This window comes from Nerophis lumbriciformis, linkage group LG12, assembly GCF_033978685.3.
Source record: "Nerophis lumbriciformis linkage group LG12, RoL_Nlum_v2.1, whole genome shotgun sequence".
Taxonomy (NCBI): domain Eukaryota; kingdom Metazoa; phylum Chordata; class Actinopteri; order Syngnathiformes; family Syngnathidae; genus Nerophis; species Nerophis lumbriciformis.
The window spans coordinates 31,320,494-31,464,672 of record NC_084559.2 but is presented as its reverse complement, the minus strand read 5'-3'; the positions used below and the strand labels follow the sequence as shown (position 1 = coordinate 31,464,672).

The following is a 144,179-nucleotide window of genomic DNA, read 5'->3' as shown; positions in this document are numbered from 1 at the left end:
TGCTGGATCTTTGCCTTAATATTACATACTTTCAATTCATGGGAACGTTATGGTTGTGCCATGGGATCACCTGTATCCCCAATAGTAGCAAACCTTTACATGGAGGACCTGGAAAAGAAAGCTCTGCGCTCTTTTAATGTAACAGCACCAAGTCATTGGTACAGATACTGTATGTGGATGACACATGGGTGAAAATCAGAAACCAAGAAGTGCAAGCCTTCAACGAGCACATTAACTCAGTGGACAAAAACATCAAGTTCACACATGAGGAATGTGAAAGACAGTAAGTTGCCTTTTTTGGACTGTGAAGTCCATTTTGGATAAAACAGGGGCCTACATGTCGGGGTTTACCGAAAACCCACACATACCGATCAATACCTACTTTTTGACTCACACCACCCACTGGAACACAATCTGCGTGTTATCAGAACCCCACAACACAGCTAATGTTCCTACCAGCCCACAGGCCAAGCAGAAAGCCCAGAGGCATTTGAGGGAAGCCCTCAAAACCTGTTGTTACCGTGGGGGATCCCGACTATTTTGGACTGGTAGTAGTCGATCCACAGCGACTGTTCTGACACACAATACCTCAATGCTAACGAGGGGGAATTACACTTCAGTGACTGTCATTAGCTTTGACAGAATGATTGCTAGTTTGCATCAAAACAGTTGTCACTACAGGGCGAAACCATCCTTGGCCAGGTACACCCTCTTGGTTTTGGAGTATAAATATTTGGGCTTTTAGCACCAACCACTGGACTACAGCTGGCTAATCTAAGACTAGATTTGACCAAGTTAAGTCTATGAGCATGAACTGATGAAGCCTACTCAGATGAGAGAAGAAACGTCTTCTAAGACAAACCAAACAGTCCATTTGCGATCGATTGAATGCCCTGAGATTACAATGCCCTGGATGTATGAGAACATGCATAAACATATACAACTGGAAAGATTATGTAAAATTCATCAAATGCTCATGCATGTTTAATGATCTGATGTGTAACTCACCTTTTAATAGTGGACAGACTTTGGCTAGAGCGTGCACTGGACCTAGATGAGTAAACTGTCCGATGGCAAACTCCATGAGAAGCAGAGGGATGCCACACAAAATCAACATGATGAGATAGGGGACCAAAAATGCCCCTGGAGCAGAAGTTAAGGAGAGAACAATTAGTGGACAATACTTGAGAAACACAATGTCACAAACCAATGCCTACAGTCTAAACTGAATCGGTCTACAATCTGGTGTTAATCCAAATATATTTTTCTATTGCTCAGAAAGGAAAGGACGCACAGTATAAGACGAGTCTTTTTTTTGCACTAATCAATGTTATGGGACGGCGTGGCGCAGTGGAAGAGTGGCCGTGCGCGACCCGAGGGTCGCTTGTTCAATCCCCACCTAGTACCAACCTCGTCATGTCCGTTGTGTCCTGAGCAAGACACTTCACCCTTGCTCCTGATGGGTGCTGGTAGCGCCTTGCATGGCAGCTCCCTCCATCAGTGTGTGAATGTGTGTGTGAATGGGTAAATGTGGAAGTAGTGTCAAAGCGCTTTGAGTACCTTGAAGGTAGAAAAGCGCTATACAAGTACAACCCATTTATCATTTATGACTTCCTCGCCCTTATAAGTTGTCTCTCTGTTTAATTGTTCTGACAATTACACTTGAGTGTGTAATTAAAAAAAAAAATTACATTCAAATGTGTTTTTACGGATGTGCCGAATGATCAGCCACCCACTGATAAGTATCGGACGATAGTCATAATACAACCGAACGAGCTGGGCACACCCCTAAACCCCCTTTCCGGTTGGAGTGATAATCAGGCATATTTGGAGGTCATTAATCACCTTCAACCCTTTCGGTTTGAGGGGGATTAATTCACTGCTCTTTCACATTGGAAAACAAAATGGGTAGACTAACTAAATACACCAGATGACTCTATTGTAAACTAATTGAAAAATAATATTTGCAAACATAAAAGCCATTTTTTAGATTTGCCATATAAGTGTTTTCTTGCAAAAGGGGCAGTGTGCTTCATATCAAGTGTTAAGTGAGTAAGAACAACCAGAACGCCAGCAAGATTAATAAAGTACTTCTGCTTCTGATTCTAATAGCCGAGGAAAGCATAAAAATATATTGTCTGGGAAAGGGACCGTCAGCGTCTCTGCCAAAGCTAAATAGTTAACGTTTGCAGTGTTTTTTCGCAGCTGTCAGAATTCAGTAAACAGATAAAAACATCTACAGTAGTACTACTTTATCAGCTCAACATTTTGAAAAACAGAAGAGCGCAGACAGAGCGATAGTAAATGGTAAATGGGTTATACTTGTATAGCGCTTTTCTACCTTCAAGGTACTCAAAGGGCTTTGACACTATGTCCACATTCACCCATTCACACACACATTCACACACTGATGGCGGGAGCTGCCATGCAAGGCCCTAACCACGACCCATCAGGAGCAAGGGTGAAGTGTCTTGCTCAAGAACACAACGGACGTGACGAGGTTGGTAGAAGGTGGGGATTGAACCAGGAACCCTCAGGTTGCTGGCACAGCCACTCTCCCAACTTCACCACGCCGTCCCCTTGTTCTGTAGTCTATAGTCTACAAAGAAAGAAAGCGATGATGGCTTGCAAGCCTCAAACAGAATTCGGATGTGAATAGTGTGGATAACATTCAAATTTGCTCAGCTCATTTTGTATTTGGAATGTATGAATACATTTTTACCTTTTTTGTGACTTTTTTTTAAACATATTGTTAATAAACAAGGACTAGTTTTTATTTAGGCATGACAGATGACATTCGCAAATCTTCCTTGCTTTGCTCACCCAACCATAAACTGAGTGTAAACACTAAACAGACAACCGTTTTAGCTTTTAATTTCAGTTGCTGTATAAACTTGGAGAAAATATTAGGCATGAGAATCTGACCTAAAATTATAGGAATAAATAATATAAATACATTAAGAATTGTTTTTTTCATAGTTTAACTGCTGTGAATACACTACAACCACAGAGAAATTAGCGTGTGCTTACTGTATGTAATAGTATGATTTCACTAGTAAACATCTCCTTCAGCAATTGGCGCCACTTTACCCACGTAACAATCTTTTGGGGGGTTAAGTTGATTTAAAAGTAAACTTCCATCATACGTGTGCAGAGTGTGTTTAATTATACATTAATTTGTATTTACATATTTTTTTAATGGTATTTATATTTTTTTATTTGTAAATTCTGCAATTTGGCGCCCCCTCCAGCAGATTCCTTTCTCGCCTGTCGGTGAAACCGGCCCTGCCCACGACATTATAGCCTTCAATACCATACGAGACACTGTAGCCATGTCCTTAGTATTAATACAAAAATACTTTGTATAGTACATTGCGTGCGAAGCATACTGTATCACTCTACGGTAGATAACCCTTACTCAATGTACGATCTTTGGCCATTGCTAGCCAAATCTCCAGTAATGTCCAGAATTTAGACATTAACAAGGAAACGCAGTGGACCCCAGTTTTCCATTTATCTGATTCGAAATGTGCTGACAGCATAACGTTAACAATGAATTATATTAACGGTACAAATGGTGATTTCAATTGAACGAAACTGATGTGAAACACTGTCTGTGATGCTGCTGCGGACAACATTTATGTAACTCTGCGTTAGTCATGTCAGTCAGGTGATTATTCTGTTCACATAGGTGAAGAAATGTCTTTGTGGCTGGCAGCAACTGTCATGTTAGATTTTGTTCCTGCAACAAAAAGTGCTTCCACTGCTGCAGGAGCGCACTTACCTACATTCAGAAAGATGGAGCTAAACACCAGCTATCAACCTGTTATCAGCACTGCTCTTAAAGGGGAACTGCACTTTTTTGTAATTTTGCCAATAATTCACAATCCTGATGTGAGAAAAGAACACATACTGTATGCCTTTCTCTTTTTTGTGTATTCTAATTTGTCATATAAATGTCGTGGCAGACAGCTAACAGGAATTTGATCTATTCTACCTATAAAGCCTTCTAAAAAAATTCCATGAACATCCAACATTTTATATACATGCTGTAAGTATATACGTAATGGACTAAAATGCACAATCATAACAACATGTAATATTTACAGTATTTTTGATCCTTTTAAGCATACGGTAGCGCATTGATTTAACAGAACGCATTACAACGTTCGCTATTTCCTTCAACAACAACAACAACAACAACTACTAATCATGGCATACTTCATTAAGAGCCAACAACAACTACTTTGGGGCAAATGATGATCCATAACCTTATATTTTTTACCCTGAATACACAGAGGATGAACTACTAATTTTAGACGCTGAGTGATAAGCAGATCCAAACACTAAGCATCATATAGCACTAGTGCTGAACAAGAAATATAAACAACAAACATAATAAAACAATCACTGACTGTTTAATGCCTGCTCTCGAGACTTGTGTTTTCAATTTAGCTGATGAATTCAGCATAATCCCCACTGAGGTAAAAAACTAATAATTAAAAAGTTGTGACGCAAATGAGCATCTTTTTGTGTCGATCTTTATGATGTCTTTGGGGCTAAATTGAATTTCAAAGTTGAACAACTTCTCGGTTTGTGACCAAAACTTTCAACTAAACTGTAAAAGTGAGATGCATGGTTTATGATCTAGCATTAACTTTTACCAACTCAGAGGCGATCCAGCAGTGTGAGAGCCATATACTCTTTCTGTCTGTCAACTTCATGTCGTCACTAAGGGGTTGGCTCAAGGCCAAATGCCGGTCTACTTGGGGAGGAGCTGGGATCTTGCTCAGGTGTTTCTGAGTGGAGGCGCAACAGTTTTTGATTGTGCCAGGCTAGCATTTGTTTGCTCCCGTTTATTTTCCGTTTTGTTACAAAGTGAGTTTTATTTACGTGACTGTATGTTAATAAATATTTTTGTTAAACATGGACATAATTCTGGACATCGATTATTAGCTTGCTGCACACGTCTAAACTAGCTTCCTTTATATTCGGCAACCAGTAGCAGTAATAGTTTAGGACTTTACCGCTACATTTAGTATATCAATAAAATATAAGATAGTTACCGCTCTGTGATAGAGACTCCAATAGAAAGTTCCTCTGTGTTACTTCTTATAATAACAATGTCGCTAATACTTGGTTAATATGCAGGTCACGACAAGTAAACGGAGTATGTTTGGCGTTTTTTTTATGTTTTTTAGAAGACCTTATGAGCGGGAGAGATTATCCCTACTAGCTGCATTGTTAACCGTGTAGTACAAGCAGAATATTACAATTTAGAATGCATTAAAAAAAAGAAAGACATACTTTATGTGTTTTTGTCTCACATAGAGATTGTGAATTATAAATACAATTCCCCAAAAAAGTGTAGTTCCCTTTTGAGGTTGTCAGGGAGTGTGGTTTACCATCGTGCACATGGCCCAGCCACAACAACTGGCTTCCATTACATTTGGTAATATAACAGGGGACAGTTCTACCTTTATAAATACATGCCTTTGCTAGTCTGTAATGTGTGTTCCTTAAGTTAATATTAATCATATTGTGCTGATATACCCATGATTTGGCCTGGTGATGAGCGGTGCCTGGTTTGCTCCAAACGTGACGCCTGGCATTCACGCCAAAGAGTTCAATCTTTGCCAGAGTGACCAACTGGGTTTTTGTCACCTCCCTGACTAGACTTGGATGAATGCAGCAATGTACAGAGACATCCTGGATGAAAACCAACGCTTCCCATCTAATATGATGGATCTTGAGAGATGCTGCAAAGACAAATTGGCGAAACTGTCCAAAAATAGGTGTGCCAAGCTTGTAGCATTGTATTCAAAAAGACTTGAGGTTGCAATTGCTGCCAAAGCTGAATCAACAAAGTATTGAGCAAAGGCTGTAAATATTTATATTTTTGGAATAAGGCTCTAACATAACAAAATGTGGAAAAAGTGAAGCGCTGTAAATACTTTTCGGATGCACTGTATGTGTATTCTTCATCTAAACCAGAAGATATGAACATCATATCAGTCGTCATCTCAATGAGAGCCGACATTGTACAGTAAGGGTGTTTCATTATGTTTGTTGTCTCTCATGAAGTCTCCATGAGAGTAGTCAGTGTTGTTGAAGGAAAAAGTAAACGTTGTGAGACGTCTATGAAATTAATGCGCTGCCGTATACTTAAAATTAGCAAATAACGTAAATATTACATGTTATTATAATTGGGCCTGTTTTTCTACATTGCATGTATACTTAGAATATGTACCGTATTTTTCGGAGTATAAGTCGCTCCGAAGTATAAGTCGCACCGGCCGAAAATGCACAATAAAGAAGGAAAAAACATATATAAGTCGCATATTTGGGGGAAATTTATTTGATAAAACCCAACACCAAGAATAGACATTTGAAAGGCAATTTAAAATAAATAAAGAATAGTGAACAACAGGCTGAATAAGTGTAACTTATATGATGCATAAATAACCAACTGAGAACGTGCCTGGTATGTTACGTAACATATTATGGTAAAAGTCATTCAAATAACTATAACATATAGAACATGCTATACGTTTACCAAACAATCTGTCACTCCTAATCGCTAAATCCAATGAATCTTATACGTCTAGTCTCTTACGTGAATGAGCTACATAATATTATTTGATATTTTACAGTAATGTGTTAATAATTTCACACATAAGTCGCTCCTGAGTATAAGTCGAACCCCCGGCCAAACTATGAAAAAAACTGTGACTTATAGTCCAAAGATACGGTATATAAAACATAGATGGAGGTATTTGGATGTTTGTCGAGCGCTGCATAGGCAGAATAGAGCTACTCCCTTTGACTCAATTGTTAGCTGAAAGCAATAAAAAATAAACACGTGTGAATTGTGAATGATAGGCTAAAATCCAAAAATGTGCACTTCCCCGTTATGGCAAAACAGCCTGTGCGGACAAAATAAACTGTGTGATTAATCTGCACATATAATTGATTAATCTTTAAATGAATTAACTTTATGTTAATCGCATGGGTTAGACTTAGACTTAGACAAACTTGAATGATCCACAAGGAAAATTGTTCCACACAGTAGCTCAGTAACAAAGGATGAAAAGTGTCCGCCCTGAAATCGGTAGGTTGTGAGTTCAAACCCCGGCCGAGTCATACCAAAGACTATAAAAATGGGACCCATTGCCTCCCTGCTTGACACTCAGCATCAAGGGTTGGAATTGGGGGTTAAATCACCAAAAATGATTCCGGGGCGCGGCCCCGCTGCTGCCCACTGCTCCCCTCACCCCCCAGGGGGTGACCAAGGGGATGGGTCAAATGCACAGGACACATTTCACCACACCTAGTGTGTGTGTGACAATCATTGGTACTTTAACTTTAACTTAAGTGTAAGGATGGAAAGGAAAATGCAGGTATAAAGTAGACTAAAAATGTACTGTAGTAGCAATATAAAATATAACATATTTGTAATATTTACATATTATATATACATTATATGATACATACTGATATATTATATTAGATTATATTTGAGTGTGTATGTGTGTTAAATTTGCCAGCCAGCTCTAACTTTTGGTTTGAAAAATTCAACTTTGAGCAAATGGCAAACAGCTCATTTAGCCATGTCTTTGTTGTGTGGAAAATAGAAGATTGTTTGAATGAATGTTGGTAGTTGTTGTCACTGACTCAGCACGTTTGTATGCGCATTCACACTTAAATGCACTCCCTCAAATTTACGCATGCGCGCATAGTTTTTTTAAATACAGTAATTAATTAAATAAATACGATACAGTCGGTAACGCTTTCCCCCCTACAGTCATAAATTATATGCATGGTGATGTGTGTTTTTACAAAACCCTTTTTGTTGGCAAAGAAAGTTAAACTGCCTGTTACAGAACATGTTGATTATGTAAACTGCACGAGAATGTACGAGTGATTTCTGGCTTCACCCCGTTTAGCTTCTACCTGATGTCAGATGAAAATGGTTAAATCGTCAATATTTACTTGTATGACTAGCACACAATCTTCAGGTATACAGTATAAGAAAACATGAGCAGGTATTCTGTACCTCCGCCGCTGCTGTAGCACAGGTAGGGGAACCTCCAGACATTACCGAGCCCCACCGCGTAGCCCACCGTGGCCAGGATGAACTCCATCTGCCCGCTCCATGTGGGTCTCTTCACATGCGTCTCCTCGTGGGTCACTTGTTCATCCGAGGCTATCAAAGCAGCCTTTTTCTCGCCTTTAAAGGTCGAGTTAGCAGCCTCCATCACTGCTCAATGCCAATGAGTGACTCACTGTGGTCTACCGACTGGTCTGCGACTCTGTCATGCGTTCAGCAAAAAAAAACCACTTAACATATCCGGTTACACAAACGCCTGTTTGGTAATACCGCTAATTCACATCTTACTTATAGTTATATAGTGCTGAGCTATAAATATCAAAAACGTGTAACACATGAATTATCTAGGAGGTGATGTATTTATTATTCATGTGAGTCGGTACTGACTAAATTACTGTTGATCTGTGACTTAGCAGAATGCACAGAACAATGCAGCGTGTGTATATACAGTGTGTGACAATTTTGTCACGCTAGCGAGTCTTGTTGATTCTTAATTTCAAAATAAAAGATGACTTGAGGCACTAAGTAATAAGTACATTACATCATTTACCGTTATGTGCTTTTGTTTTGAAATAGTCCTTTATTTACCGGATGTGTAAACTCCACCATTTCTCTTTTCACCTACTCTAGTGTGGAAGTAACCAGAGACACACATACGTCAAATGGAGCAACCATTGTATAAGGAAGTATAAGAAACTTGACGTCACGTCCGGTCGCACATTTTTGTATTTAACAATTGGACATACATATACAATGAATCAATATTTTCTCTATATTTTAAATCAGGTTCAGCAATTTACAAAGCAATTTAAAATCAATCTAATTAAATATAATCCTCATAAAAACAAAACGTGTTAAAGAAAGTGAGAGTAAATATAAGAGACCATACTAATTAGATTAAAAAAAGATGCTCTTAACGAAATACAAAAATAAAAATGATAATAAAAAACTGCTTTTTTGAAACAACTTAAATTCCTCCGATAAAGATAATAATTTAAGGGCTTTTCTACTGTTTGCCATCTTCCAAGATTTGATTAATAACTTGAAATAGTTAAACCAATGTGAGAATTTGGGTTTCCCTTTGTCACTGATTTTGTTGAGAATTTTTACAAGAACTTTAGGCGCAGTCATGGCGTTGAGGGGATCCGGTTTGGTGGCTGTAAGATTAGGTCTGTGGTCCTGCTGGCTTCAACTGGCTAGGATCTTCAGCTCTCCTGTATTGGTTCGCGGCTGAGCACAAAGCGACTGGGATTAAAATCAGCACTTCCATGTCCGAGTCCATGGTTCTCGCCCAGAAAAGGGTGGAATGCCATCTCCGGGTTGGGGACGAGATCCTGCACCTGGCTCGCTGACAACAAGCTATCCATACACTTGGGTAAAACAGAATCCATCCTGTTTGGGTCCCACATCAACCTTAAGAAAGTCAATGACTTCACTATAAAAGTGGGTGACATTGTTATCACCAGGAAAGATGAGGTCACCTACCTAGGTTCCATTCTAGAGGCTAATCTTTCCTGTGATAAAATGGCAACCAAGGTAATCAAAAAGGTCAACCAACGAACGAGATTTCTCTATAGAATCTCCTCTCTGGTCAACAAAAGCACCATGAGGATTCTAGCAGGAACTCACGTTCAACCCTTTTTCAATTACGCATGCACCTCCTGGTACCCTCGCACCTCCAAAACCCTCAAATCTAAACTCCAAACATCCCAGAACAAGCTAGTCAGATTACTTCTAGACCTCCACCCCAGATCCCACCTCACTCCTACCCACTTCTCCAAAGTGGGCTGGCTCAGGGTGGAGGACAGAGTAAACAACTTGCACTGAGCCTAGTCTATAAAATCCGCTACACCTCCCTGATACCGAAGTACATGTCAAACTACTTCCTTAACGTTAATGATCGCCATAACCACAACACCAGGGGTAGCTCCACTAACCACGTTAAACCCAGATTCCAATCTAACAAAGGTCTTAACTCATTCTCTTTCTATGCCACATCAATTTGGAATGCGCTCCCAACAGGTATAAAAGAAAGGGCATCTCTATCCTCCTTCAAAACTGCAAAAAAAGTACACCTCCAGGCAACTTCAACCCTAAACTAACACCCTCCCCGGATTGTTAATAATCAAATGTAAACAATCAAATGTAGATACTTTTCTTATGCCTTCTAATCTCTCTCTCTCTCTCCCTCTCTCTCTCTCTCTATGTCCACTACTTGCTGTACATATCCTACCAAGTCAGACCTACACTGTTTCAATATCCATTCCTCTGTTCTCAATTGTTGATGACTGATGATAACAACCAAACATAACCGCCCCCCCCCCGATTGTAAATAATTCAATGTATATACCCTGATGATTATCTTGTGTGATGACTGTATTATGATAATAGTATCAATCAATCAATCAATCAATGTTTATTTATATAGCCCTAAATCACAAGTGTCTCAAAGGGCTGCACAAGCCACAACGACATCCTCGGTACAAAGCCCACATAAGGGCAAGGAAAAACTCACCCCAGTGGGACGTCGATGTGAATGACTATGAGAAACCTTGGAGAGGACCGCATATGTGGGTAACCCCCCCCTCTAGGAGAGACAGAAAGCAATGGATGTCGAGTGGGTCTGACATAATATTGTGAGAGTCCAGTCCATAGTGGATCCAACATAATAGTAAGAGTCCAGTCCATAGTGGGGCCAGCAGGACACCATCCCGAGCGGAGACGGGTCAGCAGCGCAGAGATGTTCCCAGCCGATGCACAGGCGAGCGGTCCACCCCGGGTCCCGACTCTGGACAGCCAGCACTTCATCCATGGCCACCGGACCTGTACCCCCAACCCCTCCACAGGAAGAGGGGAGCAGAGGAGAAAAGAAAAGAAACGGCAGATCAACTGGTCTAAAAGGGGGGCTATTTGAAGGCTAGAGTATACAAATGAGTTTTAAGATGGGACTTAAATGCTTCTACTGAGGTAGCATCTCTAATTGTTACCGGGAGGGCATTCCATAGTACTGGAGCCCGAATAGAAAACGCTCTATAGCCCGCAGACTTTTTTTGGGCTCTGGGAATCACTAATAAGCCGGAGTTCTTTGAACGCAGATTTCTTGCCGGGACATATGGTACAATGCAATCGACAAGATAGGACGGAGCTAGACCGTGTAGTATTTTATACGTAAGTAGTAAAACCTTAAAGTCACATCTTAAGTGCACAGGAAGCCAGTGCAGGTGAGCCAATATAGGCGTAATATGATCAAACTTTCTTGTTCTTGTCAAAAGTCTAGCAGCCGCATTTTGTACCAATTGTAGTCTTTTAATGCTAGACATAGGGAGACCCGAAAATACGTTACAGTAGTCGAGACGAGACGTAACGAACGCATGAATAATGATCTCAGCGTCGCTAGTGGATAAAATAGAACGAATTTTAGCGATATTACGGAGATGAAAGAAGGCCGTTTTAGTAACACTCTTAATGTGTGATTCAAACGAGAGAGTTGGGTCGAAGATAATACCCAGATTCTTTACTGATTCGCCTTGTGTAATTGTTTGGTTGTCAAATGTTAAGGTGGTATTATTAAATAAATGTCGGTGTTTAGCAGGACCGATAATCAGCATTTCCGTTTTCTTGGCGTTGAGTTGCAAGAAGTTAGCGGACATCCATTGTTTAATTTCATTAAGACACGCCTCCAGCTGACTACAATCCGGCGTGTTGGTCAGCTTTAGGGGCATGTAGAGTTGGGTGTCATCAGCATAACAATGAAAGCTAACACCGTATTTGCGTATGATGTCGCCTAGCGGCAGCATGTAAATACTAAAGAGTGCAGGGCCAAGAACCGAACCCTGAGGAACTCCGCAAGTTACCTTAACATAGTCCGAGGTCACATTATTATGGGAGACGCATTGCATCCTGTCAGTAAGATAAGAGTTAAACCACGACAAAGCTAAGTCTGACATACCAATACGTGTTTTGATACGCTCTAATAAAATATTATGATCGACGGTATCGAAAGCAGCGCTAAGATCAAGAAGCAGCAACATAGATGACACATCAGAATCCATCGTTAGCAGTAGATCATTAGTCATTTTTGCGAGGGCTGTCTCCGTAGAGTGATTTGCCCTGAAACCGGATTGAAAAGGTTCACAGAGATTGTTAGACACTAAGTGTTCATTTAGCTGCTGTGCGACAATTTTTTCGAGGATTTTCGAAATAAAGGGAAGGTGGGACACCGGTCGGTAGTTTACCATGAGGTCAGGATCAAGGTTAGGTCTTTTGAGCAGAGGATGAATAACTGCTTTCTTGAATGCTAGGGGAACAGTGCCAGAGGAAAGTGATAAGTTTATAATATTTAGCACTGATGGACCTAATAATACAAAAAGCTCCTTGATAAGTTTCCCAGGAAGTGGGTCAAGTAAACATGTTGTTTGTTTTATCCCACTTACACGCCGTAATAGTTCCTCTAATGTTATTTCATCAAAAAGAGAGAGACTATTTTGTATTGCAGTATCCGTCGTAGATACAGTTGTATCTGTGTTAATTGAACCCAGTTGTAGCTGGGATGCGTTGTCTTTAATCTCCTTTCTAATGAGTTCAATTTTCTTATTAAAGAAATTCATAAAGTCATCTGCCGAGTGGGTGGAGCTATTGGGAGGAGTCCCTTGTTGGGTTAGCGATGCTACTGTACTAAACAAAAATGTAGGGTCGTTTTTGTTGAGGCGGATGAGATTTGAGTAATATTTAGCTTTAGCTAAGGTAAGCATGCGTTTATACGATATTAAACTATCACTCCATGCTTGATGGAAAACCTCAAGCTTGGTCGCGCGCCATTTGCGTTCCAACTTTCTACATGATAATTTATGAGCTCTGGTTTCTTCTGTAAACCATGGGGTGCGCCTTTTAGGGGCCCTTTTTTGTTTTAGCGGTGCTATACTATCAATGGTTTTGCGCAGGGCATTGTCAAAGTTGTTAGTTAGGTTATCAATAGAGCCGACATAATTTGGGAATGGTGCCATTACCGAAGGCAGTAGGTCAGCAAGAGTCATCGTTGTGGCAGCATTAATGTTGCGGCTGCTATAGCAGTTATTATTATTATTAGTTTGTTGACAATGAGTCAGAACTTAAAATTTTATAAGGTAATGATCGGACATTACTTTAGTATACGGGAGTACCATAACTTTGGAGGTGGTGACACCCCTGACCAGCACTAGATCTATCGTATTACCGTTGCGATGCGTAGGTTCATTTATTATTTGTGTAAGACCACAGCTATCAATTATAGTCTGGAGCGCCACGCACTGAGGGTCCGATGGGGTATTCATATGGATATTAAAGTCCCCCATTATGATTATATTGTCTGCGTGCGTCACTAGATCAGCAACGAACTCTGAGAATTCATTGATAAAGTCCGAGTAGGGCCCTGGGGGGCGGTAGATAACAGCCATATCGAGAGGTAGCGGTGCGACAGACCTCATAGTAAGCACCTCAAACGATTTGTATTTATTATTTAGGTTAGGGGTAAGGTTAAAGTTTTCATTGTATATTAGTGCGACCCCCCCACCCCTTTTAAGGGGACGGGCAATATGCGCATTCGTATAGTTAGGAGGAGATGCCTCATTTAGCGCAAAAAAATCGTCTGGTTTGAGCCAGGTTTCGCTAAGACCAATGACGTTAAGATTGTTGTCTCTAATGACCTCATTAACTAATAACGTTTTGGGAGACAATGATCTTATGTTTAAAAAGCCCATATTATAAGTATTGGGCTGTTTTGACGAGTTTTGTTTAAATTATCCGTAGTAGCAATATTAATAATGTTGCGTTTATTATATGTAGTGCACTTTAAATAGTTTCGACCATATCTAGGAATTGATACGACGGGAATTTTCAGATTGTTTGCTTGATGCTGCGATCGACTGAACGCATCATGATTTGCCACCTCAGTAGAATGCATATCTACCTCTAACACATTCACAACAGAAAACACATTATGTGAGTTGTGTCTTATTCTAAGAGAATTGCTATGCGTACAGGAATTATCCAGCCTGGCGCTGGCTAGTTCTAGCTTAACTGACTCCTCACCCGGACTAGCAGGCTCTGTAATTGCCTGTGACCGGGCTTGCTCTAGTGTAGTTAGTCAAATGTGACTTAAACAGTAGTCTATGTTTTTAGTCAGGATGATGGCGCCTTCCTGGTTAGGGTGAAGGCCGTCTCTCATCAGCAAGCCTGGTTTGCCCCAGAAAGAGGGCCAATTATCAATAAACGTTAGTCCCTGTTGTCTACAGAAGCTAGCCAGCCACTTGTTAAGCGAGACTAATCTGCTATATCTCTCATCATTGCCTCTCGCAGGCAGGGGGCCAGAGACAATTACTCGATGCCTGGACATCTTTCTAGCGAGATCACAAGTCCTGGCTATGTTTCTCTTTGTAATCTCTGACTGTCTCATTCTAGTGTCATTGGAGCCAACGTGTACAACTATATTCGCATAACTAGTGGTGCGATTAGTTAGCTCCCTAAGATTAGCCTCAATGTCAGGTGCTCTGGCCCCAGGGATACACTTAATTGTGGCTGGTTTGCTAAACTTTATGTTTCGGGTGATGGAGTCCCCTATGACTAAGGTGTGGTGCCCGGTAGACTGGGGTGTAGGACTAGCTAAAGAGCTAAATCTATTATGCGTCTCAACCGGTACACCGTAGCTTGTAGGCCGCTTAGGACTACTACAGGCTGGGCTAGTTAGCTCGCTACAGCTAACGCTAGCAGATGTGTCCGCAACATCTAAAGTTACGAGATTACTCTGCTTTAACTGGCGGACACGGCCCTCTAGCAGAGCCAGCCTCTCCGTAAGTAAGGTGCAAGACGCGCAGGAAGCCATACTCACGGTGTTTTCTGTCACCGAGTGAAGTTCCTGCTGTCTTCCGAGAAGTCCTGGTCACGGTGTGCAGGAGTAGATTCCTTCTGACCGGCGACCGGCGCCGCCTTTCTCCGCGCTAGCTTCGTTAGCTTAGCAGCTAGCTGCTAGCTAGCTGCGGGAGGGGTGGTGAGACAGAGATCGGGTTATTTGCAAGTTAAATAGTACTACTAAATATGTTGAGAAAGTAATAAAGAAAGCTGCAGAACAATTAAAAGCACACAAATAGAACGATACTTAGCTTTTTCGAAACAGCGAGCAGTCAGCGAGCAGTCACGCACGGTGTATATATGATAGTAAATATCTGATATAGCTGTATCATGAATCAATTTAGGTGGACCCCGACTTAAACAAGTTGAAAAACTTATTCGGGTGTTACCATTTAGTGGTCAATTGTACGGAATATGTACTTCACTGTGCAACCTACTAATAAAAGTCTCAATCAATCAATCAAAAGGTGGAAGAGTTCAAGTAACTTGGGGTGTTGTTTATGAGTAAGTGAAGAGTGGGTCGTGTGATCAACAGACGGATCGGTGCGGCTTCTGCAGTGATGCGGACACTGTATCGGTCCGTCGTGGTGAAGAAGGAGCTGAGCCGGAAGGCAAAGGTGTCAATTTAACAGTCCATCTACGATCCTATCCTATCATGTCCTATCATGAGTTTTGGATTATGACTTAAAGGACAAGCGTGTACAAGCGGCTGAAATGAGTTTCCTCCGTCAGGTGGCGGGGTTCTCCCTTAGAGATAGGGTGAGAAGCTCTGTCATTCGGGAGGAGTTTAGAGTAAAGCCGCTGCTCCTTCATATTGAGAGGCGCCAGATGAGGTGGTTCGGGCATCTGGTCAGAATGCCCCCTGAACGCCTACCTGAAGAGGTGTTGAGGGCACGTCCAACCAGTGGGGAAGACCCAGGACTCATTGGAGAGACTATATGTCTCCCAGCTGGCCTAGAAACGCCTCAAGATTTACCCAGAAGAGCTGGACAAAGTAGCTGGGGAGAGGAAAGTCTGGGCTTCTCTGCTTGGCCTACTTTGGATAAGCGTAAGTAGATGTATGGATGAATGGATGGTGATAGGTTAAGTTTATTTCGAACACGTATAAAGTTACAATATGATACATCAAATTATTTACATGTTCTCCTTTTATCTTTACAATGTGTCCGAAAAGGGGTAGGAAGAAGCCACGCTTATTCAATCGTACCCCTTTTCTAATTCATAGCATTGTGTACAGTATTATTGTAACTGACCTTTTTTGGAGCACGGTTAGCAAGTGAAGTGTACAAACGGGGCAAACAAGCGTATTCCTTACAAGAAATCAGTTGGAAACATAGTGAAAATGTTTCGTACACTAATATGGATGGAGTAGCCAAAATTTGTACTTAAGTAAAAGGACAGTTCTTTAGAGCAAGGGTCGCTAACCGGTAACTTGCCAACTGATTATAGCTCACCAAAGGGTCAATTTAATATTTACTTAAAGTCTCAGTATTTGTTTAACTGTTCAATTCAGACAATATGCCTCTATTTAATGACAAATTGCCACAAAGACAATGACCGCACTGCCAGTCATAAAAATAAAACTCAACAATATCTCTCTTTTTTGTTGATAAATAGTCTAAAAACAACTTAATGAGAAAGACATGCAAAATGAAATACAAGATTCAGATGAACATGTTTTGCTGTTGAATTGATCTATTACAAATTGTGAGTTGTGTATACCAACATTTTGTTAATGTTCTGGCAAAAGAAGCGTACTACCTCTGTTTCTGTTAAAATAAGCTATTAAAATGAGTAGCTCTCTATGATTTTAATTTTGTTATCTTAGATCTCCGAAGAAAAAAGGTTGAATATCCCTGCTGTAGATATATATGATTCAAGTAAAAGTTAAAAAGTAAAGTCATCCAAAAGTTACTTGAGTAAGTATTCAGTGACAAAACTACTACTACCGATACCACCGATACCAGATCTTTATGCTCTAATATCGATTCTCAAACCTAAATTGTATCTTTTTTTATGTCACTTCCTGTGTGAAAGGATGGGAAATAAAAGAGCTTTGTGCTGATTCAAGGTTTTTTACACCAATATTGTACTCTTTCGGACTACAGATTTTAACTCCAAATCGGTTTACTGATACCACTGGTTTTGGAGAAACTCACTCCTCGAAAAAGATGAGTTATGAATGCTGTCCATCACTAGAAAGACAAACTAACCACTTCCAACCTCCAAGCTTCAAAGCCGTCAAACCCAAACAACATGGAAAGAAAAAAAAGGCTTCTACCGCAACAAATGTGGAGGAGGGGGATGTAGAAGAGAGTCCAGAATCAGGTACCCTCCAAGAGGTCATAAGGATGTTACATAATATGGAAGCCAAGCAGACCAAAGTGGTTGCTAGGCTTGATAGACAAAAAATATTAAGGAACTGAGGAAAGATACTACTACACTTTGTGAGGATATTGTAACACCCTGTAAACAAATGGATGGACTGGAAGGAAAGTGATTGGACTAAAGGGGCAAGAGAAAGTTTTAAAGAAGCAAAATGATGAGAAGGATCACATTATACCTCAATGTGTCAGATTCAGGAAGTACAAGAGTCTGTCCGCATAAACAATGTGATTATGATTGGCCTTCAGATAACATGCATGCGTAATGGTGGAGCAGCTGATAACAGAGGAAGAAAAAACAACAAAGTGGCTTTGGTGAGGCAGTGAGTCAAACTGAAGGGAACAAACATCTACGCGAGAATCTAACAAAATGCAATGCTGATATCCCCAAGAAAGAGCGAGTTTAAGAACGAGAGGAAAATTCAGAGCACTTGCAGCTCTGAATCTCAACTGTAAAATCCGTATCAAGTCAGATGAAGAACAGCATAAAACTAGTACTTGTTGTTAATTACATCTAAGAACTTGACAAATCTGTGGATGACATCATCTCGACTACAAGGACATCAAAAATACAACTCAAAGACTTGCTACATCTGAAGCTAACAACTACGAAAATAACAGATTATGACGAATTCTACAATATTAACTAATACATAACACTCATTGACTATCACCAAAAAGTTATTACAAAAGTACATACTATTTTTTTCCCCTAACACCTTCCCTTCTTTCAAATATGAAGTGACCTTTATTCAAAAATGTAAAAGTTACAGTGTGAGTGAACGAAAGACAAGGCAGAGGGGTATGATTAAACGGTTACCATGGAAACCGGAGTCAGATGGTACAAAGACAGTTTATCAGACTCTGGGGAAAAAGAGAAGACAGATATTTAGGGAGCCAGAGGAAGCAGGATGTCTCCCTTTTCCTGCTTGTGGCCAAGGGGGGATTGTATTTCTTTGCTTCAAACAATCACACTGTAAAATAAATCTAAGACGGTGAATCTGTAAATTCACAATGACTTTATGAGCTTTATTAGACTTAGAACGAATATGCGTAAGAGAAAAAGTTATTCTCCCTTCAATTTGGTGACCTCGGCGTGATCTCTAAAGGCCACAACTTGACTTCACACTACTTATAGTTAATGTTAGCAGATTTTTTTTATAATTCTGCATATTGCCATTTTTTTTTAATATCATGGTGTGAGAAGTCATTTTTTTATTCTGCATCGATTTAAAGATATTGATAATATTGCAGTGTGAATTCTTGAATTTTTTCGTTCTGTTTACAATCTTGTTAATCATGTCTCTATTTTAGTTTAGTTGCGTTCTGTGTGTGGCAATGCTGAAAGAACTGAGGGCTGATTAATATATGAAATATAAAAAGTTAAACAAGACCTTGATAGGACCATGTTTGTCGGAAACAGTTTAAATTTGGTTAAGGATTACAATATTTGATCTTTTGCGAGTTGGCTTTTCTCTGAGGGGCCTGGAAGTTGTTGCAAAAAGGATAAAGGTCATAGTATGATACAACATACATTTTAAACACATTTGATGAAGCCAAGTTTAGACATTTAGAAATAAAGTAAACATGACCAAAATGTAGAAGTTATAGAATATCAATGGTATTATGAGATTGTAGGTCATAAAGGGAACAAAAGTTGCATGCAGAAAGAAGAAAACCAGAGGGAATAGAGCATGTTAGTTTGAACAAAGGATGTACATGTATGTGTGTGCCAAGTTTGACGTGTGAAGGCAATAAAAAAGATGCTTTGAATACTTTTGATTTTAAATAAATCTTGTCAATACCTTTTCCTCACTAAAACATATTTGTATCAAAATAAATAAGCAAGCATTTTGCCAGCAAAATAGCTTATTTCTTTAAATTTGGGGAAAATAGTTGGATAAAATTAGAGTTGATGCTTCTCTAAGATAAGTCAACAGGCCCGCTCATGAGCTGAATCAGCATGAGACACTCTGCGCTCCCTAGACGGATTCTTGCTCAACCGCACGGACCGGACATCTGTGCAGCTCCCGACCCCAGCAAACATTGGCGTGGAGCACTGCAAAGGCCACCATCGTGTACAGTACGTGGTTTTTGAAATGGTGTTTTTGTTTTGTTGTTTGTATATGCTTCGTGCAATCGTATGTGTGCAATGTGTATTATTTATTGCTCATGGTTTTCGTTGTGTTTTACTTTGAGCTTTTTGTAGAAATAGAGCTACTGAAAGTGGTATTTGGTAACATCAGCTCTGTGCTCTTCTAATGTCTTTTATGTCCTTTGTGTTCTTTGATATTTCCCTGTGTCCTGGGCATGACGTTAAAGTGCATCCGCCAGTGGAGGCTCCTCTATGGTGTCTTGGGGCACTAGGAGGTTAACCCCTTTACTACTGTTACCCCAGGTGGCCCTTGGCAAAGGCCTAGTACCTGACTGCCCCCTAGTCAGGGATACGGTGAAGACCTCAACGGAGGAGCAGACGGAAGACGGTAGATTTAAGAACTACCACAACGGCTGCGATGGCGGAAGAAGGCTGCAGCAGAAAAGGGTCCCCAGTCGTCTTGGACTCCATACCACTGGATCCTGACCCGATTCTGTCAAGGATTGTGTGGTGACTGTCTGTGCATCAGTCTCCCCACGTTAAACTAAGTCACGCACAGGCATCCTCCATAAAGGGATACACCCCTACCAGGAGGATCGTCATACTCGTTCGAGTGACCGCCGATGATGTTTCCCTCTTGTTTTCATGTGTTTTTATCATATTTTTTGTGGACTTAGTGTCCCTGTTTACGCTGCACACCAAATCTGATTTTTTTTGCCCTAAATTGACACCGAGGGTTGTTTTTTTGTCTAAATGCGCCAAAGTGCTTCAAATCTATCTTTTTGCATCAGAATCAGGCCACATCAGGAGGTAGTACAAATTGGATTGGAATCTGATCTTTTCAAATGTGACTTCAGTCTAAACGCAATGCAACCTGAATGTGACCTGTATGTGACATTTTCGTCAGCTTTGGGCGAGCTACGTCATTCGTGTGCGCGGGGAAAGATGCAGCCCGCCAGCAGAAGTGGATACTTCATCAAAAAAGCCGGTTTCGGTGAGCAAAGTCTTTCTTTGAAGGCCGAATTTTCGGTGCAGCGGCAGTCAATAGTGCGCAAATAATAGGTTGTATGTAATATATGAATATATATTTTCATTCAGAAGAAATTGCGATTGTTGAAGGACCGGCATTGACGGTGTGGCGTATTTGCTTACATGTTACGTACATTGGGTAGTTGCTTACGTAAGTGAGTTGAAAAATAAATCAGAATCAGAATCAGAAATACTGTATTAATCCCCGAGAGGAAATTCGAATTTTCAGCACAAAGCTAAAATAGATCCACGTTGATGTCCGTGTTGCCTCTACTTAAAAAGACCCTCCCAAGTAAATTACTGTCTATATATCCATTCATAAATTATATCACTTTAATTTACTTTCTCGTAAAAAAACAACAACCAATCATTCTCAAGGTGTGGCGACTTTTATTTTGTAGTCATAGTAGTGGTGAATTCCTTTACAGAATCCGGTCAACTTTGTTTGTTTTCACTTTATCTAACTGCGCATGCAAGTGATGCCGAGACCACATTGGGGCCCCATTGGGGCTTGTGCGAATTTACACTGGAGTCTGATAAAGATCACATTTTACTTGCAGTATAAACAGTAGCTGGAAAAAATCAGATTTACAAAAAATCCAATTTGGCCCACTTTGGCCTGCAGTGTAAATGCAGTCTTTGTATTTGCACTGAAACCACATAATTTCCCCGTTGTGGGATGAATAAAGTCATTCCTATCCTACCCTAGCAGTGGTCCCACAATCTGAGTAGGGACCGGACTGCTGTTTTCAGAGTTTCCTGTGTTTACGGCATTTTCATTACCACTATACGCCAACACTGATGACATACAAAACATATCCTAGTTTATCCAGAATAATGACATTTTCAGTTTCAACAAGTATTTGCGCAAGACCAGCACGAACGCTGCGCACCACAGGGAACAATGAGAAGGTCAGGGGAAATCTGCCATTGTCTTCCTATCAGTGACAGAGCAGGAAGGGGATAGTAATACGTTTGCGGTAAGATTTCCTATAAGGCACCTTGTCATTCATAAATAGACATTTTACATGTGCTTAGTCATGCAAAACGTCTGTGTATAGAGAGGGGCGGCCCTGCTCCCTAAATATTATCAATAAAATAGATTAATAGGCTAATAGGCTGCATATGTCATGGCAACAACATACTGTATCTTGATATTGGCAAATATAAACATTTTAAAAATAAAATAAAATTGACGATAAAGAATCATTGAATATTGCTGGAAACTAAATCCTTGCTGGACAACAGGGGAGTAGCCTAACTAAACATTGAAACACCCCATCAGAGCAACGGCAGACAAGAAATTATAGATGACAGCACGGTGTTTGGCTTGCAACAAGAGCGCATATTATATAAGCAAATTACCTAACATTTCATAAACTAACAACGATCACATGGTATTCATTAACATTCTGATGCACAAATAAGTCCAACATTGTGTTTCATGGGTTAATGCTTAATTCGTTGACTCATTCGAGTGTAAATAAATGATGTGCCTCCATACTTTTGTACGTCTACTTCTTGCAGGTTTAAAAGGAAGTGTGATCTACATAGCTTTAAAAGTCCACTTCATAAATACATCTTGTGATAAGCATTTCTTCTTTAAATTTTGTATCGACTCCGTAACATTCAGCTGTTATGTGATGATATGTGACCTGACTTTTTTTGATCAGATAATCCTTGATTTTAAACCCTGATTTCACCAAGCTTTTAAAATGGTCAGGAAGTCTCATGGGTGACAGTGGCGAGGAGAAAGACAGAGAAGCACCTCCGCAGGGTGTCAATGCAGCAGGTGGAGACCCAGGTTTGAGGTGAGGGCCGTGGTGAAGGTGATGATTGATGATGGAGACGGAATCCTGTATTCGGGAGGTGCTGCTGGGGTTGCTGTGGCTCGATCCTTTGCGAGGTTTCTGGGTAGCAACAGAGGAGTTCTTCTCCCGCTCCCCTTCTTGCCTCTCTGTGGCAGCACAAGATCTCACCGAGTCCTATTCTGATGCCTCAAAAGACAGTCAAACACAATTCAAATAGAATTGAACTGAATTCTGAATTCAAATGAACTGGAAATCACAGATTAAAAATATGCGGCGTAAGGTGGCAAATAAGACTTCAGTAATGATTAAAGCAAAATATACTTTGGACCATTGGCGTTGTTAGGCCTATTTTAAATAATTTGGTGTTATATATATATATATATATATTTTTTTTTTACAAATACATGCCGACATATTCATTATAAAGTGGCCCGAATATGAGTTTAAATAAATAATCATATAACCTATACTTGCCAACCCTCTCGAATTTTCCGGGAGACTCCCGAATTTCAGTGCCTCTCCCGAAGATCTCCCGGGACAACCATTCTCCCGAATTTCTCCCAATTTCCAGCCGGACTTAAGGCACGCCCCCTCCAGGTCCGTGCGGATCTGAGTGAGGACAGCCTGTCCTCACGTCCGCTTGGCCAACCAAAAAGTAATCATGTGTTCTGTGGTTACTTTTTGGTTGGCCAGCGGTTTAGTGTGGCAGTCTTTTTTTTCTTTTTTTTTCAGAACCTTTATTTATAACATTTAACATTTACATACAATCAAAAAAATAAAATAAATCCAAACAAGTACAGAAACAGTACAAATGAAGTACAAAACAGCGCCAGGGGGTTTGTAAACTCAATAAAGCAAATAAAGAAGAATGCAATATATATATATATATATATATATATATATATATATATATATATATATATATATATATATATATATATATATATATATATATATATATATATATATGTAACAAAATGTAAAGCCATAGGCTCACACAAGTTCTGTAAATAATCCAAATTTTGAGCACAACATCATCGTTTTCACAGCTTTTTGGTTGTTAGGGGTAGAGAGTGTTTTAATGTAGAGTTCTAAATCTTTTTTAAAGGCACAAAAAACAGGTCGGGTATTAAGAAACTTACATTTATGAATATAAAACGTAGCCAATATTATAATGAGGTTGCAAAGGTAAAATTCATTTTACATTTTTTTTCATGTAGTGTAAATCCAAATATCACATCTGTCATGGGCAAGTGTGGGAGTTGGTTCTAAAGTATGAAGTAAAGAGATGTAACTTCATCACCTCGCCTGGTTATTGACTCCAACCCAGAATATTACACTGCCCATACCTATGCTCCTTCAAAGGCTGTGCTACTGGCTGCAAAGCATTGCACTTTCAAATACAACAATGAGTAGAGGAGTGTTATGTGTGCATACAGTATGTGTAAATAAATGAACACTGAAATTCAAGTATTTATTTTATTTATATGTATATATATATATATATATATATATATATATATATATATATATATATATATGTATAATAAAATACATATATATATATATATATATACAGTACATATAGCTAGAATTAACATAAAAATACTTGAATTTCAGTGAATTCTAGCTATAAATATACCCCTCCCCCATTAACCTGTTACTATATCGGAGTTATTGTGTAGAAATGTGGGGAAATAACAACAAAACTAGCTTCATTAAATAGCTGTGCTACAAAAAAGTTCAGTTAGGGTATTACATAATTTCGATTATTAATAATATTCAAACCCTTTATCTATTTATTGAATCAAAAATGCTGTATTGAAATTAAATGATTTGGTTCATTTGCAATAAGCTAAAATCATGAAAAATCATAAGAATTACAAGTCCTGCCTCTCTCAGAACTTTGATCAGCATCAGTTTGCTTACAAATCAAACCGGTCAACAGTGGATGGCGTCACCTCTGTCGACCACACTGCTGCAAGCCACCTGGAAAATTGGGGAAGTTATGTCAGGATGCTTTTTGTTGATTATAGTTCAGCGTTTAACGCAGTCTTGCCAAACATTCTCATCAGGAAGCTGATCGATCTGGATTTCCTTGCCCCAACCTGTGACAGCTTCCTGACAGACCGTCCACAGAAAGTGGGGATTGTTACTCAAGTATCTTCCACGCTGACTCTCAGCACGGATGAGTGCTGAGCCTCTTCCTGTATGCTCTCTACACACACGATTGTGTCCTTGACCACCACTTGAACACCATCGTCAAATTTGCAGACGACACAACAGTAATAGGTCTCATCACCAATGGTGACCAGACAGTATACAGGGAGGAAGTCTGGCGGTAAGAGGTGACCATGTGTCACTCCAGATGGACGGGGAGTCTGCAATTCAAGTACTTGGGAGTGCATGACACACCGGTTCTGGTGGTTGGTAAGGCTCTGCAGAGACCTTATTTTTTAAGACTGCCAAAGAAATGCCAGGTGGGGACAAAGCTACTGCAGACTTTCTATCGCTCAGCCATAGAAAGCGTTTTGGCGTTTTGCATCCCTGTGTGGTATGCAAACTGCACAGACAAATACACAAAAAAGCCCTGCAGAGGATTATAAAGACAGAAGGAAAAATCATTGGCTGTCCTCTGCTCTCCCTGAAGGAAATTGCAATCCCTTGTGAGCTAAATAGGGCAAGAAGGACCGTGAGCAACCCGTTTCACCCCGGCCACAGTCACTTACAACTCCCGCCCTCCGGCAGGACTCAGGTACAGGTGGAATATTAACTTACATAAATATACATAATTACATAAAACTGTCCATCCATCCATTTTCTACCGCTTATTCCCTTTGGGGTCGCGGGGGGCGCTGGAGCCTATCTCAGCTACAATCGGGCGGAAGGCGGGGTACACCCTGGACAAGTCGCCACCTCAACTGCTCAGAACAACTGCTCAGAGGCCTTGTGGTTAGAGTGTCCGCCCTGAGACTGGAAGGTATTGAGTTCAAACCCCAGAGACTATAAAAATGGGACCCATTGCCTCCCTGCTTGGCACTCAGCATTAAGGTTTGGAATTGGGAGTTAAATCACCAACTGATTCCCGAACGCAGCCACCGCTGCTGCTCACTGCTCCCCTCACCTCCCAGGGGGTGAACAAGGGCATGGGTCAAATGCAGAGGATAATTTCACCACACTTAGTGTGTGTGTGACTATCGTTGGGACTTTAACTTTAACTTTATATTCATCTTTACACTTGGTAAGAGTTTTAGCCCTCACATTTAGATTTAGATTTAACATATAAGATTTACATTTAACATTTAGGTTCAGATTTAACATTTAGGATTGGATTTAACATTGAGGTTTAGATTTAAAATGTAGGTTTAGATTTAGATTTAACATTTAGGATTACATTTGACATTTAGGTTTGGATTTAACATTTAGATTCAGATTTTATATTTTTACAGAGCCCCTAAAGGGATATGGGGGATTTTTTTTTTTTAGATATGTATCTCGTGCGCACGAAAAACTTTTTATAAAAAAAAAAATAATAATATATTTATTTTTCATTTTATTTATTTTTAATAAACAGTTTCTCGTGCGCACGAGAAACCATTGGATGCATGCGCGTGGTTTGAGGTGTGTGTCAAAATGGCAGTTTAAGAGTTAATTTGGTACATAATATATATATATATATATATATATATATATATATATATATATATATATATATATATATATATATATATATATATATATATATATATATATGTATATATATATATATATATATATATATATATACACGCACACACATACATATATACATGTATATATATATATATATATATATATATATATATATATATATATATATATGTATGTATGTGTGGGAAAAAAATCACAAGACTACTTCATCTCTACAGGCCTGTTTCATGAGGGGTTCCCTCAATCATCAGGAGATTAAAATCTCCTGATGATTGAGGGAACCCCTCATGATCCTTCAATCATCATGATTGAAGGATCATGAGGGGTTCCCTCAATCATCAGGAGATTTTAATCTCCTGATGATTGAGGGAACCCCTCATGAAACAGGCCTGTAGAGATGAAGTAGTCTTGTGATTTTTTTCCCACACATACATATATTGCGCTCTACTACGGTATCGAGCACTATTTTTTGGATAACCTTATTAAGACATATATATATATATGTATATATATATATATATATATATACACATATATATGTATATATATATATATATATATATATATATATATATATATATACATATATATACACACACTCACATACATTTATACATGTATACTGTACAGGAAGAAACACACATACATATATACAGTATACATATATACACACAAACACTCAATTTGACATACAAAATAAGTACTATTTTTAAGAACAAGTTACAGTAATATATATATATATATATATATATATATATATATATATATATATATATATATATATATATATATATATATATATATATATATATATATACATATATATACATGCTTATACATCCATCCATCCATTTTCTACCGCTTATTCCCTTTTGGGGTCGCGGGGGGCGCTGGAGCCTATCTCAGCTACAATCGGGCGGATGGCGGGGTACACCCTGGACAAGTCGCCACCTCATCGCAGGGCCAACACAGATAGACAGACAACATTCACACTCACATCCACACACTAGGGCCAATTTAGTGTTTCCAATCAACCTATCCCCAGGTGCATGTCTTTGGAGGTGGGAGGAAGCCGGAGTACCCGAAGAGAACCCAAGCAGTCACGGGGAGAACATGCAAACTCCACACAGAAAGATCCCGAGCCTGGGATTGAACCCAAGACTACTCAGGACTTTCGTATTGTGAGGCAGATGCACTAACCCCTCTTCCACCGTGCTGCCCATGCTTATACATAATATGTATAATATATATATAATAATATATATAATATAATAAAATATTTATATATATTACACATATATATATATATATATATATATATATATATATATATATATATATTTTTTTTTTTTTTTTTTTTTTTTTTTTTTTTTTTTATTATTATATTATATATACACATATAAATTATATGGGTAGATATTTGCTCCAAAAAGGGTATTTCTACAAGTAAACAGTACAGTAGGTACTTGATTTATATACAGTATATGTAATGCTAATAAGAGTATTCTAGTAGGATATGCAGAGATAAGATGTGTCGAAATATTACTAGAAATACATTTTTGGCAGCAACAAAGTGGCCATTTGGGTAGATATTTGCTCTAAAGGGGTATTTCAACAAGTAAACAGTACAGTAGGTACTTGATTTTGATATATGTAATCAGTGCCGGCCCAAGCCTCCATGGGGCCCTAAGCAAAATTTGATTTTGGGGCCCTCTATTTCTGCCAATAATATTGATTGTTGATCATTCACACACCTACTATAAACTCATTGCGGCTCTGGCAGTGTTGTTTACATTATCCTATTGTCAGCCTGGCATGTCTTTACAAATGACATGTCATTTATAAAGATATGGGGGTGGCCCAGTTAAGAACATAAATAATACCAATGAATGAACGAATGATGTCCAGAGTGCCACATATGGTTCCTAATCTTAAAATGTAGAAAACATTCAGCTACAAGAGTGGCCTGGGGTTGAACAGTCCAAGTGATAAAGCTTTGTATTTACAGTAAAAGTGTCATCTTGTCTCATCAGTCTTGTACATATTAGTCTTTAATTACTAGTTTACATTTTTAGTTAATTGTTCATATTTAATGTTTACTTTGTACAAAGAGAGCGCAGTCTACTGAAGTTAAATTCATCAATAGTTTTCCCCTTTGAAAGACGCAAGGCAAAATCCTTCCATTTCACCATGTTGCTACAATGATCTTCACTGTTTTCATGCTGTTTCAGCAGTGCACCTATGTTGACCCAATCCCGCTGTCCCTCGGCTGCCAGTTTTAAGGACTTTTTGGAAAATAATTTGCAGCAAAAGCAATAGACTGCATCTTTACTTCTTGAATAAGTCAGCCAGCTACGCTTGACTTTTTCCCCATTGACTAGCTGTCTGTAGGTATAATGATAATGAAAACTTCGGCCATCATGCCGTTTGGGGAATGAAAAGTTCTCCTTAATAGACAGTGGTCCTCTGATCACCTGCTCAGTCCTGTCTGAATCTGAGAGGAAAGATATGGCGTCACATTAGTGCCAAAAATCCAAGCGCATAAAAACTGTTATCGCGCGCTGATTCTCCACTTTGTGCGCGCGCGACACCCTTTTGCACGCGCGTGGTGTCTTTTTGCGCGCGCGTGGTGTCTTTTTGCGCGCGCGCGGTGCCTTTCTGCGCGCGCGCCGTCTCGGTCTGTGCGCTCTCTGTGTACTCCTGGCATCTCTCCTCGCGCTCTCATTTTTTTTTTGGCACTTTGGGGGCAGGTATGCTTAGACAGCCCCTCCTTTCTGATTGGCTCTGAGCATTTTTCATATGACCAATCATTCTCCAGCGTAGCAACGTTGTAGCCATCTTACCTCGGACAGCTAGCCTCAATCATTACATTGATGTCAAAGCAAGTTATGGTAATTTAATTAGTACATGTACCAATTAAATTACCATAACTTGCTCGATTTTCAACCAATTTACAAACGGTTTGCCTTGTTACAAATCTTATTACATGTAGATATGACATAGGATGCTGCACCTGTTGAAATTACCTCTTTCGCTATAAAAAAAAAAGACTTAATTGTGCAACATAGTTGTGTAGGGTCAGTGATAGTCAGTTCTCTGATTATTTTAAACTGTTTCAGAATACATTATTAAAAGGCTATTTTTAACATTTTAAAAACAAAATTCAAAGATTATTTCATTAATTTTATGGCTGAATCAAAAGAAATTCCATAAATTAGAAAACAAATGTTCAAGAAGAAGTGAAAACTTTGCGCCTATAACAATCTTGATACATATTGACGATAATACGTTACAGTAGTCGAGACGAGACGTAACGAACGCATGAATAATGATCTCAGCGTCGCTAGTGGATAAAATAGAACGGATTTTAGCGATATTACGGAGATGAAAGAAGGCCGTTTTAGTAACACTCTTAATGTGTGATTCAAACGAGAGAGTTGGGTCGAAGATAATACCCAGATTCTTTACTGATTCGCCTTGTGTAATTGTTTGGTTGTCAAATGGATGTATTTAAATACGGTATGTATACTGTAATCATATACTGATATATGGTTATATATAGTCATTGTTGTATTGTATTGATAGAGAATCAGATTATTATATCTGAGCAATCTTATTCTTCCTGCTCCTTTTCGGACATACAATATGTTTATATTTTCTTTTAATTTCACTATGGTTTTTTTAGGTGATGATTTTGCATTGGCCATGCTATTTTGTTTGAATTGTGTAGATCAGGGATTGTAAATCTGTGGTATGTGTACCACCAGTGGTACGCCAAATAATCACTTGATTAAAGTACAGTGTTTTATTTTCAAACACAGTGTTACTGTTCAAACTGTGTGTAATGTTATAGTGGCCAAAAATAATAAATATACTTGCTACATTTATTTTTGATAAATACTTGTTTTTGTTGCCTTGAATGAATACTTAGGCCTACTGCGCTACTGTCTTTTGAGGTTGGTCATTATGGTGGTTCTTGGAGAGCCAAGTTTTTTCTGAGGTGGCACTTGGTGAGAAACGTTTGGGAACCACTGGTGTAAAACTTTTGCCACTGAGGGCCGCACAATGAAAAATCAAAGACTGCAGGCGCCATTTTGAAATTGTTCATTTTCAAAACACATCCATCCATCCATTTTCTACCGCTTGTTCCTCAATACAATATATAGGTTTTTTTTTTACTACTAGGGCTCCACTCAAGTTTGTTTCTGGGGGAATGTTAAAAATATTTTATAAAAATATAACCCTTAAATCTCTAGATCAACTTTGGATCTGTCTGTCGATATAAAGTTTGAATATTTGTTTTATATTAAAGTACAATATTTGATGTGAAATATTTAAAGCCTTAAAGGGGAACTGCACTTTTTTTTGGAATTGTGCTTATCGTTCACAATCATTATGAGAGACAAGAAGACAAAAGGTTTTTTTTGTTTTGCTTTCTAACATATAAAAATCGTCTCGTTCTAAGTGACTAGCAATGCAGCTATTGGGAACAACCAATTCTACCACTAAATCACTTTAAAAAATGCATTCCCAAAAGCCGTCACCAATACTTCATTTACGTTCTGTAACCTGTATAATAACCGAACTGTAGCGACTTTGTTGTTGTAAGAGCGAACACTGAAGATCTCTTTTTCTACTGTAGTAACACAGCACTATGCTATGGTATTAGCCGTAAAAACTAACTACGGCAAGAGATAAGCTAGCTTCTACATCAACAAGTTTGAGTTTGTAATGCACAACACTGCGATAGGACATCAATCAGTACTGACTGAAAAACATTAACAATTACAATATCTGTAAAATATTAGCCCATGTTTTGTTTGTACACAGCTGAGCGAGCCAGACAGCATATGTACTGTAATTGTACGAACACGCATGACGTGCTGCGTGTATTATGGTCGCAATATAGTGACTCACTTGATGGACAGTTGTTCGTCTGGTCCAGCAAGCAATCCATTTATGTCGAAATAGCTTGTCTCCAAGTTCCACATTTATAGCGTTGCTTTCACCTCACTCTCCCAGCTTCCGTCTGCTTCAACATTTCACATTCTTCTTTGTGCTCGCTTCTATAAGCAGTATTTCATCCTCTGTATATTTAGCTTTAAAAAGTTGTGAATCCTCATTTGTCCAAAAATAGTCGTCTTTGTTGTCTATTACCAAGTCTGCCATGATTTAAAACACAATCGTGTTTAAATCCAGAAGTAGGAACACACATTTGTTGCTGGAAGTTGGAAACGGAAATAAATGCGCTGAAGAAATAAGTTTTGGTAATGCATAAAATAATTAAAATACAGTAAATATTGTAAATATTGTATTTTGTTAAGAATTTGTTTGTTACTACATTATATATAGACTTGCAGTGTGTATATAAAACATTGCTAGAGGTTTTTGAAGTATTTATAAATAGTTGATTTATATAGGCTAGTAAGGTAAAGTTTTGTACCTGACAAGGTTTTTGAAGTTGTTTTAGAGGCTTTGAAGGCTATAATGGTGACTCCCATTAGCCGCATCTGCCAAGCGTTTTTTTAAATCATCTCCCATCCATCCATTTTCTACCGCTTGTCATCTTTGGAATCCTAAAAAACAAAACATAAATGTGGTCTTGCCTCTAATATTGACTCTGAACTTCAAATCTATCCGTCGATTATAGATTGTATTATTGTTTTATGGTTTCCTTTTGTAGTTATTTGCCCCTTTGCCATAGAAAACGTTTTATGGCTTTTGTATGGCAAACGGACAAAATATGCAATATTTTACCTAAAAAATATTTCAAAGTGTAATATTTGTTGTGAAGTAATTGGAGCCTTCAATAGATAAATAATTCATAACAACTCATCAAAACTCCAAATTAAACTTTAACAGCCACATTATTCAATATCAACAGCTTTTTACCACCTACAAACATTGCCAAAATCAGAAGAATACTGTCCAAATCAGACTTAAAAAGACTAATCAATGCCTTTGTCTCCAGCAGGTTAGACTACTGTAATGTCCTTCTCACTAAGCTCTCTAAACGAGCTGTAAATCCGCTGCAATACATCCAGAATGCTGCTGCTTGAGTCCTGGCTAGAACCACAACATTCGACCATATCAGTCCAGTGCTTAGGTCACCGCACTGGCTTCTTGTTGCTCAGAGAATAGACTTTAAAACAGCTCTGCTTGTGTACAAGTCTTTTCATGGTCTTGTGTCAAAGTTTTATGCTCCTAAAATCTGGAATAATCGTCCAGGAGGTGTGAGACGGGCCTCAACGATGGCAATGTTCAAATCCAGGCTGAAAACACTTTTATTCAATTGTGCATATGACAACTGAAAATACTTTATGTGATTTGATTGATTTTAATTAGAATTTTGATCGTTTTATGACGATTTTATTAGTTAGTGTATGGTTAGTGCATGTGCCTCACAATACAAAGGTCCTGGGTTCGATCCCCGGGCTCGGGGTCTTTCTGTATGGAGTTTGCATGTTGTTCCCGTGACTGCGTGGGTTCCCTCCAGGTACTCTGGCTTCCTCCTACCTCCAAAGACATGCACCTGGGGATAGGTTGATTGACAACACTAAATTGGCCCAAATGTGTGAATGTTGTCTGTCTATCTGTGTTGGCCCTGCGATGAGGTGGCGACTTGTCCAGGGTGTACCCCGCCATCCGCCCGAATGCAGCTGAGATAGGCTCCAGCACCCTCCGCGACCCTGATAGGGACAAGCGGTAGAAAATGGATGGAATTTGAACTTTGATTATTTAATATTTTTATTTTAGTCTACTTTTTTGTGTTATTTTCTGTAAAGCACTTTGAATTGACTTGTGTACGAATTGTGCTCTATAAATAAACTTGCCCAAACTTGCCATTGATTTTGATTCATTATTATTTTTTGAGCAATTACAGTTTTAAAGGAAAAAACAACCTGCATGGCAGCTTTGTGTTATTAGAGTCAACTTTGCAACTTTTTTTTCCGTTACATTTAACCTGCTTGCTCTTTTATTCCATTTTATGTTTTTTTTTTGTTTTTTTTGCAATGGTATTTTTAGAATGTGCCGCAGACCGTTAAACAATTGCGGGCTGCACTCCGGACACCCAAGATGCAGCTCAGGGGTGTAAAACTAATTTTAGATCGGGGGCCACATGGACAAAAATCTACTCCCAAGTGGACCGGACTGGCAAAATCCCGGCACGATCATTTTAAAATAAAGACAACTTCAGATTATTTTCTTTGTTTAAAAATAGAACAAGCACATTCTGAAATTGTAAAAATCATAATGTTGTTTTTTTCCCCACACTTACATGTTGCAGTTAATAGTATTCTATCTTTATTTGTCGTTATTTATATTTTTTGAAAAAATTATGTGATAATGTTCATCAGTCAACTCATTGGTGTTAATTTTTAATCTAACAAGATTAAAAAAAAGTATATCAAAATCAAATTACAATGTTATTTATGTAGTTTGATCATTTTCCTCGACTGATCATGTGGTTTATTTTGTACATATGTAGCATCATCTACAAAGATACAAAGAATTACTATTATGACATCCAGTGGACACATTTAAAACAGCTGTTTCTTTCATTCAAAAATGTCAGGTTAATTTGCATCCTTAGCAAACTCATCCCGCGGGCCAGATAAAACCTGCTCGCGGGCCTGATCCGGCGCTCGGGCCGTTCATTTGACACCCCTGGTGTAGCTAGACAGTATTTTTGTTTAAAGTTCAAAACCATGAAAACAAAAATACATTATTTTTATAAATACGTTTTTATGAATAATTAATGTACTTTTTTGGAAGGTGTTGATTGCAGTATGCACAACAAAGAGCCAAAATATGCTTTTAACACTAAAAACCATCATATCTGATTTGATGTAGTTTACACATTCTGCTGGGATGATATTTAATTAGTATTAGAACCAGCCCACACGCCACAGCCATCTGCTGCTGTTTTGCACCCACCAATACTCCATCAGTCCCAGGGACCCCATCAAGTCCTAAAAATGGGGTCCCACCGTACATTTTTGGGGTCCCACTTTTTTATAACTGTTTTGAAAACAAATTATAAATGTATGCATTATCCTGTCATATCTCACATTCTATATTGTGTTTTGGAAAAAGGTTGTCATAAACGTCACTTGATTAATTCAAAAAAAGAATACAAAAGAAAACAAATTGTTATGCATATGTAAATGTATTCAGTTATAAACATTCATTCACTTTCCTCTTTCCTTCATGGATCAAAACTTTACCACTGCCGGTATTTATGTCTATATTTTTATTGTAATATTTTCAGAATGTGTTGGTTCTATTTTTGGCCAAAGCAAGGCAAAGAAAACAATCTGAAGTTGTCTTTATTTTTTTAGTTTTAATGCCATGATTTTAATAGTCCGGCTCACGTGTGCACAGATTTTCCTCCATGCGGCCTCTGAGCTAAAATGAGTTTGACACCCCTGGGTTACAGGTTACAAAAAGCTCCTCTTGACCTATACGAACAGTGTTGGTCACAAATCCACTCTTCATTAGGGCAGGATTATTAAAACTAAAAGACATTGTAGAATTGCATACTCTACTAGTGATGTTCAAAGCTAGAAATAAAGTTCTTCCGAAGGACTTACAAAAGTTATTTGTGTTCACGTCTGAAGATGAGAATCACAGAAGGCCGTATGATTTTAAACATCCAAGAGTGCGAACAAATTTGAAACAAATGTGCTTGTCTGTTGTTGGTGTGAAAGCATGGAATTCTCTTAAGAAAGACTTAAAAAGTTGCAAGAATATTTTTGAATTTAAAAAGAGTTACAAAAAGAGACAACTGGAATTATATCAAACTGATTTTTGATCAACAGAATCGGTGACAAAGGGCAGCCTTGGCGGAGTCCAATCTTCACTGGAAACGTGTCCGACTTACTGCCGGCAATGCGGACCAAGCTCTGACACTGATCATACAGGGAGCGGATCGCCACAATCAGACAGTCCGATACCCCATACTCTCTGAGCACTTCCCGAGGGACACGGTCGAATGCCGGCATGTGCTTTGTGGACTTGGAGAAGGCCTTCTCCAAGTCCACAAAGCACATGTGGACTGGTTGGGCAAACTCCCATGCACCCTCAAGGACCCTGCCGAGAGTATAGAGCTGGTCCACAGTTCCACGGCCAGGACGAAAACCACACTGTTCCTCCTGAATCCGAGGTTCGACTATCATTTTGATTGGACGTGTCTTTGTGAAAATGCTTAAACGAAAATTTAAAAGTATGTGGGAGTTCGGGTGTTGGTGGAGGGAGCAGTGATAAAGTCATCTAAATAGTTTGTTTTTAAAAAAGGGGGCAGATAAATATAAGTATAAATATAAATATCCATCTGCTCCTTTCTGATCATGGAAATGTATAAGAAACAAAAAACAATGAAAGTGGGAACTTTCATTGTTTTTTACATGGCTTGTAAAAATGAATTTTCATGAAAGGAATAAAAAGAAAGGATGATGAACAGTGTTGGTCTAAAAACATGTCTTTTTAAAATGTTACTTTTAAAATGTCATACACAAAAAATCCCAGAACCTAATCACTCTAATACAGTCCTTCTCAAATAGTGTGAGCCCAGGGAACATGCGTTATCAGAAGAATGCAGACAAATATGCTTTTAACACTAAACCCATCATATCTGATTTGATGTAGTTCACACATTCTGCCAGCAAGGGGCGCTAATGTTGTTATCTTTGACTTAGTGAGCATTGTCCTGTTTTGCAGGTGCCGCTGTAGAGCACTTCCGCTTTCAGACACAGGAATTCGTAGCCAGCATGACGTCACTTATCCTGCCAGCGGCGAGTGTGTAGCTTTCCCCCCCTCCTGTCCAGGAGGAATATTTAGCAGCTCACTTCTCAGGACCAGTCGTTCGGTTTCTGGGTTGTTGTTCGCGGACCTCAATCCCACACGGACGCAGAGTTCCCGTAGTATGCGACGTTTGTGAACGGTTATTGCCGACGCTCGCCTGTTAAATGGAAGACACAGAAGGTGAGGAATTTGCCCAGAGAGGATATATTGTCTTTGTGGTAACAACGATGTGTTTCGTGTTTAGCTGTGATTTTTGAACAGACGTGATGTGTTTGTTTGCAGGTACAAATGAGTGTTACTGCGCGGGATGCGGAGCGATAGTCCAGGAGCAGTTCCACATGAAGGTCCTGCAGGACACCTGGCACAGCGCCTGCTTCCAGTAAGTCTCATCATGCACGATTTCTAACAATCACTCGCCTTGCAATTCCGAGCTTTGTTGAGTGTGGTCCGGTCCCCAATGTTTTCTTTTGTTTAGCACCGCTAGACACAATGCATGGTTGGTCAACATGCAGCCTTTCACTGTTTTGGCTTCCACTAGAACGGCCTTGTGGCTCATCCCAGAAGCGTCTGTGTTGTAGACTAAACACGAGTGGGCTTGGATATGTCGTCAAGGCATGAGCTGATGCTGTGATTCTGCTGTTAATGCACAACGCTCAGTGGAGGATAACATTCTGTACTTGCGCAGCTGAAGAAGACTTCACTCAGGTTCTGGTCGACTGTTGATCAATGATTGACGTTGTGAAGCTGTGGTTAGTTTAGGTCAGTGTGCCGTGGGAGATTGTCTAATGTCACCTATTTGGGTTAAAAATATTTTTTGCAAACCAGTAAGTATAGTCTGCAAATGATGTGTCGGTGCTGTCTCAAGCTCGGCAGAGTAACCGTGTAATACTCTTCCATAACAGTAGGTGGCAGCCGGTAGCTAATTGTTTGTAGATGTCGGAAACAAACAGGCAGCGTGCAGGTAAAAAGGTGTCTAATGCTTAAACCAAAAATAAACAAAAGGCAAGTGCCCCTAAGAGAAGGCATGGAAGCTTAGGGAAGGCTATGCAGAACGAAACTAAAACTAAACTGGCTACAAAGTAAACAAAAACAGAATGCTGGACCACAGCAAAGACTTACTGTGGAGCAAAGACGGCGTCCACAAAGTACATCCGAACATGACATGACAATCAACAATGTCCCCACAAAAGGATAAAAACAACTGAAATAGCCTTGATTGCTAAAACAAAGCAGGTGCGGGGAATATCGCTCAAAGGAAGACATGAAACTGCTACAGGAAAATACCAAAAAAAGAGAAAAAGCCACTAAAATAGGAGTGCAAGACAAGAACTAATACACTACACACAGGAAAATAGCAAAAAACTCAAAGTAAGTCACGGCGTGATGTGACAGGTCGTGACAGTACACCTACTTTGAGACAAGAGCTATAGCGATGCACGGTTGGTTATAGTTTAAAGTCATATCCAACAATTGCGACAACGACTTTTTACTGTCAACTGAGTTGCGTTTTTTTTAATGATTTCTGCTGGTGGTGTGCCTCCTTATTTTTTCAACGCAAAAAATGTGCCTTGGCTCAAAAAAAGTTGAAAAACACTGGTTTAGGTCATTGCTGCATGAAGAGATACAGCATATTTACAAGTCAGTGACTCGTGTGCATAGGGCTGGGCAATATATCGAATATACACGATATATCGCGGGTTTGTCTCTGTGCGATGTAGAAAATGACTATATCGTGACTATTCGAGTACATGTTCTCACGCAGTTGATTTTACCTGCGGGCATTACACTACAGGCTTTTCTCACTCGTTCTTGTCTCTCCTTCTCACAGAGTGATAAAACAAGCGCACCTTCTTACATACGTCACATATATGCGCGTGCAACGTCATACGCCCTCGCCGAGCAGAGAGGTAGCAGACAGGTAGCGGCATGGGTAACGTTAGTTGTGGCAGGTGGTGCAAGCGGAGCGGTGCGAGTGGTAATACGAGAGAGAGAAGGTGCGAATCTGGTAACAAATGGAGGAAGAACGGGGTCCATCATCTGGTGGTGGTTTGGCTTCAAGCGGAAAGATGTTGAACAGACAACCGTAATATGTAAAGTATGCTGCAAAAGCGTTGCTACAAAAAGTAGCAGCACTACTAATTTGTAGCATCATTTGAAAAGTCACCCACTAGAGAATAAGGAGTGCTTGAAACTCTGCATGTCAACATCTCCGGCCGGTGCCACACCCACAAAAGGCGTCTTCCATTTCCAGATCAACACCGTATGAAAAAAATAATCAAAAACAGGCGATATCCGCAGTAACCTACTACATAGCGAAGGACATACACTATTTGATTTCCTATTATGCAGCTGATTTTTATTTGACCGTTTTTGAAATATCTTGTGTGACATCATGCACAAAAGCGCACTTCATTTGTTTTAAAATATTGCCATTGCGTTCTGTACAATAAGTGCACTTTAATTTATATGTCATCTTAGTGACATCATGCACAAAAGTGCACTCATAGCTTGTTTTAAAATGTCTCTGACAATCTTGCACTTGAAATTGTTGAAATGACATGAATGTTTGTGACACTGCTTAATAAATACAGTTTTGGTAAATAGACTTAGTTGTGATTTCCCTCTCTGCATGAAAGTTTAAAATTAGCATATATTAATGCGGTGTGAACAAGAATGTTTTAATGAAGACAAATATAATCATCATACTGGTGTGATTATATGCATCAAGTGTTAATTCAAGGCTAAGGCAAAATATTGAGATATATATCGTGTATCGTGACATGGCCTAAAAATATCGAAATATTAATAAAAGGCCATATGTATATACTGTACATTCGAGCAGAAAATATTTCCCACTGATCAGATCGTCAGAAAAGGATGAATCTTGCTGGACAAATGGTTAAGAGAGGGATTAATTACCAACAATTAGAGATGGGAATCTTTGACCAGCTCATGAATCGATTCGTGGGTTGATGATTCCATTCAGGATCAATTCTCAATTCTACATGATTATCGCAATATATTTTCTGGTGTATAAAATATTATAAAACCTTTTTCAGAACAAGTTACAGCCTATGTGTCAAAGTCATTGGCGGAAAAAGGAAAACCAAAAATTAATAAAAGCAACAGTATCAATAACAGTAATAGTTGTTAAATGTTTTTAATCCAACAATTTACTCTTAAAAAAATATGAATGGCTGTAGAATTAGATTGCAATCTGGGTGTAAATAGATTTTTTTGGAGCACCCCTAAAACGTAGGGAAGTTGAATCCTTTCCAGAGTCATCATAAAACCTATATTAACTGCAAGACAACATTTTAGGAACATTTTAAACTCATATTAGAAGGCGTCTAATGCAATATTAGAGAGCTAGGCGATAAAACAATATCTATATAGTTTGTGAAATAACTTTTCTTTGATAGTAATAAGCGACTATTTCAATTAGTTAGTATTAATTAGACTTAGAGATTTAGACTTAGACTTAGACTTCCTTTTATTGTCATTCAAATTTGAACTTTACAGATAAGAACGAAATTTCGTTGCATTAGCTCATGGTAGTGCAGGATAAAAGAGCAAAAAGGTTCAGATATAAATAAATAGATTACTGTACAGATACATTTATTGCACTTTTGCATATGCATCCACGTTTATGGATGTATGTTATATTGTCTTTATATTACAGCGAGTTAATCCATTTTGGGGGGGAATTGAGGGGATTATTTTGATGCGTTCAAGAGTCTTATGGCCTGAGGGAAGAAGCTGTTACAGAACCTGGAGGTTCTGCTACGGAGGCTGCGGAACCTCTTTCAAGAGTCCAGCAGTGAAAACAGTCCTTGGTGGGGGTGTGAGGAGTCTCTGCAGATTTTCTGAGCCCTGGTCAGGCAGCGGCTTTTTGCGATCTCCTGCATAGGAGGAAGAGGTGTCCTGATGATCTTTTCCGCTGTCCTCACCACTCTCTGCAGAGACTTCCAGACTGAGGCACTGCAGGCTCCAGTCCAGACAGAGATGCAGTTGGTCAGTAAGCTCTCTATAGTGCCTCTGTAGAATGTGGTGAGAATGGGGGGAGGGAGCTGTGCTCTTTTCATCCGACGCAAAAAGGGCATGCGCTGCTGAGCTCTTTTTACAAGAGCTCCGGTGTGTAGGGACCAGGTCATATTGTCAGTTATCTGCACCCCCACGAACATGGTGCTGCTTACCATCTCCACCGCTGTGCCGTTGATGAAGAGTTAATTGATCCATGTTCTAAAAGACGTAAGGCTAGCCTGCTAAAGACGACTGCAGCAACATCAACACTCAGCTCTATGCAGCACAAATATGTAACCAAAATGAAATATATTGTGTTATACAGTAAGATACTGTACATGGAACCTGTTATCTGAAAGTTCTTAAGTAGATCTTTAATGTTCAATCCCTGGGAAAAAATACACATTTCCATCAAAAATTACCTTTTTTATGTCATTACATCTCACTTACTAGCAATGTAACATTTAAACATGACAAAAATAATGATCTCATTTATACCATGATACATATCATTATCAACTGATGTATTAAATGATAAAATGTGAAATGATAATTTTCCTTATTGCCCAGCTCTAAATACCAGTAAAACTCTCCCAACAACTTCAGTGATGATGCATCACGTATCTACCATTCCAACTGTCACACAAGTGTAAAAACATGAACTCTATAAACCTATTTGCCTTTGATAACAAGTCCCAATACACAATGCATCTATCCAGATAGTGGTTTGTTAGAATATACGTTGTAAACTTCTTGTTCAACATCCAATCTTTGGAATAGCCATTGAGATGTGTTTTCGATGTAAGTTTGCTTGCATCTCCTCCTACTCATTGCACATTATTTTAATCTTGCTTGTTGAAGATCAGTGTTTCCCACAGAACGTCAATCTACAGCATTTGTGGCGGCAATGTGGTCTTGGGTGTGACCAGGGGCTGTATCAAGATGGCGCCATCATATAATTGGCATGATTAACGATGACGCAAGCATTTTTTTTAAAAGGCTAAAAAACGTAATTTATATCTTTAAAAACAAATGTGTGTTATTATTAATATCAACATATATTATACCTGTTTAGCTGTATTTTCATTTATTTCTACAATGTAACACAGGCCGCACTTTGTACACCCCTGGTTTATTTACATATATTATTCTGCCCTCCCTGAATGTTGGAGTTTAGTTTGGCAGATATGTAGACAGTCATTCAAATTAGAGATGAAAACATTTTCAACTTGAGGTTGTTTATTGATAGTCCCCACAATGAAGTTACTGTAAAACTAAGCACACAAGGGAAAAGTATATTAGTATGCATGATCATGGAGTGCACATACATTTACAGTGCATCCCGAAAGTTTTGACAGCGCTTGACTTTTTCCACATTTTGTTTTGTTTAAGCCTTATTCCAAAATTAAATAAATCTATTTCTGTCCACAAAATTCTACACACAATACCACATAATGACAATGTAGCGCTGGACAATTAATCGCATTTTGATTTTGATTATGCATTCTCACGATCATGAAAATACAATAATCAGAAAGAATCGAATATTGGGTTGCACAACGTGCATGCAAATTACTGAACTTGTGACAGTAGAACGGACGAGGAGCGAATGAGTGGGAAAAAAGACAGCGTCCTACTCAAAGTTTGGGATCTCACCATGTTTGTTACTTTTTATTTGACACAGCGCTTTTACGCCCAATCAATAATCACAAAGCTCAATAGTTACATTAATGGCCAACAAAACGTAATCCGCTGTTAAACGCAGAATATCGCGAAAATTCACATAATTGTAAAATAAATGTTGTCATTGTGAGGAGAAGGAACATTTGTTTGGGAAAATAATGTGTCCTGTACCGCTCATTCATCCCCAAAACACTCAATACGGTCCCTTGAAACAGAGACTAACCTACAAAGCGAAGGGTAGCAAGAACAATCCATACACCCACAACACATTTCATCTGCTTGTGTTGTTGTAAACGACTTCATGGATGTAACAATATACAAACAAGGCAGCAGGAGCAACTTGGGAGGCATTCTCTTTTTTAAAGCCTCAAGTACACTTCCCCTTTCACAATAACAGTGCAGTGCATCACATCCAGTCTGACTGCGCTAGCAAAATAAAGGTTTCAAAAAAGTACCTTACACAAGCATAATGTAATTAAAGCACTTATTGATGCATGTACACAGTTATTATGCTTTGACTTAAAATACTGCTCAAAATTGTCCAAAGATGTATCGCACCAATAAGTTTGAGGATTTTTGCATTTGCTGTAATTAATATACATTTTATTAAACTTCATTGGCACAAAAAGTACACATTCCATGGTGGTAAAATAAATGTAAAAGGTTAAAAATTGAATTAAAAACAATGAAAACGGGGAAAACTGAATTTCATAGTTTTTTTTAATATTGCTATTGCTATTTAAATGTATTGTAATTGCTATTATTATTTTACTTGTTGTGGTTTATTTGTTACTAATGCATATCTGTTTTTTTTTTTTGTTTTTTTTACTATATTTAAAGTTGTTTTGGTGGTACAATAAATACATATGTCTTTAAATTAATGAATAATCGTATTATTAATCGTGATTATTATATGAATTAGAATAGTTGTGATTATTATTTTTGCCATAATCGTCCAGCCCTATGACAATGTGTAATATATATATATTTATTTTTTTGCAAATGTAGTAGTTTGCATGTCCTCCCCGTGACTGCGTGGGTTCCCTCCGGGTACTCCGGCTTCCTCCCACCTCCAAAGACATGCACCTGGGGATAGGTTGATTGGCAACACCAAATTGGCCCTAGTGTGTGAATGTGAGTGTGAATGTTGTCTGTCTATCTGTGTTGGCCCTGCGATGAGGTGGCGACTTGTCCAGGGTGTACCCCGCCTTCCGCCCGATTGTAGCTGAGATAGGCTCCAGCGCCCCCGCGACCCCGAAGGGAATAAGCGGTAGAAAATGGATGGATGGATGGAGTATAAAAAAATATATATTTTTTTTTTTTGATGCACCTTTGGCAGCAATTACAGCCTCAAGTCTTTTTGAATACGATGCCACAAGCTTGGTACACATATCTTTGGTCAGTTTTGCCCATTCCTCTTTGCAGAGTCCAGAGTCCAAGTTCTTGTACTGCTGTATTACTCATCATTGGTGATCCCATTCACTACTCCTGTTGCTTCATTGCTTACATCCACCTTCATGATGTCATTTTGTCTGCAATTATGCTATTTTTAAACTACTGGATAAGATGTATGCATCACTTATCTACAAGGTTTAATGCTATATATTTGTTTACAATGGTTGAAATGGCCCTTTTGTGACTGTATGTACTCTCTTATCATAGGTCTTTAAGCTAATGAGTTTACATTGTGAGGTATTCCACTCGCAGAAAGCAGTCTGTGTGCTGCCTGTCTACGTTCTGCCCTCCGATTACCTCCACCTCATATAACATTCTTACAAGCTGATGTCACTTTTGTTCCAGTCAACCTGGCAGTGCTGAGGTCTATACGTACGCAGTAACCCTCCCGCGCTGTCTGCATTCCAAAACAGCAACTCAGAGATGTGAGTCGGCTGTCTCAGACGTCGGCTGCGCGAAACCTTTTGTGTTTTGTTTTCTCTAAAGGAAGTTTGGCTGTTCTTTTGGTTTTCACTGGCATTATTTGGAATTGGTGTGGACAACTTCCTGTCTACAGTTTCTGATTTAGCCTCTTAAGCAAGTTATTCCTCAAAGGAGGTCCCCATTATGGCAGTCACAGTGTGGGCTTTGTGTTCAGTGTCAGAAGAAGACATTTCACTTGCAATGTGCAAAAAATGTTCTGCAGATATTCCACCGGAGGGGGAAAAGAAAAGCTTCAACACAACAAATCTGATAAGGCACCTTTAAATTCACCATCGTGAAGATTTATGGAAGCAGTACAAAGCTACCTGTGCTGCTAAGCTGAGACCTCGGGTTAATAGCGGCGACCGCAGCAAACTTATTGCCTCATGACCGATGAGAAAGCGTTTGATTAGACACAACCGTTTGAGAGAAAAGAATTAGGGAAAAAGCAATTGACGTCAAAATTAGTAATTGTTTGTTTAACCGTATGATTCATCTGGAGGCACATGCTTTAGTTAGTTAGTTACCTTTTATGATTTGTTAGTGGTAAAAATTCACTTTTTTTAACCTTGATTTCTACAATTGAATGTTGCCTTTCTAAGGGGCAGGCACTTATTGCACAAATGTATTATTGTCAGGGAAAAATATTTTATTTATTTTAGTCAATCAACAGGTGTGACTCAACTTCTTAAATGTTGCTAACTGAAAAGCAAAATGGTATTGGCTTAGTTCTATTGGCCTCATTTATATGTATGTTTTGTTGGTTACATAGTTTGTTCTTTCATTTTATGAAATCATATTCAGAATTCATATTTCATTTGCCTGAAATATCAATAAATTCCATCTTATTTTTACTCAACGCAATGATTGTAATTGTTTGCATGGATCAAAATTATGGTGGGAAGTGTATTTGTACTGAAGTTGTAGTTAATTATGTAGAAAAATATAAGTTGACATCCTATTATCTACGATAGAAGTATATATTATTTGGTATAGTGTTTACATTTTGGGCACAAGTGTGAACTGTTGAATTAATGTTTTCTCACAAAATTGTGTGTAAATATATATAAATAAATATCGGTTATCGGTATTGATTCAAATTTCCATTATTGTGCAACCTTACCCAAAACGCTTGATCCAAGTCATACAGTTTAAAGACACTTTGACCGAATACTAAGGAAATGTTACGTTGTAATGTTATGTCATTTTATGTTATGTCATAACTGCAGCATTTGCCAAATAGAAAAAAATAATTGGTAATACTCACTAAAGTAAAACAGGAGAGGTTTGGTCTTATTTAATTTCAGACAATGAGGAAAAACAGGTTCTGTTTTAATTGTAAATGCAGGGTTAAACCTGTCTTGCAGTAAACGAGGCAAAGGGTCAGCATTACTTTGCTGCAACCAGCAGGGGTGCTGTTCATTCAGTCTTGACCAGTTAATGCTCTAATAATATTTTTACACTTTTATATCTACCAATCCATATTTTTCATAGTTGTTTTGTGCTTCTTCCACTTTTTGATGCCGTCTCTTTATACATATGTGTTTCTCGCTGTAGTGCTGAAGCTGAAAAATAACTTGTCAATTTATTTTTTCAACTGATTTTACGACATTAAAGTTCACTTGGTGCATGAATTCTATGCACTAGCCCGAAGCAAATTAAACATGTAGGGGTTTCCTGTGATATGAATGGAAACATAATTCCATCATTCATTAAACTATTAGAGAAAAGTTTTAGCAGACAGCATTTGAAACGGTCCCACTCCCTGAGATAAGGACCGCATGAAAAGGTGAAACGCTCCCTCCCGAAGACGTCAAGGCCACAACTAAAGGTCGTGCTACCTCCACACCATGCTCCAAACAAAAGAATATACTCCAGCCAGGAATGTGGCTTCAAGGAAATCAGGAATGTTTACTTTGCAGTGTTTGTGCAGGCCGGACCATTACATTGTTCATTATAGAACCACCTGAGTTTGTTTTGAACGCCCCTCTGGTTATCATTATGGAGACAAGGACCTTTTCATGGCTCTATCCTCGTGTTGTGGAATACCAACGTAATGGATGATAATTATAGGGTTTTTTTTCTGGAAATTGTCTTCACCTAGGAGGTGTTTTCACTGCACTCCACTTAGCAGGATTACACAACAACTATCATGGAAGTTTTCACCAATTGTGGTAGTGAAATGTCTCAAGAAAAACAACATCACTTTGAATCTTAGCTGATCATAAATTATTTCGAACAACGTGTTCTTCCCAACTTGAAAGGCTTGTTAAAATCCAGCACCCCAGGGTCTCTAACTTTCAACACTACGAGAGCTATTTTGACAAATGTAAACTGTTTGTGTTTTATTGATCTGACCGGCAACATTTGAGTAGTACTTTACTTACAAAGCAGATCTCCACTCAAACAGTGCGGTCATTATATTTGTTATGTTTTTGGTAATTTGTCATTAAATAAAATCATCATGTCTTATATGAACAGTTAAAAAAGAGTTGACCATTTGGTTAGCTAATTAGAATGTGGTGGCGATCTATCTATTGGAGATTTTGGCTTCGAACCTAAAAATAAAGGTAAAGTAATGCACTGCAGGGTCCTAGCAGTTAAAGTTCCTCCACAGTGTTTTATCTACTTCAAACTCACTAAACAATTTACAAATTACAGACCTGTTTCTTTGCTGCCACACTTTTTTAAGTAATTGAAAAATTATTCAACCACAGATTGGACCAATTCATGAATAAAAATGAAACACTCACATAGAATGAATACGCTTCCGTCAGCCTACCCTAGGGCAGCTGTGGCTACAAATATAGCTTACTACCACCTAAGTGTGACTGTGGAGTGAATGAATGATGAGTTCTCACTTCTCTGTGATTGCTTTGAGTTATTATTATTATTGTTATTATTATTATTATTATTATGGCTTCCGAGCTAACATTTCAACATTGATGGTATTAATCAAGATAACAGAGGATATTACCAATGCAATAGCTGATAGACAGTGTGCAGCAGTAATATTTATGGATAAGTATTTGACACAATTAATCATAATATTTGAATCAACAAAGTAGAAAGGTATGGCATCAGAAGATTGGTCTTCATTCATTTCATTTTCATTTATTTATTTATTTCAGGCAATAACATAAAAAAGTACAAAGTTGACAACACATAATAATATAAATGAATATAGTGCAAAGGGTAATGTATAGTATGTAATTCATGATTGTCCAGTTTTGCCTAAAAGGGAGTGGGAAGAAGATAACTTATTTAATCCCACCCCCAGTTCTCCATTCAGTGATTATTCACATGAGTTTACCGGTACTGTTACTTTGTTCAAGGATTGGTCTTGAACTGGATAAAGAGCTACTTAACTAACAGGAAGCAATTTGTGAAATTAGATTAACATACATCAACAGAGCTAAATGTATCCTGTGGCTTACCCCAGGGATCAATACTGGGACCAAAAATGTTTATTCTCTATATAAACGATATTTGTGAAGTAAGATAATACTTAAAGTTAGTATTATTTGCAGACAACCTAACTTTTTTTGTTCTAGAGAAAACATACAGAAGCTAATACAAATGATAACAGAAGAAATTAACAAATTAAAAAGATGGTTTGACAAAAACAGACTATCTTTGAATCTCAGTAAAACTAAAATAATGCTATCCAGTAACAGTAGAAGAGAAAGTCAAACACAAAAATAAAAATAGATGGAATAGACATTTGAAGAGTAAAATAAAAAAATGTTTTGAGTAATAATAGATTATAAAATGAGCGGGAAATCTCATGTAAAAATATACAACATAAAGTAGCAAGAACTATTTCACTAATGAACAAAGCAAAATATGTACTGAACAAAAAAAACAATCCTTATTCTTTACTGCTTGCTAGTGTTACCTTACCTGAGTTATTGGGCAGAAATATGGGAAAACCACTACAAAAGTAGATTTCATTCACTCACTCTGTTACAAAAAAGGTCAGTTAGAATAATACATAATGTTGGATACAGAAAACATACAAACACTTTATTTATCAAATCCAAAAGAGTAAAATTCAAGGATTTGGTGCATTTGCAAACAGCTAAAATTATGCACAAAGAAAACTATAACCTGCTCTCCAAGAATGTACAACAAATCTTCTCAACAAAAGAGGAGAAATATAACCTTAGAGAAAAATCTTAAAACAATTGGATGCACGTACAACACTTAAAACCTTTAGTATATCAGTATGTGGAATTCAATTGTGGATCGTGGTACCGGAATGCATTGATTTAAACAGTTAAAGTTACATGTATTAGAAGTTGTTTTGAAGTCGAAAGGGGTAGAATTAAATAAGATTTGCTTCTTCCTACTTCTTTTTGGACATGTTGTAATGAGAAATGGAAATGTGTAAAATGTGATGTAACATGCTGACATTGTATACATGTTCGAAATAAACAGAAACAAAAACTAATCCTCGCCACCATGATTCTTAAAAGTATCATCCTTGTAGGACGAGTAATAGCTGAACATGCTTCACTACACACCGCAGGAGGATACAATAGCTAACCGCTAACAATAAGCTAGCGCTCCTGAATGTAAACAAACGGGGGAATCCATACAAAAAATTAAATAAATAAATGATAAATGGGTTGTACTTGTATAGCGCTTTTCTACCTTCAAGGTACTCAAAGCGCTTTGACACTACTTCCACATTTACCCATTCACACACACATTCACACACTGATGGCGGGAGCTGCCATGCAAGGCGCTAACCAGCAGCCATCAGGAGCAAGGGTGAAGTGTCTTGCTCAGGACACAACGGACATGACGAGGTTGGTACTAGGTGGGGATTGAACCAGGGACCCTCGGGTTGCGCACGGCCACTCTTCCACTGCACCACGCCGTCCCTATAACAATACCAAGTTCAAAAGCTGTACATAGTCGTTACTACAGTGATTACATCAGTGTTTTTTATTATCACATAATCTACACAGAAGAACTTTAATTACGACCAAGTGCTTATTACGGTTTAACAGAGGTGTAGATAGAACATGTTAAAACAGAAAGTAAGCAGATATTAACAGTAAATGAGCAAGTAGATTAATAATCCATCCATCCATTTTCTAATGCTTGTCCCTCATAATGTGGACAAAATAATCGGAAATTACACAATATGTTACTGCATACGTCAGCATTCAAATTAAGAGCCTTTGTAGCCCGTTTGCCCACTTACTACTAAAAGACTTGTTATTTAATGCAATTTTATTTCAGTGTTCTAAAATTGTTCTATGAGTGCAATAAGAAACGTATGTTTATTGTGTAATAAGATTTTTGTTAAAATAAAGCCAACAGTGACTTTTTATGTGGTCTCCTTTATTTTGAAAAATATCGAAATACATTTTGATACCAGTACCAACACCAGCGTCCGTACTTCTGATTTAGTTCCAATAGTTATCTGCTCTGCTCGCCCGCCCTGCGCAGGGTATCATGGGAGATTGAGTTTACTTCTCAGACCAGTGTACTCAAGGTTCTTGTTTGATAGCGTCGCATGCAACAGTGGTGTTATTGTGAAAAAGTTTGAAGCGACAATACCGCGGTATTTACAATACCGTTACGTCCCTAATAAATGAAAATAGAAGTTAGAAGTCTGTGTTTTTAACACAATGTCTTGAAGTAAACCTCAGATTTTTTTTAATTCTGTGACAAAGCACCAACTCCATTAGTAATGACGCGAGTCTTAACATAAGAAAAACACAAACGCTGTCCAGGCTTGCCCATAAAGAGCCACTGCGATCAAAGTGTTACTTTGACAGAGGCAGTTGCAAATTCACATGCAATTCAGCATCATTGCTTCTCCTCTTGACTTTCAAAATTAATCCGACTGATCACCTAGGCCTTCTGTGGATTGTTACGATTCGCTGCAGCACTAAAGGAGCAGATTTTTTCTCCCACGTTATTTGTCATAAAACACAGCCACGGACACTTACAGACTCCTTTATCTACTTAATGTGGTGGTTAGTAGCTCTGTTTTAACTTACGCCAAAAAGCTCTTTGATGTATCTGGAATCAGTGCCAGCATCAACAAAGCTGGACCAGCTACACCTGCAACCACATGCATAAGGCTGAACGGAAGGCTGCTGCCAAGAAAGATCCACTTCAAGGGAAGGAAGGAAGGATGCCGAAAAACACTATCAGTTCTAAATCTGACTCATCATGTCACACTGCATGCTTGGAATGGTTGCCTACGATTGGGATGAACAAATAGAAAGTCAGAGAGAAGTTTACAAATGGGACAAAGGTAGTGAAAAGAGAAGTGCCTTTCACTACTTTAAAACAAATAGTTTGAAGAACCCTCTATAGCTATTCCGAGCCTAAACTGCTTCGAAAAGCCTGACTGAAGCCTATTCTGTTAACTAATCAGAACGGTCTGTCCTTGATTTTACTCTGGCAGCCAAAACCGCTGACTAGTTTTGCATAACCAGTACGTCTTGTTTAAAGAACATTCAGAGCCTATCTTGTCATTTACACCTTATTTTTCTGATGTTTCTACACCTGTCATTAATCGTCAATAAATGTTTGCTTAAAAAAAATAATTGGATGGCAACACAGCAGTAGTACCGATCTTGGATTTATACCAGATTGCAAAAGATTTACACTTTTGACCAAAAGGTTAATGTCGTGACCCAGATAAGGAAGTGCTCTATAAACAACCCGTTTGTTTCACTGACCTTACTGACCCGAAAGCTATGTCGCAAAAAAAACTGTAGTTTCCTTTATCAAGGATGACATATTCACTTGCATGCTATAAATCTTTTCAGCATCTCATTAACCAACACTGTGGCAGAAGTTTCTTTCACTTGTTGTTTCATGAACTATTTCCCAACATTGTTTTATAACATACTGGACATCTGTCAGATGGGGCTAACAATCTGACTTAACCTGTTTTTGTCCTCCCAGGTGCTCCGTGTGCTGTGACCACCTGACTAACTGGTATTATGAGAAGGACGGCAAGCTGTACTGCCGCAAACACTACTGGGAGAAGTTTGGAGAGCTGTGTCACGGTTGTTCTCTGCTAATGACCGGACCTGCGATGGTCAGTCTGCTACATTCTGTTTACTTACAGTACACTTTCCAAGCTGGCATCTGCATGAACATATATAGCACGGTGGAAATGTGGTGAGCATGCAGGAATCAAGTTTTGGACCTCTCTGTGTGGAGTTTGCAGGTTCTCCCTGTGGTTCAGTTTCCTACTGTAGTTCATAAAAATGAACGTTACGTTATTGGAGACTCTAAAAATTGTCAATTGGTGACTGTCAGTGTGAATGGTTGTTTTAAAGGCCTACTGAAATGCGATTTTCTTATTTAAACAGGGATAGCAGGTCCATTCTATGTGTCATACTTGATCATTTCGCGATTTTGCCATATTTTTGCTGAAAGGATTTAGTAGAGAACATCGACGATAAAGTTTGCAACTTTTGGTCGCTGATAAAAAAGCCTTGCCTGTACCGGAAGTAGCAGGCGATATGCGCGTGACGTCACAGGTTGTGGAGCTCCTCACATCCGCACATTGTTTACAATCATGGCCACCAGCAGCGAGAGCGTTTCGGACCGAGAAAGCGACGATTTCCCCATTAATTTGAGCGAGGATGAAAGATTTGTGGATGAGGAAAGTGAGAGTGAAGGACTAGAGGGCAGTGGGAGCGATTCAGATAGGGAAGATGCTGTGAGAGGCGGGTGGGACCTGATATTCAGCTGGGAATGACTAAAACAGTAAATAAACACAAGACGTATATATACTTTATTAGCCACAACACAACCAGGCTTATATTTAATATGCCACAAATTAATCCCGCATAACAAACACCTCCCCCCTCCCGTCCATATAACCCGCCAATACAACTCAAACACCTGCACAACACACTCAATCCCACAGCCCAAAGTACCGTTCACCTCCCCAAAGTTCATACAGCACATATATTTCCCCAAAGTTACGTACGTGACATGCACATAGCAGCACGCACGTACGGGCAAGCGATCAAATGTTTGGAAGCCGCAGCTGCATGCATACTCACGGTACCGCGTCTGCGCATCCAACTCAAAGTCTTCCTGGCAAGAGTCTCTGTTGTCCCAGTTCTCCACAGGCCAATGGTAAAGCTTGACTGTCATCTTTCGGGAATGTATACAATGAAACACCGGCTGTGTTATCCGGCACAACAGTCAGGGGATGCGTTATCCGGCACAACACCTGCCGCAATACACCGCTTCCCACCTACAGCTTTCTTCTTTGCTGTCTCCATTGTTCATTGAACAAATTGAAAAAGATTCACCAACACAGATGTCCAGAATACTGTGGAATTTTGCAATGAAAACAGACGACTTAATAGCTGGCCACCATGCTGTCCCAAAATGTCCTCTACAATCTGTGACGTCACGTGCAGGCGTCATCATACCGAGACGTTTTCAGCAGGATATTTCGCGCAAAATTTAAAATTGCACTTTAGTAAGATAACCCGGCCGTATTGGCATGTGTTGCAATGTGAAGATTTCATCATTGATTTATAAACTATCAGACTGCGTGGTCGGTAGTAGTGGGTTTCAGTAGGCCTTTAATGTACCGTATGTGCCGTTGTTTTTGATGCCCATTTCTTCCTAGGGTTGCGTGTCAAATTTTTTAATTCATCCAATATTCTTTGAAAAACTCCTTCGACTTATTGGATTAAATATATTTTTGCATTTAATAATGAAAGACAGAAATATGTTTGTTCATTAAAGGGGAACTGCACTATGGGAGCCACTCTATTCCGCCCATAAAGTCTTTGAAAAAACAACAAAACACCTCCATTGAGGTTTTATATACATGATGCAAGTATATATGTAATGTAGTAACAGGCACTTTAATAATAGCATTTTCATATTTACGTGTTTTGGTCATTTTAAGCCTATGCCGGGCATCCATCCAGGGCATTAATTTCAAAAACACATCACAACGTTGCTTTTTCCCCCCTTCATCACTGATTATTACTCACTGCAGACTTCATGAGCGCCAACAAACATAATAAAACATCACTTACTGTGCAATGTCTGCTGTCGTTAGAATGCCAACTGCTGGGATGTTCATATATTTTTGATTAGGTGAAAATTGACCATAATCCTCACGAAGAAACAGGGTCGGGGGGGTCAAAGCGTATTCCCGTGTCGTTCTGAGAACAATATCACTAATACTTGGTTAATATTCAAATCACAAAATATAAATGGAGTATTGTTGGTGGTTTTTAAGTGTTTTTTATTGGAATTTATAGCCGAAATAGAGCCATTAGCTCCGCTTTAAGCGGACTTTTATTTACATTTATTTACAAGTTAGAGTGCATAAAGAAATCCATCCGTTGTCATGTCTTCCATAATGATTGTGAACAATAGGCAAAGTCCTAAGAAAAGTGTTCTCCTTTAAGCACCAGGGGGTTTCAATCAACAACAAATATAAAACAGGTCAGGATGACTGTTACTATGTTGGTGTTTTTCAACCACTCTTTTAATTCCAATACAAATAAAGTACATTATCATTTAATTGTACGCAAATTTGTAATTGCGTTCGACCCTCAAACCGGAAGTAGCGCATGTTTGCGAATTAGCGACTAGCGCCAAGAACCATTAGTTTCCACAACTCAGATATTTTCAATCCAACTTTACATTGCTATCACTTTCACCATGCAATCTATGAATTTAGCAAACATCAGTGAGGACAAACCGATGTTGTTAACAGGTTTAGCTAGCACAGGTAACTTATCTACTGTACGCCTCCTAGCTAACAGTTAAAGAAAAAGTTACTCGAAGCAGACATAGAAATCCTAAATTTTTTTGTAATCGACGTACTTAAATTACTTCTATCTTGTGGTCAGTGACTGCGTGGGTTCCCTCTGGGTACTCCGGCTTCCTCCCACCTCCAAAGACATGCACCTGGGGATAGGTTGATTGGCAACACTAAATTGGCCCTAGTGTGTGAATGTGAGTGTGAATGTTGTCTGTCTATCTGTGTTGGCCCTGTGATGAGGTGGCGACTTGTCCAGGGTGTACCCTGCCTTCCACCCGAATGCAGCTGAGATAGGCTCCAGCACCCCCCGCGACCTCAAAAGGGACAAGCGGTAGAAAATGGATGGATGGGAGGTAACTTATTTACTGTACGCCTCCTAGCTAACAGTTAAAGAAACAATTTCTCTAAGCAGAATAACAAATCCTCAATATTTTTGTAATCCACGTACTTAAATTACTTCTATCTTGTGGTCATTACATTTTTGTTCCATAAATTAAAATTAAAAAACTTTGGAAAAATTATTGGTTTGTTAGAATTTTTTTAGGAATAGAAAATAGGAAAAAAATGCGTCGAAAAGCAATAACTACACCTGAAAAAGGTTTGATTTTAATTTTATATTCTATGTAACAAAAATGAAAATCACCAGTTAGCAGAAACATCATGAATCAACACAGGATACAACACCACAGTTTTTTTCACCATTATTTTAGATCTAGTTATTGCTCTACAACACTGAAAACATTTTTATGTTTTAAAATTAAATTCAAATAAACCAATCTTTTTTTGGGGTGGGGTTTCAGTTCCCATTCACGAAAATAAAATGTAATGACTTAACTATAAAGTGACTCATGTCAATATATTGAATGTGCATTTGTTTTAAAAAAAACTGAGTATATGACCTTAAGTTTGGCATCAGTAGACCAGGTGCGCTTGTCGTTTGACAACCACACCCCAAATCACGCCCAGCTTTATCATCCATTTTACTCAAAGTATGATTATCACATGCTGAGTTAAGTGGAAGCAAGCTAAAAACATGAAAAAAGAGGCCTATGACTATGCAATTAGAAGGTACAAAATGGAAACGTAGGATCTAGTATTAAGTTACATTTTAGTTTTTTTCTCTTAAAGGGAAATTGCACTTTTGGGGGGAATTTTGACTATTCTGTACACTGCTGCTAGAATTTAAATTGTCCTGAAGTAATCAAGAGAGTACTATCCATCTATCTATCGTTCACAAACATTATGAAAGACATGACTACGTTTTTTTTTTTTAATGCATTGTAAATATTAAATAAACGTAAATAAAAATCCGCAGACAGCGGAGCACCACTATTCTGCCCATAAAATCCGATAAATAACCATTCAAAAAGCCCCAACAATACTCGATTTACATTTCGTGACTTGAATTTTAACTAAGTATATATTGTTATTTTAGGCACTAACGCAGACAAACTATTTATAGCGGCACTGTGATTCAGCCCGGTCGCTGTGATCACTTCCGTGTCTCCCTATGTTTACATCATCGACTGATCAGCTGTTTCCTCGCTTCCTTGCTCCCTGTACGATTATTCTAGATCATAAATAATGCATCTCACCTGGACAGTAGATGGCTGAGGAGATAATCCAACATTTTGGGACACTTTGACCGCCATATAGAACTTGGAACTGGCAAGGACGACACGAAAAGCGCTTGCCCCCCGCCCACCCCGTTTCTTTGGGAGGATTATGAGACATTTTTTATCTAAATGGGAATATATGAACATCCCAGCAGTCGGCATCCTAATGACAGCAGACCTTGTATTGTACTTTGTATAGATTTATTATGTTTGTTGGCTCTTGTGAAGTCTGCAGTGAGTAATAATCAGTGATGAAGCAAACGTGATGCGTGTTTCAAATAATGCGCTGTGTATGATTAAAATGATCAAAATACATAAATGTTATTATAAATGTTCCCATTACTATATTACATATATACTTACATCATGTATATAAGACCCTAATGGTGGTGTTTGGATGTTTTTTAGGGGCTCTCATAGGCTCAAATGTAAGCAGACTTTGATCTAATTTATTAAATATTTAGAATATATTTGAAAAAAATACATCCATCATCATGTATTTCATAAGGATTGTGAACGATAGGCAAAGTTACTGGATATGGCTGAAAGCAACAATGCGATTCAGTCATTCTAAAAAAGAAAAACATTTAATTGGATTTGTTTGGTGGATAAGAAGTCCCTTTGCTTTTTTTGCTGGTGATTTTTGTGTTTTGCTGTAAAAGTATGTGTTGAGACCAATGTTCTGGCCTTCAATCGCCAACTCTGCCACCATCAAACAAGTGCCAACAATTTCCCCCTCTAATTAGATGATACCAGAACGCCCACAGAGCGTGTCAAAGCACTCTGTGTTCCAGTTTCTCCCCTCTACTTCGGATGAACGCTAACATGCATTTAAAAGCAGAAGAATGTGTGCTTTTTGCGGTGATTACGTTTACAGACCGGTGATACTTTTACATAGGATGGCGCTGAACATGGCAGCCGTCAAACCCATTTGAAAACTAGTTCCCCCCCGTCCCCCTTGAGGCCTCATAATGCACAAAAGGTCTCCACAGTTGACCTACTCAAGTACACAGAGGAGCCAGTTTTGGGGCCCACATCATGTTCAGTCCCCTACAGTGAGGTGGCAGGGTTGATTTGACCACAGGCAGGATTATCATGTAACAGTTTTTTTCGCTGCTTGCAAGCTATCCAAAGAAAGTTAACTGACCTTGTTTATAGTACTTTATTTCCTCATATGGTGGCTCTGAATTTACTAATTTTCTACCGCTTATCCTATTTACGGTCACCGGTCCTCACAGGACACGTATACACAAACAACCATACATTTACATTCGCACCTATACATCATTTACAGTAGATTATTCCATGACCTAACATGCATGTTTTGGAAATGTTTAGGATATTGGAGGAAACCCCTACAAGCTCAGGGAAAACATGCAAGCTGCACTTAGATGCAAGCTGTCCACAACTAACCAGAAACTTCTTGGTTGTGAGGCAAACACGTTAACATGTTCCACCATGCCACCACTGGGTTTATTCACTCAGCTGCAAAGGGTACAAGGCATTGATTAGGGCAGGGGTAGGGAACCTGTGGCTCTTTTGATGACTGCGACTGGCTCTCAGATAAATCTTAACTGACATTGCTTACACGATAAGTAATGAATAATTCCGCTGGTAACCACAGTGTTAAAAATAACGTTCAAAATATAAAACATTTTCATGCATTTTATCCATCTGTCTTCTACCGCACCTGTTCAAGAAGTCGCATTAATGGTAGGAAGTATTTTATTTAATATTGGTTAGCTTCAGAATAATATCCATCCATCCATTTTCTACCGCTTATTCCCTTAGGGGTCACGGGGGGGCACTGGAGCCTATCTCAGCTACTATCGGGCGGAAGGCGGGGTACACCCTGGACAAGTCGCCACCTCATCGCAGGCTTCAGAATAACAATGTTATTAAAAAGAATACGAGACTTATTATACTCAAAAAATGTTGGTCTTACTTAAAAATGCACGCATTTAGTTGTATTCAGTGTTAAAATATATTATATGGCTTCATAGTCTCAAGTTACCATGTTATTTTTCTAACATAAAGCTAGAATTAAATGTTTTAGTTTTTTCTGAGATTTTGGTGTTGTATGATCATCCTGCTTTATCAGCCAAACTTGGCTGAAAGACCACCTTTGATCTGTCTATGCCAAATGTTTTTCTCTTGCCGTGAGTACAGCGAGTTACAAAGAGAGGTGTTGGATGTCATTACAGTATACTCACATGTCGCTGACATCATTGTCATCCCTCCTCTGCAGCAAAGAGTCATTTCCAAACACTGACTCACCGCTGTTCTAACTACTGTAGTTTGTAAGTGTTGTTTTAAATAGACTGACAAAAACCAGCTATGGATAGAAAATAATCTTGAAATGACCTAACCTGCCCCCATCTTTCCTCCTTAGACTTGTGCAGTACTTCATCCTCCCCTCTTCACCTTGAGACAATTTAATGATGGGGGACTGATAACAAAATGTTAATACTCTGATATCAAGGTCTCTGCTGCTGGTGTAATGTCATATTACAGCAGAAAGGCTATCTAATCTATCTTTCAAAACTAATATATCTGTCATTTCCGCTATTCTATGTTGATAACTACATTATGTAATATAGTTTTGAAAGGGCTACAGAATCTTGATTTTTGCAGGAACACCTTCTTCTGCATTTTATAGAAGATTTCTAATCTTTTGCTTATTCAGATTGAATTCTTTCTAGTAATGCATAGCAGCGCGACGAGATTGAAACGTGACAATATTGCTTGTTAGGAGCCATATCTGTATCGTGTGCACAATGCAGTCAGATTATTTATTTTTTTAAACAGTCAGAAGCATATCCATCTAGCCGAAAACAAAGTATTGGAACCGCACATTAACAAACCGAAAGCTAGCAAACACAGCTCGCCTTGGTGTTCTCTGTGCCATCTAACAAGACCAAGTCCGCTTATTATAAGCCACATTTGGCCTGTTTGCTTCTAAAGACCCCGATTGCGTTTTTTGGGGGCTTGCTTTTCTGTCCCCACAAGAGAGCAAAACACCACTGCGCCGGTGGGTAGTTTGTCCTTTCAACACAACGTTTTCTGGTTATCTTGCCCCCGGTCAACTTGGCACACACACATTCACACACATGACGCATGTGGAATTACGCCAGAGCCCAGACTGGAAACAAGTGCTGGGGGTTAGTGGCAGTAAGTGGAGAAGCATAGTAAAATGAGGTCAGAGTTTTAGTAAACAATAAAGACCAGTCAACGTATAGGCCACAAAGTTACATTTGTCTGCTGGCTAAGCATCCTTAAATGAGTGCTGTCGAACGATTAATCTTTTAGTCAAATAATCACACTTTTGGCTTTTGTTTAATCGTAATTAATCACAGTTAATTACTTGCTTGTAAAATTACCTAATATACTGACATTAATGCAATTTTATTGTCAGGCTATCATACAGAAATTTGATTAAAATGTTGCACTTGAATGCATGTCATTTATTTGCTCAAAACTTGGTAACAGTACAGTATGAAGACAAACCAACTTACTATCATCTTACAACTATCATGTTAGACCATCATCTTAAAGTTAGCATCATGACTCCTCCTCTGTTTGCCAATTTGCTACAGTATACTACTACGCAACAATATAATGTGCACAATACAAGGTATATGCAATTTACCATTGTTTCCTTAAAGTACCAACAAAGTATTGTGAAGCGAAATTTGCCACCCAGCACACCAATCCGAGTCTTGTCACTCATCTTTGCACTGACATATGCGTTGACCTGGTCACAGACCGTACAGCAACCAGCACTGTCTTTTCTGCGGATGAGTTAAAGGAGCATGTGTGGTAAAAATACATTTCAGGGTTATCTGCATTTATACATGATTTAAAGTAATATTATTTTGTAAATGTAACGGGGACGGCGTGGTGAAGTCGGTAGAGTGGCCGTGCCAGCAATCGGAGGGTTGCTGGTTACTGGGGTTCAATCCCCACCTTCTACCATCCTAGTCACGTCCGTTGTGTCCTTGGGCAAGACACTTCACCCCTTGCTCCTGATGGCTGCTGGTTAGCGCCTTGCATGGCAGCTCCCGCCATCAGTGTGTGAATGTGTGTGTGAATGGGTAAATGTGGAAATACTGTCAAAGCGCTTTGAGTACCTTGAAGGTAGAACAGCGCTATACAAGTATAACCCATTTATCATTTATTAAATAATCACATGCGTTAACTTTGATAGTCTTGTCTTTAATGTGATTCTATTTTGTATACATCTATTTCTATGTAACAAACCAAAGTATGTTTTTTGAGTTGATTGAATTGGTAGCGTATTTATTTAGTTCCCAATCCCATTACTTTGTCAGAGTATCAGCGTTGGTATTGGCAATACCTATCTGTTTTAATTGGTAACCTATCAGTAAAATCATTTGATCTCCCTTCACTAGAGACAACCTAGATTCATCAGGACATGTGATCTAATTTAACTAAAACCTTGCTTATCAATGTTATAAGCCTCAGAAGTTCAATTGTTGACTCCTCCAGCTATTCAGTTCAAAGGCTCAAGTGGTCTCAGTTCATTCATCGGCCAAGATGTTTCCTCCGAGAAGAGAATGATTAACCATTATCCTATTATCTAGATTTTAATTATGTCTTGGCAACCCCCAATTCTAGTTGTTTCAGCAATAAAACCTAACCAACCAAATGTTTAGTTGTTTTCGATAATTTAGCCCTTCTGAAATCAAGTAACTTATTTTCCAAAACCACGGGATATATTTGCACACATGGTTTGAATGAAAAATAAATGAAATGAAAAGCTTCTCTCCATCATGCATGTTGAAACTAGGGATGTTTCGGTCAAAGTTTTATGCTGCCGATTCCGATGCCGGTCTTCCATGAGTGAAATTGACCGATACCAACACTGATCACATGTATTAACTCACTTATATTGAATATATTTATGGTGAGTGCTATTAACAATGTAACAATATCAGCACAATATATAAACTACAGTAGTTCCTTATTTTCGAATTATGTACATTTTTTTTATTACAATAACGTCAATATTGCTCAATACCTAAATGAAAGTAAAAACTAGTCTAATACTCATTTAAATCCTTTTGTTTTTGCCCTCAAAGTCCTCCTTATTTCCTGAATTTGTATACCGCTACATTAAAATACAAATAATTAAGGATGTCAATTTTTTTTTTTCAGATTAATCATATTTTGAAATTTGTATTATTCATGATTAATCACAGGTGATTAACCACTTGCAAAAGTAAAATTTGCTTTAGAAAAGACCCCAATATTTGTACACAAATGCAATGTTATTGTCAGAATGTCATCCAGGAAAGTTTTAAATGTTTTCTTTGAATGCATGTCATCTGTTGGCACAAAACTTGGTAACTGTTTTATCCAAAATTCTTCCAGGCTGTATTATGGAGTGAAATTTGCCAGTGAGAACACTAGTTGGGGTCCCTCACAATTTTTTATACTGACGTATGCATTGATCTGATCACTAAACTGTTAGGGCAGGGGTCAGCAACCCAAAATGTCGGAAGAGCCATTTTGGACCAAAAATACAAAAAACGAATCCGTCTGGAGCCGCAAAAAATGACAAGCCGTATGCAAGTTTTATAATGAAGGCAACACATGACGTAAGTGTCTATATTAGCTATAATATATAATATATAATTTAAACATTTCGTTGACAGAAATGTTTAAATTTAATATTTGTTCTACACATTTTTACAACATCAGAAACTATTAGTAAATCAGAAGCTACTCAGAAGGTGAGATAACTCCTGGAAATTACTGGCTTTTAATGGCTAAAGGTATAGATGTGTGTGTCCAAGTTAAAGGAAACGGCAGACTGTCTTCTTTTAATAGATTTATTACGATCTTTGGCAGGCTAGGTAATGTTTGCTGTGGTCTGGAACAACATGGCACACAACTATCAGAAATGCCGCCAATATCACATGCAGATAATGTGTCATGAGACATGCAAAACTAAATTATATACAAAGAATAAAAGTAAAGGACATCAAATATACCTACAAATGAGGCATAATGATGCAATATGTACATACAGCTAGCCTCAATAGCATGTTAGCATTGATTAGCTTGCAGTCATGCACTGACCAAACAGGCCTGATTAGCACTCCAACAAGTCAATAACATCAACACAGTGCACTTTTGTGCATTCACACACAGCATAAACCGTTTGGTGGACAAAAATAGACAAAGAAGGAGTGGAAGATTTTACATGTAAACAAACGGTTGCGTCACAGTCCACACTATGGTGAGTTCAAGAACCGCCAAAATTAGGAGGACAAAACGATGTTAACCAAATACTGTCATCAGTGAAGCATACACACAAACATATTAAACAGTGGGCTTTCTAACAATTGGGAAGGTTTGTGTCATGTTTGTCCTCAAACAAAAAACATACTAAAACAAAAAATTTATTTTTCCTCGATCTTTTTCCATTTTCAATCCTTTTTTAAAAATGCTACAGGGGCGGCACTAAAGAACCACATGCGGCTCGAAGGCCGCGGGTTGCTGACCCCCGTGTTAGGGTAAAAGAGCTTGCTCGGTCAAAATAAATTGCATGATTAATCTAAGTGTGTTCATGGTTAATGCGATATGCAATTTTGTGATTAGTCACACAAGTTAACTCATTAATTTTGACAGACTTAATAATAAGAAAAAATAAATAAAAATCGAGACTTCTCGAATCACTTATTTCTTGTGTTGTTTTAAGAGAGCGTAGTGATTTGAATAGAATGTTTGCTCCTGGCTTGCTCTTACTGTGTGTAGCATGTTCAGCCTCATTCTCCAGTGATAAGGACACTTGATAATGAACTAAGCTGCTAACCGCCTCTGTCAGTTGAGTGACCAAAAATAAATAAAGTCAGAGGTGATGGGCTTTGAAAAGGATTAATTAGCAGGTGCCGGTCAAATACTTTTTCACAAAAATCAGCCAGTACTGATTGGTGGCCGATCGATTGCCACATCCCTCGTTAAAACAATGTATTGATTATTTTTCCATTGGTAAATTCAGGTAGTGACTCTCATGTTGAGGTTGTTAAACACACTTGAAGTGTGTTTTAAGTTCCACCTCTTCAATTATTGACAGATTGCTGTGCGGTTAGTCTTTTGAGATCATTTTCTTTATGCACAATTATGCGTGACTTTTTTTCCCCCATGCCGTTTCTGTATTTTTCCTTAAGCTCAAATGCAGGTGCCTCCCATACCACGGCAGCTGGGCAGATCCATTTTTTATAATCAGACATGAAAGCAGTACTTTTAAAAAGTGTGCAGCTTCGTGATGACGATGACGATCATCCTTTGGAAGTGAACACTGGACAGACGCATTAGTTCATCTCGCATGAGAGAGCAAAGCAGCCCTGCCAAAAATACATCAAAGTGAACAAGAGGGCAGCACGTGACTGATGGCTTTCAGGTGGTTGAAAAGTAGACAGCGTGGAGGTGACATCATAGCAGATTCCAGACTGGCTATGACTGAAGCAGGTGTTGCTCCTGTGTCAGCGCCGATGGCGGGGGGGAGGGAAGCTAGCAACACGCAAAGAAAGACCCCTCCTCCGTTAAGTCGGGGGGAAAAACACAGTACTCAAAAAACATTGTCTCTGTGGTTTCAGGTGGCCGGTGAGCACAAGTATCACCCCGAGTGCTTTGTGTGTCTCAGTTGCAAGGTGGTGATTGAGGACAGAGATACTTACGCTTTAGTGGAGCGCTCCAAACTTTACTGGTAAGTCACACTTCATTGTACTGAGAGGGCTTTTCTAGTATTTGGGTTTGGCTCATTAAGCTTAATAAGAGGGGCAAAATATTAGAAACACATCTCGACATGATGTATACCATGCATACTGTAAATTCTGGACTATAAGACGGTAGTTTTTCCTAAGCTTTGAGCCCTGCGGCTTATAAAACGGTGGTCATAAATTTAACAAATAGTTATTGTTTGTGCAACAGACACTGAAAAGGTGTGTTATTTTTTGTGCTGTGGCGCCATCTTTTGCATGACTTCGCTCACTGCAGGTGCTGCAGGTTGAACCTCTACAGTGTTTTCTTCTGTTTAGTGCTTTCAACCGTAAGTACAAGTGCCGTTCTGTCTTCTAATTGTCCATAGCGTTTCTACAAGTATGGTTACTTCATTCATCACTCCAAGCATTGTTCTAAGTTTTACAATATAACTAAAAAAATTCATACTTACTAAAGCGTCCCATGTGTGATGTCTGTAGGAGTGTTTTCATGCATATGTGTGCATGCTAACCTTATGTCATAAAGCTAGCGTTGTTAGCCTTAGCTAATATGCTAAAACAATTACAAGTGTCTATGTTAGTGTTACTAACTTACAACGGCATTCTTTTTGTGCAGTGTGTGAATGTGTGTGTGAATGGGTGAATGTGGAAATACTGTCAAAGCGCTTTGAGTACCTTGAAGGTAGAAAAGCGCTATACAAGTATAACCCATTTATCATTTATTTATTTGTTTTAGTTTCACAAATTCCTCAGTAAAGTCACCAAAATGTCACTGTGGAGTTAGTTTCCGAAGCTAGTGGGTCCATGACAATGACTTCGGTTTTGTTTGATCCGCTGTTTTACTGCCGTGTTACAGACGCCATTTGCAAACAATTTAGGTATGCAAATAAACATTTACAAAATCTTTCTGCGTAAATAACTAATTTCACAACGTATACCGTATTTTTCGGACTATAAGTCGCAGTTTTTTTCATAGTTTGGCCGGAGGTGCGACTTATACTCAGGAGCGACTTATGTGTGAAATTATTAACACATTACCGTAAAATATCAAATAATATTATTTAGCTCATTCACGTAAGAGACTAGACGTATAAGATTTCATCGGATTTAGCGATTAGGAGTGACAGATTGTTTGGTAAACGTATAGCATGTGCTATATGTTATAGTTATTTGAATGACTCTTACCATAATATGTTACGTTAACATACCAGGCACGTTCTCAGTTGGTTATTTATGCCTCATATAACGTACACTTATTCAGCCTGTTGTTCACTATTCTTTATTTATTTTAAATTGCCTTTCAAATATCTATTCTTGGTGTCGGGTTTTATCAAATAAATTTCCCCAAAAATTGCGACTTATACTCCAGTGCGACTTATATATGTTTTTTTCTTTCTTTATTATGCATTTTCGGCCGGTGCGATTTATACTCCGGAGCGACTTATGCTCCGGAGCGACTTATAGTCCGAAAAATACGCTATATCTGCGACTTATAGTCTGGTGCAGTTAATATATGAAATGTTATTTATTACTAAAATTTAGTGGGTGCGGCTTATATGCAGGTGTGCTCTATAGTCCAGAAAATACGGTAATCATACTTGCCAACCCTGAGACCTCCAAATTCAGGAGATTGGGGGCGGGGGTGGTCAGGGTGGGTGAGGCCCGGGGGTGGGGTTAAGGGGGGAGGAGTACACTGAAATTCAAGTATTTCTTATATATATATATATATATATATATATATATATATATATATATATATATATATATATATATATATATATATATATATCACTTGACTTTCAGTGAATTCTAGCTATATATATATATATATATATATATATATATATATATATATATATATATATATATATATATATATATATATATATATATATATATGTATATATATATGTGTATATATATATAAATATATATGTATGTGTATATATATATATATATATAAATCACTTGACTTTCAGTGAATTCTAGCTATATATATATATATAATATATGTATTTTATTATATATATATATATATATATATGTATGTGTGGGAAAAAATCACAAGACTATTTCATCTCTACAGGCCTGTTTCATGAGGGGGGGTACCCTCAATCGTCAGGAGATTTTTATATATATATATATATATATATACATATATATATAAATAAAATAAATACTTGAATTTCAGTGTTCATTTATTTACACATATATACACACACATAACACTCCTCTCTACTCATTGTTGTATTTGAAAGTGCAATGCTTTGCAGCCAGTAGCACAGCCTTTGAAGGAGCATAGGTATGGGCAGTGTAATATTCTGGGTTGGAGTCAATAACCAGGCGAGGTGACGAAGTTGCGTCTCTTTACTTCATACTTCAGAACCGACTCCCACACTTGCCGTCAGGGTGCGCAATACAACGTAAACCGTTGGCCAACCAAAAAGTAACCACAGAACACTATACAGTAGTGTTCTGTGGTTACTTTTTGGTTGGCCAAGCGGACGTGACGACAGGCTGTCCTCACTCAGGTCCGCACGGACCTGGAGGGGGCGTGCCTTAAGTCCGGCTGGAAATCGGGAGAAATTCGGGAGAATGGTTGTCCCGGGAGATTTTCGGGAGAGGCACTGAAATTCGGGAGTCTCCCGGAAAATTCGTGAGGGTTGGCAAGTATGACTTTTTTCTAACATAGTCTATAGTTAGCTTTAGAATTTTGCAGAAAGTTGTTGGCACATAAGCAAATATATTTTTATTATACAACAATATGGCATCCATCTTCTTTTCTTTGTGTGAATGGATTGAGATCAAAGGCTAATAATTGCCGTCATTAGACATTTTCCATTAGTCTTCCAATCCTTTAGTGCCGCTCCCTTCAGAGCGTCAGCCAGAAACAAAGGCCTGTTGGCGCATGAAAGCAGTTGACCTTTCTGCTGTCGTACGCAGTGGGAAGTGCTACAAGCAGGTGATCCTCACGCCCATGTTGGAAAAGCGCTCACATGACTCCGTCCTGGACTCCCTGCCCCACACAGTGACACTCATCTCCATGCCGTCCGCGGCCAACGGCAAGAGGGGCTTCTCGGTGTCTGTGCTGAGGGACGCCAACGGCTCAGCGAGTGTCCAAGTCAAAGAGTGAGTGGCGCCTGACAGCAATAAGTCCGGCTGTGTGCAAATTTTGTGCTGCTTGCAAGAGAGGCTCATAGATTTGTATTTGCTGAATATTTCATATCGCCTTGGCTAGGGCTGCACGATTATGGCCAAAATAATAATCACCATTTTTTTTAATAACTATTGAAATCACGATTCAAAATGACGATTATTCACGTTAGGTAAAACATAGTGTTTCCCACAGGTCGGTAATTTACTTGTGAACTTGCAAATGTGACGTCATCATATAATATGTATTCAAATAGTCTAATAAGGGGTGTCAAACTTGTTTTCGTTCAGGGCTACATCGAAGTTATGGCGGCCATCAGCTCCGCAAATAACACCGAATAATATGTGAATTTGCCTATGCATAGGATTATTGTATATATGTGTACCGTGAAAAAAAATCTTTAGGCAACTCAGTCACCAGAATTTACTGTGAAATATACAGTGTTTTTTACTACATATTACGGTAAATAGGCAAACAATACCACTGTTTTTACGAAAAAAAACTGTCGGCTGGTTTTCACAACATAAGAAAAAAACAACTGGGAATTGGAAAAACAGTACCACAGTTTTTTTAATTCTGGCTAATGAGCTGCCAGTTCTTTACCGTAAAAAAGGTGGTACCGTTTTTTTTACATTTACTGTAATGCACCATAAAAAAACAACCGTAGATTTTACCGTAAAAGACAGTAGTAGTTTTTTCAATTTACAGTATGATCTATTGTAATTTTTACACTGTACAATTCACTAGCAAGCCATCACCAAAAATACACTTAAAAGGTCTGCGTACTGACTAAAGCACCGCTGCTGTACCCACCCGAAGCGAGACGTATACCCCGATTCTTAGTTGAGTTCTTAGTTGACTTGCTTTGAAATCATAAGTCAAGCAGATATTTAAGTATTTATTTTTCTTTTGACAAAAAAATGTTTGGAAAGTATGATATGATATTTGTTGCTTTATTGGATACTATTATTGTTTAAAAAGTTATACAATTTCATGCAGGACATATTTTTTCTGTCAAAATCTAAAAAACGAAACATTTGGTAAGAAATTATAAAGTACTTATTTCCAGGCGTTCGCGGGCCACATAAAATGATGTGGCGAGCCAGATCGAGCCCCCAGGCCTTGAGTTTGACACATGTGGTCTAATAAAAGGGCTAAATAGATGTTATCCATATATTTAAAGACACATTTTTTGTTTGGTCATTATTAGTGTTAACAGTTCATCTTTTTCTTATGACGTGATGCCTTTTGCTCCATTTATGAATTTCTGATGCATGTTGGCTTGATGTTTGACTGTTGCCATTTCTTAATATCAAGTAGCGTATAGTTCGAACTTAATCTGTCAGTGGACTCGCTATTGAAGCACTAAAAACTAAAACAAAGATGGCGGGGAGACGACGCTGTGCAAGTGGAGGCACGTAAATAAGACCGCCCATCAAACGGCGCATCCTAAAGAGATGGTCAGAAAGCAGCTTGAAAACTGTAAAACATAATCTATGCAACATTTTTACCAAAGAACCGCCATTAAATGTTATGTAGACCACAAGAAAATGTTTTAAATGTAGAAAAAAAATCGTAATATGACCACTTTTATATAACAAAATACAAAAATATTGCATTATTTAGTGGAACAATTGTACTCATGCAAAGAGTAATTTTTAATTACATTTGCACACACGCGCAGATGCAGGGGGTGCATGAATTTTAATGGAAAGCACATCTTGCTGGTGTTGGCACTCGGCGGAAAAGTGTCTCCAGTTTCTATTTAGCGTGATGGTTACCCGTTAGCAACGTTTCCTCTAAGGTGCGCGCCTGCGCAATTGCGCACTGCTCACGCGTCCTCTGCGCACAGCAAATTAATGCTGCGCAGAAAATCAAAAATCCCATCTGAACTCTAAACGAAATAAACACATTACAGTTTATTCTGTATGATTTTGCAATGCAACTCTGTGAGTGACAGGTGACAACAAGAGTGGCCCCAATGAATAAAACAATCTTTGTCAACACAGTTCAATTATAGTCTGTCGAGACACTTTACAGACAGGAATTCCATCAATCACTTTATTGAGCAAAAACCACACCAAAAACATGAGTAAAAAAAACTTTTATATATAAAAACTGGTAATTTTCTGCCATACAAACCAGGCTTAAACCAACTTTGTCATCTGTCATATCAACAGCAGCTGCTCGCTCTCTCACCTGCACCAACACACGCACTCATGGCACTTAGCCAGTGCTGCGTTTATGGCCACACAAAAAGTCGGACAACCCCAACGCCACACATTGTGTAAATGCCAGGTTGTAACACTCTGACTCCTCAATCAGATGTGTGCTTATTTTACTGCCATTTATTAAGGATGTTAATCTAAGGATATTATTCATGAAATGTTGTCACTAGATTTCATAAATGCTAATAAAAAGATGTATTTTACAGACAGAAAGTTACAGGAACTAAATGTAATCTCTGAAAGGGGTAACATTTCTTTTAAAGGCAGGACCCGCAGCCAGACATACAATACTAGCACATAGCTCATGAAAAACATGTTTTTTTGTTATTGTCATTGTAAGAGGGCAAAATCACTTATATCAGAAAATAATTTTAATAAAACATTTAAATTGTTATGATGTCAGGTTTGGGACAGGTGTAGCCACAGTGTGCACGTCTGATGTTGCTCACATGGGCTCCACTGAATGCTCAGGGAGTTTGTGCGTTTGCTCACACACATGAAAAATTAGAGTGAACTCCAGGGAGACAAGCAGTGCCGCGTGACGTGCAGGCGTCCATTTAATAACAATGGCGCTGTCTTTAACGCACACCGAGAACTCCACGCAAGTGAGACGAGGCGACCGGCTGCAGCATCCCGGGAAAAGTTTGATAATGCCGGCCTGATCATGGAGCTTTGCGCGCATACACAATGGCCTGTGGCATGGGCGGCAGCACAGCTGTGAAAGAACTTGAGTTAATATGCAGCGTAGCCTGCTTTTTAAATGTCAATATCGCCGTCGGTCACCTTCATTTATTGTGGCAGCCAAAATCGAGATTAAAATTGAATTAATTGCACAGCACAAGCCTTGGCCTTAAATTAACATTAGCATGTTGTAATGTTGTGGTGCTGTGTTACCACCAGGGTCAGAGGGATGCTCATTAGTCCAGAGGTGCGCAATGCCATACACGTTGGAGACCGGATCCTGGAGATTAATGGCCTTCCTGTGAGGACGCTGCTGGAAGAAGAGGTGACATTTCACATCTTGCAATCCATAACCTCCCTAATAAATGAAGTAATATCCAATTTTAGTGCTGTCATTAATGCCACGTCAACTCCCCCCAAGTTGTTTTTGTGCTGCAGCTGCACGTGGGAATTGGGTCATTCTTTACATGCTTACTTGATTAATGCATTCTTGAGCAGGGAGAGGATGCTATGAGCAATGCTTATACCACTTTGAGGCTTACCCTCACACTATTGCTTTCTTAATGCGCTAACTTGTAAAAACTTTCCTCTGAAAACTACAAACTAGTCTGTTTAAATCACTCAGCAGACAGTATAAACACACCAGGTGCAAACCAGTGAGATTCAATACAGAACACAATGTATTACAGTTTTGGGTGACACTTACACAAAGTATTACTTTAACTGTTATGTTTATTATTGTGGTTACATGCTATCATACAGTGCTTTTATGACACTTTGGTCACAATTTTTAGCTATTTAAGGGGAGCAAAATATTGGAACCAACTTTCAGTATCATTCTGCGTAGTTCTACCACAACAGTAAGTGATTATTTAAAGGGGAACATTATCACAATTTCAGAAGGGTTAAAACCATTAAAAATCAGTTCCCAGTGGCTTATTTTATTTTTCGAAGTTTTTTTCAAAATTTTACCCATCACGCAATATCCCTAAAAAAAAGCTTCAAAGTGCCTGATTTTAACCATCGTTATATACACCCGTCCATTTTACTGTGACGTCACACAGTGATGCCAACACAAACAAACATGGCGGATAGAACAGCAAGCTATAGCGACATTAGCTCGGATTCAGACTCGGATTTCAGCGGCTTAAGCAATTCAACAGATTACGCATGTATTGAAACGGATGGTTGTAGTGTGGAGGCAGGTAGCGAAAACGAAATTGAAGAAGTAACTGAAGCTATTGAGCCATATCGGTTTGAACCGTATGCAAGCGAAACCGACGAAAACGACACGACAGGCAGCGACACGGGAGAAAGCGAGGACGAATTCGGCGATCGCCTTCTAACCAACGATTGCTATGTGTTTGTTTGGCATTAAAGGAAACTAACAACTATGAACTAGGTTTACAGCATATGAAATATATTTGGCAACAACATGCACTTTGAGAGTGCAGACAGCCCAGTTTTCATCAATTAATATATTCTGTAGACATACCCTCATCCGCTCTCTTTTCCTGAAAGCTGATCTGTCCAGTTTTGGAGTTGATGTCAGCAGGCCAGGGAAGCTAGGGTCGATATTCCTTTCTTGATCATCTTCGGTGGCATAAGGGACGGTGTGAGCCAAGACATCCAGGGGGTTTAGCTCGCTCGTCTGCGGGAACAAACTGCCGCCATTGCTTGCCGTGCTACCGAGGTCCTTTGTCCCTGAATTGCTCACACACTCCGGCAGATTCAATGGGGGTCTGGCGGCAGATTTCTTTGACTTTATTGTTGGAAATGCATCTGCTTTGAGTGTCGCAGGATATCCACACATTCTTGCCATCTCTGTCGTAGCATAGCTTTCGTCGGTAAAGTGTGCGGAACAAACGTCCAATTTCTTGCCACTTTCGCATCTTTGGGCCACTGGTGCAACTTGAATCCGTCCCTGTTCGTGTTGTTACACCCTCCGACAACACACCGACGAGTCATGATGTCTCCAAGGTACGGAAAACAGTCGAAGAAATGGAAAATAACAGAGCTGATTTGACTCCGTGTTTGTAATGTGTTTGAGAAAATGGCAGATTGCTTCCCGATGTGACGTCACATTGTGACGTCATCGCTCCGAGAGCGAATAATAGAAAGGCGTTTAATTCGCCAAAATTCACCCATTTAGAGTTCGGAAATCGGTTAAAAAAATATATGGTCTTTTTTTTGCAACATCAAGGTATATATTGACGCTTACATAGGTCTGGTGATAATGTTCCCCTTTAAGTACAATATTGACCTGAGGAACACTTGTTATATCCCTTTATTTGATGCTAACATTTTTTAATAGAAAAAATGTCTGTAAAAAGCAGGTTCGCCTTCTATTTGGGGTGTGTACACTGCATGAAAGAGCTGTAAAAATATAAGCTAAGAAGACTAGATTTTAGCAAAAAAAATACTAAAAACTAGTTCGATTAATGTGCTGCATTGCCAGATATTTTTACTTAATAAGGCAGCCTAAATTAAGATTTGTATATCTAGAAAAATAGCTGGAACTTTAGGCTTGTAATAAGTATTTTATTCTGAAAGCAAGCATTATTCAATTTGCAATTCTTAAATCCTCAAGGTGTTGCAGAATCTTTAAACACGATGTTCTATGTGGGGGAAACCAACATTCAATCCATTTTAATATTTTTAAACTTAAATAAAACAAAATATATATATTCATGCTAAAATTTGTTAATGACTAAATTGCTCTTAAAACCAGGGAAATATCTCAAAATAAAATGTAAAATCTCGGTCAGTGGCAAATAACTTGCAGTCTAGATTTATACATGTAAAAAAGCAGGTGGTGCCAAACAATTTGAGACAGAGCTTTTTTCCTTATCACTCACACACCAATGACGTGGAGAAATTGCGACCGAGACCTGTTTTTTTTGTTTGTTTGTTTTTTAAAGTATCAGAGGTGGGGCTATTTCCCAAACACGAGGAGGTATGAGGTTAATTTGAAGAGACGGGTTATGCATGAGTCATCAAACAGCTTTTGAGTAGCTAACAAATGTTAGATCTACTATTATTACGGTTCTTGAAAGAGCGAGGTCGTTTTATATATGGGTCCATGCAGTAACACACCCCTAATAGTCTTAATCCAGTACATGTTTTGTCAGTGAGTCTAAATAGAAATAATAAAGTCAAATGTTACAGATCCGTTTTGTTTCATGTAGGTGGACGACCTGATCCATCGCACCAGTCAGACACTACAGCTGCTTATAGAATATGACCCAGTCAGGCAGCGTTTGGACCGTCTCAGGCTGGGATCGCCCAGGAACCCCCTGGGAGCTCCAGCAACCTCCCGGATGCGCTTGTCCTCGCCGTCGAACGCAGTCCTGGAGAGGTCTGAGGTGGATGACGGCACGCTGAAGAGGAGGTCTTTGAGGTTTGTATTAGCCAAAACGCTGCAGCTTGTTATGTCTTTCAGCCCTGAATGCCTGAATTTGTGGCAGCTTTTTCAAAAAGTTGCAGCAAGCGCTGCAATGTTTTTAAGGCTTATTTTTCAGCTTGTGATTTAGTTAATTTGTTGTAAGTGTTCTTTGTAACTCGCAAAAGCACAGGATTTCAACGGCTTCAGCAAAATCTGCTTTATTTACTCACAAATGTGTGCATAGTTTGGAAAAAAATATTGATGTTTTTATTATAAAACAAACACCACCAAAGGCCCCCTTATAATAGGTAAGGTTGTATTTGTGCCTCACTCCTGTGGGAATCCTGCGTGTGACTGAAGCATTAAGGAGTGGTACTATCTAGCACTAGCTGCAATGTGCTCAAACAACCACCAGGTAGCACCTCTCTCTCTTTCGGTCTTATCAGGTCGTTAGTGCATTCTTCACTCACAGGTGAGGAATGAGGCAAAGAGTAACCCAGACCCACTATATGGTTTGCTGTCTACTTTGTCTGTATGTTTTATGCAAGGTTAAATGTGCTGGATGTCACCGACTCACGATTACACTTTTTTAAAGCAGAAAATATAACCATCAGCACAAAACGGTAGCCCTCAGCGAAATTGGGACGTGAGCATTCATTTTTTATACTTTAAAAAAACATTTTTTTTTATCAAACCTGATGTTTATTTTACGCATGTTTGGTACTAAAATGCATTGATGGGAAATACATTGTTCAATAATAAATTTTAATGTGTGAAATAAGCTTCTTGATCCGACCAGGGGTCAGACTTCGTAAAACTGCTTTACAATCAATTTTGATTGATTGAAACTTGTATTAGTAGATTGCACAGTATAGTACAATTGACCACTAAATTGTAAAACCCGAATAAGTTTTTCAACTTGTTTAAGTCGGGGTCCACTTTCATCAATTCACGGTAAATCAATCAATCAATCAATGTTTATTTATATAGCCCTAAATCACAAGTGTCTCAAAGGGCTGCACAAGCCACAACGACATCCGCGGTACAGAGCCCACATAAGGGCAAGGAAAAACTCACAACCCCAACGGGGACCAAGACCAGCAGTAACCCTGGCCTTTTGTTTTCTTTGGAACAAGCGTCTCGCTCTCGTTAGCATTAGCCATGTTTTAGCCATGCTTTTCAATCTCCGCCAAGGAAATAAGGGGCAGGGCAGAAACCACGGAGGGTCCTGGGGGCAGAAATATGCCAGAGCAAAAGTAGAAAAATCAGATCGGGATCAGAATCACAAATACTTTATTAATCCCCGAGGGTAAATTAAAATTTTCAGCACAATCCCATTCAAGATCAGACAAAAATTACAGGGAGACAGAACAGGATCGCTGACGGGTCTGCCAACTTCCGGCCCCCCTTACAAAAAAGGTGAGATACAGGTAAACAATGGGGGGATTTGGGGGTGAGAAAAAAAAATCGGTCTAAGCTTTGGCCCCTGGAGAGGGGGTCCGGACTGAGGCCAAGGGAAAAAACAACTCATAGCCATAGCACACATAAGCATGTGTGTAAGAGGGAAAACATCAAAGAACACAAAGGACATTAAGAACATTAAAAGAGCAGAGCTGATGCAACCAGCCATTTCTACAATACAGCTATGAAAAAAAAGTAAAAGAAACATACACTGTGGTTGCCTCTGCGTTGTTCCACGCCATTGTCTGCTGGGGTGGAGGGAGCATGGCCAGAGACAGGAGCAGACCCAACAAAGCAACCAACTCTCGGCCGCCCACTAACTCGGCCAGTGTCAGTGTAAAAAACTTTATTTTTTATTTTTTAAATCGTCTGAAACAAAAAACTTGTATTTATAGATAAAATCGATGTTGCCCAGGCCTAGTCTGTTATATGTTTAACGTCTATATTGTTGGTCTTAGGCGCAGCAACAGCATATGCAAGTCCCCTGGGCCCAATTCCCCCAAAGAGCACCTTTTTTTGACCCGAGACATTGGGCGCTCGGAATCTTTGAGGTCCTCCAGTAGCTGCTCTCATCGCATTTTCCGGCCGTGTGACCTCATCCACGGCGAGGTTCTGGGGAAGGGCTTCTTCGGACAAGCCATCAAGGTCTCGTTCTCTCCGTCTTAATGAGCCACAGCCTGCGGGGCCACGGTGATGTAATTGTTGCGTTTGGCTCACAGGTGACTCATAAAGCCACGGGAGAGGTGATGGTGATGAAGGAGCTGATTCGCTGCGACGAGGAGACCCAGAAAACTTTCCTCAAGGAGGTAATCAGTTGCAGGAGTTCTGCACTTCCTCACAGACAAAACAGTCGGACTTGTAACGTATTCTATGTACAGCGGAAAGCACGGCACATGTGCCAACAATCATCTCTTTGTTGCTTGCTGTGTGGAGATGGTTTTCTTACCCAGTTTTGGCGGACATCATTGATTATTGCATCTAAGGTCTATTTTCTCGCTGATCTCATTCCACCATTTAGGTCAAAGTGATGCGGTGCCTTGACCACCCTCACGTGCTCAAGTTCATCGGTGTTCTCTACAAGGATAAAAGGCTGAATTTGATCACAGAGTTCATCGAAGGAGGAACCCTTAAGGACTTCATCAGAGACACGGTGAGTTCCAACTTCTTTTTTGCACAAACACATGAGGAGAGTTGCTGCGGAGGACAAGCAGTTGTGTGTGGGGGGGCGACCTGAAGTAAACTCATCACTGTTTGAAAGTTGAATGGAGGCCTGGTGGAGCGGCCAAGACTATAGAAAGTGTTGCCAGGTCGACTCTCCTCCATGCTTAAGAGTTGACTCGAATAGTATGAACGTAATTATTTGCTGGTGTTCAAAGCTCAACGTTGACATCTCGTCTCCTGTTCAATCTCCACAGGATCCATTTCCATGGGACCAAAGGGTGAGCTTTGCAAAGAGCATCGCGTCTGGCATGGTGAGTAGACTGTTTGCACAGACTGATGAGATTAGTGAAATATTTGCAAGCACGCACTGTAATGTAAATATTCAGTCAATGGACCGTGCAAGTAAAGCACAGGTGTCAAAAACATCGAGCATTGGGCTTGCATGGCGGATTTTAACAATATCCTTCTTAAAATGCATATTTATTTAACTTTGTGTAATGCAACTGCAACTGTGGTATGAATAAGATGCATTGCACGAACCATTCTTGCAAGGGGTGTCAGATTACCATCCAATTAACCCCTCCGCCCCACACACACGCATTGTTATAAGTGGAGCCCTGAAGAAAACAAACAAAGAAATGCAGCCAGCGTGCATTTTGAAGAAGCAGCGACTTTATTTAAATACACCTCACTAGAGCCACGTTTCGATTTTTTGATTTTGCTTGCTGCGATTCAACTCTTCAAATATAACTACAAGTATTAGGAACTTTACACTTTTTACTAAACACTTTATGTTCAAATAATTTTTTAGTGTGCGGATAAAAACTTTTTGTTCCTGAAATAATCATTCAACTTGTTTTTGGTGTTGGTACACATTAATTTACACTTCCTCATATTAAAACTGCACTTTATTGTATTTTTATTAAATACAGTGGAACCTCTATTTTCAAACTTAATTGGTTCGTAATACGAAGGTCCTGAGTACCGGTAGTCCTGAGTTCAATCCGGGCTCGGGATCTTTCTGTGTGGAGTTTGCATGTTCTTCCCGTGACTGCGTGGGTTCTCTCTCCGGCTTCCTCCCACCTCCAAAGACATGCACCTGGGGATAGGTTGATTGGCAACACTAAATTGGCCCTACTGCAGTGGTTCTTAACCTTGTTGGAGTTACCGAACCCCACCAGTTTCATATGCGCATTCACCGAACCCTTCTTCAGTGAAAAAATAAAATAAAACATTCTTAATTCAATCGTAATTTATAAATATTAATCATGAAATTATGTTATTATATTAAAGAAATACTAATAAAGATATATTTTACAAACAGAAAGTTACAGGATTGTCCACATGATTCCATGTTTACATCTCATTGTGCAACATGTGAATGTTTTAGTGGGAACTAAATGCGATATCTGAAAGGGGTACAAATTATTTCCAAAGCAGGAACCCCACCCAGACATACAATACCAGTACACAGCTCATGAAAAACAATATTTTTTGTTATTGTCATTGTAAGTGGGCCTAAACACATATATTAGAAAATAATCTCATAGAAATGGCTGCTGTCATTTGGTTATAATAATAAAATATTGAACTTGTTATTTAGTCAGGTTGGGGACAGGTGTGCTGCTGGTGTGGCCACAGCGCATGTGCACGTCTGACGTCGCTCACGTGCTCCACTGAATGTTCAAAGATTTTTTGCGTTTGCTCACGCATATGGAAAATTAGAGGGAACATTGTTTGGGGGTATCCATAATACGCCGATAGGGAAATGTTTTTATCTACACGATGAGTCGGGTGTGTCTTGACCTCCGCGGCGGAGGCTCCGGCAAACCCCTGAGGCCGACTCACCGAACCCCTAAGGTTCGATCGAACCCAGGTTAAGAACCACTGCCCTAGTGTGTGAATGTGAGTGTGAATGTTGTCTATCTGTGTTGGCCCTGCGATGAGGTGGCGACTTGTCCAGGGTGTACCCCGCCTTCCACCCGAATGCAGCTGAGATAGGCTCAAGCACCCCCCGCGACCCCAAAAGGGACAAGCGGTAGAAAATGGATGGGTTCGTAAACCGAAAAGTTCATATAGTAAAGCGGAGTTCCCCATAAAAAAAACTATGTAAACATGAATAATTGGTTCTAGCCTCAACAAAAGTCTCTATTTTAGTAGACACTATAATGTGTGTGTATATGTATATGTATATGTATATGTATATGTGTATATATATATATATATATGTATGTACATATATATATGTGTATGTATGTATGTATGTGTATATATATATATATGTATGTATGTATATATGTATGTATGTATGTATGTATGTATTGTTAAAATACTGTAAACATACTGTAAATATATATCAAACCAACATAACAAGGGGGAAATGGCTCAACAATATGTTTTTTATCCAAACAATACAACAACATTAAATGACAACACACACACAGACACACACAAGTCTCATTGGTGTGCTCCAAAGCGTTAGCAACCATGTTGCTACAATGAAAAACCAAAAGAGGAGAATAATTTTACTTTGTGTCTGCAAATATTTGTGGCTTCACGTAGTCACGTTAGGACAAACTAGCAGTGTGAGGTGAACCTTCATCGTCTTGTGTCCCGGTAGTACCTACTCCTTAGCTATGATAATGAAGGTCCGCTGTAGCATCTTTTTTGGCCTTGTCACAATTAAAGTCTTGCTGCAGAACAAAGCCCCTTAGCTGGTAAAATCCCTGAACTGAAGGGGCCGCAAGGCGAGGCTAACGCGCTAAAACGCTAGCTCAATGCTGTTGTCTAGCAACCTGTAACTATACAGCAAGACTGAAAGTCTGGACACATTCAAAGCGTTTTTGATCACACAAAGTGATCTCTTAGACTGGCTGACACAGCTCCGACCTGTCTAGGTACCACAATTGTAGAAACAAACTCGTCAGAAGTGCCACTCACTTTCTTTCAGCGGCATGCTGAATGAATTAAGCGTTTGTATGGCGAGACATGGTTCGCACACAGAGGAATACGAGGAAACGTACGTAAACCGAAACGGATGCAATTAGAGGCGTTCGTAAATCAAAATTCCACAGTATAAGCTTTTTGAGTAAATAAAAAGTCTGCATTTTGCATTCTGCTTGCTGTTTACCAAACCACTGGTGATACACTTGTGTAGCACTGATGTAATCAAGGAATAAAAGGCAATTTACCATTTTAAAAGTATTGTTTAATAACTGTTAACTTGGGGAAATAAAGTGCACCACTGGTTAATTACTGCAGAAAGCAATGTTTGTTGACAAGCAAAATAAAGAACTTTGATAGGAAAAAAAGTTTTTTCACCCAAAAAACATATCGAAACAGAAGCAAAAAAGGCAGCTCAAAAATAGTCAAAAGTGATCATTGTAACTTAGACTTAGACTTCCTTTTTATTGTCATTCAAATTTGAACTTTAAAGTACAGATAGGAACGAAATTTCGTTGCATTAGCTCATGGTAGTGCAGGATAAAAAAGCAATAAGGTGCAGATATAAATAAATAAATAGGTTACTGTACAGATAAATATATTGCACTTTTTCATATGCATCCACGTTTATGGATGTATGTTATATTGTCTTTATTATTCCAGCGAGTTAATCCATTTTGGGGGGAGTTGAGGGGATAACTATGATGCGTTCAAGAGTCTTACGGTCTGAGGGAAGAAGCTGTTACAGAACCTGGAGGTTCTGCTTCGGAGGCTGCAGAACCTCTTTCTAGAGTCAGTCTACATACGGTAATGTTATTTATATAACTAAAGTGTTGCTGTAGTTGGTTTAGTTATATTTGTGGTGTTCCTCTAGGTTCCATCTTAGGTCCTGTCTTTTTCATCAATTGAGTTCTGTTTTGAAAAAAAAAAATAAAAAAAAATTGTGCAAGGCTCACATTTTTGCAGCAGTTTCTAAAAAAAAACACAAGGGTGCTGTCATGGAGATGCTCTTTGATTAGCTTTTTTTGCATAAGGTCTTTAAAAACAGCAGAGCATTTTTGTAACGCTGACAAAATCAAATGTCTACTGTAAAGGACTCTGGTCCTCTGGAACATACAAAATAAGACTAATAGTGAAGGGAGGAGTCCGGCCCCCAGGTCCTTAGCTTTCTGGAGATGTGGCCCCCAAAACAATGAAGTTGAATATCCCTGTTGTACAAACAATCACCAGCTGCCATGCATATTTTGTCCAAGCCAAAAAAGATGGCACAAACATAATGCCTCTGTTTATCAATGTAGTGATATATTATGTGCAATGATGTGTATATTATATTTAAAATCAGCGCAGGAAACAACATAAATGTTTCCTTTTAATTTCCCATGCATATTATGCGTGTTCTATTAAGTTGGATGCACCTGACTAAAAAGTACAGTGCAGATTTCAGTGTTTGTGCAGCTTTTAGCATTAACATATTTGTCACCAGTGATCATACTCACTTTAGCATAGATTTATTCCAAAGAAGTACGTCAGTCAGCAAATGCGTGCATTAAAAAATGTCTTCTTTGTGTCAGACATACCTTCATTCCATGAGCATCATACACAGAGACCTCAACTCTCACAATTGCCTGGTTAAACTGGTAAGTGCCCTCAGTCCCGAGCACGTCCATATTAGTTGGAGCGACCCATCAGGTGTTACCTTTTCCCTTCAGGACAACACCGTGGTCGTTGCTGACTTTGGACTGTCCCGACTCATTGTCGAAGAGAAAGTGAAACCGTCCCCCGAGAAGAGCGCCACTAAGAAAAGGGTGTTCCGACGTATTGACCGCAAGAAAAGGTACACCGTGGTTGGAAACCCCTACTGGATGGCGCCGGAGATGCTTAACGGTGAGTGGTGGAACAAACGACTGACCAGGCGTGAGTGAGCTTACTTCATCCTGTGTTTGATCGTGTTTTAGGGAAACGCTATGACGAGAAGGTGGACATTTTCTCTTATGGAATCGTTCTTTGTGAGGTGACGTCACATTTTCACTCTGTTCTGTTACAATCGTAAAGCTGCGGTACTTATTTGTTGACGAAGGACCTCGCTGTCTTGTGATCCAGATCATCGGAAAGGTCTACGCAGACCCCGAATGTCTTCCCAGGACTCTGGACTTTGGTTTGAATGTGGGCAAGTTTGTGGAGAAGTTCCTACCTGAAGATTGTCCTGCAGCGTTCTTTCCGCTGGCTGTGGCGTGCTGCGACCTCGCACCGGACAACCGGTGAGTTCCTATTCTTCTTCTAAAGCCAACACAGTGATCAAGTCCATAATTGGGACTTTACCACTAGATCTCATACCGTATTTTTCAGAGTATAAGTCGCACCGGCCGAAAATGCATAATAAAGAAGGAAAAAAAACATATATAAGTCGCATTTTTGGGGGAAATTTATTTGATAAAACCTAACACCAAGAATAGACATTTGAAAGGCAATTCAAAATAAATGAAGAATAGTGAACAACAGGCTGAATAAGTGTACGTTATATGAGGCTTAAATAACCAACTGAGAACGTGCCTGGTATGTTAACGTAACATATTATGGTAAGAGTCATTCAAATAACTATAACATATAGAACATGCTATACGTTTACCAAACAATCTGTCACTCCTAATCGCTAAATCCCATGAAATCTTATACGTCTAGTCTCTTATGTGAATGAGCTAAATAATATTATTTGATATTTTACGGTAATGTGTTAATAATTTCACACATAAGTCGCTCCTGAGTATAAGTCGCACCCCTGGCCAAACAATGAAAAAAAACTGCGACTTATAGTCCGAAAAATATGGGCCGAATGCATTAGCACAGTTTTTAACTTTTTTGACCTCGGGGCCCAACTTTTCCTCTACAGAGAGGGCTAGGGTCCACTCAAATATTAGACTGAATCTTGATTTTAATCATATTCAATAATTATTTCTAACCTTCTTACAAAATGATATGAAATCATGTGTTAATCATAAATATTATCAAGGTTTAGGTCAGGCTGATTACAAAAAAAAATACTAATAAGAACCAATAGTACATACAGTTACGCAGTGCAAATATAAGTAACATTATAACTGGATTAATAAGACATAATAATAATGTTTCTTAAAAGTGCAAATGAAAATACAGCTTCACCACTTTAGTCATAATTTTTGCACTTAGGAAACTTCTCTTCTCACTTTAGCTCCAGACTTCTATGTCTGTTTGAGAGTAACATTACTGCCACAAGTGGTGGAAAAGTGTATTACAACTGAATACTGCTGCGGCCCATACATGCCACAGCTGAGAAAAATATATATTTTTGACACCCCTCCTAGGGGGTGCTCACGTCACATCTATGGTTAAGAAACACAACATTAGCACATCCGTGTCCTCCTGGACCATGACCAACAGAACTGCCATCAGGCCTGCGTTTTTGCCCCTTTTTAAAATATATGTATTTTTAACAAATTATTTTTTATTTTTTTTACGTATGTCCTGTCCAGCCGCCAAAGCAATGTATATTGTCGATGTAGATGCCCATATCTGCTGTACAGATTTTCTTTACAAAAGAGAAGTGTGGGATACTTCTCTTGTTGCCTTATTTGTATTTGACTTTATTAAATGTTGGGATATATTTAGTCTTTGGCGCAGCTGGAGCAGAGCAGGAGGGGATAGAAAGAAGAAAAGAAGACAGAGGGGGAACTTGTGGGTCCAAGAGGGGGACAAAAACGAGAGACAACAATAACAAAGAACATTAACATACCAAAAATGATAAAGAAGAAGCAGGTAATGAAGTAGATAGCAATAACACAGTATTGACCATGAACATTATTGCACTACAAAATACTAATTATACTATTTATAATGAATAATGATAATAATTACCTCTATTATCAGCATTACAATTGCTTCAAATGCAAATGCGAAAATACTTGAATTACAAAATAAGGCAGATAAAAAGGGGGTAAAGAAAGAGGAGTTTACTGTATCAACCTTTTACATTGTTATGGTAAAATAACGTTGAGCATTTTGAGCCTTGAATGCGTTTTGCTGCAGGGTTATTTAAAGTGTGGCGAAGAGGCCATTTTGGTGCCAGTGGGTTGTTCTTTCTCATGACACGGCACTTTGTAGAAATAAAATCAAAAACCAAAAAATATGGCCTCAAAAGAGTGACAACACCCTTGCGCGTACAAACCACACACCACTGACTTTCTCTGTGCTCGTGATGTACAAACCGTACAAACCTACACTTAAAACAATAATTGCTTAGAAATAAAACCGATAAAAAAACTAGTGAAGCGTAAACACAAAACATGCAAAATACTGGGGGGGGTTTTAACAGTGTGTGTATTTTAGTTATTCAAAAAAATAATAACCTGATCAAAAGATTTTATTGTGTGTTTAAGTATTTTTAGAGCAAATTCAACAGTACCACGATGATAATAATAACCGTGATAATTTTGGTCACGATAACTGTGATATGACATTTATAAAATAGCCATTAGTTCATTTAGCTATTTTATTGCTTAAAATACTTAATTTAGAGCAACATTACATAACATATGCTTTTTTATTGATAACACAAAGCTATGTAATGGATGTTGTGGTTAGCATTTATTTATGTGTTGGTTTTAATGTACGAACCCCGTTTCCATGTGAGTTGGGAAATTGTGTTAGATGTAAATATAAACGGAATACAATGATTTGCAAATCCTTTTCAACCCATATCCAATTGAATGCACTACAAAGACAAGATATTTGATGTTCAAACTCATAAACTTTTTTTTTTTTTTTGCAAATAATAATTAACTTAGAATTCCATGGCTGCAACACATGCCAAAGTAGTTGGGAAAGGGCATGTTCAACACTGTGTTACATCACCTTTTCTTTTAACAACACTCAATAAACGATTGGGAACTGAGGAAACTAATTGTTGAAGCTTTGAAACTGGAATTCTTTCCCATTCTTGTTTTATGTAGAGCTTCAGTCGTTCAACAGTCCGGGGTCTCCGCTGTCGTATTTTACGCTTCATAATGCGCCACACATTTTCGATGGGAGACAGGTCTGGACTGCAGGCGGGCCAGGAAAGTACCTGCACTCTTTTTTACGAAGCCACGCTGTTGTAAAACGTGTTGAATGTGGCTTGGCATTGTCTTGCTGAAATAAGCAGGGGCGTCCATGAAAAAGACGACGCTTAGATGGCAACATATGTTGTTCCAAAACCTGTATGTACCTTTCAGCATTAATGGTGCCTTCACAGATGTGTAAGTTACCCATGCCTTGGGCACTAATGCACCCCCATACCATCACAGATGCTGGCTTTTCAACTTTGCGTCCATAACAGTCTGGATGGTTCGCTTCCCCTTTGGTCCGGATGACACGATGTCGAATATTTCCAAGAACAATTTGAAATGTGGACTCGTCAGACCACAGAACACTTTTCCACTTTGCATCAGTCCATCTTAGATGATCTCGGGCCCAGAGAAGCCGGCGGCGTTTCTGGATGTTGTTGATAAATGGCTTTGGCTTTGCATAGTAGAGCTTTAACTTGCACTTACAGATGTAGCGATGAACTGTATTTAGTGACAGTGGTTTTCTGAAGAGTTCCTGAGCCCATGTGGTGATATCCTTTAGAGATTGATGTCGGTTTTTGATACAGTGCCGTCTGAGGGATCGAAGGTCACGGTCATTCAATGTTGGTTTCCGGCCATGCCGCTTACGTGGAGTGATTTCTCCAGATTCTCTGAACCTTTTGATGATATTATGGACCGTAGATGTTGAAATCCCTACATTTCTTGCAATTTCACTTTGAGAAACGTTGTTCTTAAACTGTTTGACTATTTGCTCACGCAGCTGTGGACAAAGGGGTGTACCTCGCCCCATCCTTTCTTGTGAAAGACTGAGCATTTTTTGGGAAGCTGTTTTTATACCCAATCATGGCACCCACCTGTTCCCAATTAGCCTGCACACCTGTGGGATGTTCCAAATAAGTGTTTGATGAGCATTCCTCAACTTTATCAGTATTTATTGCCACCTTTCCCAACTTCTTTGTCACGTGTTGCTGGCATCAAATTCGAAAGTTAATGATTATTTGCAAAAAAAAAAAAATGTTTATCAGTTTGAACATCAAATATGTTGTCTTTGTAGCATATTCAACTGAATATGGGTTGACAATGATTTGCAAATAATTGTATTCCGTTTATATTTACATCTAACACAATTTCCCAACTCATATGGAAACGGGGTTTGTACAAAATGTATCAAAGTGCCCTCGTATTCTTCATATTTTATTTTTGTGGCCCTCACTGGACAAAGTTTGGACACCCCTGAACTAAAGTATCGATATATTGATTTGATATTACAGCATAAATATGTGGTATCGATATTTCAGCATAAGTGTTCCACTTCTAACCTCTTGTTTTCTCCCTGACTAGTCCACCCTTCCAGAAGCTGGAGGACTGTTTCATAGCTCTGTCCCTCAACCAGGAGCTGGGCATTCCTCTGCCCATAGAACTGGACCAACTTCACCAGAGTCTGAGTCGCCTCCACTGGCCCAAAGACAGTTCTTGCCCGCTGCAGAGCACAGACCAGAATGAGCCACAAACCCCGAACGCATCCTCTCTGGACAGTCCCAGCATGTCTGACAGCGCCACTTCGGACTCAGAACCTTCTGGCCTGAAAGAAACCCTGTGAGCGTACCAGGAACCAGGAAACACCTGATTTGTGCGCATTTCAGTTTTTACTTTTAGAATGTACTCACGTTTACCGTGCAGAAAGGCAACAAGCAGCTCTCTGCGTTCTGTGTTTCCACAAGTCTTCACAGCATCTTTTACACTAGTTAGTTTGCAAGTCAGGTGGTTTTTCTGCAGCCGCCATGTTTGCTCCTTCACAGTCAACACGAGCAGATTCATTGCTCCAAAAGCAAGATTAGAGTTTTCATTTCACTTCTCATCCAAGGAACAAGAGTTTCTGCTGGACTTTTTGCACTTTCACTTCTTATTTGGCTAAGCTGACACCAACAGGTCAAAATTCACATCTCAAATTTGCTGCTTTTTTTAAAGGACTTGTTACGACTAAGACCTGTACAGAAGAACTGGATATTATTTTTGTATTCATTCAAATGTTTATATTGTACATAAGGCTCGATGAGAGCTCTCTTTTAGAATCACATTTCATACTTTGTGGTGTTATTATTTTTTTAGTGAGGTACCGACTGTAACCACTAATATTTAATCATCAGTAGCTTTCACAAATAAACCCTCAGACTGCTTTTCTTCACTCGGTTTCTAGCTTGATGATTCTAGCTCAATGTGGTGGATTTATGTCTGCTACCTTAAAATAGTAAAATGACTGTAATGGTAATCACAACCATGCTTTTGGATAATTACAATTATTTTCTTTTTTCTAACTTGTGTAATAATGTACTTCATGTCTATGAATGACCTAAATCTTATCCAGATTAGTACTGACCAACCTAAATCTAGTCCGAACTAGATCCGACCATCCTAAATCTAGTACTGACTAGTAAATTTGACCAACCTGAATCTAGTCTGGACTTGAGCCGACCAACCTAAATGTAGCCCGAACTGGATCTGACTAACCTAAATCTAGTCCGAACTGGATCTGACCAACCTAAATCTAGTCCAGACTAGTGCTGACCAACCTAAATCTAGTCTGAACTAGATCCGACCAACCTAAAACTCGTCCCAACTAGATCCAACCAATCTATTTCTACATGGGATTAGATCAGACCAACCTAATTCTAGTCTGAACTAGATCTGACCAACCTAAATCTAGTCCGAACTAGACCAGCCCAACCTAAATGTAATTCGAACCAGATCTGACTAACCTAAATCTAGTCCGAACTAGATCTGACTAACCTATATCTAGTCCGAACTAGATCCGAGCAACCTAAATCTAGTCCAGATTAGTACTGACCAACCTATATCTAGTCCGATCTAGATCCGACCAACCTAAAACTTGTCCCAACTAGATCCAACCAATTTATATCTAGACGGGATTAGATCCGACCAACCTAACACTAGACTGAACTAGATCTGGCCAACCTAAATCGAGTCCGAACTAGACCAGACCAACCTAAATGTAGTCCGAACCAGATCTGACCAATATATGTCTAGCACGGACTACATTGACCAACCTAAAACTAGTCCAGACTTGTACTGACCAACCTAAATCTAGTGTGAACAAGATCCGACCAACCTAAAACTAGTCCCAACTAGATCCAACCAATTTATATCTAGACAGGATTAGATCCGACAAACCTAACTCTAGTCTGAATTAGATATGACCAACCTAAATCTAGTCCGAACTAGATCCGGCCATCCTAAATCTAGTCCAGACTACTCCTGACCAGTAAATTTGACCTACCTGAATCTAGTCTGGACTTGAGCCGACCAACCTAAATGTAGCCCGAACTAGATCTGACTAACCTAAATCTAGTACGAACTAGATCCGACCAACCTAAATCTAGTCCAGACTAGTACTGACCAACCTAAATCTAGTCCGAACTAGATCTGACCAACCTAAAACCTGTCCCAACTAGATCAAACCATCCTAAATCTAGTACTGAACAGTAAATTTGACCAAACTGAATCTAGTCTGGACTTGAGCCGACCAACCTAAATGTAGCCCGAACTAGATCTGACTAACCTAAGTCTAGCCCGGACTACATCCGACCAACCTAAAACTAGTCCAGACTAGTCCTGACCAACCTAAATCTAGTCTGAACAAGATCCGACCAACCTAAAACTAGTCCCAACTAGACAGGCACGTGCACACATAGGGCCCTATGGGTGCTTGAGCCCCTGCCCTTTTTGCCTCGTCTTAAAAAGTGCCCTCTGCCTGTGTGTGTGGTTTTTTTTTTTCTTTGAACAACATTAATAAATTCCTGTCAGGGATGTAAATGTAAATGCAGAGAATAATTTCGCCACACCTAGTGTGTGTGTGACAATCATTGGTACTTTAACTTTAACTTTAAAAAAAAACAGCGGTACAAAAACTCCACGTTTTCTTGTAATACCGGGTTGTTTGAGCCTGCCGCTTCCGCCAGAGAGAGAGAGAGAGAGAGGGCGAGTGAGTGAGTAAGTGAGAGGAGAGAGAGCCAACTGCAGCGCTGAGGAGACGTCACGTGACAGTCGAGCAACTTGAACCTGTGAGTTATGGTCTAGTCGCCGTCCACTTATTCAGCATCTAATATGGGTAATATTTCAGAAAAACGCTGTATTATTCTATTATTCAATGTGTCAGCTTCTGTTTTTGCCGGACGTCGGAGCACGGCACATCAAATCCGCACAGAGCAGAGCGGATCGTGCGGGACAGGAAGTAGTGTACAAAATACAAAATAAAACACCGGGTTAATTTTCAAAATAAAATGCACTGTGTTTACGGCGGATCACATTTCTCTCACAGTAGAGGTTTAGATATAAAGTTTATAGTGACTTTGCTATTTCTGTGTGGGTTAACAAAATAATAATAATAACGATAATAAGAATAAGAATAATGATGATGATGATGATAATAATAATAATAATCCATCCATCCATCCATCTTCTTCCGCTTATCCGAGGTCGGGTCGCGGGGGCAGCAGCCTAAGCAGGGAAGCCCAGACTTCCCTCTCCCCAGCCACTTCGTCCAGCTCCTCCCGGGGGATCCCGAGGCATTCCCAGGCCAGCCGGGAGACATAGTCTTCCCAACGTGTCCTGGGTCTTCCCCGTGGCTTCCTACCGGTCGGACGTGCCCTAAACACCTCCCGAGGGAGGTGATCGGGTGGCATCCTGACCAGATGCCCGAACCACCTCATCTGGCTCCTCTCGATGTGGAGGAGCAGCGGCTTTACTTTGAGCTCCCCCCGGATGACAGAGCTTCTCACCCTATCTCTAAGGGAGAGACCCGCCACCCGGCGGAGGAAACTCATTTCGGCCGCTTGTACCCGTGATCTTGTCCTTTCGGTCATAACCCAAAGCTCATGACCATAGGTGAGGATGGGAACGTAGATCGACCGGTAAATTGAGAGCTTTGCCTTCCGGCTCAGCTCCTTCTTCACCACAACGGATCGATACAGCGTCCGCATTACTGAAGATGCCGCACCGATCTGCCTGTCGATCTCACGATCCACTCTTCCCTCACTCGTGAACAAGACTCCGAGGTACTTGAACTCCTCCACTTGGGGCAGGGTCTCCTCCCCAACCCGAAGATGGCATTCCACCCTTTTCCGGGCGAGAACCATGGACCCATTATTATCATTATTATTATTATTATTATTATTAATAATAATAATAATTTCAGCATTCTGGGGATATAAGATGTAGGTTATCTGTTAGGAATATTACCATCTGTATTTAAACTTGATTCATGTTGATTATGCCTGCAGCACAATGCCAAAAAAAGAAAGGATAGAGAAAAGGAAGGAGAAGCAGCTAAGGGTAGCAGACCTCTTAATGCATGGCTAAAACCAAGTACTAGCACCATGGAAGCCCTGAATTTACATTGAGGAGCATATTTGGGTATGGGTGGCCTCCATCCTACAGCCCTCTACTGGCCCCTGGTCCATATTTTTGGCCCTGTATTGCGTTTCAGTTGTTTAGTCTGAGCATTAAGTGAGAAAGACCATAAGTTACAACTTGATGGTGTTTTCATCAAGTTAAGGGAAGAAGGACAGATTTTCTCATTGAAGTTTTTTTCCATTTGAGTATTTATTTTTGTATTTTTTTTTCAAAGTTCATGTTGCACTGTTCAATGTTCAATATTAAAGTGCTTATCTTTAACAATAAATAGCCTAATAATAAACCAGTTTTTTGTTGCTTTTCATGTCTTCCAAGCCTATGATAATGTAAATTAACTCATTATGACAATAATTTGTTGACACAAAAGAAATGGCAATCACTTTTACCTACAAAGGACACACAGCTAAGTAGTTAGCTTCCTATTAGCAAATTTAATTTTACATTCATTTCCATATTGTGTAAAGGACCAAAAAAAAATGTCCTGCCCTTTTCTGACTTTGAGCCCCTGCCCCTCTATAATCATGTGCACGTCCCTGCAACTAGATCCAACCGAACTATATCTAGTCCAGACTAGTACTGACCAGTAAATTTGACCAACCTAAATCTAGTCTGGACTTGAGCCGACAAACCTTAAAGTAGCCCGAACTAGATCTGACTAACCTAAATCTAGTCCGAACTAGATCCGACCAACCTAAATCTAGTCCAGACTAGTACTGAGTATGTAGTCCGAACTTGATCCAACCAACCTAAAACTAGTCCCAACTAGATCCAACCAATCTATATATCTAGACGGGATTAGATCCGACCAACCTAACTGTAGTCTGAACTAGATCTGACCAACCTAAATCTAGTCCGAACTAGACCCGACCAACCTAAATGTAGTCCGAACCAGATCTGACCAATCTATGTCTGACCAACCTAAAAATAGTCTGCACTAAATCTGACCAATCCAAGGCTAGTCTGGACCAGATCTGAGCAATCAAAATCTAGTCCGGATTAGATCCGACTAATCCAAGTGTGTGCAGAGCATGATTGAGCGGTGAAACGTCTTCTAAGACAAACTGAGCGATCGATTGAATGTCCTGAGACACAACTCAACATTGAGGAAAGTGTCTAATTACTTTAGCAGTGTTGGTCATCGCTCGTGTTTTTGTTGACTGTAACAGTTGTCCATTTCTTCACTGATTATTTGTGTATCTTCAGTCAAGTCCAAACAAACAGAGAGGTAATTATTCTTCATCCTCGATAAATGTGCTCCTGCTAAACTTTGTCAAATATTGACTGGTTTGTTTATTGACGAGTACATGTAGTACTTAAATATGACCAACAGAGGGCGCCAAAGGGGCGCCATGTTACATCCACTGATTGTATCCTGTACTGATTTAGATGAATGGAATTAAAAAACATTTTCTTGTTTCCACATTTTTTTATTTCAGTCTCACTGAAAAACCACACAGTCTTACATGAACAAGCGCTGAATTCAAATGCAACTTGCTTCTCTTTTTTTCCGGGGGGGGTAAAAAAGCAAGTCAGCACACATCTAGGAGTTGAACAGCAGTATTTCAAAGACATCCAAAAGTAATCTGGAGTGATGCCAACTAAACATGTCAGCCGGATGCAAACACAAACCCGCTGCAGGTTCATGCATTTATGTTTCACGTGGAGCAGGACTAAGTCCGACGTCAGCAGCAGCATCCTTCATGCTCTGACAAAAGCAGGACTTCCTGTTCCGTTATCCTGAGGACTACCTCTCATGCTTCCTGAGAGAAACCCACTTCCTGTCGCTCCTTAACCTGTGGCACTAAAGGACCGCTCTGCCTGCCTCTTGTGTCGAAATAAAAAGTACATTCGTGCTTAGTAAGGCATTTCTGGATAGGGAAGTCTTGTTTTCTGCTCATCCTGCCTCAGAGGAGGATCTATTTTTACGCACCAAAACAAAGTACTCTTTATGTACAAATACATATATACACAAATATATACATGATCGTCCCTCGGCACAGCCAGCGGGTCGATCAAAACACATGGCAATTAATTCCACTTGGCTTCATCTCACTGTTATAAACACTGATCCATACGCATACTAAATAGGGCAGGCCATCAGCTGACTATGAAACTATAAACACCAAAAACGTCCTCATCTGTCACACAAACAACAAAAAATGACGTCTTTGGGTGGATCTGCTTCCCGCACAGGAGAAAGGCGAGGATCGTTTTGGTCCGCTGGAACGTGTCGTTCATCGAAAAGTCCTGATTGATGGAGGAGGACACGCCCGCTCACGCCCCGGGTGTGCCCGCCTGCTGGCCCATCAGCGGGTCCCCGCCCTCCGCTTCCTCCTGCATCGGGGTGATCTCGTGCTCGGCGGTGACCACGATGGCGTTCTCGTCCACCAGCTCGCACGTGGGGTTGGAGAAGGCGGAGAGCGGGAGGGTGATCCTCTGCATCTCCCGCTCGTACACTCGCTGCTCGTGCTGCTTCTTCAGGTCGCGGCCCCTGCGCGCACACACAATACATTCATTCATTGGTTCCGCGACGATGACTTTCCAGTAGGAATCATTAGTTATAAATCAAATATTTTCATAGCTAAAGCATAAAAAATCTGTAGTACATTTTTCAACATCACCAGAGCCTTTTAGACAGGAAATAACAACCCTAATAACAACCCTTTAGTCACCTTTACACTCTTTTAATCAATATAGTAATGATGCCTGAGGCTGAGCCAATCAGTGGCTCCGATACTGAACAGTGCGCTCTGATTGGTTTGGTCTCCCCGAGTGGCCAATTCTTCTTTAATATTGATCTTTTTATTACATTTGTCCATGTTCATGCTTGAAAATGCTTCATTTAGGCTAAGAATACATAAAATATGCTTTAAAAAAATGCTAAAATATGCATTAAGAGTGAAACTGCAAACTTTGAAGCACAATATAGTAAAAAAAAAAAGAAAAGAAAAGAAAATGCTTGTTTTTACTAAAAAGAAACATTTTCCTGAAATGTTAGACTAAGTGATTGAAGTAATGTATACTAAATCTGAGGTATAGTTCCTAAAATAATTAGATCAAACATGTGATGCTTCAAACAAGTAATTAATTCTGTTCTTCAGTCTTGTTCTCTTGATTATTTTGCTTATTTATGGGAAATATAGTTCAGGCCAAAAGTTTGGACACCTTCTCTTTCAATGCGTTTTCTTTATTATTTACATTGTAGATTGTCACTGGCCCTGCGATGAGGTGGCGACTTGTCCAGGGTGTACCCCGCCTTCCGCCCGAATGCAGCTGAGATAGGTTCCAGCACCCCCCCGCGACCCCAAAAAAGGGACATGCGGTAGAAAATGGATGGATGGATTGTCACTGAAGGCATCACAACTATGAATGAACACATGTGGAGTTATGTACTTAACAAAACAAGGTAAAATAACTGAAAACATGTTTTATATTCTAATATGTTCAAAATAGCCACCCTTTGCTCTGATTTCTGCTTTGCACACTTTTGGCATGCTCTTGATGAGCTTCAAGAGGTGAAGTGGTTTTCACTTCACAGGTGTCATAGTTTTGATGCCTTCAGTGACAATCTACAATGTAAAATAGTCATGAAAATAAGGAAAACGCATTGAATGAGAAGGTGTGTCCAAACTTTTGGCCTGTACTGTATATCTGAGGTTTGAGTACAAATAATCTAAGATACGCAAATTGCTCTAACAGAAAGTGTCTGCTGAGAAAAATATCTTATCATTAGAGGTGCTGGGGAAAAAATGGATTCACATCCGCTCAGCGATTCTTATTTATAACAATTTTGAATCGGTTCTAATTTTTCAAAAGACGTCTTTGAGGTGCAAATAATACATCAGAAGAGTCGCTTTGAACGCTACTTTTTCCCACACTTGAACCTTGCGCTTCACACAATGCTGGGCAAAATTATGGATTTTTCCGGGTTGGCGAGCGTCACATGCCGCCAATAACTTGAGCTTCAGCACACTCGACCAATTAAATTGTTCACATCGAATCAAAACGCACTCACACAATCAGTCAGCCATTTAGTGAATTAAGGGGCTTGCACTCATGGTGGAAAATAATGGACAAAATGCACAAGACGCAGCCCCATAGCCCAAGACACGGAGAGGAAATCCACCACCGCTAACAGGCCAGAAGAAGAAGACGACATCAGGAGGAGGAGAAGGATGAAGAGAGCATTCAGTGACTTCTCTGGTAATCGACTACATGTCGTGTTACAGGAACTGTCTTTTGTTACATTTGTTAATGAACAAAAGTGCTTGTGAAATACTTAATGTTTCAATTGCTTGTAGACTTGGCCATTTTTGTACAAATTAACATTTGGTGCAGTCTTGGGCTTCATTTGTTGCAGTGTGGCCTCTAACAATATATTTGTTTAACTTCACATAATGTCTTTGCCTTTGGAACCAACGTTGTAAACAAATATGTTTATAGCGGTTAGTCCAAAGTCAGTTACACATGACACCAGTAGAGGGAGCCATAAAGTCAATTGCTCCTTATTTGTGGTTTTGACTTTTGGCAGGAAGTACTGTTTGCCTCCGGGCAGAGCTTTGACACACACTAACAAAATCTGAGATTAATTTGGAAAAGCAAAACGTTCATTAGAAGAACAAAAACCAGAAACAGAAATGTGTTTTATAAGACGCATCTGATTAGTTGAGGGATTAAAAAATATATATATATATATATATATTCTGGGGGCCTTATTTCCAGAAAACTTCACTATTATTCTTGATGTGTATGTTCCAGAGAACCAGCGTCCTCTACAGTAGACTTTTTTTTTTTTTTGTCTATTCATTTTTGGAGCGCTCTTCTGTCTTTTCTGTCAAAGTGTTTTTAAGAATCTGCTGCAAAAATAGTGAGTCCCTCAAGTTGTTGGAACTGAACTCACGGGCCACCAGTTGAATAGCATGAATGACGAAAAAGAGAGGACCTAAAATGGAACCCTGAGGAACACCTGTAGTGTAAAGAAGTTGAACAAATGACTCCAGACTGCATCTGAAGTAAACAAGCGACAGTCACTGAGTTACATAAATCACGCTCCTGAGAAAAAAATGTGTAAGTGTCAAAAAGAAGAGGACTTAAAGCGGTGCCTTGAGGGACGCCTCGGTTTTGAAAATCAAAAGTTGGGACTCCAGTGTTCTATGTAGGGTTGTGCCGATACCACTATGTTGGTACCAGGACCAAAATGTATATCGATACTTGGATACTTTTCAAATTAAAGGGGACCACAAAAAATTTTCATTTTTGGCTTAATTTTAACAGAAAATCTTACGGCACATTAAACGTAGCTTTCTTGTTGCACACAAAGATGCCGTTTAGAAGATTGAAAATAAGATTAAAAGGCATTAAACACATTGGGCTTTTCTTATTGCACTAAATGACAATATACACGTGTATATATTGCATATAGCCTGACAAAATCTAGAATTAGAATATAAAATAAATCTTTATTGACATTGTATTAAATGTAGAGATGTCCGATAATGGCTTTTTTGCCGATATCCGATATTCCGATATTGTCCAACTCTTAACTACCGATCCCGATATCAACCGATACAGATATATACAGTCGTGGAATTAACACATTATTATGCCTAATTTTGTTGTGATGCCCCGCTGGATGCATTAAACAATGTAACAAGATTTTCCAAAATAAATCAACTCAAGTTATGGGGGGAAAAAATGCCAACATGGCACTGCCATATTTATTATTGAAGTCACAAAGTGCTTTTTTTTAAAACATGCCTCAAAACAGCAGCTTGGAATTTGGGACATGAGAGCATGAGGAGGTTGAGGTGGGCGGGGTTTTTGGGGGGTAGCGGGGGGGTGTATATTGTAGCGTACCGGAAGAGTTAGTGCTGCAAGGGGTTCTGGGTATTTGTTCTGTTGTGTTTATGTTGTGTTGCGGTGCGGTGCGGATGTTCTCCTGAAATGTGTCTGTCTTGTTTGGTGTGGGTTCACAGTGTGGCGCACATTTGTAACAGTGTTAAAGTTGTTTATACGGCCACCCTCAGTGTGACCTGTATGGCTGTTGACCAAGTATGACTTGCATTCCCTTGTGTTTGTTAAGAGCCGTAGATATTATGTGACTGGGCCGGCACGCAAAGGCAGTGCCTTTAAGTGTTGATGGCGATCTGTATTTCTCCCTACGTCCGTGTACACAGTGGCGTTTTAAAAAGTCAGAAATGTTACTTTTTGAAACCGATACCGATAACTTAGAAACCGATACCGATAATTTCCGATATTACATTTTAAAGCATTTATCCGCCGATAATATCGGACATCTTTAATTAAATGCTTCATGATTCATGCTTCATGTTTGCCACTATTTGTCTGTGCTTTAAGACAAATACAATCATTAGCTCAAATCAATACTATGGCTAAAAGTACACACGAGACATGTAGCAGGTAAAACACACATTGTTAAAGATATAACACAAATTCTAGCAATTTGTTACAAAATTATGTCATTTTACTTCATTAGTTCACGCTACGTGGGCGGTTTTGACTGCGCTAATAATTGGCAACAAGCCAACCAGCTGTGTGTGCGTTTACGTATCTGTAAGTGCACAGCAGGGATGCTGTTTGACTACATTACCTGTCACTCTTTCAACTACATGTGCAGGTTATTGAAATGTTTACCTAAGTTTGACGCAACACTGCATTGCCACCTTTTTTGAACCTTTATTTACCCAGGAAAGTCTCACTGAGATTAAGAATCTCATTTCAAGGCAGTCCTGCCACTGGGAGCAAGGTGGGTGAAGTGAACTTGCCCAAGACACAACGGACTTGACTAGGAATCAAACCTGGAACCCTCAAGTTGATGGCACGGCTGCTCTACCAACCGAGCCACGCCATAGAGCACCCATTTGCCTCTGCCTTTGGCGAGACGTACTGTTCAATGCGTTTTCTTTATTTTCATGACTATTGTAGATTGTCAGTGAAGGCATTAACACTATGACACCTGTGAAGTGAAAACCATTTCAGGTACCTCTTGAAGCTCATCGAGAGAATACCAAGAGTATGCAAAGCAGTGATCAGAGCCAAGGGTGGCTATTTTGAAGAAACTAGAATATAAAACATGTTATTTCACCTTTTTTATTCTAAAGTACATAACTCCACATGTGTTCATTCATAGTTTTGATGCCTTCAGTGACAATCTACAATGTAAATAGTCATGAAAATAAAGAAAACGCGTTGAATGAGAAGGCGTGTCCAAACTTTTGGCCTGCACTGTATGTTTTAAAGCAGCGCGGTTCTTCCGCGTCAAAAGCGTCACCTTTATCGGTAGTTTTGCAGCCCAAATTTCTCCGTATTGCGCTTCATGCACGCTCTTTATTCACTAGCAGAATTGCCGTTTTTTTCGCATTCTTCCTCTCTACACTGTTTCTGCTTATATGCGCTCTATGTGTGTGCTGACACACTCAACATGCACCTTGGCTCTGTATGTCATACGGATGAAAAAAAGTACCGGTATTTTTCAATGGCAGTATAGTACAGTTTTTAATTAATTATTTAAAAACTATAGTACCGTATTTTTCGGACTATAAGTCGCAGTTTTTTTTCATAGTTAGGCCGGGCTCAAGTTGAAAAACTTATCCGGGTGTTACCATTTAGTGGTCAATTGTACGGAATATGTAATGTACTGTGCAATCTACTAATATAAGTTTCAATCAATCAATCAAAAACAAGGTTTTCCAAAATAAGAGAACAACTTCAACTCCAGTTATGGAAAAAAAGTGCCAACATGGCACTGCTATATTTTTTTTATTGAAGTCACAAAGTGCATTATTTTTTTTAACATGCCTCAAAACAGCTTGGAATTTGGGACATGCTCTCCCTGAGATAATCCTGATACCCACTACAACTATTGGAAATACTATACTTTTGCTATACTGCATTAATATTTTATTTTTTTAAACATGCCTCAAAAGAACAGCTACAAAAACAATGAAGGCACACAGCTTCAGTCCAGAGTATACTTGAGCACACTTGCCAACCTTGAGACCTCCGAATTCGAGAGATGGGGGGTGGGAATTTGGTGGTAGCAGGGGGTGTATATTGTAGCGTCCCGGAAGAGTTAGTGCTGCAAGGGATTCTGGGTATTTGTTCTGTTGTGTTTATGTTGTGTTACGGTGCGGATGTTCTCTCAAAATGTGTTTGTCATTCTTGTTTGGTGTGGGTTCACAGTGTGGCGCATATTTGTAACAGTGTTAAAGTTGTTTATACGGCCACCCTCAGTGTGACCTGTATGGCTGTTGCAAAAAGCCGTAGACATTATGTGACTGGGCCGGCACGCAAAGGAAGTGCCTTTAAGGTTAATTGGCGCGCTGTACTTCTCCCTACGCCCGTGTACACAGCAGCGTTTTAAAAAGTCATAAATGTAATAAATATTATTATTTAAAGCATTTATTGGCCGATAATATCGACAGTCCGATATTATCGGACATCCCTAGTTGTATACCATACAACCCTAGTTCTATGTTTGCTAGCAGGGTTAAAATGTCAATGCAAGGATATGCCAATGTGTTTACACTGGTCCAAGTTCCTCTATACAACAGGAGCAATCAGAGATTCTAGGAATTAGCTGGAAAAATATTTGTCTCCCAAGTTTTGACCCGGTCTGGTGTCATTCCTGGGCCGGATTTGGCCCGCGGGCCGCCAGTTGAATAGCCCTGCTTTAGTGTGTTCCGCTGTTGTTTGCAAGGAGGCTGCATGAGAAGATTGCTCATGCATGACATTCTCTCAGTGTCCCATATGTCCATGTTGTCACCATAGACTCCTCCTACTAATTCACCAGTGGCTAAAAATAGAAAGAAATATGCTCCTGTAACGTTGCATCCAAAAGAGCAAAGTCCCATCTTGTGTCCTTTCTGTTCTCCACACACCGGCCTCTTTTCCAAGAATCTCAAATGAGAACGCTTTAAAAAGAAATACTTTCATTTCCTGCCACCTCCCCCCCCTTAGTGTTCCTTGTGGGATTTGTGTTGGAAGCATCGCGTGCAAATGCATCAACAGCGGAATGTGCAATAACAAGCTGCATTATTCATATGCAAATTACAGTGCAATATGTTACGCATTATTAATAATGCTCGTATTTTTTTAAACTCTGACCTTTTATAGAAGTATCCAAAGGTAATGCCCGCCCCGAGGACAATTATGATGGCCATCATGACGATGCCGAGGGCGTAGCCTGCAAACCACATATTCAGCAGAAGCAAGTTAAGAAATAAATATATACTGTATAATAAATAAGAATATGATCATCATGTTTATTTGCGGCGCATACCAAGCGGGCCCATATCTTTTTTCTTTTTGGGCCCCGTACGCACTCGCTGGCTGATTCCCAGCACCGGCTGCACGGCGGCGGCTTCATCTCCAGAAGAGGAGCGCGTGGTTGGTGGGACAGAAGTGTCAGCTGACGCAGTTGGAACGGGTGCTTCCATGTCGGCTGCCTGAGCGGAGGTCAGCTCTGCAAAACACAGCAGAGCATCAACATCGTTAGTCACTTATGATGATACATGCTGATTACCCTCCATCGTGGTTCTGTCCATTATCAGAGGCACACTTCGCTAATACATGCAGACTCTTATTCAAATTCATCATGTAACACTCACGGGAGAAAGGCTGACTTTTGTCCTTTCAGTAAATGTTTGCTGTATTTTTGGCCATTAATTTTTGTTGTGTAACTTCATTAAACATGCCTTTTTTTCATGTTGAATTTTAAATATACATAATATCAACATATGCATGTAGATAAACATGCATATACATATACATGTATATCATATACATGCATATGCATATACATATCTGCATATACATATATATATGCATATACATACATATCATATACATGCATATACATATATATATATATATATATATATATATATATATATATATATATATATATATATATATATATATATATATATATATATATATAGTATATATAAACACACAGTATATATATATACATACATACATATATATATATACATATATACATATATATACAGATATTATACATATATATATATACACACACATATACCTCTAAGTATATATGCATGTACACAACACAAGCTGGCACGTTGTGTAAATCGTAAATAAAAACGCAATACAATGATTTGCAAATCCTTTTCAACCTATATTCAATTGAATAGACTGCAAAGACACGATATTTAACTTTCGAACTGGAAAACATGTTTTTTTGCAAATATTAGCTAATTTGGAATTTGATGCCTGCAATATGTTTCTAAAAAGCTGGCACAAGTGGCAAAAAAGACTGAGAAAGTTAAGGAATCAAGCACGGGATGGGGAGAGTGTCACCACTTTGTGAACAAATGCGTGAGCAAATTGTCCAACAGTTTAAGAACAACATTTCTCAAAATTGCAAGGAATTTAAGGATTTCACCATCTGCAATCCGTAATATCATCAATAGGTTCAGAGAATCTGGAGAAATTACTTGCAGTTATTTCTCCAGATTCTCTGAAGCTATTGATGATATTACGGACCTTCGATCCCTCAGGCGGTACTGCATCAAAAAGTGACATCGGTGTGTAAAGGATATCACCACATGGGTTCAGGAACACTTCAGAAAAAACCACTGTAACTAACTACAGTTTCTCGCTTCATCTGTAAGTGCAAGTTAAAATTCTACTATGCAAAGCAAAAGCCATTTATCAACAACACCCAGAAACGCTGCCGGCTTCACTGGGCCTGAGCTCATCTAAGATGGACTGATGCAAAGTGGAAAAATGTTCTGATGAGACCACATTTCAAATGGTTTTTGAAAACTGTGGACGTTGTGTCCTCCGGAACAAAGAGGAAAAGAACCAGCCGGACTGTTATAGGCGCAAAATTCAAAAGCCAGCATATGTGATGGTATGAGGGTGTATTAGTGCCCAAGGTATGGGTAACTTACACATCTGTGAAGGCACCATTAATGCTGAAAGGTACATACAGGTTTTGGAGCAACATATGTTGCCATCCAAGCAACGTTATCATGGACACTCCTGCTTATTTCAGCAAGACAATGCCAAGCCACGTGTTACAACAGCATGGCTTCATAGTATAAGATTGCGGGTACTAGACTAGCCTGCCTGTAGTCCAGACCTGTCTCCCATTGAAAATGTGTGGCGCATTATGAAGCCTAAAATACCACAACGGAGACCCCGGACTGTTGAACAACTTAAGCTGTACTTCAAGCAAGAATGGGAAATAATTCCACCTGAAAAGCTTCAAAAATTGGTCTCCTCAGTTCCCAAACGTTTACGGAGTGTTGTTAAAAGGAAAGGCCATGTAACACAGTGGTAAAAATTCCCCTGTGACAACTTTTTTTGCAATGTGTTGCTGGCATTAAATTGTAAGTTAATGATTATTTGCAAAAAAAAAATTCAGTTTCTCAGTTCGAACATTAAATATCTTGTCTTTGCAGTCTATTCAACTGACTATAAGTTGAAAATAATTTGCAAATCATTGTATATTCTGTGTTTATTTACAAAACTACACAGCGTGCCAACTTCACTGGTTTTGGGTTTTGTACACACACACATATATATATATATATATATATATATATATATATATATATATATATATATATATATATATATATATATATATATACATACATATATATATACATATATATATATATATATATACATATATATATATATATATATACATATATACATATATATATATATATATATATATATATATATATATATATATATATATATATATATATATATATATATATATATATACATATATACACATATATATATACATATATATATACAGGTAAAAGCCAGTAAATTAGAATATTTTGAAAAACTTGATTTATTTCAGTAATTGCATTCAAAAGGTGTAACTTGTACATTATATTTATTCATTGCACACAGACTGATGCATTCAAATGTTTATTTCATTTAATTTTGATGATTTGAAGTGGCAACAAATGAAAATCCAAAATTCCGTGTGTCACAAAATTAGAATATTACTTAAGGCTACTACAAAAAAGGGATTTTTAGAAATGTTGGCCAACTGAAAAGTATGAAAATGAAAAATATGAGCATGTACAATACTCAATACTTGGTTGGAGCTCCTTTTGCCTCAATTACTGCGTTAATGCGGCGTGGCATGGAGTCGATGAGTTTCTGGCACTGCTCAGGTGTTATGAGAGCCCAGGTTGCTCTGATAGTGGCCTTCAACTCTTCTGCGTTTTTGGGTCTGGCATTCTGCATCTTCCTTTTCACAATACCCCACAGATTTTCTATGGGGCGATGGTCAGGGGAGTTGGCGGGCCAATTTAGAACAGAAATACCATGGTCCGTAAACCAGGCACGGGTAGATTTTGCGCTGTGTGCAGGCGCCAAGTCCTGTTGGAACTTGAAATCTCCATCTCCATAGAGCAGGTCAGCAGCAGGAAGCATGAAGTGCTCTAAAACTTGCTGGTAGACGGCTGCGTTGACCCTGGATCTCAGGAAACAGAGTGGACCGACACCAGCAGATGACATGGCACCCCAAACCATCACTGATGGTGGAAACTTTACACTAGACTTCAGGCAACGTGGATCCTGTGCCTCTTCTGTCTTCCTCCAGACTCTGGGACCTCGATTTCCAAAGGAAATGCAAAATTTGCATGGTTGGGTGATGGTTTGGGGTGCCATGTCATCTGCTGGTGTCGGTCCACTCTGTTTCCTGAGATCCAGGGTCAACGCAGCCGTCTACCAGCAAGTTTTAGAGCACTTCATGCTTCCTGCTGCTGACCTGCTCTATGGAGATGGAGATTTCAAGTTCCAACAGGACTTGGCGCCTGCACACAGCGCAAAATCTACCCGCGCCTGGTTTACGGACCATGGTATTTCTGTTCTAAATTGGCCCGCCAACTCCCCTGACCTTAGCCCCATAGAAAATCTGTGGGGTATTGTGAAAAGGAAGATGCAGAATGCCAGACCCAAAAACGCAGAAGAGTTGAAGGCCACTATCAGAGCAACCTGGGCTCTCATAACACCTGAGCAGTGCCAGAAACTCATCGACTCCATGCCACGCCGCATTAACGCAGTAATTGAGGCAAAAGGAGCTCCAACCAAGTATTGAGTATTGGACATGCTCATATTTTTCATTTTCATACTTTTCAGTTGGCCAACATTTCTAAAAATCCCTTTTTTGTATTAGCCTTACACAATATTCTAATTTTGTGACACACGGAATTTTGGATTTTCATTTGTTGCCACTTCAAATCATCAAAATTAAATGAAATAAACATTTGAATGCATCAGTCTGTGTGCAATGAATAAATATAATGTACAAGTTACACCTTTTGAATGCAATTACTGAAATAAATCAAGTTTTTCAAAATATTCTAATTTACTGGCTTTTACCTGTATATACACATATATATATATATATATATATATATATATATATATATATATATATACATACATATATATATATATACACACACACATACATATATACACACATACATACATACATACATACATACACATATATATATATATATATACACACACACATTATACATATTTATATATATATATATATATATATATATATATATACATACATTATACATATATATATATATATATATATACACATTATACAAATATATACACATTATATATGTTAAAAGACAAGATATTGCATAATTTAGTTTAAACCACCGCAAAAAAGTACTAAATAAATCTCTCCCAACTTTGGCACATTTTAACCCTTTAAAAGCCTTTTAGTCAAATTATGTCACAGTTTAAATAAAATACATTTGCATGACAAAAGCGCTTTGAGTACCTTGAAGGTAGAAAAGCGCTATACAAGTATAACCCATTTATCATTTATCATTAGTTATTTGACTAATTCAAACCTGTGAGATTATATGATCAAAAGGGTGAAAATAAAACAATTTAATAAAAAAAAAAAACATTACATGTTTGATATTTTGTTTAGGACTGATGTTTACTGAGAAATTTGAGCAAAAAAGTAAAAAAAAAAAAAAAGATGAATCTTGTGTCCCCTTTAAAACAGCTAAGGACTTTCATATCCTGTTTGGCTTTGAAGATATTTTGAAATGTCCCCAGAGGGTTAATTAAGCGCTTACTGTGGAACCTCTATAATCAAACACCCTCAAGGTGGAATTCAACTAAATTCTAACAAGAAAACAGCCTCGAAATGTGTACAAAATCATTTAATGGAGATATGGGAGCATTAAGTATCAGTGAGTGTCTAAATGATTAATTATTTGTCAACTATAAGGGAGTTCCTACTTAGAAGTGTTATTGATACAGGGACGCACCTCCCTGTAGACATAACACGACACGTGTGGAAGGACCCGATCTGTGGGGGGGCCGTTTTTCATTAAGCAGCACATTAAAAATGTCAAGAATGAGAGGGCGCTTCGTATTTAATTTTACAGGAAAAACTTATTTATTGCCCCTTCCTGCTCCATCACTGACAAGGATATGATGGCAAATTAATCACCAAATGGATGAATGGAGTCCTGATCCCGATCGTGTTATCGGATCAGGGCCGATATTTGCATTTTTTAATTGATCGGCTGATGAACTGCTGAGCCCAGCCGAAATTTACCGCAGCGGTGTCCCAGTGTTTACATGGCTCACATGAAAACTAATCCTTCTAAAAGGGACGGACACTCAGGGACAGGGAGACACAATTACACTTCCATACCCTTTGTTACACACATGTGCCAGTTTCATGAATTCCAAGGGGGTGCGTGTCTTGCCAAAATGCCGGTTCAAATTTGAGAACAAGTTTCAATGAAGTCACAGTGTGATGCCGCTCCTAATATACTTATCCTTACCACCTTGGTGGACAAGTTTATTCCAAGTAGCATTATCACTGGAGGACTAGAGGAAAAGGAATGGCTAAGCATCTACACAACAACCACTAAAGCTTCAATGTAGAGTAGGAGTGATCAATCCCAATGTCGATACATTCGATATCTAGTGTAGTATTAGTATATAAACGATACTAAAGTGATGAGATTATTATTACAAAATATTTTGGGGTTGTTTTGGTTGTTGTTTACGAACTCATAATGGGAGCCAATAGTAGTTTTTGCTTTTGCAGCAGCCACTTTATTTATGAAACAAAAACTGTATGTAGCATTTAATACCACAAATGTAATCCATCATCTGATTTACAACAATACTAAAAAATTCAAAATGTAATAAGCTTTATAAAAATATGTTGTTGTGCTTTCTTTAATCACTTCTGTAATCCATAATCATTTTAGAACAAAACAAGCATAAAATTACATTCAAGTAGGATTTTATATGAAAAAAAAGCTTGGCATGAATGAAAAACTGTAAAAAAAAATGTTTTGTGGTGTGGGGGTAGGGGGCCTCAAAATAAAATTCTGCTCAGGCGCCAATTAAGCCTGCTCTTGCTTTAATAACATATTCGTGGTATAATGCATGGATATGAATAATGCACTTTGTTCCACTTTAGACTGAGCAGCATGTCGTACATAAAGTGCGGTTTCTGATTACTGTTGTTGATCCAATAACACCAGCGCTGACGCAGGAGAGCAGCAAGGAGAGTCGTCAGCCTGCTCCTGATGACTTCCTTATGATTATAAATATTTCAGATACTCTGGAGGTCGTTAAAAAAAAAAGTCTCTTGTGTTTTTCATAAGCAGCAGCCTTCACATCTGCTCTCTCCCCCCCCCCACCCATTTCCTCTGCAAGCACAAAGTTGGCTGTGTACAAACCTGACTAGAAGACGACAACGTCATTAAACGGAGCAGCCAGTAAGTTTCCGTCTCTGAGGCGAGACAAACGGCGTCCTCCAATGAGGGGAGCCGAGAGGCGTGACCGTGGAAAAGTTGCGGTGCAAGTGAACTTGAGCGACACGTGACTGTGTGACTGTTATTGTTGGTTTGAGACGGGGAAAAACTGGCAGTGATTTAACCAACTGACCTACTATTGGCATAGAAAACTTCTTGCACGTGGAGTAATGCAGTCCTTTAACTTTTTTTTAACGAGACCGACAACTTTGTTTTAGGTTGCAAGCTGCATAAAAATCTCATGATTTTCCCCAGGCGCACTTGACCTACTTTTCGGGCTAACAAACTATCCACACATTCCGACAAGTTTTGTGACATTTACTGCAAATATTGTTCATAATTCTGAAGGAAGGGAGGCTCAAGGTCACCTGGGCATGCCTGGAGGGAGCAAAACTGCTTCTGGATGGTTCCATCCGGGCCTGTGATGTAGCACCAAGGCCTCTCGGAAGAGTCCGGGTTTCGGCAGTAATTGTGATCTCCCACACCTAAAAGGAGGAGGGGAAAAAAGCAAGTGTGTTAAAAAGTAGTACACTTTGTCTCACTGCCAGTGCTGCTGCGTCCTAAAATGGCATACACATTCTATGCCCCAGGTGTCAAACTCAAGATCTGGGCCTGTAATAATTTTTTTAAATTTTGACAAAAAAATAGCATGTAATTTTTTGTATATTTTTTTGTATCAATCCGTCGTGGTGAAGAAGGAGTTGAGCCGGAAAGCAAAGCTCTCAATTTTCCGGTCGATCTACGTCCCTATTCTAACCTATGGTCATGAGCTTTGGGTTACGACCGAAAGGACCAGATGAGTTTCCTACGTAGGGTGGCGGGGTTCTCCCTTAGAGATAGGGTGAGAAGCTCTGTCATTCAGGAGGAGATTGGAGTAAAGTCGCTGCTCCTCCACATTGTAAAGAGCCAGATGAGGTGGTTCGTGCATCTGGTCAGGATGCCCCCTGGACGCCTTCCTAGGGAGGTGTTTTGGTCACGTCCGGCCGGTAGTAGGCCATCGGGGAAGACCCAGGACACGTTAGGGATATTATGTTTCCGAGCGGGGAGGAGCTGGACGAATTCATTGAGGAGAGGGAAGTCTGGGCTTCTTTGCTTAGGCTGCTGCCCCCGCGACCCGACCTCGGATAAGCGGAAGAAGTTGGATGGACGGGTATATTTTTTACATTTCTAAAGAATTAAAAAAATATTATCTGATCATGAAACTTGAACTTAATTTTTTTAAATATATATTTATAATTTCTATATATTTACAAAAAAAAATCTGATCAGGCATATTGTTTTTTAATATATATTTTTAATTTCTTTTTTTTTTTTTATATTATCAGATCATGCATAAAAAAATTGTATATATATTTTTCATTTCTATATTTTTTAAAACTATTATCTGATCATGCATAATTTTTTTCAAATATATATTTTTAATTTCTACATTTTTTAAAACTCTTATCTGATCATGCAACAAACATTATATTAACATGCATTCCACCAACACAAACAGCTGCTTGTCACCATGACTTACGATTTTCAAAAAAACCAATCAATCACTTTGTACGTACAAAAAAATTAGGGCTTTCAAAAGAACCGCATTAACTCATGTGATTAATCACAAAAATGATTACATTAATCATGTACAGTATATTTGCAGATTAATCACACCATTTATTTTGACTGTACATGCTCCTTTACCTTAACCGCAAATGGTTACCTAAAAGGCAGCGCTCAACTTTGGATAAAACTGTTACCAAGTTTTGAGAAAACAAATAATGTGCATTCAAGTAAAACAATTTTTTTTAATTCCTGTATGACATTCTGAGAATAAAATTGTGTTTTTGTCCAAATATAAGGCTCTTTTTAAAAGTTTATTTAAATTGTGCAAGCGAGTGATTAATCATGATTAATACAATTTTTAAAAAATGGATTATTATGATTAAAAAATTACTCATTTGACAGCACTAAAAATATATATAATAACAATAATGCATCATTTAGGGCTGGTAATGAAAACATGCTTCCATTAGGGCTGCAACAACTAATCGATTAAATTGATTAAAATCGATTATAAAAATAGTTGGCGATCAATTTAGTCATCGATTCGTTGGATCTATGCTATGCGCATGCGCAGAGGCTACTTTTTTCTTTCTTTTATAAACCTTTATTTATAAACTGCAACATTTACAAACAGCTGAGAAACAATAATCAAAATAAGTAAGGTGCCAGTATGGTGCCAGTATGCTGGGTTTTTTTCCCAATAAAATACTGGAAAGGATAGAAATGTAGTTTGTCTCTTTTATCCGATTATTAATCGATTAATCGAAGTAATAATAGACAGATTAATCGATTATCAAATTAGTTGTTAGTTGCAGCCCTCGTTTCCATTGAGGGCCTCATCGCAGTTCAGAGGGGCCGCTTGTAACAGTGACTGTAAATAAATATAAGTGCTGTCAAATGATTTATTTCTTTAATCAGATTACTGGTACTCACAATTTTTTAATGTGAATTAATCATGATTAATCACAGGTTATCTGCTTAATTTAAATTCACTTAAAAAAGACTCCCAATATATCTGGACAAAAATGCAATTTTATTGTCACAATGTTATTCAGGATATTTATCTGGAAAATGTTTTAAGCTCCTTGAATGCACTACATTTATCTGCTCAAAACCTGGTAACAATTGTTTCAAAAGTCCGGTTAGGGTGTATTTTGGAGTGAAATTTGCCAGAAAAGACACCAATCAGAGTCTCTTTACTCACCTTTGCAATAACGTACGCATTGACCTGATCACTGACCGTATGACAAGCCATACCACCTTTCAAGTAACCATCCACACTTAAGATAAAGGAGCATGTACAGTCAAAATAAATTGTATGTACTGCTCCACAGCTCTGGAATGCTCTTCCAGACAACCTGAGAGCACCATAGTATGTGGAAATATTTTTAAAAAACCACTGAAGACACATCTTTTCAAGAAAAGTTACAAATCGGGCTAAGTTTGCATCGTATCCTCAGTGTATGTTTTGTGTGCTTTTAACTTGCCATTGTAGTACTTTGAGATTTTTTTTTTTTTTTTTTTAAGTGCTTTATAATGATAAATGGGTTACACTTGTATGGCGCTTTTCTACCTTCAAGGTACTCAAAGCGCTTTGACAGTATTACCACATTCACCCATTCACACACACATTCACACACTGATGGCGGGAGCTGCCATGCAAGGCGCTAACCAGCAGCCATCAGGAGCAAGGGGTGAAGTGTCTTGCCCAAGGACACAACGGACGTGACGAGGATGGTAGAAGGTGGGGATTGAACCCCAGTAACCAGCAACACTCCGATTGCTGGCACGGCCACTCTACCAACTTCGCCACGAAAATGAATTATTATTATTATTATTATTGCATGATTAATTTGTGTTGATACATAATTAACGCGATAATTGTTTGTGATTAATCACATGATTTAATTTATTTTTGACAGCCCTAATACATATTGATATATGATATTACTACACATTTGCCTATGCATTTTAATATTATATATTTTTTTGCAAACTTGTTTGAAATTATAAGTCAGAATGACAAGCAGCCATCTAAGTATGTATCTGTATTTTAACAAAACAAATTATGAATATATATTAATACAATGTTTGTGGCATGATCAAATAATACTAGGGTTTAAAAAAACATGCAATTTTTTGTGTTAAATCGAAAAAACGATGGAAGCCCCATGAGCCGAGGATTTCGTTGTGGCTTGCGCAGCCTTTTGAGACACTTGTGATTAAGGGCTATATAAATAAACTTTGATTGATTGACTTTGAGTTTGCCACCTGTGGCATAAGCAATTGTGTACATAAACAATAATATTAATATGTATTTACTGTTCCAAGAGGCCCTATGCAGGCAGCTGTTACTGCTATGTGGCCCTCAATGAAAACAAGTTTGACAGTCTTTCTTAGAGCAGAGCATTGTGATTACAGGAAGTGAACAAATCTTCTACTAATTGCTGGATGTGATATAATGAAGGGCTAGGAATAAATAAGCTTTGTTTACCTCCTACTCCCTCACGGACATGTTGAACTGTGAACTGGAAATCATTTGGGTTTTGATGTAACTTTGTTAGCATGTTCCAAATTGTATGATTGCATGTTCGAAATAAACTCAAACTCAAACTCAAACTACTACTCTTGCTCTATGTCGTTGTTTAGAGCCACTTTATCACGCCTAAGTGTATTTATATTTTCCATAATTACTGACATTTGTTGTCAATCTGATTAGCAACAAAATGTTGAGGGCCAAAAAAAATGGCTAGCCTTGTTTAGAAGGTCACATTTCCAGAAAGCTAAGGACCAGGGGACCGGACTATCCCTATGAGAGCACTCCAGTGTTTTTAAGAATCTGCTGCAAAAAATGTGAGTCCTTCACAAGTTTTTTGAAGGCCACCGAGTGAATAGCCCAAATGATTAAAAATAAAGGACCTAAAATGGAACCCTACTTGTAAAGAAGTTGAACAAATGACTACTGACTGCGTCTGTAATAAACAAACTACAGCAACACCATAGTTAAATGTGTACCTGCAGAAAAAGGAGAGGATTTAAAGGAATGCCTTTAGGAACGCCTCTGTTATGTAAATCACACGTTTTGACCTCAGTGTTCCATTTGCTAGCAAGGTGTAAATGTCAATGCAAGGATCTGCCAATGTGTTTACACTGGTCCAAGTTCCTCTATACCAGTGTTTTTCAATATTTTTTGAGCCAAGACGCAGAGGCAGACCACCAGCAGAAATCATTAAAAAATGAAACTCAGTAGACAATAAAAAGTCGCAATTGTTGGATATGAATTCAAACCATAACCAAGCATGCATCACTATAGCTCTTGTCTCAAAGTAGGTGTACTGTCACGACCTGTCACATCACGCCGTGACTTATTTTGAGTTTTTTGCTGTTTTCCTGTGTGTAGTGTTTTAGTTCTTGTCTTGCGCTCTTATTTTGGTGGCTTTTCCTGTCGTGTTGGTATTTTCCTGTTGCAGTTTCATGTCTTCCTTTGAGCGCTATTCCCCGCACCTGCTTTGTTTTAGCAATCATGAGATACTTAAGTTGTTGCTATCTTTTTTTGTGTGGACATTGTTGATAGTCATGTCATGTACGGATGTACTTTGTGGACGCCGTCTCTGCTCCACACGCTGTAAGTCTTTGCTGTCGTCCAGCATTTTGTTTTTGTTTACTTTGTCGCCAGTTCAGTTTTAGTTTCGTTCTGCATAGCCATCCCTAAGCTTTAATGCCTTTTCCTAGGGGCACTCACCTTTTGTTTATTTTTGGTTTAAGCATTAGATATCTTTTTACCTGCACACTGCCTCCCGCTGTCGTCTGCATATTGTGATCACGACAGCTGAGATAGGCTCCAGCGCCCCCCGCGACCCCAAAGGGAATAAGCGGTAGAAAATGGATGGATGGATGGACAAACCATGTTCCCGACATCTGCAAAGCATATAGCTACCTGCTGGCACCTACTGATATGGAAGAGTATTACACGGTTACTCTGCCGAGCTCTTGACAGTACAGACACTCAATAACAACACATAATTAGCGGATTATAATTACTGGTTTGCAAAAAATATTTTTAACTCAATTACCGTATTTTTCGGACTATAAGTCGCAGTTTTTTTCATAGTTTGGCCGGGGGTGCGGCTTATGTGTGAAATTATTAACACATTACCGTAAAATATCAATGAATATTATTTAGCTCATTCACATAAGAGACTAGACCAGTGGTTCTTAACCTGGGTTCAATCGAACCCTAGGGGTTCGGTGAGTCGGGCTCAGGGGTTCGGCGGAGGTGTAAATAAAAACTTTTCCCTATCGGCGTATTACGGGTACGGCAACAGCAGAAGTCACACTGATTTGCAGGTGTGTAATTTGTTGTGAGTTTATGCACTGTGTTGGTTTTGTTCTTTGAACAAGGTGATGTTCATGCACGGTTCATTTTGTGCACCAGTAAAAAAACATGGTAACACTTTAGTATGGGAAACATATTTACCATTAATTACTTGCTTATTAACATGCAAATTAGTAACATATTGGCTCTTAACTAGTCATTATTAAGTACTTATTAATGCCTTATTCGGCATGGCCTTATTATAACCCTAACCCTCTAACCCTGACCCTAACCCTCTAACCCTAACCCTAACCAAATAACTCTAAGTCTTTGTTACTTAGACTATGTTACCCTAGTGTCCAAATAACTCTAAATTAAGTCTTTGTTACTTAGAATATGTTGCCCATACTAAAGTGTTACCAAAAACATATAACTTTGTCTTGAATTTGAAAAAATATATATATATATTTTTCACTAAAGAAGGGTTCGGTGAATGCGCATATAAAACTGGTGGGGTTCGGTACCTCCAACAAGGTTAAGAACCACTGGACTAGACGTATAAGATTTCATGGGATTTAGTGATTAGGAGTGACAGATTGTTTGGTAAACGTATAGCATGTTCTATATGTTATAGTTATTTGAATGACTCTTACCATAATATGTTACGTTAACATACCAGGCACGTTCTCAGTTGGTTATTTATGCGTCATATAACGTACACTTATTCAGCCTGTTGTTCACTATTCTTTATTTATTTTAAATTGCCTTTCAAAGGTCGATTCTTGGTGTTGGTTTTTATCAAATAAATTTCCCCAAAAAATGCAACTTATACTCTAGTGCGACTTATATATGTTTTTTTTCCTTCTTTATTATGCGTTTTCGGCAGGTACGACTTATACTCCGGAGCGACTTGTACTCCGAAAAATATGGTAGGTGAAAAGACATCTCCCACGGCACACCAGACAATATCTCAGCACAGTGGTTGAAAAACACTGCAATAAGGAACATTACTAGTAAAGACGCTGACTACTACTGACGGCATCTGAAGTAAACAAGCTACAGCAACACCTTAGTTACATAAATCACATTCTTGGAAAAATGTGTAACTGCCAAAAAGGAGAGGACTTAAAGGAATGCCTTGAGGAACGCCTCTGTTATGTAAATCACACGTTTTGACCTCAGTGTTCCATTTGCTAGCAAGGTTAAAATGTCAATGCAAGGATCTGCCAATGTGTTTACTGTGGTCCAAGTTCCTCTATACCAGTGGTTTTCAACCTTTTTTGAGCCAAAGCACATTTTTTGCGTTGAAAAAATGCGGAGGCACACCACCAGCAGAAATCATTAAAAAACGAAACTCAGTTGACAGTAAAACGTTGTTGTCGCAATTGTTGCATACGACTTTAAACCATACCGCCCGAATGCAGCTGAGATAGGCTCCAGCGACCCCGAAAGGGACAAGCAGTAGAAAATGGATGGATGGACTTAAAACCATAACCAACCATGCATCACTATAGCTCTTGTCTCAAAGTAGGTGTACTGTCACGACCCGTCACATCACGCCATGACTTATTTTGAGTTTTTTGCTGTTTTCCTGTGTGTAGTGTTTCAGTTCTTGTCTTGCGCTCCTATTTTGGTGGCCTTTTTCTCTTTTTTTGGTATTTTCCTGTAGCAGTTTCATGTCTTCCTTTGAGCGATATTTCCCGCATCTACTTTGTTTTAGCAATCAAGAAGACTTCAGTTGTTTTTATCCTTCTTTGTGTGGACATTGTTGATTGTCACGTCATGTTCGGATGTACTTTGTGGACGCCGTCTTTGCTCCACAGTAAGTCTTTGCTGTTGTCCAGCATTCTGTTTTTGTTTACTTTGTAGCCAGTTTCGTTCTGCATAGCCTTCCCTAAGTTTCACTGCCTTTTCTTAGGGGCACTCACCTTTTGTTTATTTTTGGTTTAAACATTAGACGCCTTTTTACCTGCACGCTGCCTCCCGCTGTTTCCGACATCTACAAAGCAACTAGCGACCTGCTGCCACCTACTGATATGGAAGAGTATTACACGGTTACTCTGCCGAGCTCTTGACAGCACAGACACTCAACAACAACACATCATTTGCGGATTATAATTACTGGTTTGTAAAAAATATTTTTAACACAAATAGGTGAAATTAGATAATCTCCCACGGCACACCAGATTGTATCTCAGTGGTTGAAAAACACTGCTCTATACAACAGGAGCACTCAAGTGTTTTTAGGAGTTTTGTTGCAAAAATGTTTGTCTCCCTAGTTCTGAGCTGAACTCAGGGGCCGGTATGGTGTCATTCCCGAGTTGAATGAGACAACAAAGACAAGAAGAACAGCTGCTTTGCAACATAGGCCATGAACACATAAACACAAACACTGATGACATTAGTATCAATAGACGTATTAATCATTACTTTTGTGCTAAGAAAACTGGATTTAACAACTTTTAATTGGCTACCATGACCTTCAAAAGGTGTTTACCTGTCTGTGGATCATATTGAGTGGAAGTGTCGGTCCACATTAAACAAGTCAAGCCTGAAGAGGAGCTGGATTGGTGCCCCCTGTAGTCCACTCCATTGGACCTAATGCAGTCTGGAGGAAACAACAACATATCAACTCAGACTAAACATGAAAATGCGTTCAAATGACAAGTTTTTTTTTCTTCATTCGATGACACAAGTCAAAAAAATACAAGTTTATTTACCTTCTCGTCCAACACTACAGTCCACCATGAAGGCTGCACCGAGTAGAAGCAGGTACAGAGAGGGAAACATTCTGCCCAGATGACGAGGCTGTATTGTGAAGTCGCGGTGGCAAGTAAGAAAAAGGAGAAAGAGCCTGTGTTGAAGGGCATCAAACACACTGCTCCCCTCGGTTGTGAGTCCCAGACCTTGTTTTTGCCAAGAGAGGAGCTCCTCTTTCCTTGTAAACAGCCTCCACAGTGGGAGGAGCAGCTGTGCAGAGTGCAGGCAGCAGCAGGACACACCTCCTGGGTCCTAAACCTCACTTCACTAAAGTACATATGTGCGATACAGCAAACTGTGGTATCGATCATCGGATATCAAGTACATACCGTTATAGTATGGCTATAAGCAATACTGATACCAATACATTGGAGTTGAAATTTTCATCAGACACACAAATACATACACATACATACATACATACATACATACACATACATATATTGATTGATTGAAACATTTATTAGTAGATTGCACAGTACAGTACATATTCCGTACAATTGACCACTAAACGGTAACACCCGAATAAGTTTTTCAACTTGTTTAAGTCGGGGTCCACGTAAATCAATTCATGGTACAAATATATATATACTAGAGATGCGCGGATAGGCAATTATTTCATCCGCAACCGCATCAGAAAGTCGTCAACCATCCGCCATCCACCCGATGTAACATTTGATCAGAACCGCATCCACCCGCACCCGCCCGTTGTTATATATCTAATATAGACGATGCAAGGCATTAGTGAGGTTATAAAGCTTTTGCCTGTTAAAGAAAGGAGACTGATCCAATGCAGTGCAGACATTCGCGTGCCACGCTGTCACGACCCAGACGCACACCAGTGCGCAATCATATGGGAGCCGCGCTGAGCGCACCTCCAAGCGCGTCTCGCTGCCGGCGACGGCCGCGTATGAGCCCGACGCTCCAGCGCCATCCATTTTCAGGGCTAGTTGATTCGGCAGGTGGGTTGTTACACACTCCTTAGCGGGTTCCGACTTCCATGGCCACCGTCCAGCTGCTGTCTATATCAACCAGGGTGAGCCCCACCCCTTTCGTGAGCGCACTGCGCGCGGAGTGACCCCTGTTACGCGCCCCCGGCAATGGGGGTGGCGGGCAGGTAAGCTGCGTGGGCGGAGCGCGCGGAGTGACCCCTGTTACGAGCCCCCGGCCACGGGGATGGCGGGCAGGTAAGCTGCTTACCTGCTGCGCGTGACGCCGGCCGCGGCGAAGGCGGACGAGGCGGGGTGTCGGTGCGGTGGGCGCGGGGGTGACCCTGGACTTGCGTCGGGCCCTTCTCGCGGATCGCCTCAGCTACGGCTCCCGGTGGGGCCCTCTCGGGGGAAGGGGCCTCGGTCCCGGACCCCGGCGAGGCGTCCCTTCTCCGCTCCGTAAAAGTGTCCATCTCTTTTTTTTTTTTTCTTCTGTTGTGGCATATGCAGCAGGTGCCTGCTCGTTTTTCGTATGTGGGTAACAACATTTAACTATGTATATTTATTTCCGAATTGGTTTAACTGCCACCCGCCTGAATCTATTTAAAATCTTTTTTTTTTTTTTTCAACCACCCGACCCGCGGATAAAATCTAATTTTTTTAAATTTCATCCGCCCGATCCGCGGATAATCCGCGGACTCCGCGGTTGTGCCCGCAAACCGCCCATCTCTAATATATACATATATATATATATATATATATATATATATATATATATATATATATATATATATATATATATCCATCCTTCCATCCATCCATCTTCTACCGCTTATCCGAGGTCGGGTCGCGGGGACAGCAGCCTAAGCAGGGAAGCCCAGACTTCCCTCTCCCCAGCCACTTCGTCCGGCTCCTCCCGGGGGATCCCGAGGCGTTCCCAGAACAGCCGGGAGAGATAGTCTTCCCAACGTGTCCTGGGTCTTCCCCGTGGCCTCCTACCGGTCGGACGTGCCCGAAACACCTCCCTAGGGAGGCGTTCGGGTGGCATCCTGACCAGATGCCCGAACCACCTCATCTGGCTCCTCTCAATGTGGAGGAGCAGCGGCTTTACTCTGAGCTCCCCTCGGATGACAGAGCTTCTCACCCTATCTCTAAGGGAGAGCCCCGCCACCCGGCGGAGTAAACTCATTTCGGCCGCTTGTACCCGTGATCTTGTCCTTTCGGTCATGACCCAAAGCTCATGACCATAGGTGAGGATGGGAACGTAGATCGACCGGTAAATCGAGAGCTTTGCCTTCCGGCTCAGCTCCTTCTTCACCACAACGGATCGATACAGCGTCCGCATTACTGAAGACGCCGCACCGATCCGCCTGTCGATCTCACATATATATATATATATACATATATATATATATATATATATATATATATATATATATATATATATATATATATATAAATATACCAGTGGTGGGCCGTCAGGGCTAGCAAGGCTTTCTCTGCTGGCCTAACATAACCAGAAATCATGATCATAATTAAAAATAAAATTAATTTTTAATTTACTTTCCCTAAATATCTAAAAGTATCCTCTTCATGTCATATTATGCTCATTCATTGTTGTTTTTAGTTTATAGTATAGAGTTTTTATCCAATCAGAATTCAGCTAGCTTATTAGAGATATCCGATAATGGCTTTTTTTGCCGATATCCGATATTCCAATATTGTCTAACTCTTAATTACCGATTCCAATATCAACCGATACCGATATATACAGTCGTGAAATTAACACATTATTATGCCTAATTTTGTTGTGATGCCCCGCTGGATGCATTAAACAATGTAACAAGGTTTTCCAAAATAAATCAACTCAAGTTATGGAAAAAAATGCCAACAGGGCACTGCCATATTTATTATTGAAGTCACAAAGTGCATTATTTTTTTTAACATGCCTCAAAACAGCAGAATGGAATTTGGGACATGCTCTCCCTGAGAGCCTAAGGAGGTTGATGTGGGTGGGGTTGGGGGGCGGGGGGGGGGGGGGGGTGTTGAGGTGGGGGGGGGGTATTGAGGGTGTATATTGTAGCGTCCCGGAAGAGTTAGTGCTGCAAGAGGTTCTGGGTATTTGTTCTGTTGTGTTTATGTTGTGTTACGGTGCGGATGTTCTCCCGAAATGTGTTGGTCATTCTTGTTTGGTGTGGGTTCACAGTGTGGCGCATATTTGTAACAGTGTTAAAGTTGTTTATACGGCCACTCTCGGTGTGACCTGTATGGCTGTTGACCAAGTATGATTGCATTCACTTGTGTGTGTGAAAAGCCGTAGATATTATGTGACTGTGCCGGCATGCAAAGGAAGTGCCTTTAAGGTTTATTGGCGCTCTGTACTTCTCCCTACGTCCATGTACACAGCTCCGTTTTTAAAAGTCTTAAATTTTACTTTTTGGAGCCGATATCGATAATTTTCGATATTACATTTTAAAGCATTTATCGGCCGATAATATTGGTAGTCCGATATTATCGGACATCCCTATAGCTTATCTTGCCATGCTGTACCAAATCTGCCAGAGGCCTTCAGATTCAGCAATGCGGGCGTCCGTGCACTGTAAGCCAGGGGTGTCCAAAGTTTTTTCACTGAGGGCCGCACACTTTAAATCAAAGCCATTTTGATATTTTTTATTTTAAAAACCAATACAATATATGTTTAAAAAAATATACATTGAGGCCTCCACTTAGGCTTGATCAAAGGGTTTTGGTCAAAAAAATGTAAAAAAAAATGTGTCATTATCATGTGTCATCATTGGGACGGTATAGCTTGGTTGGTAGAGTGGCTGTGCCAGCAACTTGAGGGTTCCAGGTTCGATCCCCGCTTCTACCATCCTAGTCACTGCCGTTGTGTACTTGGGCAAGACACTTTACCCACCTGCTCCCAGTGCCACCCACACTGGTTTAAAAATGTAACTTAGATATTGGGTTTCACAATGTAAAGCGCTTTGAGTCTCTAGAGAAAAGCGCTATATAATTATAATTCGCTTCACATTATTCAGTATTATTATTCAAGGCTTAAATCTCGAGATCAACATTAGGTCTATCTGTCAATATAAAGTTGTTAAAGATTTAAGTTGTATGCCTTTTTTGTCAAAGAAAATCCAGTTTTTTTATGGAAAAAACACAAAATATGCAATATTTTAACCCAATAAAAATTTTAAGTGGAATATTTTAGATTATATAATTGGAGCCTTAAAAAGGGAAATAACTCACAACAACATTGATTTTAATTAATTAATATTTTTTGAGCAATGACACTTAAAAAAAAAGTCCCACTAAAATAATTGGGGATATTAAAAGGTCCTGTTCAGTAAAGTAAAAAAAAAAAATACATGATACATTTTTTTTAACTTTTAACACAATAGTCTCAAGATCAACTTCAGATATATCCGTCAATTGTAAGTTTTATTGCTGTTTGTTTTTTGTTTTTAGGCCCTTCTTTAAAAACATTAAAAAAATAAACTTTTTTTTTTAAATGGCAAAAACACAAAATATGCAACATTTTCCCCCAAAAATATCTCTAAGTGGAGTATTCAATGGGATGTAAATGGAGCCTTGAATAAGTCAATAATTCATAATAACATTGATTTTGATTCATTATTATTTTTTAATAATTAGAGTAAACATTGTAACATTTTCTTGTTACATTTCACCTGTTTGCTCTTTTATACCATTTTTTATGTTTTGATTTTTTTTAATCGTATTTTTAAGAGTGTGCTGTGGGGCCGTTAAAAAATGACCTCGGGCCGCACTTTGGACACCCCTGGCGTAAGCGAACGGGCACATACAGTGATAGACAGTTGCAATAGCCAATCAGATCACGCGTTGTTGTCAGTGAGGCCTTCAAGATGGCCTAAGGCAGATATATATTGTGATGTTATGAGCTAGGTAACATAAGAACTCCATTACCCAGCATGCCACAGTAGTGAAGAGCATGCGAGTAGCCCTGTTTAGGTTTAATATAGACATGCTGGTTTTTGATGAGCACGCTGTGGAGTAAACTTTAAGAACTCCGCCAACACGCCTCGTCTGCATCTTTTAAGATTAGACAAGACAACACAAATTTATTTGCAAGGCCATTTTCAAGAAGGATATTTAAAGAGAAACTACATCTTGTGAGATTATGTCGACTAACCCCGTAAGCTAGCTCAGCTGTCGATAAATGTGAGTTCAGATATTTTATTTCTTTATTTTTTCACATTTAAAATGTTTTTTGCAATTTTAATTTTGACAGTACCACATAAGATATGTTTTAATTGCTGATGCGGGTTTATGAATTTTTAAATGCACCAGAAAACAACCCGTTTTGTACAATGCCCAGTAGTGTGTAAATGTGTTTCTGTATAGTAGTTCTCCAGAAATGGTCATGTGGTGACATCAATGATGGTATTTTGAGAGGTAATCATTGAGGTCGGACATCACTGAAGGCCTACGTGGGAAACGCACGGCCCGTCACTGATATATACACATATACAATACATACGTATATCATTTCCCCATTGCGGGGTAAATAAAAGTCTATCCTATATATACACTTACATACATATATACATGTGCATATATGTATACTGGGAGTGTGCGTCTCTACCTTAAATGGCAATCCGATATGAATCTCGATACATGAGTTACGATACGATTCACTAACAATATTTTTTTTAAACATTATGAGTCAATGCGATTCGATTCGATGCAGATGTAAGCGTTGCATGGCGAAAATAAAATTCAATGTACCATGTCATGTAGAACTATCAAGTTCAAGGCATTGCAATCCATTAACTTAAATAAAAGATGTGAGTTAAAAATACAAATTATGATTAGAACTGTAAATTAATGTTCTCCTGTTTATTCTTAGTTTAGTTGTGTTTTTATTTGTTGTACATTGTTAAATGGAAAAGTATCAAATTTGAACAAAATACTGAAAAGATGTGATATTCACAAACGAACCAATTGACTGGCTCATTAATATGAACGATAGGTTTGTTTTTATTTGAAGCGTGACAGTGATCAAACATTTACATCTCAACCAAAGCAGAAACAGCGGCAACTTTGCACAGAACGGGTGTGCTTCGCCCAGCTCTGACGAGAATGGAATGGACTTCATTGTTATTGCAGTTGAAAGTACAATAAAATGTGTTTTCAGTACAAGATGTCTAAAAGCAGACATTCAGTAGAGTACACAGGCCTGTGAGGAAAGGATCACAGCAGCACCGCTTGTACCTTAAGGACATAAGAGTGTTAAGCGCTTTCAAGTCTCCAAATACCCCCCAAAATTGCTATATTTGTTGCGAGTTGTTTTTGAGAAAGAAAGTCATTAAGAGGAGTTGGACAGATTCTAGATTTAACCAGAAAGTCCATCCATCCATTTTCTACCGCTTGTCTCTTTTGGGGTCACTGGGGGTCTCTGGAGCCTATCTCAGCTGCATTCGGGCGGAAGGCGGGGTACACCCTGGACAAGTCGCAGGGCCAACACAGATAGACAGACAACATTCACACTCACATTCACACAAAGTCGCCAAAATGAAAACATTGCGCTGAAGTGTATGTGTGAAAGTAAAAGACGCAAAGACCCGCCTCATCACAGAAGTCTCGCAAGATTAGCGCGGCAACACAAACACAACACACCATAGATTACATTGTAATTAAGTTCCTAACAGTTAAATACAATTATTGAATTGATAAAACATATTTATGGATACAAGATATACATACATGTGGGCAATGTGGGACTTAAATTGTGTGCTTTTGCTGTTTCATTTTAGATTTTTTGTAAAAAAAAATAAAAATAAAAAAATACTAATTTTGTTGTTTTTTTTATTTTTATATTGATGCAGCAGAAGCAACAAACTCAAGTCACTCCCAAAACTTTGGAGAAAAGTAAAATAATCGATTGTATCACACCAGTATCATTCCAAATCCAATTCTACCGTTGGTTTCGGTTTTTGATTGATTGAAACTTTTATTAGTAGATTGCACAGTACAGTACATATTCCGTACAATTGACCACTAAATGGTAACACCCGAATAAGTTTTCAACTTGTTTAAGTTAGGGTGCACGTTAATCAATTCATGGTATCATTGGTATTTGGATCGATTCACCTGACCATACTTGCCAACCCTCCCGGATTTTCCGGGAGACTCCCGAAATTCAGCGCCTCTCCCGAAAACCTCCCGGGACAAATTTTCTCCCGAAAATCTCCCGAAATTCAGGCGGAGCTGGAAGCCACGCCCCTTCCAGCTCCATGCGGACCTGAGTGACGTGTCAACAGCCTGTATTCACGTCCGCTTTCCCACAATATAAACAGCATGCCTGCCCAAACACGTTATAACTGTAGAATGATCCAGGGCGAGTTCTTGGTTTCTTATGTGGGTTTATTGTTAGGCAGTTTAATTAACGTCCTCCCAGCGCGGTAACAACACACAACAACAGCAGTCATGTTTTATTCTACCGTAAAGCAGTTCGTCTGCCGTAAACAACAATGTTGTTGTAATATATTGAGTTGGAGGCAACAACCAGGCGAGGTGATGAAGTACGTCTCTTTACTGTAGACTTCAGAACAGACTCACACACTTGACGTCAGGTGCGCAACACCACGTAAATCGTTGGCCAACCAAAAAGTAACCCCAGTACGCTATAGCCAACATTCACCAGGAGATGGCAACAGACAAATATAGATCACTCTATTACATTCCTCCCCTTTTAGAAATGGAGAAGTTACTCAAAAGAAATAAACAACCCAACCAAAAAATGCAGCAGCTCAATTAAAAAACTGTACTTAAGCCACATTTTTTTTTTTAGTACTGAACTCTTAACCCTCATTTGTAAACAATAACATGCTTATTATACAAACAGTATTTGTCCACCTTTAACACAAATTTTTATACTGTCTTCAGAGATTCAGTTTTTTTGGTGGTACTCGAAACCTTTCTGGGTACCTGCGAAAGGGTGTTCAGCATGGTTAGAAAAATAGTGACAGAGAATAGAACAAGGATCGACAATTCAACCCTTAACTCAACAATGAGTAGATGAGTGTTATGTGTGTGTATATGTGTAAATAAATGAACACTGAAATTCAAGTATTTTTTTTTATTTATATATTTATATATATATATATATATATATATATATAGCTAGAATTCACTGAAAGTCAAGTATTTCTTATATATATATATATATATGAAATACTTTACTTGGTGAATTCTAGCTGTAAATATACTCCTCCCCTCTTAGCCACGCCCCCGCCCCACCCAGACCACGCCCCCCACCTCCCGAAATCGGAGGTCTCAAGGTTGGCAAGTATGCACCTGACCCTTAACACGCATGCATACACACGTTGAGGCACAGGACCTGTCAATCATACAGTACAGTATATGAGCTCTATTGAAAAATGTATGCTTCATTTCATGTAATAACTGCTGTATTAGCAACTAAAATCTCCTCATGTTCATCTCCCTTTCACTGACTCATTGCTTTCCATTTATAATCCAAGTACCGTCTTATCTGTGTCTTTCAAGTACTTGCACGTGTCCAAAGCCAGCCTTCGGTTTTCTTCCTCACAGAGCCTGTTTTTCCACTCCGCCACGAAGAAAATGAATGGCAGCTAACATGTGTTTTCCCCCTTTCTCTCTCTGCATGTGCACGGCCTACTCGTGACACGCTGTCTGTTCATCCAGGCCCCTTTTTTTTTTTTCTTTAAACAGAAGCCGGTTAGGTTTTTTAGGCTTGTGCAAACACAGCAGCATCTGTCTGCTATGCATTCAATGGGGGGAGGGGGACCTCTGCCAGGAGTGAAAGCGCAAGTTCATGAAAAGCTGGGAACACAAACCATGGAAATACAAGTCGGCCACACAATGGTGGTGCACAGTCCAATCCATTTGTTTACCCAATGGAGCTTTTTAGGTTAGAAAAAAAAGGGATAGTTTGCTTCCTTGTTTACGTGCTATATATCAAACATGACTATCTCTACACTACAACATCTGGAGCGTTAAAATCAATATTTATCTAATAACATCACAAAACATTAAAAATGTTTAACAAAAAAGGCACATACAGTGCACGCCTCTGCTAGGCCCTATCTCCCAATATTAAAGAAACCCTAAGAAAAAAATCCTGAATCCAGATGGTGATCCGGATCAGCTCCAAAGTGTAATCACTTGTTCCTTATACCAATTCTGACATTTCCTGAAATTTCATCAACATTTCCTTATAACTTTTTGGACTACGTTGCTAACTAACAAAACAGACCAACCCCAGCGAATACATTACCTCCACGTTGGGCGCATGTATTTTTTTTATACCATGAATTGATTAACGTGGACCCCGACTTAAACAAGTTGGAAAACTTATTCGGGTGTTACCATTTAGTGGTCAATTGTACGGAATATGTACTGTACTGTGCAATCTACTAATAAAAGTTTCAATCAATCCTGGTTCATCAAAAAATACATTTTGAAAATAAAAAAATGTTTTGTTCTTATGTTGCTTCCGAACAAGAAACAAGAGGGTTCACTCTTTGCAACAGTGTCAGCAGATGGCATTTTTGTTCTACAGCAAAATTAAATAAACGGAGTGAACCCTCTTGTCTGTCATCTGTTGTCACGTCTGCTTTTCCGCCATACAAACAGCGTGCCGGCCCAGTCACATAATATATGCGGCTTTTACACACACACATAAGTAAATGCAATGCATACTTGATCAACAGCCATACAGGTCACACTGAGGGTGGCCGTATAAACAACTTTAACACTGTTACAAATATGCGCCACACTGTGGACCCACACCGAACAAGAATGACAAACACATTTCGGGAGAACATCCGCACCGTAACACAACATAAACACAACAGAACAAATACCCAGAACCCCTTGCAGCACTAACTCTTCCGGGACACTACAATATACACCCCCTGCTACCACCAACCCCCCCCATCTCCTGAATTTGGAGGTCTCAAGGTTGGCAAGTATGCTCTAGTATACTCTGGACTGAAGCTGTGTGCCTTAATTGTTTTTGTAGCTGTTGTTTTGATGCATGTTTAAAAATAATAATAATAATAATGCACTTTGTGAAAGTCAAAATATAGTATTTCCCATAGTTGTAGTGGGTATCAGGATTATCTCAGGGAGAGCATGTCCCAAATTCCAAGCTGCTGTTTTGAGGCATGTTAAAAAAAAAAAATGCACTTTGTGACTTCAATAAAAAATATGGCAGTGCCATGTTGGCACTTTTTTCCATAACTGGAGTTGAAGTTGTTCTCTTATATTGGAAAACCTTGTTTTTGATTGATTGATTGAAACTTTAATTAGTAGATTGCACAGTACAGTACATATTCCGTACAATCGACCACTAAATGGTAACACCCAAATAAGTTTTTCAACTTGTTTAAGTCGGGGTCCACGTTAATCAATTAATGGTAAAGTTACATTGTTTAATGCATCCAGCGGGGCATCACAACAAAATTAGGCATAATAATGTGTTAATTCCACGACTGTATATATCGGTATCGGTTGATATCGGAATCGGTAATTAAGAGTTGGACAATATCGGAATATCGGATATCAGCAAAAAAGCCATTATCGGACATCTCTAAAAATGACTTATCAGCACCAAGATCTAATCTCTTGGTCCTTATCCCATTTTTGACATTTCCTGAAAGTGACTCATAATCAGAGAATACACTTTGAGCTAACAAACGGACAAACAAAGAAACCCCTCCCCCCTCAAAATGTACCTCCTGGCATATGTTTATAATCGATATGTAATTTGCACACCTATGTGTGTTTGTTTCGTTTGTCTGTCGCTTAAGGCCACAAGAGGGTTCATTCTTTGCGTCAGTGTCACCGGCTCGGGACTTTTGTTTTATAGCTAAATGAAATAGAGTGAACCCTCTTGTAAGTCCCCTGCTCTTGCAGGCGGGGATACACACACATACAGAAAAAGTTAATTCTTGTACAGTGAATGTAAGGTAACGCAGTAAAAAATGATTCTGATTGGCCCAAAAATCTAATCACTTGTTCCTTATCACATTTCTGACATTTCCGAAAAGTTTAATTAAAATCCGCCCATAACTTTTGAGCTAGCAAACAGACAGAGAATACACTACCTCATGGCAGAGGTAATCACCCCATCCTTGTTTGTGAATGACTGAGCATGTCATGGAAGCTGCTTTAATACCCAATCATGGCACCCACCTGTTCCCAATTAGCCTGTTCCCCTGTGGGATGTTCCAAATAAAATTGATTGATGATGAATTGATGAGCATTCCTCAACTTTCTCAGTCTTTTTTGCCACTTGTGCCAGCTTTTTTGAAACATGTTGCAGGCATCAAATTCCAAATGAGCTAATATTTGCAAAAACTAAAGTTTTCCAGTTTGAACGTTAAGTATCTTGTCTTTGCAGTCTATTCAATTGAATATAGGTTGAAAAGGATTAGCAAATCATTATATTTTGTTTTTATTTACCATTTACACAACGCGCCAACTTCACTGGTTTTGGGGTTTGTATAATAATATTATTTGAACGTTAAGTATCTTGTCTTTGCAGTCTATTCAATTGAATATAGGTTGAAAAGGATTAGCAAATCATTATATTTTGCTTTTATTTACGATTTACACAATGTGCCAACTTCACTGGTTTTGGGGTTTGTATAATAATATAATGAATAAATAATTAATAATTATTATAATTGGATATTAACAATGTGTGAAACTTTAACTCCTACCTTGTTTCCTTCCGTGACGACCTCCTTAAGGTTTTGTAATCAATCAGAAATACCAAGCAGCGAAACACCAAACATGGTTAAGTGTGGAGAGAGACTTTTGCATTTTTCCCATCACCCTTTGTAATGGATTTAAATGGGTGTAATTTGGATTTTTTGTTGTTGTGGTTGTTGTTGATTGGACATTTTTTATAATATCCACAAAGTTCAATGAGCAGGTTGTGTTATGTGTGACCACGTTTGTTGAATTTTTGTGGTGGTTGATTTTTTTCCCCCCTGCACCATGACTAGGGAAGGTTGTTTGGATTGGGTCATATAAGTAAACGTTGCGCCGTATATTCTTGCAAGTACAATTATATATTGAGTAACTGTCATTGACCACTAGATGGTGACATACCACTGGCTACTTGTATATATATATATATATATATATATATATATATATATATATATAAAAATATATATATATATATATATATACATAAACCGCTCCCGGCCATTTTCCTTATTGAACTAATTCCATCAAATGGGCCGAATTGAAGACGTAGTCTCGCGGGCCAAATTGAAGACGCTGGAGGATTGCATTTGGCCCACGGGCCGTAGTTTGGACTCCCCTGTAATAAATTGTTTGAATACAGTAAAATTAATACATTTTTATGGAAGTAAATGTAGGTCGGATGAGCTAACCATTAAATCGCCTTGCTAAAACAGATAACATGACCTAAAATAGCAACCTCAAATGTATCAAATAGCAGAATGTAAATAAATCAAATTCCCTATGGACACTTTATGAGGAAATATCCATTGATGACTGAATGGAAAACACTGCCTCATAACCCCAGATGGTAAACATGTGCTTGAATGCACACACACACCCAATAAAAGCACCTACTTGGACTTGTTCCATGTTGCCATAGTTAGTCATTGAATTAAACAAGAGGAAGGCTGCAGGAAGACAAGAGAATCACACTTAGCAGCACCAAAGTGATGGACCCTGAGATTTGCTTTACACCCAATGCATAAAAACAATTGCATAGATGAAAAACATCCGTCTGTGTGTGTGTGTGTCATTAATCACAACCCCCTCAACCAAAACTGAAGCGGCAACGTGATGATGTGAGACTCACACTGATATAGAGTGCTTGGACTGTCAACAAGCGCCCACCCTCCATCAGACCCAGTACATCATCTTCAGACGTCATGTGGTTCCAGAATGGACACTTATCTTGGAAGACAGGCCTCTAATGGAGCAATGAAAGATCAACAATATTCCCCAGCTGGGCACAGAGCAGCCAGCCTTTCCTGATGGACGGCATCACTGCACCTACTGATGCTGGGACCCGGTAAACAAACACAACAGGACAAGCGTACACGTTAGAACAGCACACAATAGCTAAAAAAAAAAAAAGGGCATCACAGCTAAATGTGTTCTTTCTTTGTTGATTAATTGCAACATTCGCTTTTAAAAATAAAAAGAGTTTCGGGAAAAATAAGGGAAATTCTAGTCTCTTTCATAGTGTAATGCCGACATTTGCAAATTTGGACCGGAAGTTGAACCACATTCACCACACTAAGCTCTCCACTATGGTACCTGGTAGGCATGGATACAGGAGTTCAGTACATTCAGTGGGAGATTCTCTCATCTCTTTAAAAATGTGTGTTTTTTTATTGTTGATTTTCATCTTTTCCACAGTCGATGAATGAAATGTTATCAATGGTGTTCCCTATTGGCAAAGATATTGATAAGAACTGGAGATGGGAATGTGAGTCTCAAGCTAGAGGAGAAAAACGTTTTACATTGTTGAAAAGACTACTATTAGCACAGTGGTACCTCAACTTAAGAGTATTTTCAGATAAGACCTATATCTTGGCTAATTGTTGTACAAACCCCGTTTCCATATGAGTTGGGAAATTGTGTTAGATGTAAATATAAACGGAATACAATGATTTGCAAATCATTTTCAACCCATATTCAGTTGAATATGCTACAAAGACAACATATTTGATGTTCAAACAGATAAACTTTTTTTTGTGTGCAAATAATCATTAACTTTAGAATTTGATGCCAGCAACACGTGACAAAGAAGTTGGGAAAGGTGGCAATAAATACTGATAAAGTTGAGGAATGCTCATCAAACACTTATTTGGAACATCCCACAGGTGAACAGACAAATTGGGAACAGGTGGGTGCCATGATTGGGTATAAAAGTAGATTCCATGAAATGCTCAGTCATTCACAAACAAGGATGGGGCGAGGGTCACCACTTTGTCAACAAATGCGTGAGCAAATTATTGAACAGTTTAAGAAAAACCTTTCTCAACCAGCTATTGCAAGAAATTTAGGGATTTCACCCTCTACGGTCCGTAATATCATCAAAAGGTTCAGAGAATCTGGTGAAATCACTGCACGTAAGCAGCTAAGCCCGTTACCTTCAATCCCTCAGGCTGTACTGCATCAACAAGCGACATCAGTGTGTAAAGGATATCACCACATGGCCTCAGGAACACTTCAGAAAACCACTGTCAGTAACTACAGTTGGTCGCTACATCTGTAAGTGCAAGTTAAAACTCTCCTATGCAAGGCGAAAACCGATTATCAACAACACCCAGAAACGTTGTCGGCTTCGCTGGGCCTGAGCTCATCTATGATGGACTGGTACAAAGTGGAAAAGTGTTGTGTGGTCTGACGAGTCCACATTTCAAATCATTTTTGGAAACTGTGGACGTCGTGTCCTCCGGACCAAAGAGGAAAAGAACCATCCGGATTGTTATAGGCGCAAAGTTGAAAAGCCAGCATCTGTGATGGTATGGGGGTGTATTAGTGCCCAAGACATGGGTAACTTACACATCTGTGAAGGCGCCATTAATGCTGAAAGGTACATACAGGTTTTGGAGCAACATATGTTGCCATCCAAGCAACGTTACCATGGACGCCCCTGCTTATTTCAGAAAGACAATGCCAAGCCACGTGTTACATCAACGTGGCTTCATAGTAAAAGAGTGCGGGTACTAGACTGGCCTGCCTGTAGTCCAGACCTGTCTCTCATTGAAAATGTGTGGCGCATTATGAAGCCTAAAATACCACAACGGAGATTGAACAACTTAAGCTGTACATCAAGCAAGAATGGGAAAGAATTCCACCTGAGAAGCTTAAAAAATGTGTCTCCTCAGTTCCCAAACGTTTACGGAGTGTTGTTAAAAGGAAAAACCATGTAACACAGTGGTGAACATGCCCTTTCCCAATTACTTTGGCACGTGTTGCAGCCATGAAATTCTAAGTTAATTATTATTTGCAAAAAAAAAAAAAAGTTTATGAGTTTGAACATCAAATATCTTGTCTTTGTAGTGCATTCAATTGAATAGGAGTTGAAAAGGATTTGCAAATCATTGTATTCTGTTTATATTTACATCTAACACAATTTCCCAACTCATACGGAAACTGAGTTTGTACTTTCAGTTACACGCAAATGTCACAGTAAGAGCAGTTCAAAACATCTGGTCTTACTAGCTAGCATTAGCTTATAGCTGGAGAGAGACATAACTTTGTTTTCCAACCATGGGAAGGAAAAAACTGAGTGTGAAAAACAATGGTGAGAAGAAGTGGGTAATATTCATTGAATTAAAGAACAAAATCATCAAAAACTTGGTGAAGCAATTTGAACATATCACTGCTAGTCTGCACCATACTAAAGCAGAATGAGTCCAACATCAACAAAGAATGTTTAAAATAATATTTATGCGGGGGACATTTATTTATGAACATATGGAAAAGGTGCTGATGGTGTGTTTGATGGAGAAACAGCTGGAAGGAGATGCAGTAGAGGTCCACTGGCCAAGGTAAATACTGTACATTATTTTTGCATGACTTCATAAAACAACTGTAGTTGTTAGTACTACATTCTTTTGTATTGTTTGTACGGAATATTAAGTATCTAAGTTTGTGTTTCTTCTTAAAAGGCATGTTACGAGTTAAAATTGTGCTGCTTGGGGGCCAAAAACTGATTAAATGTAACTGTTGATTTGAGATACAAGTAGGTGCAAAATTCTTGTGTCCAGACAAAGTTTTTTTGTGTAAGAGAGGTTTCTTACCCGCTGACAGTTTTGACTGGCACTTCAGCCTTTGTCAGAGCTGTTGTAGCGTCCTGGTGTGACGTGTCTGAAAACAGCTGACCGTGTTGAGAAATTTCTAAAAAATAAAATAAAAAATAATAATAATAATAATTCCCCGACCCGGCCATATCTGTTGTCAGCGTCCAAGGTGTGGGAACGCGTATACTGTATGTCCTCTCATTTGATTTCCATAGCCTCCTTGATCCATCTCTTGTATTTATTTGTTTGTGATGTTATCACTTTTTCCTTGTTCCAGTCCATTAGACATTTGCTCCTCCTGCAATGGTCTGTTATAGTCGATTTTTTGTTTTCTTGTTCTGCTGTTTCAATAGGTATGGCTTGACAACAGATATGGCCGCGGCGTGGAACTTTATTTTGAAAGTTTTCCCGACCTGGTCAGTTGTTTTTAGACACTTCACACTTGGAAGCTACAACGGCTCTGACGAAGGCTGAAGTGCCAGCTGAATCTGTCAGCTGGTAAGAAATCTATTTTATCTTAAAGCGAAGCGTTGGTTTTTATTTTAAGAAACCTCTTAGGGACGGTGCGGTGAGTAGAGCTGCCAGATCAGCAACTTGAGGGCCCCAGGTTTGATCCCTGCTTCTGCCTTCAAGTCACTGCCGTTGTGTCGTTGACAACACTTCAAACCCCGGCCGAGTCATACAAAAGACTATAAAAATGGGACCATTACCTCCCTGCTTGGCACTTAGCATCAAGGGTTGGAATTGGGGGTTAAATCACCCAAAATTATTCCCGGGCGCGGCCACCACTGCTGCTCACTGCTCCCCTCACCTCCCAGGGGGGTGATCAAGGGTGATGGGTCAAATGCAGAGAATAATTTCGCCACACCTAGTGTGTGTGTGACAATCATGGGTACTTAAACTTAACTTAACTTAACTTGACAATGATGTATGGCTGTGCAGTGTAAACGAACGGCAGACATTCAGTTGATAGACAAATGCGACAGCCAATCAGATCACGTTAAACTTGACTGTTATTGAATACTCACTTGTCATGTGAGTATCCAATCACAAGTTGTGATTTGCAAAAGCAGGAAGTGGCACCGCAGCCAGAAATCATTGGTACTCACTTAGCAAAACATTGATTAGGTGGCTGATATATATTTGTAAGGCCGTTTTTAAGAAGGATATTTAAAGAGAAACCAAATCTTGTGAGACGAGGTCGGCTAGTTAAGCTGTCCTGGCAGTGAAATGCCACTCAAATCAACCAACTACGAGCGGTACTACTGGCTTATAAAGCTTAGAATAGGTGCTACAAATTGTGAGTTCAAATATTTTATTTCTTTACGTTTGATATGTTTTTTTTACAAATATTTACATTTTTACAGTGCCACGTAAGATATGTTTTAATTGCTGATGCGGGTTTATTGATTTTTAAATGCGTTGTAAACTAGCCATTTTGTACACCGTCGAAATGATTCAATGCCAGTAGTGCGTAAATTGTGTTTCTGTCTAGTATTTCTCCAGCCGTGGTCATGTGGTGATATAAATTATGGTATTTTGACAAGTATTTATTAAAGTCAGACTAAGTAGGACACCCACTGGGGTTCTCACTTCTCTGTGAAGCGCTTTGAGGGTCTAGAAAAGCACCATATAAATCTAGTCCATTATTATTATTCATCATTACACAAAAAAACTTTGTCTGAACACAAGTATTTTGCACCTCTCTATTTAAAAAGACAAGATGAACGCAAGCGATTTACTTAGAGATACAAGTGTTTTAAGTAAAGAGCCAATTAAGCTCGTAAGTTGAGGTACTACTGTAGCACTACAGTGCATGCGGAAAGTATGCACAGCGCTTCAAAATTCCTCCAGACAATACCCCATAATAACTGTGAAAATATTTTAATTTTTTTAATTTGCTAATTTATTAAAACTAAAAAAAATACATATACAGTACTTAAGTATTCACATTCTTTGCCAATATTTTGTTGATGCACCTTTGGCAGCAATTACAGCCTCAAGTCTTTTTGAATACGATGCCACTAGTTTGACACACCTATCTTTGGGTAGTATTGCCCATTCCTCTGTGTAGCACCTCTCAAGCTCCATCAGGTTGAATAGGAAGCGTTGGTTTTCACCTAGGATGTCTCTGTACATTGCTGCATTCATTTTAGTCTAGTCAGGGAGGTGACCAAGAACCAGATGGTTACTCTGTCAGAGCTACAACGTTCCTCTGTGGAATGAGGAGAACCTTCCAGAAGTACAACCATCTCTGCAGCATTCCACCAATCAAGTCTGTATGGTAAAGAGGCCAAACCAAAGCCATTTCTTAGAAAAAAAGTTTGCCAAATGCACTTGAAATACTTTCACCAATAAAAACATAAATATTTGGTTTGATGAGACAAACATTGAACACTGCCGTGATTCTCAGGCATCATGTTTAGAGAAAACCAGGCCAATACCATCCCTACAGTGAAGCATGGTGGTGTGGGGAGACTAGTCAGGATAGAGGGAAAGATGAATGCAGCAATGTACAGAGACATCCAAATGAAAACGAATGCTTCTCATCCAACCTGATGGAACTTGAAAAGTGCTGCAAAGACGAATGGGCAAAACTGCCCAAAGATAGGTGTACCAACATTGTGGCATCGTATTCAAAAAGACTTGAGGCTGTAATTGCTGCCAAAGGTGCATCAACAAAGTATTGAGCAAAGGCTGTGAATACTAATGTACATGTGATCTCTTAGTTTTTAAATTTTTAATACATTTGCAACATTTAAAACAAAAAAAGTTTTTCCACATTGTCCTTTTGGGGTATTGTCTGTTGAATTTTGAGGACAAAAATGACTATATTCTATTTTGGAATAAGGCTGTGACGCGACAAAATGTGGAGAAAGTGGAGCGCTGTGGATACTTTTCGGATGCTAAATGTTTGAAGGGCAAAGGGTTGTATTTACTAGTAAAAACAACAACACAGCAGGAAGGTGTTATGAGGAACAATTTTGTTGTCCTCGTGTGCATAAAGGCCTCTTCTGTGTTACTGTGTATGTACGATGTGAAGACGGCAGTCACAGATTAAGGCTGGCTAAATACAGTAGCCTAGTGTCTGCCTGCAGCAAGAGCAGTCTTTGATTATTGAGAGTCTTTGTGTGACAGAGGCTTGTCTCCAGCCACAGCAGATGCCAGAGCAGAGCTCAAGTGGACACCTTGTTGACTTACAAGACTGCAAACTTCCTCTAAAGTTATCTGCAGGGCCAAAGGATCACAGAGGTGTCGCATATTGTGACAAGTTTTCAACAGGTGCAGGAGAAAGGCAGCTCTGGTTAATAAGCCGCACATGGTGATGTGGAATTTGGGGTCCACCAGGAGAGTCAGCCGCTCAACTAGAAAGAGAAAAAAGTATTACGGTACATTTAATGTCATCCTTAAGAATGTGCAGTTTACTCCTACAAAAATACATTGTATTCATAGCAGTATTTCCCATACATTAATTTATTTAAAAATAAATAAATAAATAATTTTTTTTTACTTTTGCCGGCCAAAAAATTGGAAATCAAAGTTGAAAAAAATGTATTTTTAGGAAAAATATATTTTGCAATACTGTACATGAAAGCAACACATCCTGCACTTTACTCAAGGTTAAACACTGTGATGCTAATTTCCATTAGCCTGTCAGTGGGCTCGCCCACCACTGTAGGTGAGCATTAAGATAGCAGCATAAGGACCAACCTTTATTTTGTATGGTTGCTTTGCTGTTTATTCAGTTTATCTAAAACTTTATAGGAGAGGTAATCATTTATGTGCTCTTCATGTGTACATTAATGTACTTTCCTTTGTGTGCTTATTAATTTTACAGTAACTTCATTGTGGAGACGGTGGAGATCGGTTAAAAAAAAACTCAAGTTGGAGGTTTTTCATTTCTAATTCAAAGGAATGTTTACATATCTGCCAAACTAAATTCCAACATTCATAGAGGGCAGCATAATATATGTAAACAAATCATGGGTGTCCAAAGTGCAACCAGTGTTACATTGTAATAAAATAGGCAGCAACAATTGTAAAATACAGCCAAAGATATGTTGACATTGGAATAACTAATAGGTAACCTGTCAGTAACATTATCACCAGACCTATGTAAGCGTCAATATATACCTTGATGTTGCAGAAAAAAGACCATATATTTTTTTAACCGATTTCCGAACTCTAAATGGGTGAATTTTGGCGAATTAAACGCCTTTCTATTATTCGCTCTCGGAGCGATGACGTCACAACATGACGTCACATCGGGAAGCAATCCGCCATTTTCTCAAACACATTACAAACACCGAGTCAAATCAGCTCTGTTATTTTCCGTTTTTTCGACTGTTTTCCGTACCTTGGAGACATCATGTGTTGTCGGAGGGTGTAACAACACGAACAGGGACGGATTCAAGTTGCACCAGTGGCCCAAAGATGCGAAAGTGGCAAGACATTGGACGTTTGGTCCGCACACTTTACCGACGAAAGCTATGCTACGACAGAGATGGCAAGAATGTGTGGATATCCTGCGACACTCAAAGCAGATGCACTTCCAACTGGACTGGACAGATCAGCTTTCAGGAAAAGAGAGCGGATGAGGGTATGTCTACAGAATATATTAATTGATGAAAACTGGGCTGTCTACACTCTCAAAGTGCATGTTGTTGCCAAATGTATTTCATATGCTGTAAGCCTAGTTCATAGTTGTTAGTTTCCTTTAATGCCAAACAAACACATACCAATCGTTGGTTAGAAGGCGATTGCCGAATTCGTTCTCGCTTTCTCCCGTGTCGCTGGCTGTCGTGTCGTTTTCGTCGGTTTCGCTTGCATACGGTTCGAACCGATATGGCTCAATAGCTTCAGTTTCTTCTTCAATTTTGTTTTCGCTACCTGCCTCCACAATACAACCATCCGTTTCAATACATGCAGTCGCTTAAGCCGCTGAAATCCGAGTCTGAATCCGAGCTAATGTCGCTATACCTTGCTGTTCTATCCGCCATGTTTGTTTGTATTGGCATCACTGTGTGACGTCACAGGAAAATGGACGGGTGTATAAAACGATGGTTAAAATCAGGCACTTTGAAGCTTTTTTTAGGGATATTGCGTGATGGGTAAAATTTTGAAAAAAACTTCGAAAAATAAAATAAGCCACTGGGAACTGATTTTTAATGGTTTTAACCCTTCTGAAATTGTGATAATGTTCCCCTTTAAATATATGTGTACTGTTTTTTTTAACCTTTTTAAGACAATATACACGTGTCAATTATGCAAATCATACAATGACGTCATATAGACACAAACAGATTACCAATCTGTGGGAAACACAGTTAAGTATCACAAAAAAGACAGCTACCTGGCGGGAGGTCTTTGCAGAGTTCAAGGTTGCCTAGCAGTTGAGCAGTGTTCTCCTCCGCCCATATCCTCAGGCTCTGTGCCAACAGCGGAGATTCGGAGTGTTTTTCCACCATACGTAGGAGGTAAGGCAACACATGCGCGGACATTACTGAAGGCTCTGCAAAAACGTTAGCATCATCTTGCTCGTAGAGGCTGCCACACCTAAGGAAGACACCATGTGATGGTTACAATCATCCAAACAGGTCTATTGTGGGTTTGCCCAAGTAGCCCACCCGGGGTTTGCAGCATCTTCCAACACTGATCTCAGGTCAGAATGAGGCACATGAGACAGCAATGCTTCCATTGCTCCAGGTGTTTCCCAGCATTCCTCCGGCAGCAGGTCCAGAAGGAGTGGCACAGTCAGGTTGACTTGCATGAGGCAGACACTCCTCTGGCCTCCTCTTTTGGTATGATGCAGTAAGGAGATAAATCTGGCTGCTTTTGTCCTCACCAGTTGGATTTGGTCCTGCAGCAAGTACAGGCCAGTGCTCAGCAACCTGCATGAGAGACATCCAACACTTTAAAGCATCGATTGCATTAAGCCACCAGTGGGGAAAACTGCTTGGAAATTCAAACAGTACTTGATGGTGATGGTTGGAGGAATGCGATTATGGCTCATTAGAGGAAGGCCAGCCACACGCAGAGCTTCAGCACAAGCTATCCTCAGAACCTCTGCAGAATTGGGGGACCGGTGAGACTCCAGAACACCACACCAGCGTTCGATCACTGAATCCTTAGGACTGTTATTTTTGTACAAAGTCAGTGAAGTAGTGCGATTTTAAAATGTGTAAAAAAAAAAGTGATGTCTGACCAATTGGAAAGCAGGAGACTTGCACCGTGCAGAGCTTGGGACAAAAAATCAGAACCACCTCTCTGATCCTCTAGGTCCTTCAACAACAAATCTACACACTCCAAGAGAACTGACTGGTCAAGAGAGGCTGGAAAAGGAGGAGAATCACCTCCGGTCATCACTGCTACTAATGCTGCAAGGTGGGCCCGGCGGTACTCCTCTGTGGGGGTCAACAAGGCTTCCCTGAGATTGGACTGCAGAGAAAAGAAAAGGGAAAACTATTACTCTAACCATTGTACATGAATACATTAGTATTAAATCAATACATACTGCAACAAAAAACATCCTCACTCTCAAAAGAAAAAAATTCCATATATGATTTTTGAGTGAGTGATTTTTTTAACAATTAATTTCAAATTTTATATACCCCGTGATATTTCCTGGAACGCATGCCAATATTCAGGTCAAAGAAAGCACAATTATTTTAAAAAGTTATTTTTTTCTCTAGTGTAATAGCAATATGTTTTATTCAGCCTTCTGTCTTTTGATAAAATCTGTAAATTGTATAACACTTAAAAACAAACCAAATGTGTCAAATAAAACATTAAGCAAAGCAGCCACTAAATCCAATGTACAATAGGATACAAAATAAGCCTCAAGCTGATGCTTGTTATCTTACTTGCTGAGAAATATTTTTTAAACCAAAAACACCACAGCAGTTTTTAATCTATTTGCCCACTCGGTCAGAACATTATCTTAGCACACATAGGGCCTGATCTACTAAAGGTTTGCGTGTATTAAACATGTGCTAGGTTGGTAGCTGATCTACTAAGCTTGTAGGCGCAGGATTGAGTCTCTTAAAAAAGCAAAAAAGGAACGGCTTACATTTAGTGTCTGTCTTAATGAATATGCAGAATATGTATGTATAATTTTAAGAACATCAACAATAGGAAGAAGAGATGCACATATATATTAGCACACGCAATGTGATTTATCAAGATGAAAACTGTTCTGCGGATGCGGTTTAGCTTTTGTGTTTAGCCTGTCTGGAATGGCACAGTTAGCGCACGAATGGCGAATTTGGAGAAAAATGAACATCAAAACCATGTCCTTGAGCATTTTTTTAACAGTGTTTTCATATATTCTATATAACATGTAACAACAGAAATTCAGCCTTTTTGGAGTCCCTCGAGAGAGTACTGGAGAGTGCTCCCTCAGGTACTGGGGGACTTCAATGCTCACGTTGGCAACGACATTAAGACCTGAAGAGGCGTGATTGAGAGAACAGTCACCCTGATCTGAACCAGAGTGGTGTTTTATTTTTAGACTTTTTTGCTTGTCACAAATTGTCCGTAACAAACATCATGTTCAAACATAAGGGTGTCCTTATGTGCACTTGGCACCAGGACACCGTAGGCCGCAGTTCGATGATCGACTTTGTGGTTGTATTACGGGATTTGCGGTTTCATGTTTTGTACATTCGGGTGAAGAGAGGGGCGTAGCTTTCAACGGTGGGGGAGGATGCCAGACAGACCTGGCACGCCCATACGCATAGTAAGGATCTGCTGGGAACGTCTGGCAGAGTCTCCCGTCAGAGTTTCAATTCCCACCTCTGGAAGAACTTCAAACATGTTACAAGGGAGGCGCTAATCATTGAATCAGACTGGACCATGTTCCATGACTCTATTGTCGAGGCAGCCAATCGGAGCTGTGTCGAACCTGCTGGTGAACACCAGCGGTGAGGGATGCCGTCAAGCTGAAGAAGTGCTATCGGGTCGTTTTGACGCATGGAGGCAGCGGACAAGCACAGACAGGCCAAGCGCTGTGCGTCGCCCGGAGTTTCCTTAAGGCTCTGGTTGCTGTGGGGCTGTCGTGGTTGACATGAACCTGTAACATTGCGTGGACATCAGGGGTGGTGCCTCTGGATTGGCAGATTGGGGTGGTGGTTCCTTTAATTAAAAAGGGGAACCGGAGGGTGTGTTCCAACTATTGTGGAATCACACTCCTAAGCCTTCCCGGTAAAGTCGTTTCAGGTGTACTGGAGAGGAGGCTACGCCAGATAGTTGAACCTCAGATTCAGGAGGAACAGTGTGGTTTTCGTCCTGGTCGTGGAACTGGGGACCAACTCTATACTCTCGGCAGTGTTCTTGAGGGTGCATGGTAGTTTGCCCAACCAGTCTACATGTGCTTTGTAGACTTGGAAAAGGCATTCCACCGTGTCCCTCGGGGAAGACCTGTGGAGAGTGCTCAGAGAGTATGGAGTATCGGACCACCTGATTGTGGCGGTCCGCTCCATGTATGATCATTGTCAGAGTTTGGTCCGCATTGCGGGCAGTAAGTTGGACCCGTTTTCAGTAGGTTGACTCCGCCAGGGTTACCCTTTTGTCACAGATTCTGTTTACAACCTTAATGGACAGAATTCTAGCATAGTGAGGACGTTAAGGGGATCCGGTTTGGTGGCTGCAGGATTAGGCCTCTGCTTTTTGTGGATAATATGGTCCTGCTGGCTTTATCTAGCCAGGATCTTCAGCTCTCACTGGATTGGTTCGCAGCTGAGTGTAAAGCGACGGGAATGAAAATCAGCAATTCCAAGTCCGAGTCCATAGTTCTTGCCCGGAAAAGGGTGAAGTGTCATTTCCGGGTTGGGAAGGAGATTTTTCCCCAAATGGAGGAATTCAAGTATCTTGGGTTCTTGTTCACGAGTGAGGGAAGAGTGGATAGTGAGATCAACAGGCAGATCGGCGCAGCATCAGCAGTAATGCGGAACCTGCATCGGTCCGTCGTTGTGGTGAAAAAGGAGCTAAGCCAGAAGGCTAAGCTCTCAATTTGTAGGCTTATCATCGCCTACAGCTGCCAGCACTAAAAGATGAGCCTGTTTTGATGCTAAGATAAATGTTATGTTGTATTTTATTTTTTATCATATTTTATATGTACTGCGTGCTTTTTTTATTTTTCTCTCTTTCTTTTCTTTTTCTTTTAAATTACAATTGTACTGCCTTTTTTACATCATGGCCAGGGAACTACAGATGAAAACTAGCTTTCTGGCTAATTCGGGCTTTTTTAACCATGTGTAGTCATGTGTTTTATGAAATTGCATTGTCCCCTTTTTAAAAACAATAATAATAATAATAATAATTTACTGGTCTACCTATGTCCCTATCCTCACCTATGGTCATGAGCTTTGGGTTATAACTGAAAGGACAAGATCACGGGTACAAGCGGCCGAAATGAGTTTCCTCCAACGGGTGGCGGGGCTCTCCCTTAGAGATAGGGTGAGAAGCTCTGTCATTCGGGAAGAGCTCGGAGTAAGGCCGCTGATCCTTCACATTGAGAAGAGCCAGATGAGGTGGTTTGGGCATTTGGACAGAATGCCCCCGAGCACCTCCCTGGGGAGGTGTTTAGTGCGCGTCAGACCAGTAAGAGACCACAGGGAAGACCCAGGACACGGTGGAGAAACTATGTCTCCCAGCTGGCCTGGATTCCCAGAGAAGAGCTGGACAAAAAAGCTGGAGAGAGGGAAGTCTATGCTTTTCAGCTTAGGCTGCTGCCCCTGTGATCCGACTTCAGATAAGGGGAGGAAGGTGGATTGCAAAACAGCACATGTTGAAGCATGATAACATAAATCTGGAGGGAAATTAGTCTCTCTTTGGTGACAGCCCTTATAGTACATGTAAAAACTCATTTAAATAGGGCAGTCTGCACTACTTTTGCATTTTGTATCCATTATACATGCAGTCTTAGTAATCACTTGCAAAACGCCCACTAAAAGTACACACAATTTTATAGTTGGGACACGCTTTTTAGCACATCATTTAGATCTTGGTAGATTAGGCCCATAATGTGCAGACAGTTAGACTAATCTTTAAGATTAGAATGTTTCATATGGTAAAAGCAAAAACTAAATATATTTTGATCTTTGTTATAAAACAGGTTTTTCAAATTTGCCAGCCCGTAACTCACCTGCAACACATTCTGTATCAACTCTTTCAAGTGGATAACCAGCGAAGTCTGGGTGTCTGCCAACCACCTGACCAGCGACACTTTTAGATCACAGCTCGCTGCTGTAAAAGTTTCCCAGATATTACATGCCCACTTGTGGTCTGCACATAGAAACTGGATGGCTTGCTGATGAAAGGAAGACAACCCAATCTGAAAAAAAATAATAATAATAGTCAGACTGTCCTGTATCACAGGAATAGAAAAAGTTTAAATTGCTTATAAATAGGGCTGGGCGATTATATGATCGTGACCGTTGATCGCGATTAATTTGAGTTCGATCACTGTGGTCAGCTGTTAGCATATTTCCTTGATCAAACATGTTCAGTTCAGTTTAAATTTATTTCGAACATGCATACAATACAATGTAATGCATCACATATTTCCAGTTGTTTCATTACAGCACATCCAAAAAGGAGTAGGAAGAAGCTGAGCTTATTTAATCCTATGCCTTTTCATACCATATACATTTTTCCCCATTTACTTGTTCTCTGTAACAGAACAGTGAATAAATAAATAATTCATAAACAATATACCATAGTAAGTAAACAAATATTAAATATATAAATAATCTTTATCTAAAAAAAAAAAAAGGGTTCAAGTTATTCATCATAATTTTTGTTCTGTGTACTTTGTGAACACTTGTAGTTTAAACAGTCTCTTAAACTGAATCATATTGGTGCTTTGTTTGATTTCTTTGGTTAATCCATTCCATAATCTCATTTCACATACAGATATGCTAAAGGTTTTAAGTGTTGTATGAGCATACAAAAGACGTGGAAATGTCTGTTTGAAGTTAACCGCAGTAGTAAACAGTAGGGAAGCAACGATGCTCGGTATAATCCTCCACGGAACAATCCACCTTTACTGACTGTGGTCCTGTGTGTGCCTGTACGTTTGCGTGTGTTTGTGTGAAAGTGTGTCCGTGAGCGCGACCTCCCGTTCTACCGTCACAACGTAATTAATGTTCAACCTGCTATGTGCCTCTTCCTACACAGCTGGAAGTGCAACCCAGAAGAACAAAATAAAGAAATATGACTAACACTAGCTAGAAGTTGAAACACAACATTTAAAAGGAGCAGTGACTTTAGTTTCACTATCTGCTGCAGCTCCCTAGTAATCCTGCCCTGAATGCAAACTTGCAAGCACTCACAAAACGTCTATGTGACTGTGTTGGTCTTGACTGGAAGAATCAACACACCCACTAATTTAATCAGAAAAGAAATTTTCATATCTAAATATTTTTGAATCAGACTTTTTGCTTATGTGTCTGCAAAGATTCCACTCCTCTAATATAACATGTACTAAAACAACTTTGTATTATTTTTGTTTTGTCTGTGGATTAAAAAAGTGTTCCTGAAATAATCATTGGACTTGTTTTATGTGTTGGTATTTTGCAGTACCTCAAATTCAAATTGCGCTTTAATGTAATTTCATTCAATATAATATAGAGTATTTGAGTAATATTTTAAAAACTCCACAATCTGGGTCCCCGCTTGCCATTTGCCAAAGGACTGGTGAGAAGCACCGATGTATACAAGTAATTAAAGAATACAAATATTAATTTACCACTTGAAAGTGATGTTAAGTAAATGTTAACTTGAAATAAAAGTCTTATAGTATTCACTACACCGATGATACTTTGTTTACTGCAGAAGGTTTGTGAGGACAAGCAAAAAACAAAATAACTGAGAAGAAAAAAAGTTGATCTCTTTAGCCCCACAAAACGTACCAAAAAAAACCCAAAACCGTGGCCCTAAAACCAGGCACAGACTGTAGCGTGGGTTACCTGCACCGTTATACCTGTAGTAAACACAATTATATGTGAACAAAATAACAGCAGTCAGCATATATTACCACTATCAATCATGGTGGAAATGTCTGTTACAAGATACTGCAGTAGTAAACAGTAGGGATGCGGTTCCCGCTATAATCCTGCACGGGACAATCCGCTTTAATAAAAAGAAAATATGGTGATATTTATCAAGATCGGATAATATGAAAAAATTAATTGTGATCATTCTTTTTCGCCATATCGCCCAGCACTACTTATAAATAACTACATATTCCTCGGAAAGGGCCGTCGACCTTGTTTTAATAGTGGGCTACTGTACATCACATCATCTTCAACAACGGATATATTAAGAGGGCTGTCTACATACCCAAGGATTCCACCCACCCTGTACTGCCTTTCTGTAATCCCCTCTCCTCCGGCAGGAAGCTGCGGAGCATTATGAGTAGGACCACCAGAGTGAGGACCAGCTTCTTTCCGGAAGCTGTTAGACTGCTGAACTCCGATGGCGATCCGTAGCAATGCAAGCTATTTTGTCTGAACTTTAGACTCTAAAGACTACTCTTCGTCAGAAGGGACACAGTTTGACAGTAACCTTTCCATCGGAAAATAAAAGAGGTCAGTTGATGGGCCGTTTATTCTATTCAATGCCTACCCCTAAGTGCCAAAACTGCGCAAAATAAGGATCACGCGCGCAGGCAGAGTGTGGGTATTTTTGGCACTGTTTTGACGCCATACGCATGCCCCAAATATGCTGAACTGGGCTTTTGCATACCAAACCAATTGTTTTGGTTTTGCTGTCATTGTTTTTACATTCTATTTTCACCACAATATCAATCTATTATATTCTATATTTGTGTAGCTATAATGTATTTATTCATATTAAACTATGCTATATATAACCTACGATATTTAAAACCTACTCTATTTATAGACCATTCTATTTAAATTATCATGTACAGGTGCCTTGTTTATCGCTGATAATTGGTTACGGACATGACCGTGACAAGGTAAACGAATTTCCAGGAAGTAAGAATCATTAATTAATGATTAATTAATTTAGAACCAAAAAACTTTAGAATATGCTTGAAAAAATATCAAAACAAAATATGCGATGTGTTGAAGTGGCGATATTTGAAACACGATGTGGCGAGGGACTGTAATCTATGTAAAATCTATTCCTATTAACCTATGGCACCTATAACGTACTCTAATAACCTATGATATTTATAACCCACCGTTTGTTCTGGGCTATAGAGGGCACCAGTACTTAAGCCGCACACACCAAATTTTAGAAGAAAACATTTTTTTTTTGTACATATTCTAGCCACACCGGACTATAAACCGCAGATATTTACTGGTACGAAAGATTTTGTAAATATTTATTTCCATACCATAATTGTTTCCAAATGGTGCCTATAACATGGCAGTAAAACGGCTGATAAAAAAAAAAACAGAAGTCATTGTCATGGACCCACAAGCTGCAGAGGCTAGCTCTCCAATTAGCTAAACCGACTCAGTAACTGCACGGTGACGTTTTGGTGAATTACAAAACTGAAACAATCCAAAAATAATGACAATGTAAGTTAGTAATACAAACACAGACACTTGTAAACGGGTTAGCATATTCGCTAATGCTAACGACGCTAGCTTGATTACGTTAAAATAATACGTACCAATATGCATGGAAAATCTCCTACAGACATCGCACGTGGGACGGTTTAGTAAGTATGAATTGTTTTACTTGTATTGTAAAAGTTACAAACGTTGCTTGAAGTGATGAATGAATAATCTTTACGAGCAGTAACGCTGTGGACGGTTGTACTTCTTGTTCTAGGCAAGAAACAGGACATACATTTTCAACCAGCAGCACCTGCAATGAGCAAACTTGTTCAAAGGATGGCGCCATAGCACAAACAATAACACACTTTTTCAGTGTGTCTGTCGGTGTAATATAAAAACTATTTGTTGAATACAAAACATAATCGTCGTTAGTGAAGAAAAATTTATAAATTAGCCGCACAATTTTATAAGCCCCAGGATTCAAAGCATTAGAAAAAAGTAGCGGCTTATAATCCAGAAAATACGTTACTTTATTTATATCCTATATTATTACAATTATTATGTACATACTGTCGTTCTTTTGGTATTCATTGGGTTAAATCTGGGACCTTGGGTACTAAATTCCGCACCAATTTATGTGTGCTGGAATGACAATAAATTTCCATGAATTTATTATGGTTGCGCTCAGACGGCTGCCTGCAGCTTGGAGACAATATACATGTGTAATAGCCTCATGATATCATTTTCTTTTTGGTCACTGGCAAGCATTGCTTGACTTAGCTCTCAATCAATGGGGAATTGTGGTCGCTGGCTACGACCTAATTTACATAAACCTGTTGGTACAGCAGTTGTATACAATATGTATCACACACCTGAAGTCCCTGTTGAGTTCTTCCAAGGTCAAGAACGAGAATGTCGAAGAGCTTTGACAAGAAAGTCTCACAGCAACCTTTTCTTATCAACTCGACCACCGCGACATATGCAGCTCTCACCAGAGGGCAGCGCTGATCGTTGGTGGCGAGCCACACTGATGCCTCGACAGCACTCACCACTGCGTGGAACTCTGCTGCACATACGCTGTGAACACAGACACGTCAGGATACGGTAAATGAATGATGCTTTCTCTAATTGTCTCACCAGTCTATACTGAGAGCTCGGTCCAGCAGAGCTTTAATGTGCAGCAGCTGTCCGTGGAGCAAGTTGTGACAGCAATGCTCTGGTGTACGGGGCAACTGGGCCGTCAGCTTGATGAGGATGTTCATGTACTCTGAGGGGGGAGTCATAGCGACCAGCGCCTTTGAGGCCATCACTCTTACACTGTAAACGGGACTGGCAGACAGCTGGAGTAGAGGAGGTAGGAAGTCTGCCAATGTTCTGGTGGGATTAAAAAAAAATCAGGCACACACAATCATACTTTTAAGACAGTGATTCTCAAACTGTGGTACGCGTACCACTAGTGGTATGCCAAAGAATCACTTAAATATTTAAACACCGTGTTACTGTTCAAACTGTGTGTAATGTTACAGTGACTCAAATATTAAATATACTTGTTCAATAAAACCTCTGCCTTGTTTTTAATGAATACTTAGGCCTACTAATCTACTGTATGGTAGGTCATTATGGTGGTACTTGGAGAGCCAAGTGTTTTCTGAGGTGGTATTTGCAGAATTTTTTTTTGAGAACCACTGCTTTGAGATACAAAAAAAACAAAATGATTATTGTCTTACTCTGCTGAATCCTGGACTCCAGGCTGGAGTTGGGATAAGAGAGTAAGGATTGGATAGAGCGCGGGGTGCAGGCGAAGCCTGGCTTCGTCGGGTGGACATTGAAGGTCACTAGCTGCCCCTTTAAGCTCCTCAAGAAGAAAGGGTTGCAGAGAAGAGTAGTGGTGGAAGAAGGCATCGGTGGACATACCATGTTTAGTTCCACCCTCATCACCGCTGGGCCTCTGACCAAGCATCCTTGAGCAGAGAGAACCTGGCGAACAATTTCAACATGAGCAGCCTAACTTTCACTTATGCAGAAAAAAATTGTGTCGTACTGTAAAGCTGCAGTGCTGCATTCCTCATGGCCCAGCAGGGTGAACTGAGCAGTTTGAGAGACAAAATGGCAACAGTTGGGGCAAACTGGAGGATGGCAACACCCAGGCCAGATCCACGTACTAGGGCCTGCAAGGTGTGAACCGCACACACCTGTGACGGGAAACACAACTAGGTGTTAGAATTTGTCTTCCAAGTCGTTACTTTTATCCTTGTTGCGGTTCTGTTT

At 39.3% G+C, this 144,179-nt stretch overlaps 4 protein-coding genes across 6 annotated transcripts in view; 1 reads left to right on the top strand and 3 right to left on the bottom strand.

Annotated features, from left to right (window-relative positions):
- Window positions 1-8,536, bottom strand: part of LOC133623234 (sodium- and chloride-dependent GABA transporter 1) — a 48,061-nt gene extending 39,525 nt beyond the window's left edge. Inside the window, exons 1-2 of one of the 3 annotated variants that reach the window (XM_061986355.1) lie at window positions 8,057-8,536; window positions 1,009-1,143 (exon numbers count right to left, since the gene is read on the bottom strand). In XM_061986355.1, the coding sequence (XP_061842339.1) occupies window positions 1,009-1,143; window positions 8,057-8,258 (337 nt within the window). In that variant the 5' untranslated portion in view covers window positions 8,259-8,536. Of the gene's footprint in view, window positions 1-1,008; window positions 1,146-8,056 lie in introns of those variants that run through there. The other 2 variants (XM_072914344.1, XM_072914343.1) reach the window with 2 other exon arrangements.
- Window positions 8,537-35,733: 27,197 nt separating this feature from the next.
- On the top strand, window positions 35,734-84,876 carry limk2 (LIM domain kinase 2). Its single transcript, XM_061986358.1, has 16 exons — window positions 35,734-35,985; window positions 36,088-36,184; window positions 50,368-50,503; window positions 62,460-62,569; window positions 65,526-65,711; window positions 68,865-68,970; window positions 71,834-72,045; window positions 73,950-74,136; window positions 74,211-74,297; window positions 74,510-74,641; window positions 74,907-74,963; window positions 79,167-79,232; window positions 79,305-79,479; window positions 79,551-79,606; window positions 79,696-79,853; window positions 84,033-84,876. The coding sequence occupies exons 1-16, from the start codon at window positions 35,970-35,972 to the stop codon at window positions 84,289-84,291; spliced, it is 2,040 nt and encodes a 679-aa protein (XP_061842342.1). The 5' UTR covers window positions 35,734-35,969; the 3' UTR covers window positions 84,292-84,876.
- Window positions 84,877-89,533: 4,657 nt separating this feature from the next.
- Window positions 89,534-112,818, bottom strand: pik3ip1 (phosphoinositide-3-kinase interacting protein 1). The gene is made up of 6 exons (XM_061986354.1): window positions 112,565-112,818; window positions 112,342-112,452; window positions 104,350-104,466; window positions 97,423-97,605; window positions 97,248-97,326; window positions 89,534-90,612 (listed from the first exon to the last, which is right to left on the bottom strand). The coding sequence occupies exons 1-6, from the start codon at window positions 112,632-112,634 to the stop codon at window positions 90,396-90,398; spliced, it is 777 nt and encodes a 258-aa protein (XP_061842338.1). The 5' UTR covers window positions 112,635-112,818; the 3' UTR covers window positions 89,534-90,395.
- Window positions 112,819-131,054: 18,236 nt separating this feature from the next.
- Window positions 131,055-144,179, bottom strand: part of LOC133622938 (tRNA (32-2'-O)-methyltransferase regulator THADA) — a 36,504-nt gene continuing 23,379 nt past the window's right edge. Inside the window, exons 22-31 of the mRNA XM_061985795.1 lie at window positions 143,953-144,103; window positions 143,639-143,888; window positions 143,049-143,285; window positions 142,784-142,988; window positions 138,521-138,709; window positions 134,582-134,814; window positions 134,352-134,510; window positions 134,004-134,267; window positions 133,730-133,932; window positions 131,055-131,741 (exon numbers count right to left, since the gene is read on the bottom strand). Coding sequence (XP_061841779.1) covers window positions 131,491-131,741; window positions 133,730-133,932; window positions 134,004-134,267; window positions 134,352-134,510; window positions 134,582-134,814; window positions 138,521-138,709; window positions 142,784-142,988; window positions 143,049-143,285; window positions 143,639-143,888; window positions 143,953-144,103 — 2,142 coding nt within the window. The 3' untranslated portion in view covers window positions 131,055-131,490. The remainder of the gene's footprint in view (window positions 131,742-133,729; window positions 133,933-134,003; window positions 134,268-134,351; window positions 134,511-134,581; window positions 134,815-138,520; window positions 138,710-142,783; window positions 142,989-143,048; window positions 143,286-143,638; window positions 143,889-143,952; window positions 144,104-144,179) is intronic.

Excerpts from the sequence above, each read along its gene's own strand:
- limk2 (XM_061986358.1), top strand. Across the intron at positions 50,504-62,459 it reads TAATGACCGGACCTGCGATG|GTGGCCGGTGAGCACAAGTA; the intron begins GTCAGTCTGCTA and ends CTGTGGTTTCAG. Across the intron at positions 74,642-74,906 it reads AGGACTTCATCAGAGACACG|GATCCATTTCCATGGGACCA; the intron begins GTGAGTTCCAAC and ends CAATCTCCACAG.
- pik3ip1 (XM_061986354.1), bottom strand. The coding sequence starts at position 112,634 with ATGTTTCCCTCTCTGTACCTGCTTCTACTCGGTGCAGCCTTCATGGTG. Across the intron at positions 112,453-112,564 it reads CTGTAGTGTTGGACGAGAAG|ACTGCATTAGGTCCAATGGA; the intron begins GTAAATAAACTT and ends TGTTTCCTCCAG. Across the intron at positions 97,606-104,349 it reads CTCCCTCCAGGCATGCCCAG|AGCTGACCTCCGCTCAGGCA; the intron begins GTGACCTTGAGC and ends TGTGTTTTGCAG.